At 38.2% G+C, this 144,179-nt stretch overlaps 1 protein-coding gene across 1 annotated transcript; it reads right to left on the bottom strand.

Moving 5' to 3' along the window:
- Window positions 1-10,055: 10,055 nt before the first annotated feature.
- On the bottom strand, window positions 10,056-119,639 carry LOC145988428 (PX domain-containing protein kinase-like protein). Its single transcript, XM_083123320.1, has 10 exons — window positions 119,434-119,639; window positions 104,490-104,678; window positions 93,399-93,495; window positions 84,612-84,838; window positions 81,851-82,094; window positions 76,779-77,021; window positions 75,210-75,415; window positions 63,701-63,781; window positions 44,098-44,233; window positions 10,056-10,919 (listed from the first exon to the last, which is right to left on the bottom strand). The coding sequence occupies exons 1-10, from the start codon at window positions 119,533-119,535 to the stop codon at window positions 10,732-10,734; spliced, it is 1,713 nt and encodes a 570-aa protein (XP_082979446.1). The 5' UTR covers window positions 119,536-119,639; the 3' UTR covers window positions 10,056-10,731.
- Window positions 119,640-144,179: the final 24,540 nt, after the last annotated feature.

The following is a 144,179-nucleotide window of genomic DNA, read 5'->3' on the forward strand; positions in this document are numbered from 1 at the left end:
CATTGTCAAATTGAGTGCTGTGTATGAGTATAAGTACAAGTGTTATAATTGACAAGCATGTTATGAAGTGTGCAGGAATTTTTCAGGCTGGACAAACAGATGTATCTTGTGAGATAAGACAGGTGTTCTGCTACATGAAAGAGCATGCCCCTTCAGATGCAAGCCCACATTTTCACTACAGTAATTTCATGGAGTTCTCCAACCCTACATCCTAGACCTTACCCCCTAGGATTTTCATGTCTTCCCCATATGATTCATTAGTTCTAAACAAATCAAGAGCTTATGGATGGTGTCCAGGACTCGTTCGTCTCCCTTCTTCAATAAAGAGTCACAGAAGCGAGGTGTGTTTCACCTATGTCACAAAATGTTGCACTGTGGCTTCGAGCTCTGTAAACATGCGGCATTCAAGCTGGCTGCTGGGAGATTTGAACCTTGTTTACGATGGTACATTGTGTAGGATTTCGTTGTTGAAAAAGAAGCTTATGTTATTTCACAATATTTCCTTGCACACAACAAACAAAATTGGCTGCGTGAATCCTGACTCACATGAAACCCACCTATACTTCAAATTTCTGAATTCCAAAGGATGTTGCACCGAGAAGTGGCATGGTTTTTTGATTTCTAAGGGTTTCTTTTACAGCTTGTCTGATATTGATTTCTGAGTAGCATTTGTCTCCGAGCTAGCTCCAGTGCAATTACATCTAAACGCACGGCCATGAAATTAGGAGTGTGGCAGAAGTTCGTGCTGTTGCCACGTTGAAGCACAACCCCGTGCGTTCAAAGGTTTAAGAGAATGAAAGATCTCGTTGTAGAGTTGGTCCTTGCAATCCATGTGATACAAATCGACAGCATTTGCTCGAAAGGTCAGGAATGACATCAAAGTGATCCAGAGAGAAGTCGGTCTAGCACTCGAACTAGACATCGCAGCCTGGTCGACGTTGCCACAGAGTGCGCAGGTACCAGCGACTTCTGTCCCTCTCTCGCTTTGCTTTTCTCACATGTGGCACCAGCGCAATTCTGCCCAGCCACCTATTCTCATGGACATGCGTTTAGTACACTAAAAAACATGTTTTTGCCTACAAAATACCAGGGAAAGAGTTAATAGTCAAGGAAATACTTCAGGTACAGATTATCATCCTCAAACATAACTAAAAAGCAAAGTTTCATCGGAACAAAAACAATGTAGAAAAAACATTGGTATACACACACAATTATCTACTCAATAATAGAAAATAGGAACAAAATACATTAATAAGTAGATGTCTACATCTGTACCAAACACAAATACAGAAAGTATACTTGTAAAACATCAATAGTTTACAATGGAAGATTCTATTAATTAATTTAAACCAACCAAGATATAATAATATATTTTGATATAGCTCTCTCTGGAGTTCATAGTATTTGGGAAGCAATAGTAGAAGATAAAACTATAAACAATGTGCCAATACAGTTCTATTGTTTCATTTACAACACAACTGACTCATCAAACAACTAATCTCCCACATTCAAATACTCGAAAATATATTATGCCTATATGTATATACATTCTCACATAGTTACATAACTCCTGCCATATTAATCTGAGGAAAGAGTATATATTTTAATGTTTGCACTCACTTTAAGCGGATATTACATATTCTAACAGTAATATAACAAAAATATATTAGCATGGTATAATTACTCAGTTCAGTAATTCCTGTACAAAACTGTACCGCAATATATTTTGTTCAGTAAAGTGCATTGATATCTCTGTTGCTAAAGAAAAATGTTGCAATGGTATTTAATTTTCCAAAACAAGTGCATAATGTAATATGCACAATAATGTGAACAGAAGAAACTAAATGAGTATGGTTGCATGCATTCCACTGTGTTCATAGTAAAGCCAAGGGATGGATTATATATAAGAATACAAATTGAACATTGTTTAATATGGTCCACAACTGTCTGGCAGTTTGTGTTCAAGTAAATTAATGATATAGCTGAACATATACAAGTGTGGAAGGAAGAAAAATATATATTTTGTTGTTGTATACGAGGGTTGCTCCAAAAGTAATGCATGGAGTGACATAATGGGACAAGAATCATCTTTATTGTAAAACACAGGACACAATAGTGCAGACAGCATTGTTGTGTTTTGAATTATAAGTTACTGTCATTACTGAAAGCAGAATTAAAGATGCTAAAAGGAAAAGGGAGGGGGGGGGGGGCGTTGTGAATCACAGCTACCCTAGAAGAACTTATGTCCCCCAGTTTTTATTTTAAAAAAGTGGCAATTTTATGAGCAAAAAGGTAAAGTGCTCCCTGTGCTTAGCACCATGCCATGAAGGCATATAGGGGGTGTGAGGCTAACGCCCCACACTTTCTTAATCCTGTCGTGAGTGGGGGTGATGTGATCAGCATCACGCCCCTGACCGCCTTTACCCCCCAGGGTTTCCCCCAGGCACCCATGTCATTCGACGCTGGGTGGGCACCGAGGCCGCTTCCATTAGAAAAGTTCCCGGCCAGGGATCGAACCTGGGACCTTTAGCATGGTAGTCAGACGAGTTACCGACTGAGCCACCGCGGCCACTATAATTTTATGAGCAAATAATTGATTCAAAGCAGTCTTGTTCATGTACAGGGTGCTAAAAAAAGTCCTTCCACAGTGGACATTGTAAGTTATGTGTAAATCATACAAATGCATTATGAGTCCCTATAATTTACTGTAAAGTTCTAGATTATAGACTGCGAAACTTGACCCTTTCAACTTGTTGGTTTTGCAAAGTTCAAATTACTGATGTTAACTGAATCATTAAGCATCAAAATTCCCGATTTATATTGTGTTATGGCAGACAGCAAAGATATGGTAACAAATCAGGAGGCAATACATGACGGTAGCTTGTTTTCAGGTTTTGGGTTTAAGTGGTAGGAATTTCCACATGCTTTTCAGTAAGTCCGTTAATGATAGCATTCTCTTGAGTCTACATGGGTCATTTGGCTGCTTTCCAGAAACAATAGCCTTTGAACAATGGAGATCTGAGGAATGTGGGTTATAGCATCATCTTGTCGAATGTACAAATTATGAATTTCATTACACCTGTCAATGGATCTTTAATATGAAAGAAATTTCTCACAGAGTTGATGATGCATAGACTAATTTTTGGTCCAAACTTTGAAGTTTTCGGTATACAGAAGTTGTTTGTGTGTTGGATAGTGTCTACATGAGTCTGTGGAACAGGAAAGAAGACTAACATAAGCAGATCTCACCCTGTAAAGGACAACGTGCCAGATTTTCTTCAACGATACTGTTAAAGGACTTTTAAAAGATACAGAATATTAAAAAAGCTAAGTTCAAATGATCTCCAAATATATTTTGAACAAAAGAGAATATATGTTCTTTCAAAGCTCTTACAAACATGATGATATATTATGATTATAATGTGAGCCTCTGTGGAAAATGCACAGTTGAAACAATATTCTACAGAAAGTGTAACAAACAAGTAACTAGAAGCAGTAAACAATGATTAGCACAGCAGCAAGATTAAAAGCAATGACAAAGTTATTGTAATAAAAAGATGATGATTTACAACAAAAACAAAAGTATGAGTGTCTCAATAAGAAAAAAAAAAGGAGCTGAAAAGGTGAACACTATTGAAAGATCTTTCCATTAGCTACTGTATTGTAATTATGACAAAACTTACTTTTCTTATTATGTCTATAAATATTAAATATCATAGTTTGACATCCAACGTAGTAATGATATAATGTTTTTTTAATTAGAATGGTTTGTATATCATTTTTAGGGCTTACGTGCATATCTTGTAAGCAAAAAGGAAAAACACATACTCACTCACAAATAACTCTGAGATTTATACTTGTATGCCCATTTACAGAAGCAACACTTCTCCATATTACAAAGATATGTAGAACATTCTTACATTCAAGAAATATGATGATATCGAAAAAGATGATAGCCACATCAAATTACTTCACAATTATAAGAATATTAGCACACTATTCTTCTTGTACACTATCAGCAGTTTCTGGAATGAACAATGCACAACATGATTGACCAATTCCAGCCACATCCTTTTCTCCAAAAATGTCGATAAGAAGACAACGAAATGTCAAATACAATATAATGCTTGTTTTCTTTGTGCTGTGTTTTGTATAGCATGGAAGAACTTTTCGTATACCTGTCAAAGTAAAATAACTGACTGGCATTATTTTCTTGGAACATGCTCTGAACATAAAACAATGAAAACAGCTCAACTAAGCTAATGTATTCATGATGAAGTATGGAAGATATGGTTACGATTCCTGATATGGCAGGCTTTCTATTCCGCAAGTGGCGTTCTTAAAAGGCAGCAACGAGCCGAAGCCAATATCAAAGCATCGATTCAAATTTAATTATTGATACCAGCTGATTATTTTACTGTGCCTGGGTGTCTCACTGAGTCTGCAAACAAGGCACACACTGCTTTTGTGGACACCATAAATATCCTGGAATTTATGCATAACACATAATTTTCAAACATGCAATAACATTGTGCAGAGAAATGCCTTTTTGAAATTAAATAATTATCTCATGTGTAACTATAAATGTTGTAAAGTTAAACTTCGGTAGCTATGATACAGTTCCGATGGAAAACTTGCATCTAAAAATTTATAAATATTCTTATCTACTTTGATCTGTTAGAATTTTCAAGTATTGTCATTAGTTGGAATTAATAAGTGTTGAAAATTAATTGGTTTTAAAGAAAGAAAAAAAATAATAAAAGTAACCATCTCGCATCAAGCAAGGTACTGTATCTAAACTACAAGCCAATTGTATTATGTCATTTTGGTTTGAAATTTTTGGAAGACAAAATTAAAATGCTGCGTCTTTATTCACAGTTATTCCATACTTGAGCTTAAAACTCTGATTTAAAACAATATTATTCTTCAAGAAATTAAATTTAGATGTGAGCTGTTTTTAATTTGAATTTGAGTTTTGTTTAAAGTCCATTTTTATACAGTTTAAAGTGGGATCCAAACCAGGTGCCTCCACTAGGTATCGAACAGTGATCCCTTTATTTCAAGGTGATCACATTGCTACTATTCCGTTGCAGAGGACCTGTTAGTAATTTGATGAGAGCACACAGAAGAAAGTTAGTACCAGAGTATGTGATGCAAAGGTATGCAACAACAAAGAAAATTGAGATTGGAATCACAAATGACAAATCTAAAGAAAAAAGCTTTTTGGAATTCACTTACGTAAAAATACATCTGGATGATTTCAGCATCTAATTTAGAACCTGTTCAACACAAACTGTTAAAATTTTACAAAAAGCATTACATTCTCAAATTCATTTTAAATAAAAGAAAATAACATTCCAATCTTAGTGTATACTCAAAAATCTCAACAAACTTTTTTGTTGCAGATAAAATATTCAAAACAGCAAATACAACACAAACAAACATGTAATAATTGAGAGGAGTAAAATTATGATTTTTGCCAATTTTAAAGACTTTTTCACTACTATATGAAGGTTTCATATTGACCTGTAATGAAACATTTAGTTTTATGTGCACAATATTCTGGATTGCCAGGTTACGGGAATATAAAAATGTATTTTCATGGCTTCTTCATATTTTTGTTCCATAATGCATTTAAAATGGCCTCAACATACTATAAATCTGTCAACTAAATTGCATAATGTATTAATAAATCGCAAGAATTCATAACGAAGTATTACAGCTCTTCACCTGGCTACTCAGATAGGATCGTTCCAGCACGTAAAAGCACTATCTGAAAAGGGAGCTTATTTATAACTTGATGACAATGGTATCTCCCCTTTGCACATATCAGCTTGTAAGAACCAAACATAAGCAATTAGTTTCTTTTCCAATAAGTTCGACGCCTTTCCCGAAGAGAAAACTAAATGCATGGAATTAATGGGAACTGCAAACATTTTGAGGTTCCAAAATTATGAATCAGGATTTAGGAAACTCCTCAATCCAGCCAAAGACAGAGAAAAGCTAGGTTTAAGGAAAGAACTGCTTGCAAATGTTCCAAGATATGGATATCTCAAAGAAACAACCACAAAGGATTAATTAAACTGATTGAAGGCAACCATGATGCTCTGTGTGGTGAAGCCCTCTTGGTAATCGAGTGTGAAGGCTCCAAGGGCCAACTTGATGCATGAACTTTTACATGAACACGTAAAGACGTGCCGTGATCCGATACGCTTCAGACATACAGCTTGAAACTCCTTAAAGGACATAATTTGAGAATGGATTGGGAAATGTTTCAAAATCATTGCACGCTTATAGAACCTTTACTGAAAGGGTAAATATCCTTCAACACCAACACTGTGTTAAAGAAAACATTGCATACAAACTAGAACAGTGTGTGCAAAATGAAGAAATGTGCAACAATGATGGTTTCCACATGATACTGCTATTTCTCCAGACATATCTGAGGACTCAGCATCCACGCAGAATCAACATGAATATATTAGACATTATGAGATCAAACGCAAGATTTGAAACTGGTGGTAATTTATTGCACTATGCAGGTGTTGAATTTCCACAGTTCAGCATTTTGTAAAGCAAGTTCATAAGCTAGCAGTATACTTCAATGCATTTTTGTTTAACATTTCTATGAATCTGCAAGTGAGTAGTTTAGTATAACTGTCTCTTCACATTCTAAATAATTAAATAATGAAAAAAAAACAACTATTATGGTATGTCTTGCCATTACATAGATACATAAACAAACATACAGAAAGCATTAACAATATGTTTGCACTATCATACTCCAGGTTTATCTTAAATTAAACATTACAGGACTCTGACCAGGCTGAAAGAAGCAACTACAGACAAAACAAACATAATAAATGACAGACATTCATATTTGATAATAGTTACACACCTTTGATTTGTAACTTTACAAAACAGAAATTCAAGAAAAATGTAAATATTTTGTAAAAAATATTTAGAATATTCAGAACAATTCTAAAGACGAACGAGAAGACATTTAGCATTATTTAATACTCAAACTGTTACCTGTCTCAGCAAGACAGAACATCCAAGCCCAATAAAATATCAAATCTTCACACATATAATGTTAAAACTTACCATTTGATCACTATTTAATTATACCTTCAAAAACTTAGAAACAAGTCACACTTAAGGTAAAATGTAACAAAACTATCAGACTAAAAATCAAAGTAGTAGTAGAAAATGTTTGCCAACCTAACATAATACTTACTAGTGATGGATAAATGTAATCAACCTAGGATAATGAGGCATGCAGCATATTTACTGGGCTATAATCAATGGATTACAGAATCTCAAGCTGTGAACATATCAACAAAAAGATATACACTACATCAAATGGCTGTAATATGTAAATATTTACTTCACTTCAATAAGAGCCATGAAGGCATTCTTAAACTCTTTAGCAATTTTATGCCACCAAGCATTATTATTTAAACTTGTACCCATACTTCTTATTTTATGATTTAAATTTTCAAACATAGTCATAATGTTGAGTTGGACTTTAACCACTGTTTATAGTTTCTATATATCTATGTTTCAGACTTGCTGTATTCCTAATTTTTGTATATGTTATATTCTATGATCCAATGTGTGATATGTGGCTGTGTTTGGCATCGTGCTGCTTTCTATGGCTCTTCAAATACTTTGTCTGATGTTGTGTGGGGGCTTTACTGGTTTTTCGATAACCTTTCTGATCTCTGATTTGAGTTCTTCAGCCAGTTCTGATTTCATTCTTGCAGTGACACTTTCAACTTGAGGAATTATGTCTAGTGCAAAGATAGTGTCAAGTTGAGGCCTTTATTTGGTACCCTTTCTTCATCTTGTGAGAGTTTGCAGCTTGAGAGATTCCATACTGTGTTTTTGGGCAGGGATTTTCCTTGTTGTGTTTATTTGTTTGACTGTCTAGTTAGCAATTGAAATGTTATCATATTTCTCCTTCTGTTAGTGAATAACTTTCTGTTATGTTTTTTGAAATGCATGTGTTATTAGGTTGTAGTCATTCCAAATATTCCAATTGTGGAAATGCAAGACATGCTTAGTGCAATAAATTACCACCAGTTTCAAATCTTGCGTTTGATCTCATAATGTCTAATATATCCTCGTTGATTCTGCCCAGATGCTCAGTCCTCAGATATGTCTGAAGAAATAGCAGTATCATGCGGAAACCATCACTGTTGCACATTTCTTCATTTTGCACACTCTGTTCTAGTTTGTATGCAATGTATTCTATCAGAGCGTTGGTGTTGAAGGATATTTACCCTTTTAGTAAAGGTTCTATAAGCGTGCAATGATTTTGAAACATTTCCCAATCCATTCTCAAATTATGTCCTTTAAGGAGTTTCAAGCTGTATGTCTGAAGCGTATCGGATCACGGCACATCTTTACGTGTTCATGTAAAAGTTCATGCATCAAGTTGGCCCTTGGAGCCTTCACACTCGATTACCAAGAGGGCTTCACCACACAGAGCATCATGGTTGCCTTCAATCAGTTTAATTCATCCTTCGTGGTTGTTTCTTTGAGATATCCATATCTTGGAACATTTGCAAGCAGTTCTTTCCTTAAACCTAGCTTTTCTCTGTCTTTGGCTGGATTGAGGAGTTTCCTAAATCCTGATTCATAATTTTGGAACCTCAAAATGTTTGCAGTTCCCATTAATTCCATGCATTTAGTTTTCTCTTCGGGAAAGGCGTCGAACTTATTGGAAAAGAAACTAATTGCTTATGTTTGGTTCTTACAAGCTGATATGTGCAAAGGGGAGATACCATTGTCATCAAGTTATAAATAAGCTCCCTTTTCAGCTAGTGCTTTTACGTGCTGGAACGATCCTATCTGAGTAGCCAGGTGAAGAGCTGTAATACTTCGTTATGAATTCTTGCGATTTATTAATACATTATGCAATTTAGTTGACAGATTTATAGTATGTTGAGGCCATTTTAAATGCATTATGGGACAAAAATATGAAGAAGCAATAAAAATACATTTTTATATTCCTGTAACTTAGCAATCCAGAATATTGTGTATTTAAAACTAACCATCTGATTACAGATCAATATCAATGCTTGATGTTGTAGTCAAAAATTCTTTAAGATCGGCAAAATTTATGCACAGGTGGCTTCGAGGAAAGGGCTCAACTTTGCATCCCCCAAGCAGATATCTGTACTAGACATAACTGCATAAAGCAAACGAGTGCAGCATGAAGCTAAGCACCAAATGGAGAAATGTATGTCACTAGAAACAGTGGTTAATAGACCAACAACTCAACATGAATCAATCAACACTGGTCAGTCACAGCAAAGAAATGATGTCATATTTCCTGGGTAGTTCCACAAGGATTTCTAAATAAATCTGCAAATAAGCAACCCTTTTAGACACAAAAAATGTACATGAATTGTTCATTCCTTGGACAATAATAAGAATAAAATCAAATAAACTCACATAATGTTCATGTCAAAAACAAACTTAATATTTGCACCTGTTTCTGCAACAATATTTAATACTAATACTAAATGCAACCACGTTATATGCTTTGATTGCACAGTTTTGCTGCTGAATAAAAAAGCTAAATAGATCTTTGCAATCGGCCAAAATGTATTATAGGGTGACCAACCATCCGTTTGCCTACAACTGTCCTTGTTTCAACACTGTACGCTCTGTACCCATGATAAACCTGTCAGTTTTCTGCAAGGTATTTTTAAATGTTTGTTTATATAATTTCTTATGTAATCTGATTACAATAATGAATATAAATAGTAGAAATTTAAGTGAACAATCTATATATTTTCGCAAAATAAAGATTAGAGCTGATTTGAAATGCATTAGAACCTAATTTCACTCTGTCATGTACTGTCAATAATATTGGATCAATGTGATCTTCTCCTCATAATAATAAAGTAAAAATTTACTATGTAAAAATTTAATGTCTCTGGCATTGGTCTACCAACTGACCTACTGAGCAAGCCCTGATTTTGCCTGATTTTCCACTGAAATTTAAATATAATAATAATAATAATAATAATAATAATAATAAATAAATCATTATTGGCCAGGTAAGGACATGTCTCAAGTTGACATTGTAAAAAGTTGGTCACCCTAAAGAATTGTGACAAATTATTTTTGGCTGTTTATGAAAAAAAAAATCTTCATAAAAATTATAGTATCACAATAAGGAAGCACCAGCTTCCTTCTAATTTCCTAAATGGCACAAAATACCTGAAGTTAATTGTGTTCTGAATCTCCACATTCAGACAGAATCATGGCCAATTATTTCCTGTTTCCTTTGTTAAAACTAAATTATTTACATCAACAGGAAGGTTCTCATGATATTTGCGCTAAAGATGCAAAGGCAAATAAGTGGAGTTGTTCCAGTTTCCATTACTACAACGTTACTATAAAACATTTTCTTTCAACTGACATATTCTGGAAATAACTGACACATACATTGTCAAATAGTGCTTTTAACATACATTTATATATATGTATATATTAACTGAAATATTCTATTTAATATGTATACATCTATAGACAGCAGAAAAATAGCACAACTGTTAGATATTTTTTGCGTTATATCATACAGATAAATGTTTCTGTACACTATCTTTGGAATTTGATACCTCACTGTTTTATTCTCTTGGTTCTTCTTCTTCATGGTTCCAAACAATAAGCTTCCGTATCGCACATCATATCCCACTTAAACCAAATTAACTCTCACAATTTGGGTGTGCTCTTGTCTGCCATGGCAGCCTTCTTCAGGTGAGCTCTATTGAACCCACAGATGGAGCTGAGCAGTGCAGTTCTCTCCGATGCAGGGGTGAGGGGTGGTGAGAGAAGGGTGGTTGAACCTGGAGATATTAAGCAGGGTGGTGGTGGGGGAGGGGGAGAGGGTACTTCAGCAGCTGAAAAACAAAAATTTTCGTCAGCCACATATCTTATGAATTGGCTGTAACATAAAAAAGCATAATATCAATAGTCTACATTGTAAAACTAATCCCTGTGACACGAAATCTTTTGTGGGCCAAAGCCTAGCAATTGGGTCTTTATTGGATGATATGTGGTCTGTGAAGTCCCATCTCCAGTGTTGAACAAATTTATAATTAGAATTTACTGGCAACTCTTCCTTTTTCGAATGTCCTCTGCTGGGTGAACACTGAAGTTTTGGAGCTCCCACTTGGGGTTGAACCTAGGACCACTCACACAAAAGGACATGGAGCTAAACATTCAATTACAGACAAGCTTTCCTTATGGTAAAATTCAATTTTATATCTTCATAAACTGCCTCATGATCATAAGAGTTTGCAAATAGTACAGTCACGAACACTTCTGGATTGTAAAGATTCCATTGAAAGTCACTGGGATCATTACAACCCAAAAGTGGCTGTGACTGTTCAACACCCATTATCCACACAGACAAATCACATTACATATGACACAAGATGATGCCTTACACCTTGGTGATATTTCACATTCAGAGCATACATACTGGGTTGAATCAAATCCATCATAGTTCATTGTTTATTTTTGGCAATTGCTATTTATTCATTACTACAATAAGACTGAGCACTTGAAATTGATAAGAAATGTATGCATAGCGCAGGTCCAATAGGACCCTGGGTGAAGGGGCAATTTGCCGTATGCCCCCATTAATTGCTAGGCTTGCAATGTTTTAAATAAAATTTATTGTTGCTGCAGAGAAAACGTTTTTTACATTACCCAGTATTTAAATGTAAGTGAATGTTTTATTGATAGATATGATTTATACAAGGTGTCATTTTAATGGTGCCCACAGACCACAGATTTGTATAGACGACATCAAAACAAACAACTTTTCTCAGTAACATTTTTCTCGTTGGTGCATCATTTCGGCGCTACAGTCGTTCAAAAAAGACTGTTTTGCCACGTGGCAACCCAGCACAACATTTGATCATATCTGTGATGTCATTTCCTGCGGCGAAACAGCGTACGGCAGGGTTGCAAGGAACACACAAATTTTGTAAAGATTGACAAACTACCAACCACATGATTAAGTGTATCCGGTGCATAGATAAACACGGTCATCGGAGAGCTTGTATTACTACTACTTTTGTCACTTGCCTCATAATGTCCTGAATATACATTATATTATGTGTTGCTTACCTTTGGAATTTTGAGTTCTTTCATTTCTATTTTGTCATCTGTTCAGTGTGTCACAGACAACTAGTATCAGAAGGACGAAGTGGATAGACTAAATTGTAGATGCCAACTTGGTAATTAGATTTGCAAATATTGACATGTAAGCCGAGACAAAATTCGATATGACCACTTCCACTTGACTTCTGTTTTCGTGTCATTTCTTTACTTCCTGTTAGGTTAAAGAAAGTGTTTTCTCGTGGCTGATTGTAGCTATGTAGTTTTTCACAGAATATGAGTGTTCCTGGCAACCGTGGAATGTATCGCTTCAGGATAGGATATGATGTCACAAATGCAATCAAATGTTGTGTGTGGTTGCCAGCATTCAGGTGGCAAAACGGGCTTTTTGAACGACTGTAGCGCCGAAATGATGCACCAACGAGAAAAATGTTACTGAGAAATGTTGTTTGTTTTGATGTCCTCTATATGTTTCCGTGGTCGCCATTAAAATGACACCCTGTATAACTTTTGATTTTCTGCCACTTTTGGCTACTTGCAAAGATGAGGATGAATTGTGAAAAGATGAAATGGAGGAAGGAAAAGACAAGCACAATATACAAATGGACAAAACACAACACAAGCACGACAGAGAATAATATTGGTTGTGTGTCCAGATGCTAAAGCCTTGTTAGTCCAGGGTGTACTACATGGAAGAGAGATTGACATTTCAGTGTCTTCACCGCTTACACCCCATATGTGAAATTTATGGTTTACATTGCTACACAGTATTAGATTTGATTTATTTTACTTTGCTTTGTGCAGCTTTTGCCTAATCGCAAAGATGAGGATGAGGGATTAATGAAGGGACACCCATACACAGGCTGGGATTTCAACCAGAGACCCCTGCTACACAGTATTGGTTAACTGTCAGGCCATTTGTCAGAAGGTTATCAAGGACAGAAAATAATCTGGTACTTCAGATAAGAGGTTTCATTTTCTAAATAATTGAATAATGCAGAATGATTTCATATATATTTTTTATGCATATTTACTGGGGGTGAGCCGATACCGATGCCGATACTCTTACCGATTTTCACAGATACCGATACATTGCAATAATTAAACTTTGTTCAAAATATTGACCAATATTGGAGTAAATATTCTTCTCCAATTATACGCATCCATTTACCAAGAAATTTGCCTTAGAATATTCAAGAATTACATCAGAATATGAAAATAGATATGTAATCCCAAATATTACTTTCTGTGCAAAATTGGTGCAAAATAAAAAGAAAGTTTGAATTTTCCATAATTTACAGTATAATTAAGACTCTGCGAAAGTGTGCCCTGGCACAAAAGGTGTGTTTCGAAACTATATACATCATGCAATTACTGAAAACAATAAAAAAAGAAACTTGGAAATTTTCATGATAATAGTGTTATTTACAAGCACCTGGCAATGCATCAGGAATGGAACACGACTGACTGGCCTTTCCTCTGGGGGAAAATGTAATCTCATCACATGGTTGCCAGGTGCATGTAAGTAACACTATTTTCATGAAAATTTCCAAGTTTCTTTTTTATTGTTTTCAGTAATTGCATGATGTATACAGTTTCGAAACACACCTTTTGTGGCACTGAAACACCAGCAGTGTTGCCAATGCACAGTCTTCATTTCTAAAAACAACGATTTTCCTAGTTCCCCCTTAAAGATGCCTCATCCGATTGGCTATCGGTAGAAATGAACATTTCTTTTTTCACTGCCATAGATGCCGAGCTAATCCACCTAACCAAACTGAAAATTACCGACGGCATATCCATACATGTGTGTTATGTGCCATTTTTCATGCATTGTAAAAATTTCATTTACACTTCCCGTTACATCTGGCAACACTGCATGGACACTAATGAAATCCAATCATTGTTCCCTGGTTTAAAAATATATGCATGAACAAGGCTTCAATTTGGTATAAGGACTATATGTGTACCACTTCCGGTTCAAAAGTTGTACTATTGACAACTCCAGGTTGCGTTGTAAATGGAACACCCAGTATTTAAACCTTACTTATTACTGTGTGTAATCATAAGCATATTAGGGAAATTATTATGATTACACAAAAGAATATTTTTATAATATTAAAACACTTCCATCTGCAAGAACATGAACGTGAGCAAACAACAGGCAACGAACTAATACTAAGCAACCCAATTTTGGTCATAAAGGAACTCGTAGCTTACAAGCTCCAAAAAGGTTAGGCTTGGTGCCTTTCCATGCTTTACTATGTCTGCCAGATAGATTATTCTGCAAAGAACATTAATAAAGTATAGGGATTGAGAGATTTCTGCATTGTTTTCACTGCAGCTTTATTTTCCTGCCTCAATGAAAATAAAAGCTAAACTGTAAAAACATGCCACAGTGTATTTATATATATATATGTATGGATTCAATGAGGTTTGGATTCATAAAAGCTGTAATTTTTCATGTCTATGAAGCACATACAATTCCCGAAGCCAATAATTCAAGCACAAATCCTAGAATTCAAGGAATTACCGGTGAGTAGCCACCCTGAAATAACAAAAATCAATTCAAATCCTACATTTAAACAGATTACAGTACCCAATTCCATCTTTCAAAAGTTTGATCACAGGCGACTTTAAAAAGATTTATACAATATAATATTGTTCTGTTTTCTTGCAAGAAAAAGCTTAAGAAATGGGTTTTTGATTCTCGATTTTACTTAATGCTTTCAAATCTCATTTACTCAACTACTTTCTTCCAAATAAATGAATAGCTGCTCTGAGAACATTTATAATGCACAAGCTGCATATTTCTATTAAAAATAATAACATATTCAGGAATTCGTTAAATTTTGGCATTAGAATTGATTCCAAAAATTTCATTACGGGAAGACAACATAGAGTTGAACGTTAATTTTATGTTTGGGCCAGGGACAAGAAAAGTGGGAAAATGTTATAACTAGGGTTCGGAAGTTGATGACCTAAGAAAACTTTAAAAAGGCCTATAGAATGACCTTAAAATTATTAAAAGGAATGACCTAATAGTAGTAAAAAATGATCTAAAAATAGTTTTTGCTCTTAAAATGAAAGATGGAATTTTTCATAAATTCCAACAGAGTAGTTGAATAATTGGACAAAACCCATTGTTTGGTAATTTAAACCACTGAAGCAAAGGAAAAAGAGCAATTAAGTGCTAATGTAATTTTTTCTTTATTTTTATTTCAAGGTTTTTCTGTGCCAATTGTTCACCTCCTTTCAGAGTGGGCCTTGCACGATACAGTGGTCGGTCAGCATCTGAAAATACAGTCGTGTTTTGCATATATATATATCACATTATAATTTTATTTTATTTTATTGCAACTAAAACCCAAGATTAAAGCGATTATAGTGGCCAGCAAGGGAACCTCAAGGTAGGCTTCACACAAAGTATTTTGAGTGCTGAAGGAAAAATAAATGCACCACAATTAATTATCTATTGCCAAACTTTCAGATAAAACTAATATCGTGTTTTCCCATTGATCACATAGTGAACTTGCTTAAAAGACCATGACAGGAAATTTAAGTGCATAAATTATGCTACCAAATGCATTTCAAATTCACGAAACAACAGGGGAGAAATGAACCTCAAAAATGAAGAAAAATGCAATAAAGAAGGCAACAAATACTGAAAAATGATAAAAAAAGGTAAAAAGGCTGAAAAGTTCAAAATAAAAATGTTTTCTGGTTATAACTTATGGGAAACGGACTGGTATCAGGTAAATCATTGTTTTCAAGGCTCAGAAAAAAAAGAGATTTTTCATCAACTTACGAGTCCTGGTTATGACATTGTTTTATTAGGACCATGAAAATTGCAGGAAAATGTCAAATCTAAGAATATTCAATGGTGACACGTGCCTTTTTGCTAGGTCATGCATGTTCCAATGTTGTTTTGACACTTTAATGTTGCTTTTAAGTTGCTCCTCAATTGTCCTAAAGACAATTGATCAACACTGCAATGTTGGAACTCACACCTGTAATTGAACCCAGGACCACTCACACTAAAGATGAGACTGCTAACTATTAAACTATGCAGACGCTAAAACTAAAAAATGACTATGTTTCATGTATCCATTACACTACAACTGGAGAAATATAATAAACATACTACAGGTCTTAACTGAAATATATAAAAAAAGAAAAATATTACAGTTTCAGTAATTTTAACTAAAAATTATAATCCTTAATTCAACCTAAAAAAGAAATGGGTTACTATAACAGTTACATTTACGTGGAAAGTACACAAAAATATTATATTTTAGTAATTAGCGGTATGGAGATTCACCATTTCATATTTTATCCATTCGTGTTAACTTTTATTGTGGATTGAAAGCATAAAATTAGTGTAGGAAGAAACTCAATCAACATACCTTTTGAAGCACACATCCACATGAGGATGCAAAAATTCTGATTCATTTTAATATCCATTGCTTAGGCTTTTTATTATTTAATATGATATAATTAAAATGCATGCTTAAGATTTTGAGAGGAAACATAACGGCTCACAAAAACACTGATATATTAAAAATGTTTTTGACAGGCATGCTCCAACATACACAATATGAAGCTTTAACAAATCTTTAAAAAAATATATTCTAACTCATAACAATTATTCATGCCTCAAATATTATCAAAAAATTAATAAAAACAATGCAAAAAAGTTCCTTCCTATAAACAACAAAAACCACAATTCTTAAAAATATGAGAATAAAAGAATGTCGTTATTTTCCTAAATTACTAAACGTTCCGAACACTGCTCTTCAGCAATTTCCTGTACATTTAAAGTAGGGATGGGCTGATATGATATTTTGGCCATTACCGATAAAGTACCAATACCGATAACCGATCCGATATAAAGTTCTAAATCATCCTTGAAGAACCTGAATAGTTCATTGAACTCCTTAATAAATGTTTGTTTCCAGGTGACTGAAGTGCAAACGAAGTTGCATATTTAGACTTTTACTTTTGTTAAAAAGGAGGGCATCGAGATTATCCATAAAAATTATAACGAAATGGTATAATTTTACACTAAATTATGAGATATTTATAGATAAATTGGGTTGGTAAAATTATTGATAATTTTACTGATAAACCGATATGCCTATATTGGCTGATAACGATGGAGTACTGATTAATCTGTCCCATTCCTAACTGTAAGTATGATATCAATAGCATGCAATATTAATTGGACTTGCTTTTACTTATCCCAACATTACGTTTCAAAAAAGCACCTCCATTCTTTTTGCTGGTGGTGGAGATGAAACCTATGGGAGAATTGTGATTTTGCTGTAGGTTTGATGAGGCAACCAACTATTCAACCACATGTGACATGGAATTCTGTACTACTTTATTTTGCTTACCCCAGCACCTCATGAAACAATAATTCAACCTTTATCGGACAGCCCATTTTGAATGAAACCAGCAAAATTAAGTCATTACGGATGGCTAGTTTCAATTGAAACCACCTCCCAGTGGTACCAATTAGCATGTCATTTCTTGAAAACTACAGAAATTCAGTTCACTTTTTTTTTTTTTTTTGTTCATTTATATACATGTGAAGGTATGACAGACTGGAATGATGAAACAAGATACGAGGGCATGCCGAAAAGTAATGCCTCCTATTTCTTTGTTACAGTGTAAACACATTTTGGATTTTAAACAAGCATGCATTGTACTCATCAGACTTTTACACTTCTCCAAACTTCTATCGCCAGGGGGTGTTGAACTACAGTGAGTAAAATGTCAGCATGTAACCATTGTATGTCGGTGCACCTGAAGCAGCATGCGGTGATCACGTTTCTAACTGTAGAAAATGTGCCCCTAATTGACATTCTTCGGAGAATGAGGGCTTTTTGTAGGAATGAATGTGTAGACTGCAACTGATGAAGGTAATAGGAATTGCATCGATGAACTCATTAGAGAGAAGCATCAAGTAACCCAGGCAGAGCTTGAATTTAACCTTTAGTCCCCTGCCGTTCCATATGTGGAACAAAAAAAGTATGTCCCTGTCAGCCGCGGTTGCATATATGGAACAAACAGCTTTAGATACAATTATCGAGGGTTTGCCACACTTATATTTGTATATTGAGGTTGAAACACTGACAGTTCGGTTCGGGAACATGTGTTTACGAAAATTCCAAATCCCCCCACCTTTCTCGGAATATGTCACGTGTTTGGGCTCACACTTGACACACACAATGAATGCTTGGTATTTACGATGTTCCAACGCTGTGATTTAGTACATTCTTCTTTGTGTTTAGATCTGGTGATCCAGCCGAAAGTAGTAGCGGGGGGGGGGGGGGGTCACAAAAAAAATTACCCAACACAAGTTCAACACAGCTCAGGGGGCACACAATCGGAAAGCACAAAACACGGTCTTTTACAGCCACTGCTCTGAACGTCTATGGCAAGGCCTTTCCTAAACAGAGGAGGGGAGGGAGCCTTTGCAATCCTTTGTTTTGTCTATACTTCTGGATAGACTCATGATTCTGGCTTCTGGCCTCGGGCTGTTGTCAGGCTTCATTGCATTTCTAACATACAGGCGACAGAAAGCTGACACCTCTGTCCGAGTTATAACAATTTTATGAATAATATGCAAATTGGCTAAAATTCGCTGTTTTGAGGAAAAAAACGGAGTTTTACGTTTTGCCTTATTATTCAAATTGTATTGCACCCACGAACATGAATCAAGTTTCATTCTGTTGCGAAAGGTCCATTCTTTGAAAAAAAAAAAAAAAAAAAAAAAAGCAAAAGTTTCAGTTTTTCCCCAAAGTAGCTGGAGAAGAGGGGGCAAACTCCACATTTTATGTTTTTTTCATTGAAATTCGGGGGATGCAGACACCGCCCGTAACCCTCTCGCAGTTGGGGCATCCAAATTTTACATGGTTGCATGCACCGATGTATTACCTGCAAAACTAAAGTTATCCGAAGTAGATTGGTCCCATAGTGTCCGAGTTATAACAATTTTATGAATAATATGCAAATTCGCTGGTTTGAGGAAGAAAACAGAGTTTTACGTTTTGCCTTATTATTCAAATTGTATTGCACCCACGAACATGAATCAAGTTTCATTCTGTTGCGGAAGGTCCATTCTTTGAAAAAAAAAAAAAAAAAGCAAAAGTTCCGGTTCTCTCCACAAAGTAGTTGGAGAAGAGGGGGCAAACTCCTCATTTTTACGTTTTTTTCATTGAAATTCGGGGAATGCAGCCCCCGCCCGTAACCCCGCCACGGTTGGGGCATCCAAATTTTACATGGTTGCATGCACCGATGTATTACCTGCAAAACAAAAATTATCCGAAGTAGATTGGTCCCATAGTGCCAGGGTTATTACGATTTTTCTCCATTACGTATACGAATTCAAATTTCACGTTCAAAGCCTCGGCGACACTGGGCTTACTTTCGTCTGACCGCACGGCGTACTAAAGGTTAAGTGTGACATATCACGAGAGCAAGTGCAGGCGATAATCACAGGTCTGGGATGCTGAAAACTTTGTGCATGGTGGGTGCCTCGGAAGCTCACTCCTGACATGGAACTGAAGAGATTGGACATCAGCCAACAGTTGTTTCAGAGCTACGAATTTGAAGGTGATGTGTTCCAAAGCTTAAAGATCACTTGAGAGGAATTTACTCTGATTCTGATGATCAGTGCACACAGAAGTGAGGCTGTGGCTCGTCGAGATCAACAATTCTATAGGGACAGCATTACGATGCATTTGTAGATATGTGCTGATTGCCAGAGCGATTATGTGGAAAAGTTAATGTGTAAATATGAATAAAGTTCTACAAAATTACTTGCATTTCTTATATTCAAATAAATTCAATGATTTTCCAATAAAAAAAAATAGGAGGCAATACTTTTCAGCATGCCCTCATGTTCATTGTTACGACTAATAACCACCACAATTTGAAACTTTCAATTTTTTCCCCTCACCATATTATGGGGTAGATCTTATAAATCTTTTTGATGATATATTTTACTATTTCATGTAATAATAAAAACAAAAGAACATGTTCACATGTGACTATTAGGGGTCCAGCAGGAAATGTTCAGTTTTCAAAATTCCCAAATATGAACTTGCATATTTTATATATTTTTTTAAAAATGAGGGATGGGCATTACATGTCCTCAAAGAGTGGTCCTTTACCATCCTTCCCTGCAAATCTGACCCATCTAGCATCCCAGGGCCAACATTAGAAGTGATTTTCAAGAATTTTTTTTTTTTCTGTTAGGTGGGCAACACTGCTCTCCTAATACATTGCTATTATTTTTTCGCCAAGAAGCATCAGGCTATTTACAATGCAACTCTGCATGGTTGTAGGAATGTATCACTGCTACAGACTACATTTTTTTTCACTACAGGGCATGCCCAATATCAATTCTCGTGTAAAATTTTGATTTTCTTTTTCATCTTCTTTTAACTTTGATTATTGTGGGGTAGGATATATAAATTTCACCTCCACTAAAAGCCCCCCTCCCCACAAATATTTCATTCCTCTAAGACAGTTCTTGAGCTACCATTTTTTTGTATATCATGACAAGTACAAAAAGTACGAACTTGAAACACTTTCACATGCAGAGGGTAATAAACAGGAGGGGCTCCAGCCCACCAAATATAAAATGTAGCAAAAATTAGTACAGAATTTAATGTGGTATGATGGAGCAGTTCGATATAACAGCAGATTTGTGTGGTACTCATAGGCTTGATGCTCACCACCAGCAAAAAGAAATCTGGTCACCTGAACCTGAGGGAAACCTACTGATAGATTGTATAGTAAATAGTAAGATAGACAATAGATAATGTTCAATTAACATTGCATGCTAATACAGATGCCTACATAAGGTCATGATAGAAACAGGTTAAGCCTAGGGGGAACCATATTGGTGGCCACTATACAGGGTGTCGCAAAACTCTTTCAACAACGCTTGGGTGCTGGTAGATATTATAAAAACAAGTAACTTTTCCCTTTCAAGTTTACCTCGAAAGCGCTTAGTTTCTGCGCTATAAGCACTTAAAATATATCCTGTACGTATGCAACCCAACACAGCAAACGCTTGCTCTGACATAACTATCAGGGGCACGTGGCAGGGTTGCCACTAGTGTTCCTCGTTAAGAGAGACGACTTGAAAACAACAACTTGGGAGTCTTGCCTGAGCAAAATCCAAAACATTAATGATGTTGTAAGAAGCATTGAAAGTATTTATAAACTGACCAAGACAAATAATGGGCAGACTGAAATTCAAGATTACTCATTCTAAAATATCTCCATAATTGATTGATTGATTTGCTTTATTTTAATTCACTTTTCTGCAACCTTTGGCTAATCGCGAAGATGAGGATGATATGATGAAATAACAAATGACACCAATGTCTAGGCCATGATTTAAACCCAAGATACCTGACGCCGTAGCGAGCTGTGCTAACCACATCAGCACGGAGTGTTTCGTGTATCATGCGATATCAACAATTGCAAGGGAGACGTGAGATATGGGAAATCCACGAACGAACAAATGTAAACATGATGTGTTTGCTGCCTCGTCTCGAACACGCAGACTGTAATGTTATTACCAGGGCTAGGATTTTGATGAAATTGCATCTTTTTTTCTGGTGAATAAGAAACCCAAATCTTTTAATATTTATATGTTTCATGTCGTGCTGAAACTTTTAAGCACTATTTGTTGGGGCATTTTTTTGCATTTTTTGCCATTATGGGTTGTATAAGTCATTTTTTGGCATTTTAAGTCATTTTTGGTCATTTGTTTTATTTTCTTAGTTTTCCAGAGCACTTGTACGCTGCGAGTGCATGGGCAGCATTAACGTGAAAGGATTAAGATGAATAAATATCCTATTTTTTCATATCTTCCCTAGACAATTTAAAATATATGAAACCGCAGCTACCTTCCATCCGTCTCAGAAGTAAATAAACAACACGAATATAACGATTTCCTTACAATGAAATTCAATTGTTAGAAGTTCAAAACAGCTCACAATTTTGCCCCAGGAGAAGAAAGTCGTTGCCCTGCCTAATCTTATCTTCTAATCTGCTCAGACCAATTGTTGTGTTCCTTGAAAGTGAATGGATGGAACGTGTGATCTGGCCATTGTCGAAGTTCCTGTTTATTGCGAGAATTTACTTTGGTGCAGTGTTCAGTAGAGCAGGTTTTCGAAGCATTGGACAAGATGCCAAAAACCAAGCAAAGTACACAGTACAAATTAAAACAGTTTGTGTCCCAGTATGGTGAAAATACGTTCAGTACGGACGGATCAGTATTATTCTGTCAACTTTGTGGTGTTAGAGTTGCTGCGGAAAAAAAATTCACGGTGGAGCAACATGTCAACCACGAGAAACACAAGGCAGCTCTGAAGCAAATTCAATATCAGAAGAGGACGGTGCAATTGTTAATGGGTGAGTGTTCCTCCAAATCCTCTGTTATTCGACATTCCTCTAAGTAAACTAAATAATCCTAAACTTCGAGCATTTTTGGAAAAACATACTGGGAAATCGATACCAGATTCTTCCACGCTAAGGAAAAATTATATCAATAAATGCTACAACCAAACAATGGATCAAATTCGGCAGAAAATTCATGGTAAAAAATATGGGTGTCAATTGACGAAAGTACCGACTCACTCGGACGGTACATTGCAAATGTAGTGATTGGTACGATGCAGGAATCCGAGTCTACTCAAGTGTTTCTAATAAATTGTGAATGTCTAGAAAAAGTGAATTATTCAACGATCAGCAAAGTTTTCAATAACGCGATGCAGTTATTGTGGCTCGACGGCATTCAATATGACAAGGTGTTGCTTTTCGTAACAGATGCAGCACCGTACATGGTTAAAGCAGGGAATTCTCTGAAAGGTCTGTACTCAAAAATGGTACATGTAACATGTCTTGCACATGCGTGTCACCGTATTGCTGAAGAACTGCAAAGTCACTTTTCTGATGTAGACCAACTGATTGCAAACATTAAGAAGATTTTCCTCAAGTCCCCATCACGAGTGTTAGCTTTTAGTTCTCATGCACCTGATGTGCCTTTGCCACCAGCTCCTATTCTTACTAGATGGGGTACATGGTTAGAGGCTTGTGGTTACTATTGTGAAAATTATAAAGTTGTGAAAGAAGTTGTAACCTCGTTCGACAGCAGTGAAGCATTGTGTATAAGACAAGCACAGGAACTCTTGGCTGATCCCGAAATGGAGGGAAAATTATGCTATATAAAGTCCAACTTCGGCTTCCTACCTTCTGCCATAACTTCACTCGAGACATCTGGAGCTACATTGGTTGATCAAGTTAATGTCCTTAACAAAGTTCAGGATAATTTGGAAGCAGTTCAAGGTACTGTTGGAATACAAGTAAGAGAAAAGATGCAGAAAGTGCTAGGGAAAAATGCAGGATACACAATAATATGTTCTATTTGTGACGTATTGTGTGGGAAAACGTTTTCATTGCCAGACTCTGAAACCGAATTAGAACCAAGTCACATTGTATGTTTTAAATATGCCCCTATTATCTCTGTTGATGTTGAAAGGAGCTTTTCTATGTATAAAAGTGTGCTAGCTGACAATCGTCATTCATTTCTTTTTGAAAATTTACAGAAAATATTCGTTACACACTGCAACTCAAAACTGAACAGTAACCTCTCATAATTTGTCAAAAATTGCATACTATACCGCGTTTGAATGAACCTGTCCCCTTTCCCGCGCTAGCGATCGCTCAACAGTTTCGGTGCCAATGAGAAACGAGGAAAAATCGTCTGCTGGGCAGCGAGGAGCGAATGGAAGCCAGAAGAGAGGCGCTTACGTACACGCTATTACGACGTCGCGTATTTTAATTGGCTGCCTGGCTTTGACTTTCCCCAGCACGGAGAAAAGCCAGCGAACAGCTAGCGCGGGAACCGGGACAGGTTGTAACAAACGCGGTATAAGTTGCTGTAATTTGAAGTGCAAATAAAATTTTACTTTGGAATTTTTAACGTTTTTTAGGTCATTTTTTGGCAATTTTTAGGTCAAAAATGCATCTTTTTAAGGGCATTTTTTACGAATTTTTAGGTCATCAAAATCCTAGCCCTAGTTATTACAATTTATTTATTAGAAAGTTATTCCTATCTGTGCTAGTGTTATTGCTAATCATGTTCGTCTCATAAGGAAATAATTGCAATGCTCTTTTAATTTAATGATTGATTCATCCATTGATTGATTGATTTGCTTCATTTTACTTCGCTTTTTGTGCCACTTTTGGCTAATTTGCAAGGATGGGGATGAGTGATGATATGATGAAATTGATGAATGGACACTCACAAACATCCATGCCCAGGCCAGGATTCGAACCCGGAACCCTTGGCGTCGTAGCGCGATGTGCTAACCACTCCGCCACGGGGGCAGCTCTGCATGTTCGAAACGAGGCAGCAAACACATTATGTTTACATTTGTTCGTTCGTGAATTTCCCATATCTTACGTCTCCCTTGCAATTGTTGATATCGCATGATACACAAAATACTCCGTGGTGATGTAGTTAACTCAGCTCGCTACGGCACCAGGTATATCAGGTTTAAATCCTGGCCTAGACATTGGTGTTATTTGTTATTTCATCATATCATCCTCATCTTCGCGATTAGCCAAAAGTGGCAGAAAAGCGAATTAAAATAAAGCAAATCAATCAATCAATCATGGAGATATTTTAGAATGAGTACGTAATCTTGAATTTCAGTCTGTCCATTATTTGTCTTGGTCAGTTTATAAATACTTTCAATGCTTCTTACAACATCGGAAGTACCATTAATGTTTTCGATTTTGCTCAGGCAAGACTCCCAAATTGTTGTTTTCAAGTCATCTCTTAACGAGGAAAGCTAGTGGCAACCCTGCCACGTGCCCCCTGGTAGTTATGTCAGAGCAAGCGTGTGCTGTGTTGGGTTGCATGCGTACAGGATATATTTTAAGCGCTTATAGCGCAGAAACTAAGCGCTTTCGAGGTAAACTTTATAGGGAAAAGTTACTTGTTTTTATGATATCTACCTGCACCCAAGCGTTGTTGAAAGAGTTTTGCGACACCCTGTATATTGAATTAACTCAAAATCTTAAAATGGAAAGTGGGTGATGTGATCTAAGAAATCAGGATAGAATTTTACAAGAAATGCAACGAGGAAGATATTTTGATTTACAATAAAACCTCGTTAATCTGGAACCCGATAAGCCGGACTTCGCTTAATCCGGACAGGCAAAAAAAGAAAAAAAAAAGAAAATGCAAGGTTTTAAATGTGGCTAGAAGTCAACAAGAGAACTTCCCAAAGAAAAGGCAGTCAACCACTGATGAAATTCTGTTTGTACTGTACTTTATAGTGTATAGTGTACTAGCTGATTACCCAGTGTTGCCCAGGTATTTATTTATCCCAATCTTGTATTAGACAGGAAAATAATGAATTCTAACTATAGTGTAAAATGTAACTAATTTTAAATGTGATCGCGAATGTCACCAATTCTCTTAGACACTCCAAAATCTATGGATTCGACACTAATCTAGGTCATTTGTGGCATTTTATTTTTCACCTCCTCTCACCCCACCCACCCCCAAGCCGATAGGTGATGAAGTTGAATCATATTGGGAGTGTCACAAAAACTATGGATTCCATTCGCAACACAGCCTGAATGTTAGACAACCCACGAAACACACGTGTTGTGCAGGATTGCATAGAGTCACGGATGTCTGTTTGTGCGGAATTTAATATCGGTTGTTCACCATTATTTTTACATGTCACACCTTACCACCCCACCCAGGGGTGCCAGGGGTGTCTTACCCTAAAAATATTATTTCCAGATTGCAAGTGATACGTGTACCAAGTTTGGTTGAAATTGGTCCAGGAGTTTGAGAATTTGCCGGAACAAACATATATACACACCTACACACATACATCCATTTTTATATATATAGACGACTTAGGCCTATGACCTTTAAATACACCATAATGAAGGTGTTTTGTTGCTATAAATGTAGTTTTAATGCACTTTCTACTGTTCTTTTAGGTTATTTCAGTTAATCCGGACTTTTGTTAAACCGGTCAACATATCCCCCCATTAGTCCAGATTAACGAGGTTTTACTGTATTTTTAACCAGTAAAAAGGTATTAATGAATTATTGTACCCATTTCCTCCTCCTCAAGGTGTGCAAAAAAAAGTAAAGAGAATTAAAATGCCTTTAACATCTCAGTATCACATCGAGATCATACTGTTGTCTACGGTGAGAAGTTCACGTGCCATTGCACATAATTTTAATCGGATACATCAACAAAGAGGTGAGCATTATGAATGGTTGTCTCAAACAATTACAGTGCGGCACTTTCATTGGAATGAAAAGTTCTTCACAGTGATGAAGCTAATGTTTATGTTTATGGTCTCCGCAATGAAAACTATCCATGTGTACAACATGGAGATTTGCAATCTGGCCCATAGCTCGAGATTGTGTTCTCTGTATGCTCAACAACCTGTGCTTTGGCCTATGTTTAGAAGTCTTCAGTATGTTTTTTCTCTAGTTTTTTCATAGTTTTGGAGATGTGTGCTGGGAAGGGAAGGTCAGTCCTTCAGTTTGTGTGTGTCCTCAAATTACAAATATTAAAATTACAAAGAAACTTTGTGCTCACACTTTCCTCAAAGCTGTATTGTTTGTTCTATTAATTTCGGTAGCCACTATTGTGCAACAAGTTCTAATGGGGATGGTGACAGTGTCCACCGAAATTATGAAGGGAAGTCAGTAAATAGGTTACAAACTGATGTGAGATAGCTGAAAATAGCAGTGAGTAGTTTCCAAAGGTGCCATTAGGTGGCAGCACAATCCACCTTGAAGATATTTAGTTAGCAGTTGCTAGATAGCAGACACATGCATGGGGAGCTCAGTTTAAAAATGGCGACCGTGCTTGTTAGAAGAGCACCATGCTGCTGTGCATTTTTCGTGGGCAAAAGGACTTCCTGCCGAAGATATTCACAAGAAAATATTTCCTGTTTATGGTGAGAAGTGTTTGTTGTGTAAAGTGGTGCACAATTGGTTGATAAATTCTACCAGACCGACCTGGTCCTCCTCTTCAGATTGTGACAGAACCAAAAGCAGAGCAGGTGGAGGAGAAAATCCGAGCTGATAGGCGAATGACAGTAGACAGTATAGCAACTGCAATATGATGTTCTAATGCTTAGCCTAGAGAATAATGATCATTTGAAAGTGTGCGCAATGGCTTGGTGGCCAGTCAATTAACTGAGGAACATTGATTGATTGATTGAGTTCATGTTTTAAGTCCACTTTATGCACAGTAAGGCTAATTGGGACTGCACCTACACTTTAAAGTGGGATCCGAACCACTATGTGCCTCCACCAGGTATCAAACCCGGGAGCCCTTGATTACAAGGCAACAAGGCTACCAACGTGCCATCGGGGAGGCCCTGACTGAGGAACATGTGACGTGCGACTGTGACTAGGACAACAGCCCCAAGACGTTCTTGGGGGTACTGATAAACCAATAGTATAAGTTGAGATTTTGTTGTAAAACAAAAACGGTTTTCAAGTCACTACCTCATTTAGAATTTTTCTAATAAATGTTTATAACCTACTTGGTGCGTACTGAAAGTCGTGATCAACTTTTTATTTCAGACGTAAATGTTCACGTAGAGCGATGCGCTGTATAAGACAGTTAGAACCATCTATTGTGACAACATACACTTGAAAGTGGGGTGATCGGCGCAGTACGTATGCTCATTAGCGAGTAATGGCTCCGTTTGACAAGTCGTTTCGCCAGCGTGCAGTAATTGAATTTCTGTTGAAGGAAGGTGCATCGGCATCAGATATCCACCGCCGATTGCAGGAAGTGTATGGTGATCAGTGTATGGCTGCCAGTAGCATCAGGCGATGGATAAAACATTTTAGAGGTGGAAACACAGACATCAGTAATCTCCCTCGCACAGGCTGCCCGAGAACTGCCTCGAACAACAGGAACGTGGCTCACGTCCAGGAAATCATCCAGGGGAACAGGCGTGTTTCGGTGTGAACTTTCACACATTGTTGGAGTAGGGCACAGTGCTATCCAGGAGATGATTGGTGTACTGGGTTACCGGAAAGTGTGTTGCAGATGGTTGCCAAGGGATTTGAATGCGGCACAAAAACGAAACAGAAAAGATGTTTGCACGGAACTTTTGGCACGGTACCGAGCAGAGGATGGAGGCGAGGGTTTCTTGAAGTGTTTGGTTACTGGAGACGAAACCATTTTCCACCTCTACGAGCCTGAGAGTAAACGTCAAAGCCTGGAGTGGCGACATCAAACATCACCAAGAAAGAAGAAACCGAGGACAATGTCATCAGCTGGCAAAGTAATGGTGTCTTCTGGGATTCGGAGGGTGTTCTTCTCGTGGACTTTCTCACTCCTGGGGAAACAATCAATGCATCTCACTACGTGCGCACTTTGAGAAAACTTCGTCGTGCTATTCGTGAAAAACGTCCTGGCAGGGATAGTGTTATCCTCCAACATAACAATGCCAAGCCGCACACAGCACAGCTAACGAGGTATGAAGTTGCCAGATTTGGGTGGGAACTCCTTCGACATCCTCCCTACAGTCCAGATCTGGCTCCTTCTGACTTTCACTTGTTTTCTTTTCTGAAAGAACACATGCGGGAAAACAGATATGACACCAACAAGGAAGTGGAACTTGCCGTAAGGAGAATACTCAGATGTGCCCGAACGGAGTTCTACAACAGAGGAATTTTCAAACTTCCAGAACGTTGGCAAAAATGTGTCGATTTAGATGGTGATTATGTTGAAGACTAATAAAGGTATGTACTTTAACAGGCATATATTAGATTCTTTTTTGTACAGTTTACTTCCTTCTTGTAACATGTTGATCACGACTTTCAGTATGCACGATACTTACTTATCCTCGTGATAGAAAAACAACAACAAACAGCTTCGCAGAAAATGTGAGTAGTAAGTTTCTCTGTAATTATTTACTACCGCATCTCTCATTCCCCAAAATATGAAAACAAATATATTTAGTTTGGGGTTGATTCCCAGTTTGGACATTCCTACCATCTTTATTGAAACCAAGGTGTTGCATGCCACGTTGTTACAGATCTCAATGTGTCATACATGTCTTCTGTATCTATTCACCTTGTCTGCTTATACTACTGATGTTACTAAATATTTTCCATTGTTACTATTGTGGAGCACATGTGTTAGGCAGTTTGCAAACTACATTCTTTTGTCCTGGGAGAGAGATGAGGGGAGGGGCTGCAATCCATTGCTGGATTCTGGTGTAAAGAGAAAATGTTTCTTGGTCTTCTTCTTCTTCTTCTTATTATTATTAACTAGAATGAAACTATTAAATATAAAAGATACATACAAATGTATTTTCACAAATGCACTATTCCACTGCTAGCATCTCACAATCAGCCCTTCTTCCCCTATTTTTTTTTCTTATTTTATGTTTTTTGTCCTCCAGTTTAGTCACAATGATGAAGATGAATTGATGAAAAAGTAAACATAACGAAACAAACATGCCTTACCCAGAATTCTAAGTTGGTACACCTAGTTTTGTATTGTTCTATTAACCACTTTGCCTAGGATAACCTGCTTTAAAGTTTTCAATTTTATTCTACTGTTTAAAACTTTAAAATATTCTTCTGTAAACAATTCAGTTGCTGAAGTCAACACAATCCGAAAGAATAATGGCATACACACATAGAGCCTTTTTAACAACATATTTCAATACCAACATAAATAACATTGAACTAATATGCTTGCTTTCCTCTGCATTATTAAACATTATTTTTCTGTACATAAACATGCAGCTACCTACAAATGTTCTTGTTGCTATGTAGGATGTTAGCATTAAACAGTTTCATGTACGGTGTGTCCCAAATTAATTATTGGGGTTTCAGAGTTGTTTAATTTCCCTTATGTGGGGTACAAGGACAAAGCTTACATGGGAATAAACAACATCTCAACAAGTCTACACAGTGCACCTTATAAATGTTCAACGTGAGCACCTTTTGTGACACGGCACACATGCATCTGGTAGTCTCATTCTACCCAAACACGGGTCACCATGTCTGGAGTGATAGATTGAAACTTAAAAAAGTTGTTTGTAACTTCTTAAACCATCTACGAATGTTGTTATCAGGTGGAGGATCACTTCCAAATCGCCGTCAAAAAGCTTGCTGAACTGAAACAGAACAACCACACCTTGCAAATTCAATGACACAAAAGGACTTCTGAATGGGAGTCACTATCTTGTAATATACGTACGTTGCTGTGACTGATGGGGAAATAATTAGTAAGTGCTCAAGGTAGAAACTTCCACAGCAGTTCTTATCGTACATGTATGATATGAACATTCACCTTCGTCTGTTGCAATATACCAACTACTTGAAACCCCGATAATCATTTTGGAACAAAGTGTATAATTTTCTCACAAAAAAATGTTAGTTAAGGCTATTATGGGATTAAAAAACACACTGAATACATTTCTAGAATTACACAAATATAATGCATAAATTGCCAATAAAATTTAATCTGCTGCCTCTAAGAGTAAAAAAGGGTTTTGTAAAAAATTCATAAAAATTGTTAAAACACAAAAATATTTTCATAAAAATTGCAAAATTAGAAATGAAGGTGATACAGATATTGAGAAAAAAAATAGGTTCAAAAATTGGAAAAAAAAATCTTGCAGACAAAGTTACAAAACCTTTACCATGCACTACCACGTACACAGAGTATTTTAAACTAACAATGCATGAAGAATAAAGCTTTTAAGAGGCAATGACAACGATACATAATCCAAAAATGTTGAAACTTCATTTCATTATGTCTTACTTTTCATTCTCGCAATGCAACCTTGATTGAGAAAGCCATTCCTTGTCAAAAACTGCTGCAATTTGGCTTCAGAACAAATTACATTTACATGGACAGAAATGCAATTACATCAAACTATGCACTTTCTGTATAACAAAAGAAAAGCTTGTAGTGTTTCAAAATTATTCACATGAAACAATTTTTTTGAGATGCCAGCTCAATATTGAAATATGTGAGGCAATGGTAGAAGACAATCAGATTTTGCATTCTTTCTGTGGGGTTCTTTCTTTTTGTCACTTTTGGCTAATTTCAAAGATTAGGATGACAGACGATTAGATGGAATTGAAGAGACACTGACAAAAAAAAACCCACTCATTTCCAGGTATGGAATTGAACTCAAGAGTTTTCAGTTGCAAGCTCACGAGCCGATCGCTCAATACACTGAACCACCAGGGTGGTTAAAATTAGTGTTCTAAATTAAGATTAAATGAAAAGTTTTTTCCATAGTACTCAAATTTAACTGCCTGTATTTTAAAGCAGGCTTTGCTTCAACTGCAGAAGAAAAGTGACTGCCGCCATTATCAAAGCTGATCTAATTTGTCCCAGTTCAACAATACTCTGTTGCACAAGAAACCTGTGAAGACTAAGGTATGTCAAATGGTTCTTCATTGGGTGACAGTCCATTTGCTGCTGTTTCCTGGCTTTCAAGAACAGACTTCTACCACCACTGCTTTTCATTGATTGAGTGATGAGTGGGTGTTTTAAGTCCACTTTATGCACAGTAAGTCTAATCGGGACTGGACCTACAGTTTAAAGTGAACCATTGCTTTTAAGTATGGAAGTCAGTCAAATATGAGGATCACTCAACAATCCTCTGTTTGTCACTGGTAGAAACAATTAATCATGGATTCAGATAATGGCTTTATTCATTCAGTCACGTCTACATGTGACATGTCGTAGTTCCATAGATGGAAGTGTGGTGGCAGCCTTATTGAGTAGTGTGCTCTAAAATTATATTCTCACGAAAAGAACAAATTGTGTGCATCAAAATGAAAGTTGCACCTAAAAGAAATGCTGCTAAGTGTCACAGAGAACTTGTGCAACAACGGTTAAGTGGTTCACCACATAGATTTGCCAAAACCACGAAAGTTCCAACAAGCACCCAGCAACATTAAAGATTTGCTTCTAGTTGACTACGACTATGAAGTGATTTTTCTGTCACACAATATCGAAGGGAGTTACCATGAACCGTGAGTATTACAGTAACTCCATGAATCACCTTCATTCAGCTGTTCATTGGAAATTACTAATGCTTCTGGCGAGACATCGAATTATGCAGCACCACAACTCGAGGTGCAATGTTGCAAATTCTGTGTGGCAACCGCTCCAACAGTGGGATTGCAGAGTTCTAAAGCATCACCCCCCTCTATAGTTTACACAGAGTTCTTGCGAGGATGGCTTGTTTCGAAAGCTACAAGATCCTCTGCAAGGACATTGCTTCAACACCACTATCGATGACATAGAGCAGGCCTTAGGGTGGTCTCTGTGATATTTGGAAAAACAATTAGTAACAGCTAGAAAATATAGCCCGACATTTGACATTGGTTATTCACGGCCAGAAACTACTATGAAGGAATACAGTAATCTCGTCCTCTTCGCTTATATAAGTAGACGGTTATGAACATGTAATTATTTTTTAAATGATCCTTGTACAAAGCAGAAGTTGCTCTTTGCAGCTGCACAAGCAAACATATCCACTTAGGATCAATCGGAGGTTGAAGTGGGCATGTCTGAAATTTATTTTACACCACGGGGTTCACCTTTGAAACATTCTGTCAGTGGTGAGCACGAGTGAGGAAGCAGTGCCAGTTTCAGTTGCACACTGTATTACTGTTAAATCTCTCACCAAAGTAGACGTAAAGTCGAGTGAAATTTTACGAAGCTTAAAGCAACAAATCAGTATTGAAACATTAGAAAAAGTGTTTGTAGAGCTTAAAAAGTTTGTGAGTGGACATGTGCAGAATACGACTCATGCAAGGCAGCTTACGGTAGATCCTTCAACTCAAGAAAAAACTGCGAATATACACTGGACTGTGCTGGAGCATCCTCCCTACATCGTGCTCTTACCCTGTGGACCAGGTGTTGGGAGGTCGTTTCGAGAGTGATGAAGAGGTGGAGCACTTTGGCACCAACCACCATCTTTCTATGCCATGGGCATTAAAAAAAAAAAAAAAACAATCCGGTGGCAAAAGTGCCTTGATTGTAGTAGAACACACACACAAAAATATTCAATTAGTATTTTTGCAATATTTTCATGTCATAAAAAGTCAGAGCAAAAACTCAGTTTATATTTAACTGACCCATGTAGCTTCCCAATTGCCATCACTAGGGCCCGGGACTTTATGTCCTATAAAACTGTAAAATATGTGTGTAATTATGTCATAAAAATGTAAAATGTGGCAGAAATATTCCCAGTAAAGCCAAAAATAAGCACTGCCGTAATTTTGAATTTCTCGTTATACAGGAAGTCAGTATCTTCCATGATGGATCGACTAGGGTGGGGGTGGAGTATTAATTGAAGTCAGAATCCCTTTAACTGAAGAATGTAGTGGAAAAATACTGAAAATATCATAAGTTCACTGAAATTATCCTAAGCTTCATTTACTATTATGTTAGATTTACACCTTTGTGGAAATTAAAGCTTAGAAGCTCGATACAGTGATACGTGCATGGCTCAAATGACAAATGATCTTGAAAAGTCACATACACGATGGCTGAGAGAATAGGAGCTGTAATGTACCCAATGTTATTTTTACTTTTGACTGATTGTTACGAAAAGAAGAAAAATGTAACGAAATGAGAACAATTGAAACTACTTGTTTCTGGTTATTCTTCTGCTCGCACAACAATGACGGAGAAAATTTTTCCTCAATAATGTTCACACGACTATCAATTGTTGGCAGGATAAATAAGGGGGTATTATTGATAACTAGTTGCAAGAAAAAAGTCATCTGGTTTTAATTTCTTTGTCCATAATTTCCTTCCTGCCATCGATAATACAAACTCTCCGTTGCATTAAATGTACGAAGGATAAATTATAAAATAACCGATTATATGCAATACAATTACGAAATTATACAGAAATGTGTCTTATTACGAGAAAATTGAAGAAATATGTTGTAAAAATGTTAAATTGATAAAATATGTCTTATCTAGTTCATCTATTTCAGCTGATTTTCATGAGATACATAAAGATCTCATTCGATCCAATGCTAAATAAAAAAATATGTTATGACATAATGTTCTGGGCCCTAGTCATCACAATTATTTCAGTTTTATCCTCCCCTATATTGCATTCTTTTAAAAAACACGGCATAGTAATCATTAAATGATAAGTGGCAGTGTTTTTTTAATTTTAAATTTACAATTTTTAAGCACTGGTATAGGCTCAGCTCTAATTTTAAAGTTACATTTTACAATGGTGAATGTTACTCACACAAAAAATAGACCGGCTAAGCGTGACATCACCTGGGACAGTTTCCTGGATTTATGTTCCCAAACAAACTTTCATGTGACGAAGCCCCTATGCTTTGGCATTGAAAACTTATCATAAAGGTGTATCCTTTATTACAGTGACTGCAGTTAGAACAGAAAGCTGATGTGTATCATACATCAACATAAAGACTAGATTCAGGAGAATACCTGAATATTTTGCTCGATCCTCACAGATAACAGGTTAGTGAAGAAATAGCAAAAGAAAATTGGGTAGTTTTTCAAGAAACACATCAAGGAACATCGATATAGTCTGTACACAGACATACGATCGACATCAGTATTTTGTTTCCCAACTGCTGCCATAGTAACAAACAATAACTTTTCGGTTTTTACCACATGAGATATCCTATTTTTTTAATATGGGCTAAAACTGCCAATGTTCCAAAGGCTTCAATTTTTCATGTTTTTTCTAAAAAAAAAAAAAAAATACCCAGTTTTCTTACGTTATTTCTTAACCACTCATCTGCCAGTAATTAGCAAAATATCTATATGTTCACCAGAATCTAATATTTACACTGATGTGTGATACACCTCAGCTGTTTCTATAACATAAGGTGTTGCCTTCCTATACATTTTCAACGCAAAAGGATAGGAGCAAGTGGGTTGAAAATTTTGTTTGGAAACGTACAGCCTGGACATCAGCTGCTACTAACGTCACTGCTTAACCAGTCCATTTTAAATCAACAATTGTTATGAGCTGTTGTTCATGCATGTTGCTGTAGAAGAAAAAAAAATCTCCTCTACTCTTTGCGTTGCCAATATATTCGCTTTAACCAGTCTCTTTATTATTATTATTATTTTTTTATATTAAATGCAAGCAAGAATATTACTAACATTAGTGGATTTGTATTACGGTATGAGTTTGTAAGAACCATATATATACAACCCACTTTTGTCTCCACCACTGAATACATAGCATTTTGTGTCTCGTCAACACTTCACTCGATAGTCAACAGACTGGCTCGAATTGCATTATAAAGAACCATTTCCAAATTAGAATTCTTGAATGCTGTGTATCTTTTTATGCTAATAATGATGATGAAGATGAATGGTGATATGAAAATCATGAGCTCAGAAATAAACACAAAATGTCATGCCAGGATTCAAACCTGTAACGTTTGGCTGACGAGATTGTTCAGTAGACCATTTAGACCATTCCATTTGCTCAGACTTTCCTTTCAGTAAGTTGTTCAATTTCTTGTTCAAGATTCAGATAACTCCTAAGACAGGCTCTATTCCCAGAGATGTATGTGTGTGTGTGTGTGTGTGTGTGGTAGATGCAAAATTGTGATAAAATATTTCAATATTTCACTGGCTTAAACAACACTGAATAATCTTGAAACACATTTAACTTGTTCTAGATGCAATTTCTATTCATAAAAATAACTTGATAATAAATTCACAGACAGATATACTAACATTGAGTAGTTTGAACTACAATGTAAGCAAATGGGAAGTAACCTACATGTAATACACAAGCTCTGAATCCGTTCCTGATTTTTCATCAGCTTTTCAGTCCTAGACAAAGTAAATGAAAATTGTACAATGACAAGGACAGAACTAGCATGTTATGGAACAGAAAGAAACAGGACAAGAACAATTGCTGGAAACTACCACACAACAACTTACACAGAAGCACTTGCAATAAATTACATTTCAAGCAGTTTAATACCTTATTTAATTACCTTCGAAAATATTAAAATTACCATGTTAGAACTATTATTGTTAGTAACAGAAATTAACTATATCAACCAGATGCTAGAACATTTGATTTTTAAAAATATACATTGTTCATTTCCTGATGGAAACATGAAATGTAATGTATATTCATGTTATTAACAAATATCCAGACTTTCATGACACTACTATTCCATAAAAAACCCACACAAATATATATCAATAAAGACCAGGAAAGACTAGTGAATATTAAATTATGAATGGAATTGGATACACTTACTCATAATAAATATTTCTCATGGTCTGGTAAATCTGTCATTCCCTTTGCATAACATCAAAATTCTCTTTGTGTTTTTGTTATTTTATGTCACTTTTCCACTTTTGACTAATTGTCACAATGAGGATGAGTGATGATCAGATGAAAGTAATATAGGGTCACTCACAAATAACGACCATGGCCAGGCTGGGATTGGAACCCAGGAACTTTGGTGGTGAGATTGTGCTTGGTAACTGAGCCAGCACATGTAAATTTCTTTAGGAAACAGAACACTCAACAGACAATTTGAACAAAATATACGAGGGTCATCCAGAAAAAAGGAATGTTTTGGTGTAAATTACAAATGATGTGTGCAAAACTTCTATGGTACAGAAACTACATACCCTACTCTACTTTTCCACATATTTGCCACACCCATTCAAGCACTTGTCACTGCCTGATACCATCATTGTACTTGGTTTCTGCCAATGTATTCAACAATGTAATAACCGTGTCTTTAAGTTTATCAGTCGTGGCTAAGTGGCATTAATCATACACTTCTGTTATTTGCTTATGAATTTCACTGGCACAAACTTTTCTCGCATTCAGAAACCTTATCACAGCTCACACTTGGCAGGATTCTCAATCTTGTCGAACACGTTCAGGGCTCACACCTCAATACCGTACATGTACTATCTGGCTGCCTCAGCCAAAACCATGGACAGAAGTGCACATGCACGAACTGGACTTGTTCAGTGCCAAAATACGGATGACTGCAGCAATCACAGACCTCCAATTACAGACTGGAAACGATGATTTTTTGTTTGAAGCCGCGCATCTTCGTTCGCGCATAATCCTGGGAGTAGAAATATGGCGGAGATGTGCATTATAGCTTTTTATTCTTTTCATATTTATCAAGAAATTATTTGTACTCACTTGTGGAGTGTAATATGTAGTGTTATATACTTCTTAGTAAACTTAACAACTGCAATCTTGTGTGGTGCAATGACTCACAATATTGAAAATAGTTGTTACAAGTAGAAATATGAAGGTATGCTCGCCGCCATGATAGTATCACCCTCTCTTTGAAATATTTGGCCCATGTTAAAAAGCTGTTCCAGTCTGGTACATGGAACTCTGTGGCAGCAATGGCATTTTGGGAAGGAAGGAAGGATTTAAACATTTGAATCGTATGAAGTTTCTAACGCCGGCAAAGAAGTAAGAGATATGACTAATGTGACGTGATAGCTATATTTAAATATTGAGCTCAAATTTACACAACATTAATCAGGATAGCATTCAGTAATAATATCTGCTTCACGATGAATCATCTTTGTTACAGACAATGACATGGCTGCAATCTGACTTGCTCGTTTCGTTGAATGTGCAACAAAACTTCCCTGCTTTTTTCGATCCACTTCAAATCTGTTTGTTGCGAATTGTAAGAGTCATCATAAATCACAAGTACACTACAACGAGCAAATCTATATAAACGAAATATCACAGGGTAGTTTGGCATGTGCTTTTACCTGCTTCCTCTCTCGCATTTGGAATAGACCTTTCCAGTTTTTGCCTTCCTTGGCTGGACTGTATGCGTACATGTCTGCATAGTCTCACTGCTTGGTTCAAAGTGAGGAAGCGTGGGTGGCGTGTGCTGTGTGCTACAGTCAAATGATCCTCTTTTCAGAAAGCACTTTTCCACTACATGGTTGAATACATTGGCAGGAACCGAGTACAATGACGGTATCAGGCTATGATAAGTGCTTGAATGGGTATGGCAAGTATGTGGAAAAGTAGGGAGAGTATGTACTTTCTGTACCATAATTTTTTGCAGCCACAATTTGTCATTTGTGTTTATACGGCGTACGCTTTTAGAAGGAACACGAGTTTAGCTAATATGCGGCCAGTGCTGTCGCGCTGTTGCCAAACCAACTGCTAGCGGAAGAGAAACACAAAGAATTTGTTGTTTCCAATATTCAACTTTTTTATATATAATGCATGCACGTGATATATGAGTACAATGAAACATATAGTAAAGAATTCTACACAGGATTGTATCATATCATAGCACTGCAGCATATAAGAGAAACTCGTACCTGAAAGAAGTTTGAAGGAATTTATTATAGAGGAACTGCAAGGTCATCATCATCGCTCTCGTTTCTGTTTTCTGGCATGTTTCCCAGGAGATTTGAATAGGGGTTCACCGATTTCTGTTGTAGATACTTTAACCTGTTTACTAATATGCAACACAGTATGCACCATACACCGCACGCTTTAGCCGTAAGTTCTCGACTGTGAGAAAACACTGTTTCAGCACGCACTTCTTCCGATGCCAATTCCTTAAAGTAAGAATACATTTCAAAACAGTGACGGCGATTAGGGGGGGCAAGGGGGGCAGTTGTCCCCCACCATTTCTCTCCACTTTGGTGCTCGCACTATGCTAAACCTTATCTACAAAGGGAAATATATTTTCTTTGCACCCCAATTCTGGCTCTTTGCCCCCCCCCACCCCCAGGTTTGGAATCGCCTCCACTGTAAGATTTCTGTCTTGTGAACGTAATATTTTACCCTTGTTGCCTGTACTACTAGTACTAGGTTTCGAGAGCGACATTAATAATTTGATATGTTTTGCTTTATTTTAATTCGCTTTTCTGTCACTTTTGGCTAATTGCGAAGATGGGAATGAGTGATGATGTAATAAAATTGATGAATGGACATTCATAAACATCTATGTCCGGAATGAGTGATGATGTAATAAAATTGATGAATGGACATTCATAAACATCTATGTCCAGGCCGGGATTCGAATCCGGGACCCCTGGCTTCGTAGCGCGATACGCTAACCACTCCACCATGGGGGCCGGCGCGACAATATTAAATAACACTCACGGAACACACGCTCTTGCACAACTATCGAACGTAAGGGCTGTATACAGCATGCTACGACGCCAGGCCTCCCGGATTCAAATTCCGGCCAGGGAATAGGTGTTTGTAAGTATCCCTTCATCAATTTTATCATTTCATCACCCATCCTCATCTTCGCGATTAGTCATAAGTGGCAGAGAAGCGAAGAAAAATAAATCAAATCAATCAATAAGGGCTCTATCGAATCCTCTCACAACTGTTCTTCGTGGCCTACGAGTAAAATTATCTTACACCGTCCTTGTTACGAAAACGTTGAACTGAAAGTGACTCAGACTCGCAATGTTCGTGAAAGCCCACAACAATGAAGGGCCATTGTATATATTCAGCCGAATTTGACACCCATAGCTTTACCAAGACACAACTCAGCGGGATCAACACGGTGGCAACGAAAAAACAGACGGAACACGGAAGGAAAATGAAAGGGTCATTGTGTGTGTGTGTGTGTGTAGAGAGACGTTTTTCCCCCCCGTGGTTCTTCAACAAACTATAACTCCGGCTGTAGGCGACGGAAATTCATGGGACTTGGACAGACAGATTCAAAATGTCGTGCCCCACCGTATGATAAACTTTAAAGTGGTGAGTTTTATGAAAACTTCTTGCGCGCAAGAAAAATACAGAACACAGCGTCTAACTTGCGCGCCGCAGTTTCCTAACTGTACAACGTTGCACTCCTGCTATTGGCTGGTCGCCAATGACACGCTCTCCGTAGCTCCGCCCGATATCGCTTCTAAAACCATGTGTCGTATAACACCAAAATGTTTCTTCTTTTTCTGGATGTCTCATATATATTCTTTATCAGTCGCAGATGTTCAGAAAACAGGTGGGAGACAATAAACAAACCTTCTCAGACAAACCCAGAGTGGTTTATCAAATGCCCCACCTCCAACTTGCTCTGGAATACTCCCTCTTGCACAAACATATCCCTCTGCCCACAAATGCAACTGCCTGAGTGTACAAACTACCTTACTCCTTATCAACTTTCGAACCTTACAGAATATGTACTTTTCTTATGTGCATCGATTTTCTGCCACTTTTGACTAATTGCAATGATGAGGATGAGTGATCATTAGATTAAACTATGATGCAGGGACAGTCAGAAATAATAATAATTCCTTTATTTAGCAGGCGAGGTTCAGCCGTAGGCTGCTCTACCACCTAATACCACCAATAATATCAATGCCTAAGTCAGAATTCAAACCCAGGAATTTTGGTGGCAAGAACCCAACAGATGAGACTGACAAATTAAAAAGTATATAATCTCATTGTTTTCAGGTATGATAATATAATTATTGTTGTATCTCTGAATATCATAGTGTCTGGAAACTTTACTCTCCATCCGAAAGGAACTTATCCCAGTTCAAACTTCATGTGTGAGGTGCGGTCTGAAATTAAATTCCATAGTACTTTGGAGGTGATGTATTCATGCGGAAAATAATACGAGGGTCACTATTTATATTTTGAGCCTAACAATGAAAAAACAGGAATTTGGCATTTTTGTTTTTCGAAGTATTCTCCTTTATAGTCGATACACTTTTGCATTCGTTCGAACCATTTGTCAAAGCAGTTTTCACAATCTTCTTGAGATGCCTCCATAATATGGTTTTTGAACGCATCAACGGCGTCTTCCGACGACGAAAATCGTTGTCCACGCAATTTATTCTTGACATTCGGGAACAAGAAGTAGTCATTGGGTGCCAAATCAGGACTGTACGGCAGATGACCCATCAATTCGATTTTTTGACTGTTCATAAAGTCGGTTGTTAGACGAGATGTGTGACAGCTGGCATTGTCTTGATGAAGAATGATCCGACGGCATTTGTTTGTTTTCCGTATTTGACCGAAGACCTCTGGCAAACAAATTGTTGTGTACCATTTAGAGTTGACCGTTCTACGTTTCTCTAAGGCACAGTTGCCACATGACCAGTTTTCCCCAAAAAACAGGCGACCATTTGTTTCGATGTGCTTCGAGCGCGAACAACTTTTGTTGGATTGGATTCATCTTGAAACACCCATACAGTCGACTGCTGTTTACGTTCCGGCTCATATGCATATATTCATGATTCATCACCTGTTACAATCTTATATACGTCTTTTGAAGCACCACGATTGTATTTAATGAGCATTTGTTTGCACCAATTGACGCGAGCGTCTTTTTGAGTTTTTATCAAATTGTGTAGGATCCAACGAGAACATACCTTTCTCACAGCTAAATGATCATGTAATATTTTATATATGCTGGTGGAACTAATGCCTATGGTTCCTCAATCTCACAGTATGTCACATGACGATCTTGCAGTATTAGGTTTTGCACAGCATCAATGTTTTCTTGAACAACAACTGATTTTGGACGACCTTCGCGAATCTCGTCGGTGAGCGAATAGCGGCCACGATTAAATTCGTTATACCAGCATTTCGCAGTGGCAAAGGATGGGGCTTCATCGCCAAATGTGGAAGTAAGTTGATCGATGCACTCTTGTCTTGATAATCCACATCGAAAAGCGTAAAAAATCATCCCACGAAAATGTTCACGAATTAATTCCATTTTATTGTTGTCGCGGAATCTCCAAGGCAACATAAACAACACAAATCAAGCTATTGACAAAACATTTTAAGTACGTTATGGTCAATAATGCCAGACGATTCCGTGCAAACGTCAAATTGCACCTAACTTCAATCATTGTTGCCAAGGCTCAAAATATAAATAGCGGCCCCCGTAACATCACCAGTTCTGGGCAGTTAGTGGTTTGCTTCCAACGTGCAATGTTTGGATTGCAGGATGACTGCTTTGCACAAGCAGGACTAGGTGAAAAAAAAGCAATTGTGCTGAATAGAATATGTTGATGTTGAATATGTCTGCTCCATTACAGAGTCCTTATTGCTAACTGACATGCATTACCGACATGGACCACAGATGTGGTTGCTGGCCACAAATGGATGCTAAGAGATTCTGTTGCTATTCTTTTTTTAAGGTAGAATGGTTAGAATTTAAATTGAATTGTTGTTTTTAAGTCCACTTTATTTACAGAAAGACTAATCGGGACTGTGGGATCTGAACCTCTTTGACATGTGCCTCCACTGGGTATCGAACCTGGAACCCCTTGATCACAAGGTGACGATGTTAAAAATATGCCATCCAGGAGGCCCAAGGTAGAATGGTGACTGCCACCAGGCACGGTTGAAAGTTGCCATTCAATGTAGGAGGCCAAGTTTCTCATTTCTACTCTTGCCCTTATGGATGATAATGCACGATCCCACATGATGATGGCAACAGCAATCACCCTTACACTCTTGACCTTGCACCTAGTGAAGTGCATTTCTTCCCAGCTTTGAGGAAGATGCTGACCACAAATTCACTATCATGAAAGGACTTGAACTTGAATTTTTGATTTATGTCCACTTTATGTTCGGATAGGCTAATTGGCACTGGACCTACAGTTTAAAGTGGGATTCGAACCACTGTGCCACATGCCTCCACCAGGTATCCCTTGATTACAAGGTGGGGACGTTCCCACTATGCCATCTGGGAGGCACTAAAGGACTTTTACAGGAGGGCATCAGCAATCTAGTAGGCCAGTACAAATGCCTCAATTTTGGCAGGGATGACACTGAAAATTATGCCAGTCATCATCATGATGTCCCAAATTCCATTTGTCCGAGAATGGACATTCTTTCTGCTAACCCGAGCACGAAACTTATGTTCAGACTATACCTCGTACATCCTCACCTGCGTTATTTGTGGTACATCTACACAGGTGAAACATCCACAGCCTAAATCACACACCTAACCATTCTACTTTCAAGGACTGCTTCTAGATAAGAATCCACCCATTACCTGTATCCACTAACAGCTACACAAGGAAGTGCTCATAGAGATACTGCATAATGACCATGAGTACAAACACATCCCTAAACAAGGCCATTCTTAACCTCTCCATATTTTCATACCCACCCAACCTCCATTCCACTCCTCCTGTCTCCTCCTCCCTTAACTCATTTTGAGTTCTTTGTAGTTCTATTTTAGTTTCTGACTGATAACCATGTGATTTGTGCACAATCCTGCCAAAAGATGGAGTAGCGAGGCAATGCTTTTGTCTGGTGAGTGTTTCCAATTTCCTTCTTCTTTTCATACACAGGATGTACTGTATGGAAGTACTCTGGTTATGCACACAATACAAAACCACTTAAATACGTACAAAATACGAAAATACATACATATTCTTTTCAATTTCAATTTTTCATAAAAACCAGCACTTGAAGCTCTAGAAAGATATTACCATGTTGCAGGCCAAACATTACACCCTTTTATTTCTTTTATGTGGGACTATGTTAACAATTTCAACTATGTATTGAAGATTTGTTACTTACCATCTGTGAAAAAAGGAATAACTGTTAACTTTGTGTGCATCAGATCTGACAATCAAGAACAAATTCACAATCAAAGTTTGCTTTAAGTTCACTTGCTGCTCAGATAGGCTGGTCAAGACTATGTTATACCATCAAAGCTTATCTTTCACTCCCTTTTTAACTTGTTTTACTAATAATACTTTAGCTTTTAGATGTCAAGAAGAGTCAATAAGGTACATAAAAAGGTTTTAAAATTGGATATATGAACTCAATCTATTACTGTATGTAATATACATAGCATATAAAATCTATGAAAGAAAAAGGATGGGTACTTACCAGGAGGAGGGGTGACTGTTCCTGCTGATGTGGCTGTGCTCGTACTGTTTGGGCTCTCAGACCTATCCGGGGACTTCCCATTCGCAAAATGCTGCTGCAACATATCCTGCTGCTTCTCTTGCTGCTGTTGAAGCTTCTAAGGAGGAAAGGAGAAATTGTATGAAACTCCGGAAAATAAGTTACCCAACTACACTTGTATTTGTACCCATGTATTTTATATGGCACAGTAGATGTTTTGGTATCCATTGAAATTTATTTACTGATACTTTTCCAGCATTTTTGGTCTTTCAGGGGGTCCACAAAAATGCCTCACGACAATTTTGCAGAGTCAAATTATTCTCAAAGTTATGTGATTACTACAACCACATATTTAAGGTGAATAAAAGATCAAGATTTTGGTACAAATACTGGGCATATTTCGGGATCAAAAGATGCATATAAAATGGCTTTTTGGTGTTAAAATGGTGAATAAAACACTAAATTTGATTTAGAAACTACACTTATTACACAACATTTACATAGTTATCTGAGAATTAAGATCATTCCTGTGTAAAGGACTCCATTTTAGCTTCTCAAATATTTACAGCAGAATTAATCAATTTCCCGTGATTTGCATAACTCACAGGACAATTCAAACCTCAGAAGGTGTCATGTTGGTAAATAAATTCTAAATTTCAAGTTTAACACATTGAATCCCAGGGTATTTAAATTGGCAATAACTTAGAAACCCGGGCATTTTATGTGATTTTCAACAATCTGAAACAATTTATTTTTTGGTGTTACTATACATGTGTTATACATCAAAATAAAGCCAATTTCTTTGCCTACACAATAAAAAAGAAACAATTAGAATCTGTGTGTTCTTGCGTGTCCTAGAGATGTTCAACATAGTCCTTGTTTTACATATAATGAAAAAGTCTGTATTTCTAATACTAAACATATCTACCGTTAATATGAAACACAGGTGGTGTGCAAGTAAATAACCCATTACAAGTAAATAAATAAGTGTTCCATTTCTTTCGATATTTCAAGTAAACACATTGGTCAAGTGCATGAGCGCATGGGAAGCAGCGAATCAGCGATCAGTCGAATTTTCTTGACTGAGATAGGGTATTTTCGAGTCACAAGTTACCGAACATTGTTCGCAGGACGAAGTAAATGACCGTTGGGTCCACCACATGTTGGCAAACGTACCGTAAGGCGAGCAACAGCATTGTCAGCACCAGAAATGAGCGGAGGTTGATGGTACAACTGCACGCGCGATCCTGAACGATGAAGTTTCCGGAAGGACCATCCACACGTCAGAATGCAGGCGGACACACAGTCATATACACTGGTCAACAAAAAAAAAAATATTTTTTCTGGCATGGACTTTTCCAACTATTTTAGACTAATTTTAGTGTGCTGATTCCAAATCTGATCTTATATTTGCTCTATCACATCTCATTTGTATGGTATTGGCAAATCCCATTTTCATTGATTTTACCCGGAATTGACCGGTGGTCACTTATGATTACAAGTTGTTGCGAGTCAGTGAGTGCTTTAGTGATAAAAGATGGCGTTGTAATTGTAGGATAGTGTGTTTATAATATGATTTTATGTAGACAAACATTTATGCCATATTTTTCATCTGCAGGTCGTGATCTAACAATGGCTACAACATCCAGAAGAAGGACTTGCCGTAATGACGCAGATATTTTCTGCTACATCTGTGGCAGCTTCACTTTGAGGGATCAAAGGCGGAACATCAATACCTTTGTCAAGAAGGTGTATCTTGCCTACTTTAAGGTACGACTGGGAGACCAAGACAAAAATTAGGCTCCCCAAAAAGTGTGCAAGACCTGTGTTGAAACTTTGCGATCATGGTCTAAAGGAAAGAATGCTAAGCTGAAGTTTGGTGTGCCAATGGTTTGGAGAGAACCAACAAACCATTTGGATGACTGCTACTTCTGCCTTGTCAATGTAAAAGGTTTCAATAAGACGAACAAACACCACTTACAATACACAGATATCCCATCTGCCAGACGACCAGTTGAACACTAATAGGAAATACCTGTGCCTGTATTTACTGACCTACCAGAGATTGATGTTGAAGCCCTCACTTCACCTGCTTCTACAGATGATGAGGATGATGATCTGACCGAATATACGCCATCTGTTGCAGATTCTGATAAAATTTCTCTGTCTAATCAGCCTGAATTGAATGATCTTGTAAGAGATTTGTATTTACCAAAGCAGTCTGCTGAAGTGTTGGCTTCCAGGCTGAAAGAGAAAGGACTACTCAGACCTGGCACTACTCGTAGTGTCTCCTTTTATTGAAACAGAGAAGCAGCACTGCGAAAGTACTTCCATTCAGACGGTCAACTTGTTTATTGTAATGATGTTGAAGGGCTTCTTCTGAATATGGGACTACCTGCATATGATTCAAGAGAATGGAGACTTTTTATTGACAGTAGTAAAAGGAGTTTGAAATGTGTGTTACTGCACAACAGAAATATATATGGTTCAATCCCAATAGGACACACTGTACGAATGAAAGAAGAGTATGCAAACATCAAGACAATTCTGGATAGATTGGAATATCATGTTCTTGGATGGGTAATTTGTGTTGATTTGAAAATTGTTAATTTTCTGCTGGGGCAGCAAGGAATTCACACCAAATACCCTTGTTTCCTGTGTTACTGGGACAGTAGGGCTACATTAGAACACTGGGTTAAAAGGACCTGGCCACCAAGAATCAGTTTGATGCCTGGTGACAAGAACATCAAGAATGAGCCTTTGGTTGATAGGAATAAAATTGTATTTCCCCCACTGCACATAAATCTTGGATTAATGAAGCAATTCGTCAAAGCTCTTGACCACACTGGAGACTGCATCAGCTATATACTATGTTCAACCTTTTCAAGTGTTAGTGTCGAGAAGAAAAAGGCAGGAATATTTGATGGCCCTAAGATAAGAACACTCATCAGGGATCCACACTCTGTTACAACAATGACTGCGGCAGAGGCTAGGGCTTGGAATGCATTCTCTGATGTGGTGTGGAATTTCCTTGGGAACAGGAAAGCGGACAACTATGAAGAGATTGTGGAGGAGATGCTCTTGAGTTTCCAAGCACTTGGATGTAGGATGAGCATCAAGGTTCACTACTTACATAGTCACTTGGCCGACTTTCCAGAGAACTTGGGTCATTTGAGCGAAGACATTTATATGCAGTCACAACTGTGTTACGGCTCATTAAATGTTTGTTTCGTTATTATTGTATCTTGAATCTTATCTTATTCTCATCTGTATGTCTGTTTAGCTCTTCGTATATGATCATAAATGTGCTGTTTTTATTGAAAATACAATATTTCATATCTCAAAAACCTGATGTGATAGTGACCACCGGTCAATTCCGGGTAAAATCAATGAAAATGGGATTTTCCAATAGCATACAAATGAGATGTGATAGAGAAAATCTGAGATCAGATTTGGAATCAGCACCCCACAGTTACATTAAAACCATTGGAAAACCTTATGCCAGAAAATGTGTGTTGACCAGTGAAAGACGCCTGGCAACGTTGCTTCGGGAGAGCGATGTGATCCCTTCAGGTTTTACTTCGCAACAGAGTTTGTTGACACCCACTGGACCACACTGCCCCGAAAATGATTGGGAACAGGATGCGCCAGAAATAGCCATCAAGGTCAACCGCCAGTTGGAGTTGTGATCAGTATAAATTCCATTAGCCAGGAAGAGGAGCTCGAGCATATACAAAGATGGTGTTTCAAAAATAGAATTAAAAATACCACCGAGGAAAAATGCAGTTTGCTTTACAGATACCCACGTATCCGAAAAGTTAGCATTTTTCTCTCGTGTTTGTTGTTGGCCGACCTCCATGGGGGAGTGGTTATCACAGCATGCTACGACAGCATAAGTTTCAATTCCGACCTGGGAAAGGTGTTTTTTGTGTGTATCCCTTTATCATATCATCTTCGCGATTATCAAAAAGCAACACTAAGTAACAAAAATCAATTCAAATCGTTGACTGATTGTTTGATTTGGTTTATTTTACTTTGCTCTTCTGCCACTTTTGGCTAAAAGAACACCATAGCCAGGCCAGGATTCAAACCCGGGATTTCTAGCTTAGTAGTCAAATCAAATCATTTTTTATTTTAGAAAGGGGGGAGTAACATGTACTTTTTTAGTAGTCATTCCTCAATTTGCAATCTTTTCCCACCTTTGACATTCATTTTTTTAGGAATATTGGGCCCTAAGGGGGTTGAGCCCCATCAACCCCCCTTGGGCACATCACTAATTGCTACCCCAAGTGTCTACATCACCGCACGTCACTGTATTTCACATTTCATGTTTTCCTCAAAAAGAAAAGGTGATTACATAACATGTATTCTAATACTGTGATGTAATTCTTGGATATTTTAGATCAAAACTCTTGGTAAATTGATGCATATACTTGGAGTGGAATACTTACACACCTAATATTAATAAATATGTTGTAGGATTTTTAATAATTACAATTTTCAAGCATCATTACTGTCATCAGTGGAAATCCCTAAGAGTATCGGAATTGGTATGATATCACTTCAAAGTGATATTGACTCAGTCCTAGAATTTCTGTTATTTAGTGCAGCTTTGCTGCCACTTTTGGCAAATCATGACAATGACAATGAGTGATGATTACCACATTTGCCGGCATATAAGAAACATTTTTTGAGGAAAAGGCTTTATCACTGAATTAATAATTAATTTACAGTATTTCAAGTATAAAGTAATATGTAGGTCTACTTACAACAAATAACATATCTAATCTAACTAGGAAAGGATACATTTTAATCTTCTTTGTTACACACTGCAAGGAAGCAAGAAAGAAATCATCTAATTCAGACCAGAGAAAATTTCCAGAAATGAAGGTAATCAAGAACCGAGTATCGGTGTATAAGACGCACTATTTTTCAAGGAAAAAAGTACATCATATAGACCGGGAAATATGGTGCATGAAATTGATGAAGGGACATTCACAAAGAACACCTATACTATACAGGCTGGGCCTCAAACCCAGGGACTTCGGTGGCGAGTTTGAAAGTCTACCACTTAATGCTCAGCCACCAAGGTGGCATTCAACTACACTTATAAATAAGGAAACTACAGAGCAATCCTTTGAAGTGTACACCGCCATGTCAGTGTTTGCGCTATCGGCAAGCAAGTTGCTCACGGCCATATGTCGGCACTGTAGGCTGTCCATGAATCAAGCACCAAATTTCCATTAGTATTTTAAAGAGTAATTTATTTACTTACCAATTTATGAAAGAAGGTGCTCAAACTGGGAGCCTTCATTGTCCACACGTTTTGGACACCTCTTGAACCATAACTCGCTGCAGTTCCCATTGATTAACCTTTACTCTGCCGAGGGAGTCCTCAGAAAGGAACCCCAGTTTCGCCAAGGCCTTTTGGAGTGGATTTTAAATTCGTACACTTATTTGACAAAAAATGTTACAACTCTTAGACTATTTTACCAATCTACTTCGGGTAACTTTTGTTTTGCAGCTAAAACATCAAGGCATGCAACTGTGCAGAAATCAAAATGCCAAAGCCAATAAGAGGGGGTTGGGTGGGCCACAGCCTCCAACTTTCAATGAAAAACATCATAAAAATGGGGAGTTTGCTCCCTCTTCCCCTGCTATTTTCGGAATGGGACGCAAACTTTAGCCTTATTTTCAAAGAATGGTCCTTTCTTAACCGAATGACATGCAAGGACAAACAATCACGGGCACGGAGGAACCACACAAATTCACAGCCACCAAAAAAAAAAAAAAAACGAACTTCCTCTCACTACTCATGTCGGACCTGTTCTGACCTTTTCCGCAACACAAAAAGGAGGAAAATGGTGGGTGGGGGAAGGGGGGAAATTGGTGCATACAAGGCATGCAGAATATTTCACCGATAAAGACTGCATTTCTTTCCTTTATTCTCCGACCTCTTGTGTTTCAGAACTTTCCTCTCTTACAGCCAGCTGTCACGTGCATTTCGGCTCCTCTTTGTCTATTCTTAGCTCGGGTCAGGCCAAGAGATGATACTCAGTCGTGTACATGAGAGTCCAAGGGACCTCTCTGCAGGCTAATGACAAAAGATAGGTTGGGTTACCCAAGCCATGCTAAAAGCTTTAACTTAATCCCGGAAAGGAAAACAAGCTCGTAACTTCCTTTGTATTTGTTGCTCAGCTGTCGAAGCCAGCTTCCATATGTAACTTTGGAGTTGGGGGAGGGGGGATGGGATGCATCTACATGACACGTCAAAGCTTCGTTTAACCCACTGTAAGTGTTTCCGGCCTAATAGAAAAGTATCAAGATAATAAAAAAAACATGAATTTTGTAATCAGCTCCATGGTCGATTTTTGAACCAAATTATGAGTAGCACCTTACATTTTCGACCAAAATACGAGTAAAGGGTAATGTAGGTAATTTCTTGGCGGATGTTACATTTCAGTTCTTCTAGGGTGTGTGGATTTAGCTTCTATACAGCATTCTTTAATCTAACCCAGAGATAAAAACTGCATGGAACTTTTACACCCGGGAATCTTGTTTCAAATCACCTTTGAACTTCACGTGCTGATTGAGTTAACACACATGAATCATAAATACAGTGGGACTTCGATTTTACGTTTTTCAGGGGACCAAGCTGAAAAAACTTAAAACGCGGGAAAATGTAAAATCGAGGAAAATTTTATAGCATTTTGCTCTATTGGGACCGGTTTCTAGCCCCCACCCCCTCATCCACACTCTACAATGCCAACAAACGGCTGTGAGTGTCTCACTTGCTGATAGCACAAACATCGACACAGCGGTCTATACTTCAATGGATCACATTGTACAAATACTGACAAGAGTAAAGTAAAAAAAAAAATAATAATAAAAGCCACTAAAAATAACCATGTAGATTATTTTGCATCAGAGAAAAGTAAGAGATGGAGCCAGCAACAGCTGGTTAATATGTGCAACTGTGCTATAGCCTGCCTATCCTGACTACTAGAAGGCTGCAGCCGCAGCTACAAATAATCCTCCCAGGCATTACTGCTCATATTATCTTATAACGCAATACACTACCCTTAAGATGGAGATGGATCCAGTCTCTGAAATGCTGATATATAAAAAGTCAAGTACCATAGGTGAAAGTCCAAATAATTCACGATGAATCAATCACCACTGATCATAGCAATTTAAAAGAGGTGAATAAAATAAATAAATAAATATTTCAAGAACAAATTCATATCCTAGAACAGCGATTCTCAAAGTGTGCTCCACGTATCCCTGGATTGGTTGATTTGGTGTTTTAAGTCCACTTTATGCACAGTAAGGCTAATCGGGACTGGACCTACAGTTTAAAGTGGGATCCGAACCACTTGTGCCTCCGCCGGGTATCGAACCCGGGACCCCTTGATTACAAGGCGAAGACGCTACCACTGCGCTATCGGGGAGGCCCTGCGTATCCCTGGAACTCCATGATGCTTTCCGTCAAAAATCAAACTTGCATTTTGGCCGACATATTCACAAGAATGAATGAATTTAACCTAGGTCTGCTAGGAAAGCATGCTACTGTTTTCACGGCATCTGGTAAAATTCATGCTTGCAGGGGAAAGAGCAGTTCTGGGATAAACGTTTTCGAAACCATAAGCTTGGTAGCTTACCAACAGGCAAGGACTTCCTGGAAGAGCTCGAAGAGCTTGCCTGCAGTTTTTTCAATGATTGCAGGAATTAATTACAAACACTTTAATTAAAAATTGCTTCCGCAGTGTAAAGATTTTACTATCAGGTGTTTCTACCTTCAATCTTTATAATCTTGTGCAAACAGGTTAGGTTAGGCAGCCACGTTCCATTTCTTTAGCAGTAATTAATAATAATAAAACAGTTATAAAACTGAAATGGCTCTTTCTCATGATTTTTCACATTGCATGAATAGGTGCTAGTGACCCCTGCTAAAAATAACCAGAAAAACCTAAAGGAAAATACAGAGCATAGACTAACCTAAACTAACATTACCTAACAATAAATAAATAAAGGTTAAAATAATTAAAGTCACAATTTACCAAATAGAAATCAGTCCTGTATCTTCATTGCACTATTGCCACATAACTAATATAGGAAATAACTACGATATACACTAAATTTCATTATTCACTTCCAGCAGTCCACTCCCCATCTCAATCTTGCTTTCCTCTACTAGGGAATGAACAAGGTGGTTACAGAAGCGAAACCTTTGGAATGCTTAACATAGTGGAAGCAGAGGGTGAGATGTGGCCTTGGGTGGTGACTCAATGCATGCTCAACACAATATTCTCATCTCGATCCAAATAGCAACAGGTGACTCATTAAATAGGCATGTTGTCATGAAGGGAGGTGGTGGGGGTTGATGACTCATTGTATTCACAAGACAATATTCTTGTCTTTCTCCACATAGCAACAGGTGACTAATTCACTAGGCATGATATCATTCACTCTTGATCTACACGATTTACGACCTACAACTAAGAAAGCCATTTCTTGAACCCGAATTGTGCTGTTCATTATATACGAGATACAATTTTTTGTCACTTTCCCATATTATACAGGGTGGCACCAAGTTGACTGACACATTTCAAATTAGAATACTGTGCTGGCGCGATAGCTTGTCGTGGTTGGCGCGGAAAGGGAACAAGGAGAGGAAGCCATTTGAAATAGTAGCAACGTGTCACCTGTGTTATTACGAAACGACATGAGTGCAGCGTGTCTTGAGACAACAGTTCAATGTTGGTCGACATGGAGAATACCATATTGGCTTTGGTGAAGAAATTTGAAGAAACATATGACTATTAAAAACTAAAACAAGCCAAGTCACTGTTGATGAAGTTGATGAGGACCTATGGAGGTGCATGTACGGCAACTACCAGACACGCTTGCAACAGCATTTATGTAAACAGGGGATATCTCTCTGATGTAGTTTTAAAAAAAAAAGCCTATAATCTATAATAAATAGCACACTTGGATGTATGACTACCATGCAAGAGACCCAGGTTCGATCCCAGCGGGGGAGAACCGGAATTTTTCCACCTGTTCAAGCTGCTCCGGCAACCACCCAGAGTCGTATAAAGTGGGTACTTGGAGGAAACTCAGGGGGTAAAGACGGCCAGGGGCATGGTCCTGATCACATCATCCCCACCTTTGGCCGTGATCAAGAAAGTGTGGGGCTCTAACCTCACAACCCGTATATGCCTTCATGATATGGTGCATAGCACAGGGGAGCATTTACAGACGGTTTTGCTAATTTTTCCCTGTTTCCATAAATTACACTAGCCTGCAATGGTTCTGCGGTAAAAATGAAAATACGTGATTCAAATAGACATCAATGAACTAAATCTAAAAATAACAACAGCTTTCGTGTATCACGTCCAGTTGTTGCACAATCTAAGTTTTTCCTTCTACATAACTCTATTATATGTGCAGTATAGTAATACTACTGCATGTCTCCACATTATGCTGAATATGAACAAACATCTTGAATGAAACAAAAATTAAATGAGAAATACATTAGACACACAATGTGGAAGAAAGTCATTGGACACCCCGGTTTCAACTCTGAAACTAACTCCTCATGGAAAAGAGAGTACAGACGGGTATATATACGGCAGCAGGAGGCTTCTCAGATCATTCACTGATAAAATGACGGAAAAGGGACACTGCAGTAATGCACCATGAAGTGGAAGACCCACGAAATTGAATGACCGGGACAGGAGAGTGCTGAAGAGGGAGATTCGGAAAAACAGGACCCGTCCGATGCATTCGATTGCAGAAGAGTTTCAAAGTGCGACCAATTTGACTGTTTCGACCAAGACACTTTGCAAGGAGGGCCACGCGCTTGGTTATCTTGGCCGAGCGCTGCCCACAAACCCCTGATAACAAAAAACAATAAACGGCAGAGACTACGCTGGTGTAAAGAGCCGATAAACTGGACAGTGGAGCAATGGCGGAAGGTCCTATGGAGCGATGAATCACGCTTCACACTTTTTCGATCAGATGGGAGTGTGTGGGTATGGCGATTACCCGGAGAACGTCTGTTACCCGAGTGTGTAGTGCCCACAGTGAAATATGGTGGTGGCGGCATCATGTTCTGGGGTTGTTTCAGCTGGCATGGCGTGGGTCCACTGGTACCGGAGTATGGCCACATGACGTCTGCATCCCACCGAGTTATTCTCGACAACTCCATGCCCCCAACGTTGTAGCGTTTCAATGGAAATGAAGAATGTATGTTCCAGGATGATAATGCAACTTGTCATGTTTCCAGGGCTACCATGGAGTGGTATGCAGAAAATAATTTCACCCAACTGGATTGGCCTGCTCAGAGACCTGACCTCAACCCTACTGAACATGTATGTGACGAACTGGAGTGCCAATTGAGTTCGCGATCGCCTCACCCTTCTACACTTCTAGGGTTGATGACTATACTGCAGGAGGAATGGTGGAATATCCCACTCGGTGTACTACACGACCTTGTGGACAGTTTACCACGACGAGTGGCTGCTGTTATCGCTACCAAAACTACAATCCTCACTAAAAGTTTGGAATATTAATATATATATATATTAGGCAATAGGTGATAGGCACGGTGGCATATGCCAGTGATAAGACGAGAATGCCCAGCAGCCAGATACCGTGTGTCGTTACATTGCAAGGCCGTGTCTATCACCTATTCTCTAACATAACATTATTCCAAACTTTTTGTGAGGAGTGTATTAATCCAACCTTAGTTGAATGATTTGATACGAGACCTAGGGCTCATGTAAGGAAAAGAGTGAATTACCTGCCTCAAGACTACATGAAAAGAATCTCTCTGTTACATTTTCTTGGTATAAACATCATGACAAACATTTTCGGAAATGTTACACACAAGAAATAAACTGGTATTTTGTACCGATATCTCTAATCTTGTGCAACAGTTGAGAGGGGAAGCATATGATACCAGTTCCTGGCATCTTTTTATCGACTCCCGCAAAAACAAAGTCTTAAAACAGTTTTACAACACAATGGCAATAAATTAGCATCCATCCTCTTCCACATTCTACATACCTAGGTGAGTCATATGAAACATTGAAGTTAGTTCTGAACAAAATAAAGTACCAGGAGCATCAGTGGCAAATATACGGTGACCTTATAGCCATTGGCTTATTACAGGGACAACAGGGAGGATACACAAAATTTCCCTGTTGTATGTGTGAGTGGAATGGTAGAGTCACAGACAAACATTGGAATACTGTATATTGGCCTCAAAGAGAGGAACTGAAACCACGATCCAGAAATGTTACAAAAGAGTCTTGTAGACAGAAAATGTTCCTTCGCTCATTACACATAAAACTTGGAATTATGAAACAAGTTTGTAAAGGCACTAGACAAAAGTGTCCCATGTTTCCAATACTTATGCATTAAATTTCCTTCATTATCATAAGCTAAAGTCAGAGGTGTATTTGATGGACCGCAAATTTGTAAGCTGATGATTGATGACGATTTCAACAAAACAATGAACAAAACTGAAGAAGATGCATGGGAAGCATTCAAACAAGTTGTGAGGAAATTTTTTGGTAATGTGAAGGGCCCACTGTACAAAGACATCGTAAAAAATATGTTGGACAAGTTCAAAGTGCTCAGTCATAACATGAGCCAGAAACTTCATTTCCTGATGTCACATCTTGATTACTTCTCCGATAACTGAGGCACTCTCAGTGAAGAGCAAGGTGAGACGTCCCACCAAGATCTTAAGTAATTGGAGCGGCATTTTCAGGGATGCTGGCATGTACATATAATGGCCAATTTCTGTGACGAGCCTGCCAGAGAACACTCAAGGAAATGGTTTACAATTCAGTTCCACAAGAGAAAAAATGAAACCAACGACATCTAATATCCATTATCATAGGTAAGTCAAAAAAATGTGTCAATTTCTACTTCTGTTTCTTAATTTGGTTTGTTTGTGCTTGACATTCTCATACACATTTTATAACTGTTATTCGATGCAAATAACGTTGAATATATAATTTATTTTATGTATTTAGACACATAATTACATAATAGTACATGTAATTATATTTTATTTTTTATACTGTTACTATATTATTATAATTTATTGTATTTATCTTGTATTTGCAATTTCTACACTATTTCTAAATGTTGCTGTTATCGATAAATTGATATAATAATGAAATAACATATTGTGAAATACGCTGACGTGATACAACAAAACAAAATATTAGGCACATCCAGAAAGTAAGTTTCCCTGGGGCCATGCACAAAAAGGAAACAATTTCATTCAATGATTTATTGCCACAGATACAGCACTTGTCCAGATACTTGTAAACATAATTCTCACCTGAATTCAGGCACTTGTCATAGCGTGGGACCAACTTCTGTATACCTGCATCGTAGAAGTCCGCCACCTGGGCACCGAACCACTGTGTGACAGCCGGCTGAACCTCTTCGTCGCTGTGAAAATGTTGACCGGACAGGAACTTTTTCAGATGCAAGAACAGGTGGTAATCACTGGGAGCGAGATCTGGGCTGTACGATGGATGCTCAAACCTATCCAGAAGGGCTGCAGTGTGCCTAGCCATATGCGGCTTCGCATTGTTGTGCAGCAAGATCACCCCAACACTGAGCTTACCGCATCACTTATTCTGAATGGCTCATCGCAATGTCCCCAGTGTTTCACAGTAACGGTTAACTTTCACAGTCTCACCTCTGGGCAGAAACTCGATGAGCAGAATGCCTTATCTGCCCCAGAACACCGTGCACATCACTTTTCGTGCAGACACAGTCTGTTTGAACTTTGTCCTGCATGGAAATCCACTGTGGCACCAATGCATGGACTGCTGCTTGCTTTCTGGGATGCTGTATGCAACCCAAGTTTCATCCCCTGTGATGATCCGGTTGAGAAAATCGTCATCATCATGGTAATGCTGCAGAAATGTCAGCACCGTGCCCATGCATTTTCCATTTTCCTTATATATATATATATATATGTTGATTCCAAATTTACGTTGGTTATATTCTTATATATATTAGGGATGGGACCGATTAATCTGTACTGTATCGGTATCGGCAGATAAAGGCACATCGGTGTATCGGTAAAATTACCGATTATTTTACCGATCCGATATATCGATAAATATCTTATAATTCAGTGCAAAATTCTGCCATTTTGTTGTAATTTTTATCGATAATCTAGATGCCCTACTTTTTTAAAAAAGTAATTGTCTAAATATTCAACTTTCTTTGCACTGCAGTCACCTCAAAACACATACTTATTAAGGAGATCAAAGAACATTTCAGGTTCTTCATCGACCATTTCTAATTTTATATCGGATTGGTAGAATATCGGTTATCGGTATCGGTAAATTTTATATCGGTACTTTATCGGTATCGGCCAAAATTTCATATCGGCCCATCCTTAATATATATATATATATATATATATGTATAATTGAAAGGAAATCATCTTCTTCTTTTCTTCCTTCTATTTTGGGAAAAGGCTTCTTCTTCCTTTCTATCTTTGATTAGAGAAAAGACTTCTCCTTCTTTTCTTTCTTCTAATTTATTTTCTTTCCTTTTTAAAGCGTAATCATATATGTGCTCGCATTCCCCGTTTTATGGATTATACAGCAACACAAGCTATACTTATAGAAAGATTAGCAGGGTGGCTACAAACAAGCAGAAATGAAATTCCCTGACTTTTCCAGGTTTTCCAGGACAAAATTTACATTTTTCCCTGACAATTACAAACTAAACTAAATCGATGTTTTTGCAAATGGAAATAATAAACTCATACAGATCCACATGGTTTTGCTAAGTACGAATATTATCTTCTATTAAATTGACTTAATTTCTCTATTCTCTATGACTTGAATTCAAACTGCAAAATAGTGAATTTGGAAAATTATTACAATTCACAAGCTAAGGAAGGATTATGGAATTTTGTCATACGCAGTAAGTTTAAAATAAAATACTTGCTTATTTGTAAAGTTACGACTATATGAGATAAGACTGATAAATTACAAATTGTATTTCTTAATCAATCAGTCTCCTTATACATTCTCGGTATTATATGTTGATATTTCCACTGAGGTTTGGAACCCTCTGCTTGCAAAAAACTACGAGTGCGGACTCATTTTTCAATGCATAAAGCTACTTCTCTCTTCTCTGTAAAACAAACAACTTAACTCTTGCATATAAGTGAAACAACTGAATCGAACAAAAGAAAGTGTCATATTTCCTTACATTATCGATGGGGTTTCTGCTTCAGTACAGTATATCCAAGTGAAGTGCTGTGAAACTGACAACATGCAGTTATACCATTAATGCTGACGAAAAGGGTATGTAGAAATTTAATGCAAGGAATTTATAGAATTGCATTGTATAGGTACCTGATTTAGCTAACCAACACATTAAAACAGGAACACTCTTAATAATAAAAGCTTCTGAAAGTTCATATACGAGGGGCATCCTGAAAAAGCTCCAATGGTGCCTATATGCAGCATTAGTGGTCGGAGAGCGACACACACACATGCAGGCAGGAAGAAGTGGCATGTAGATGTAATCTGGTACAGTTGCAATGCAGCCGGTTTAGGACAGTTCTAGGTTAAAGATTGTAGCTCTCATAAAGTCTCCCACCGACTGCGATGTAGCCTACATTGCATGCTCAGAATTTGGCACAGAGAAATCGTGTGAGTTGTGCAGACCGGACGTCGTGAGTGATAGGATGGTCAGACGATGGTGCAGACAATTCACGGAAGGCCAATCGAACGTGCACAACCCCATAGAGCTGAGTACACACGGGCCCTTTGCATCACTTCAGGTGAGAGATCTTGGACCACTCCCTGTACAGCCCTGGCCTTGAATGTACCTACTTTCATCTCTTTGTTTAACTGAAGAGGTTTCTGGCAAGGCAAGGATTTGACAGCTACATTGCGGTAGAGATAGTTCCAGTCTTTGCTGTCAGACACATATACCATGGGCATACAAAATTTAGTGCCACGCTGCGACACATGCCAGAACAACGGTGGTGATTATGCCGAAAAATTTTCCCAAAATTCACATTTTCATTTTAGGGCATTTTCTGGCAAATATCTGAAATTATACCTTCATGGTGTTTTTAAACTACTGTTTCAAATTGTAAGTCACATGGCTTATGCCTCTTCGTGAGAGTTTGATATCTTGAAAGTTATTTTGGGAAAGTTATTTTCCATACCCCTTTATTAATTTTAAGGTAAGGATTTTAAATAATGAAATTTTGGTGTGGAGTTAGGACCCCACACTTTCTTGATCACGGCTGAAGGTGGGGATGACGTGATCAGCACCATACTCCTGGCTGCCTTTATCCCTCAAAGTTTCCTCAAGGTACCAGCTTTGTATGATGCTGAGTGGGTGCAAGAGCAGTTTGAATAGGTGGAAAACATCCCGGTTCTCCCCCGCAGGGGAACGACCCCGGGTCTCTAGCATAGTAGTCAGATGCCCTAACGACTCAGCTCCATTATTACTCACTCGACAAATGCCGATAGTACGCACTTAGCTTGGTAATTCAAAACATATCTCGTGCGACAAATACGAAGATGTGGCTCCCGTGTGACGGTAGATAAGCACTCGATCTCCTGTTAGAACCCTGCCACTTTGCTCTGTGATGCAAATGGTTTTGATAGAAGTTGAAAAAATCGTGGGAAATAAATGATTTAATGTGGCTGTCGGAATCATTTCACGTACGTATAACTCTATAGATTACTCTTGAGTAAAATGTTGGAAAACTTGAATGTTCTTTGTACACAAACATGGTCTAGAAAAGACAAGGATGTTGGATTTCATGGAATTTTTCATTGTTTTAGGATATTTCTTTTAAAAAAAATCGCTAAAAATGCCTACAATTCGCATTTTTTTTTGTTGCCAAATTCGCATTATTTCAATATTTCGAACGGGCGAAAAATGTGTCCCGACATCACTGCACATCCTAAACATAACTTCGCAGCAATTACCATTTGGCGTTTGCAAAAAATCAATGTCCCTACTAATTGGAAATTACTTTCTGGCCACCCCTCGTATAAATCAGTAGATGGAAAGTGAGAATTTAGCAGGGCTGGCAGAGAAAAGTCAATTCTTGAAGAAAGTAATTTGCTTTTATGATTGAATGATTCGAGTAAATATGATATTAAAATATTTACGTATTTATTATTAGTATATTATTTCATAATATTGGACAATAACCTTACTCAGTGAGAGATTAATGATCATCTCTCATGAGTTTAAACAGACAGGACAGAGAGTGGCAATAATTTCATTGCAATACTACTGTTGCAGTAAATTTGAGGTTGGGAGCATGCACTTGCCAATTTTTATAACGTTCACCAATGCAGATTTATGTTTGACTTTTTCGTGATATTATTCAATATATGTCCCATTTGGTTGGATTCTTCTTGATATCTAAGAATAGTGCAATGTCATTGTAAACGTATGTTAACTTGTGCGAAACCAGTAATGTGTCAGGATGATGAAAGAAAACCTTCCTAAGCACTGCTACATTAAATAAGGTGAAGTGAGCCAGAAGAGTAATAAAATTCCAGCAGCATATTTGCAGTCTAAAGCTCTTCTTGTTTATGCATTCGATTTTTGTTGGATGTTGCAGTCCATGCAATTTCTGTCGCATGTTGTAGTGAGATACTTTGTCGGGTGGTGATATTCGACAAAAATCGTATGTATCAATGGAACATATTTGTTTCCATGTTCCTTCAGTTTGCCCAACAAAATGGCTTACTACGACGTCCGACAACTATCGGACAGCGCCACTGGCTCTCATCCCCTCCATCTGTTGACAAGTTCCCTTACTACTCCCATACGGACAAGAAAAAATGATAATTCAATGCATTTTTCACCACATAATATTTAGAGGCTTAACCTTTACTCCTCCAATGATACCAACCATTAAGGTATCATCAGGGTAAGGTCGTACTGGCCCGATGATACCATATGGTATCATGGTGCTGATTACGAAATGAATGTGCCTTTTGGACCTTCATACTCTTATGTTTGGGTGGAAACTCTGACACAGGTCTGGAGCAAGCCTGGGAAATTCATATTGATGACCAAGCCCCCCCCTCCCCCCCCCCCCTCCGCAACATATCCATGCCACATTTCCGAACAGAGTTTCTTTCACTCATTATTCAACTTGTATGGCACCAAAGAACATGAAACATGTTTCATTCTCTTGAGAAATGTCCATTCTTTGAAAAGAATACTAAAGTTCGCACCGTCTTCCCAAACAGTGGGAGAAGAGGGGTTAAACTCCAGATTTTTATGTTGTTTTCTTTTCATTGAAATTCGGTAGTCGCTCCCCCCAAACCCCCATTCCTCGGTTCGGCATTCTGAATTGTACACCGTTGCATGCTCTGATGTTTTAGCTGCAAAACAAAACTTATCCGAAGTAGATTGCTTCCATAGTGTCCAAGTTATAACAATTTTCCTCCAAAAGTGCAAATTACCTATTTTTTGTAAAAAACAGTTTCACATTTTGGCTTATTATTCAACTTGTATGGCACCCGAGAACATGAAACATGTTTCATTCTCTTGAGAAATGTCCATTCTTTGAAAAGAATGTAGCAAACTCCAGACTTTTGACTTTTCATTGAAATTCGGGGGTTGCACCACCCCAAACCCCCTTCCTCGGTTCGGCATTCTGAATTGTACACTGTTGCATGCTCTGATGTTTTATCTGAAAAACAAAACATATCCAAAGTAGATTGCTCCCGTAGTGCCAGAGTTATAACAATTTTCCTCCAAAAATGCAAATTACCTATTTTTCGTTTAAAAAAAAAAAAAAAAAAAAGGCTTATTATTTAACTTGTATGGCACCCAAGAACATGAAACATGTTTCAATCTCTTTGGAAACGTCCATTCTTTGAAGAGAATACTAAGGTTTGCGCCTTCTCCCCAAAATAGCGGGAGAAGAGGAGGTAAACTCCAGATTTTTGTTTTTTTTTCATTGAAATTCGGTAGTCGCGCCCCCAAACACCCCTTCTTCGGTTCGGTGATCTGAATTGTACACGGTTGCATGCTATGATGTTTTAGCTGCAAACCAAAACTTATCCGAAGTAGATTGCCCCCATAGTACCAGAGTTATAACAATTTTCCTCCAAACATGCAAATTACCTAGTTTTCGTAAAAAAAGGAAAAATTACATTTTGGCATATTATTCATCTTGTATGGCACCAAAGAACATGAAACATGTTTCATTCTCTTGAGAAATGTCCATTCTTTGAAAAGAATACTAAAGTTCACACCTTCTTTCTAAATAACAGGAGAATAGTGGGAAAACTCCATATTTTTTTTTTTTTCATTCATTGAAATTCAGTAGTCGCTCCCCCCAAACCCCCTTTACTCGGTTCGGCGTTCTGAATTGTACACCGCTGCATGCTCTGATGTTTTAGCTGAAAAACAAAACTTATCCGAAGTAGATTGCTCCCTTAGTGCCCGAGTGATAACAATTTTTCTCCAAAAATGCAAATTACTTATATATTTCGTAAAAAAATAATAATCACATTTTGGCTTATTATTCAACTTGTATGGCACCCAAGAACATAAAACATGTTTCATTCTGTTGAGAAATGTCCATTCTTTGAAAAGAATACTAAAGTTTGCGCCTTCTCCCCAAAATAGCGGGAGAAGAGGGGGCAAACTCCAGATTTTTGTTTTTTCCATTGAAATTCGGGGGACGTGCCCCCCAAGCCCCCTTCTTCGGTCCGGTGTTGTAAATTGTACACCGTTGCATGCGCTGATGTTTTAGCTGCAAAACAAAAGTTATCCGAAGTAGATTGCTCCCATAGTGCCAGAGTTATAACAATTTTCGTCAAAAGACTGTTTGAAGTCAATGAAGACCAAATTCCCTGACATTTCCCTGACTTTTTTTGACACCTCAAATTCCCTGACTTTTCCCGGTTTTCCAGGTTTTCCAGGTCTGTCGCCACCCTGATTAGGGTTCATTCATCATTCATTCATTGCTCATGATATCTGGCTCATACACCTGGCCGATCAATTTCGATCGGCTGTATGTTTTGTAAGTTCAAGAACTTGATCTCCGAACGAACCTCGAACGTGGCGAGAGATGGAATAAGAACCACCATGTTTCATCGCTGCCGGGACGCCACTGAGGACTTTCGGGAAGCATCTTCTAGGATATTCACTAGCCAGGGCATGTGCCTTTTCACACATGCGCAAAACCGGTTTCAATACGCATGGCCTGCCACCTGAGGGTGAGTGTGAAACTTACTTTCTGGATGCACCTAATACATTTTTGAAATCAAAGTATCGCAATTAGTAAAATTCCCTTATTGAAGTTCATACAGCTGAAAAAAAGTTTTCCTTTGCAGGCTAGTGTTATATCTGACCATTTGAAATGTGTCATTCGGTTCCGCTCTACGCTGTACATGTGTAAATACGTTAAGTAGCTCTCACTTTCCATGTTCCACAGAAACTTACCCATCTCAAGACATGCGATTCAACAAAATTCTTTGAGTAGTATTACTAAAGAACAATAAATATTTTAATAGTTACTTACCATTTTCTGTTTTCGCTTTTTCCTTTCTTCTTCCGAGCTCAGGAGTTCCTGAACTTTCATCAGTCTTTTCTGTTTCCTCACCTTCAAAACAAAAATTACAAGTAAATTTCTTCATGGCTCACATTGATATGCTCTTTTAAAATTTTTAACCTAAACTTGTGTCTTTCAGTCATGAAAACTTCAACACAAAGAAGGTGGAATACACACAAAAAAAACAAAAAAAAACAGTTCACACACAAGATCTGGTAACATATGGATTCTTATGTCTCCATACTCCTGAACAACTTTCCCTTCAATCTGGTCCAGTGCAAATATATAACCTAGTTTACGTGTCCCTTGATTCTGTCCCTTCATAGATCTGAAGAATGTGTGTGAAATGTCACCAGTATGGTGTCATGTTTATGATGTCTTAAGGATCAGTTGGACCTTTGGCTGCCAACAGAGCAGCGGTTTTCAATATTTCTTCTCCTTTCAAAAAACCGTTATGATATTCCAAAAACCGAAAAATTACATATGCTTAGAATTCCTTCTAGACATTGATGCGAATTTTCACGTGGTTTGCTTCTGCTGTTACCTAGATATTCTCAATAGTCTCATGATTATACTCAACTATTCATAATATCTAGATAACAGTGAAAGAAAACGACATGAAAATTCACGCTAATCCTCTAGAAGGAACTCTAAGCTGATGTAATTTTTCAGATTTTGGAAAGTGATAGTGGTTTTTCAAAAAGGTGAGAAAAATGTTAAAAAACATCTGCCCTGGTGGCAGCCAAAAGTCCAGCCGAGTCTTAACATTTCAGGTGGGAACATGTAATGATGTTCATTTTTGGTACATAACTCTAGCTCTCTCTATATTTCAGGGACAAAATTTTAGACTTTAAAACAAAATAAAAGGTAACATCTATGGTTGACCTGTTACCACTTTAAACCAATATCCACTTTCAACAGCTACTGACACACTTAACGTTTCCCAATGATACTGATACTAATTCAAAATTGTAATAATTAAATGTTGAAAATATTGATAATGTGTGTAAGTATTCCAGTCCAATTACAAGGGTTCTTCCAACGTTGACACTTGTGTATAAAAAAGTGGTAAATAGCTGGAGAACAATAAAACTGCAAGAGGATGTACCTTCATCCTTCGTGAGTATTGCATGTTCATCCCGATGCAGTTGGTGTTAGCAAAAATGGCAGCTAGTAGTGTGTCTGTAGCTCTGGGTCAGGTGTATGATCAAATTTCTTGTGAAGGAAAACGTAAAGCCATCTGATATTTTGAGAAGATTGCAAGCACAGTATGGGGAATAAATAATGTCACGAGCAAGAGTGTATGAATAATGTCAGCAGTTGGGCAAAGAATGCTACTTGCTGACGAATGAACTGCATGGACACATTTGTCCGACTGGGACATGCAAGGTGTTCTTTATGTGTTTTTTTTTTTTTGGGGAAAGGGTCATGATTAATGCCAAGTACTCCTGCACATTGATGAAGGGTGCCGTACATAATGCCATTCGCAAGGAAAGACCAGGGATGTTGTCTGTAAATGTCATTCTTTACCATGACTATGCACGACCTCACATGGCCAATTTGACAGTAACAACAATGAAAATAAATGTCTGATGAAGAGAGCGTGTGTTCTCCTGAAACGTCACAACTAAAAACGGTTTTCTCTTGTAATAACCGTAAACTACAGGATAATAACAACTCTCCGAAAGGATTTTTGCTTCATATTCTTACACTCCTGACTTAGCCCTTAGTGATTAACAGATTTGTTTGAGTCGCTTAAAGAGTATATGAGAGGGAAGAAATTGAAGACATACGAAGCACTGACAAAATATGTCAACTTCCTTCTATGCCAAAGGAATCAGGGAACTGACACAATGATGGCAGCAGTGCCTGGATGTTCAGAGGGATTGTTTTGAAAAACTCACACAGTTTGGTGCTTAAAGGACTTTCCAATTTTTTCCTAGAAATAAAAGTCTCGGTCAACCTTGAACGACCATTATATATGCATCAATTTACCAAGTGCTTTAAGATATTCCAGAATTATATCAGAATATTAAACTACATGATAAGTAATCATAAAATCAGGGTTTTCACATAAAATTGGTGCAGAATAAAAAAAAAAAACTTCGATTTTACATAATTTTGAGGAGAATAATACTGTACAAAAGTATCATGTGGATTCCTAGAAACACTGAAACACTGGAAAAGTATCGGTAAATGAATTCCAATCAATACTATCTGTACCAATACATTGTAATTGGTATCTACTCAACCCTACTAACATAGTCAAAAACACAGGTAAGAAGTTAACCTGTCACAATGTCAACTTTACAAAGATACAAAACTGGTGAAAGAAATTAAATCAGCAAGACTGAATTGGCTACAACACATCTACTGAATGCCAGAGAACAATGTATGTAAGAAGGAGATATTTACATGACATGGATAATTGGAAGACCCACCGATGTTGAGTAAGACTTGAACCTTTACAAGGCAGAGCCACCGGTGCCTGTCCAGCCTCTCAGGGCTTGACCACATGCGTGGGCTTTTCAAACTTGCCACAGAGTACAAAAATAAAATAATTGTTGCTCCAGAACTAATTGTTGTAGAGATGAAATCTATTTTGTTTTCTTTCTCAAAGACAGGGCTTTTAGTGGAGGAGTCATTCCATACCAAATCAACACAGCTCCCATCCTGACCATCTTCGATTTTCATGAAATTTGGGGAGTTGAAACTACACATGGAACTTAGTAACTATGAAAATTTTGAGTCTAGTTTGTCTTGTAATTGTAAAATTATTCAAGGTCAAATTTCGCAGAAATTGCCCTTTCAGAGATTTTTTAGATATACTAAATGTGCTGTAAATTCTGCTCCTATTTGGCCTAAGAAAATGAAATATAGTTAGAGGCACATATTTTTGGTAAATAAAGATGCAAAATATCGGTACAAAAACAGTCAATTTCAGGTTCAAAACCGGTAAATAAAATGAAATTTCGTTGTTATAGCAGTGAAAAAGCAGCAAATAAAATGACATTTTGGTTTTAAAAATGTGAATATAATACAAAATTTGATTTAAAAACTGCACTATTACACAAAATAAACATATCCCTTCTAATAGCACATTAAATCATTACCAGAATTAATCAATTTTCCGCAAATTGCATAACTCTCAGGATAATTCAGACTTCACAAAGTGTCGCGTCGGTATATAAACGGTAAATTTCATGTTTAATTGTCAATTTTGCATTTTGCAGTTCATTTTGCATCATTTCGTGACAAAACAGGGTAGGAAAATGCACCTCACACCTTTCAGAAACATGAAAAATTAGCATTACAATGTGTTATTTCACAATTCGTGTTTTCGTCAAAAACGAAATATGCATGCCTCTAAATATAGTTCATTGTGCAGGGAATGGAATATCTTTCCAATGATAAAAAGAAAATTGTGTCACATGACCTTAACTTTTGACTTTGAATATCTCAAAACATGTAATCGCTAAAATTCGTGAAAAACATATATTTGGCACACCAGGCTATACTCTAAAATATATGAAAAAATCAAACTGGGATTGCAATGGGATCAGGAGAAACAAAATAATATGTGTAGCTATGTGACTGATAAAGGCCTCATTCCAATGTATTAGGATGAGTCAAAAATCCCTTTACACCCCCTATAAAATGTAAAGGAGTTATGCTGGGTACATTTGGTCATGATAGAAACAGGTTAGGCCCAGGGGGAACCATAGTTGTGTGTGTCAAGCGGAGGTATGCTATATTTTTGGTCGCCATATTGAATTCAACTCAAACGTTCAAACTTTGACCTTAAATAATTTTACAATTACAAGACAAACGAGACTCAAAATTTTCATAGTTACTAAGTTCAATCCATAGTTTCAACTCCCCAAATTTCATGAAAATCGGAGATGGTCAGGTTGAAAATTGTACATATCTGTGTTGATTTGGTGTGGAATGACTCAGAGGTAAAATTTATACATTGTGCCTCCCAATAATTAGTTAAAGGAAGAAGAAGAAATTTAGATTTTTCAAAAAAATAGACAATGGTGGGTGAAAAAATGTACTATGTAGCAATGGTACATTCCTACAACCATGCAAAGTCTTGTTGAAATCAAATTGATACTTCTTGGCTAAAAAAAATTAAAAATAACATTGTGTAAAACAATAAGTTGTGTAAAGCGGCAATGTTGCCAGCTTATGGAACAATTTCCAGAAGTTCGCTTCTAATATCGGCCCTATGGATACAGAATGGACAAAATTTGGAGGGAACAATGACAAAAGACAAAATTAATAATAATAGAAAAAATTAAAACATTTGGAAATTTTGGATAATTTAAGAAAAATTGATGACTTTGGGTTTTTTACCCCACATCCCCCTGGATACTTAATTGTCGGACATTGCTTAATGTTGCTATTTACTCAATTTTACATGTAAAATTTAAATTTTTCAGAAAGTACAGTTGTTTAGGAGTTATAGCAATTTTTATAAATCTACGAGGGCCACTATTTAGATTTTGAGCCTTGGCAACACTGATTGAAGTTAGGCGTGATTTGACGTTTGCACGAAATCGTCTGGCATTATTGACCATAACGTACTTCAAATGTTTTGTCAATAGCTTGATTTGTGTTGTTTATGTTGCCTTGGAGATTGCGCAACAATAAAATGGAATTAACTTGTGAACATTTTCGTGCGATGATTTTTTACGATTTTCGACGTGGATTATCAAGACAAGAGTGCATCGATTAACTTACTTCCACATTTGGCGATGAAGCCCCATCTTTTGCCACTGTGAAACGCTGGTATAAGGAATTTAATAGTGGCCGCCTTTCGCTCACCGACGAGATTCGCGAAGGTCGTCCAAAATCAGTTGTTGTTCAAGAAAACATTGATGCTGTGCAAAACCTAATACTGCAAGATTGTCATGTGACATACTGTGAGATTGAGGCAACCATAGGCATTAGTTCCACCAGCATATATAAAATATTACATGATCATTTAGCTGTGAGAAAGGTATGTTCTCGTTGGATCCCACACAATTTGACAAAAACTCAAAAACAAATGCTCAATAAATACATGCTTCAAAAGACGTATATAAGATTGTAACAGGTGACGAATCATGGATATATGCATATGAGCCGGAACGTAAACAGCAGTCGACTGTATGGGTGTTTCAAGATGAACCCAATCCATCAAAAGTTGTTCGCGCTCGAAGCACATCGAAACAAATGGTCGCCTGTTTTTTGGGGAAAACTGGTCATGTGGCAACTGTGCCTTTAGACTTCACAAAGTGTCGCGTCGGTATATAAACGGTAAATTTCATGTTTAATTGTCAATTTTGCATTTTGCAGTTCATTTTGCATCATTTCGTGACAAAACAGGGTAGGAAAATGCACCTCACACCTTTCAGAAACATGAAAAATTAGCATTACAATGTGTTATTTCACAATTCGTGTTTTCGTCAAAAACGAAATATGCATGCCTCTAAATATAGTTCATTGTGCAGGGAATGGAATATCTTTCCAATGATAAAAAGAAAATTGTGTCACATGACCTTAACTTTTGACTTTGAATATCTCAAAACATGTAATCGCTAAAATTCGTGAAAAACATATATTTGGCACACCAGGCTAAACTCTAAAATATATGAAAAAATCAAACTGGGATTGCAATGGGATCAGGAGAAACAAAATAATATGTGTAGCTATGTGACTGATAAAGGCATCATTCCAATGTATTAGGATGAGTCAAAAATCCCTTTACACCCCCTATAAAATGTAAAGGAGTTATGCTGGGTACATTTGGTCATGATAGAAACAGGTTAGGCCCAGGGGGAACCATAGTTGTGTGTGTCAAGCGGAGGTATGCTATATTTTTGGTCGCCATATTGAATTCAACTCAAACGTTCAAACTTTGACCTTAAATAATTTTACAATTACAAGACAAACGAGACTCAAAATTTTCATAGTTACTAAGTTCAATCCATAGTTTCAACTCCCCAAATTTCATGAAAATCGGAGATGGTCAGGTTGAAAATTGTACATATCTGTGTTGATTTGGTGTGGAATGACTCAGAGGTAAAATTTATACATTGTGCCTCCCAATAATTAGTTAAAGGAAGAAGAAGAAATTTAGATTTTTCAAAAAAATAGACAATGGTGGGTGAAAAAATGTACTATGTAGCAATGGTACATTCCTACAACCATGCAAAGTCTTGTTGAAATCAAATTGATACTTCTTGGCTAAAAAAAATTAAAAATAACATTGTGTAAAACAATAAGTTGTGTAAAGCGGCAATGTTGCCAGCTTATGGAACAATTTCCAGAAGTTCGCTTCTAATATCGGCCCTATGGATACAGAATGGACAAAATTTGGAGGGAACAATGACAAAAGACAAAATTAATAATAATAGAAAAAATTAAAACATTTGGAAATTTTGGATAATTTAAGAAAAATTGATGACTTTGGGTTTTTTACCCCACATCCCCCTGGATACTTAATTGTCGGACATTGCTTAATGTTGCTATTTACTCAATTTTACATGTAAAATTTAAATTTTTCAGAAAGTACAGTTGTTTAGGAGTTATAGCAATTTTTATAAATCTACGAGGGCCACTATTTAGATTTTGAGCCTTGGCAACACTGATTGAAGTTAGGCGTGATTTGACGTTTGCACGAAATCGTCTGGCATTATTGACCATAACGTACTTCAAATGTTTTGTCAATAGCTTGATTTGTGTTGTTTATGTTGCCTTGGAGATTGCGCAACAATAAAATGGAATTAACTTGTGAACATTTTCGTGCGATGATTTTTTACGATTTTCGACGTGGATTATCAAGACAAGAGTGCATCGATTAACTTACTTCCACATTTGGCGATGAAGCCCCATCTTTTGCCACTGTGAAACGCTGGTATAAGGAATTTAATAGTGGCCGCCTTTCGCTCACCGACGAGATTCGCGAAGGTCGTCCAAAATCAGTTGTTGTTCAAGAAAACATTGATGCTGTGCAAAACCTAATACTGCAAGATTGTCATGTGACATACTGTGAGATTGAGGCAACCATAGGCATTAGTTCCACCAGCATATATAAAATATTACATGATCATTTAGCTGTGAGAAAGGTATGTTCTCGTTGGATCCCACACAATTTGACAAAAACTCAAAAACAAATGCTCAATAAATACATGCTTCAAAAGATGTATATAAGATTGTAACAGGTGACGAATCATGGATATATGCATATGAGCCGGAACGTAAACAGCAGTCGACTGTATGGGTGTTTCAAGATGAACCCAATCCATCAAAAGTTGTTCGCGCTCGAAGCACATCGAAACAAATGGTCGCCTGTTTTTTGGGGAAAACTGGTCATGTGGCAACTGTGCCTTTAGACTTCACAAAGTGTCGCGTCGGTATATAAACGGTAAATTTCATGTTTAATTGTCAATTTTGCATTTTGCAGTTCATTTTGCATCATTTCGTGACAAAACAGGGTAGGAAAATGCACCTCACACCTTTCAGAAACATGAAAAATTAGCATTACAATGTGTTATTTCACAATTCGTGTTTTCGTCAAAAACGAAATATGCATGCCTCTAAATATAGTTCATTGTGCAGGGAATGGAATATCTTTCCAATGATAAAAAGAAAATTGTGTCACATGACCTTAACTTTTGACTTTGAATATCTCAAAACATGTAATCGCTAAAATTCGTGAAAAACATATATTTGGCACACCAGGCTATACTCTAAAATATATGAAAAAATCAAACTGGGATTGCAATGGGATCAGGAGAAACAAAATAATATGTGTAGCTATGTGACTGATAAAGGCCTCATTCCAATGTATTAGGATGAGTCAAAAATCCCTTTACACCCTATATAAAATGTAAAGGAGTTATGCTGGGTACATTTGGTCATGATAGAAACAGGTTAGGCCCAGGGGGAACCATAGTTGTGTGTGTCAAGCGGAGGTATGTTATTTTTTTGGTCGCCATATTGAATTCAACTCAAACGTTCAAACTTTGACCTTAAATAATTTTACAATTACAAGACAAACGAGACTCAAAATTTTCATAGTTACTAAGTTCAATCCATAGTTTCAACTCCCCAAATTTCATGAAAATCGGAGATGGTCAGGTTGAAAATTGTACATATCTGTGTTGATTTGGTGTGGAATGACTCAGAGGTAAAATTTATACATTGTGCCTCCCAATAATTAGTTAAAGGAAGAAGAAGAAATTTAGATTTTTCAAAAAAATAGACAATGGTGGATGAAAAAATGTACTATGTAGCAATGGTACATTCCTACAACCATGCAAAGTCTTGTTGAAATCAAATTGATACTTCTTGGCTAAAAAAAATTAAAAATAACATTGTGTAAAACAATAAGTTGTGTAAAGCGGCAATGTTGCCAGCTTATGGAACAATTTCCAGAAGTTCGCTTCTAATATCGGCCCTATGGATACAGAATGGACAAAATTTGGAGGGAACAATGACAAAAGACAAAATTAATAATAATAGAAAAAATTAAAACATTTGGAAATTTTGGATAATTTAAGAAAAATTGATGACTTTGGGTTTTTTACCCCACATCCCCCTGGATACTTAATTGTCGGACATTGCTTAATGTTGCTATTTACTCAATTTTACATGTAAAATTTAAATTTTTCAGAAAGTACAGTTGTTTAGGAGTTATAGCAATTTTTATAAATCTACGAGGGCCACTATTTAGATTTTGAGCCTTGGCAACACTGATTGAAGTTAGGCGTGATTTGACGTTTGCACGAAATCGTCTGGCATTATTGACCATAACGTACTTCAAATGTTTTGTCAATAGCTTGATTTGTGTTGTTTATGTTGCCTTGGAGATTGCGCAACAATAAAATGGAATTAACTTGTGAACATTTTCGTGCGATGATTTTTTACGATTTTCGACGTGGATTATCAAGACAAGAGTGCATCGATTAACTTACTTCCACATTTGGCGATGAAGCCCCATCTTTTGCCACTGTGAAACGCTGGTATAAGGAATTTAATAGTGGCCGCCTTTCGCTCACCGACGAGATTCGCGAAGGTCGTCCAAAATCAGTTGTTGTTCAAGAAAACATTGATGCTGTGCAAAACCTAATACTGCAAGATTGTCATGTGACATACTGTGAGATTGAGGCAACCATAGGCATTAGTTCCACCAGCATATATAAAATATTACATGATCATTTAGCTGTGAGAAAGGTATGTTCTCGTTGGATCCCACACAATTTGACAAAAACTCAAAAACAAATGCTCAATAAATACATGCTTCAAAAGACGTATATAAGATTGTAACAGGTGACGAATCATGGATATATGCATATGAGCCGGAACGTAAACAGCAGTCGACTGTATGGGTGTTTCAAGATGAACCCAATCCATCAAAAGTTGTTCGCGCTCGAAGCACATCGAAACAAATGGTCGCCTGTTTTTTGGGGAAAACTGGTCATGTGGCAACTGTGCCTTTAGAGGAACGTAGAACGGTCAACTCTGAATGGTACACAACAATTTGTTTACCAGAGGTCTTCGGTCAAATACGGAAAACAAACAAACACCGTCGGATCATTCTTCATCAAGACAATGCCAGCTGTCACACATCTCGTCTAATAACCGACTTTATGAACAGTCAAAAAATCGAATTGATGGGTCATCCACCGTACAGTCCTGATTTGGCACCCAATGACTTCTTCTTGTTCCCGAATGTCAAGAATAAATTGCATGGACAACGATTTTCATCGGCGGAAGATGCCATTGATGCGTTCAAAAACCATATTATGGAGGTGTCTCAAGAAGATTGGAAAAACTGCTTTGACAAATGGATCGAACGAATGCAAAAGTGTATTGACCATAAAGGAGAATACTTCAAAAAACAATAAAGCAGTTTTTAATGCCAAATTCCTGTTTTTTCATTGTTAGGCTCAAAATATAAATAGTGACCCTCGTATCACATAATTTACAGGCAAAACTAAATATTTCTTTCAATCTTCACTTGTTAATAATAATAACAATGGATATATTGCTTTGAGTATGTCATACCTTTTGAGTATATTAGAGTATGTCATATATTATTAATATTTTTATTCTTAATTTAAATATTTTGGTTGATGTGAGTCTTGTTATATAAATGAAAAGTACTAATATTCCTCCTAGGAATAATAAGTAGGAAAGTCATGTGGATTTTATAAATGTTGATATTGTTAGGCAGGCAATAACAGTATATCATACCTTCATACCTATACTTAGTGCTCGAAAAATCTTCTTCAGAGCTAGGCGCCAGCTCTGAAAATCAGGTGCCAAGAAACCACCTACTAGCAATTGTGCATACTATAAGGCGAGCCGGCCCTAGTGGCAGAGTGGTTAGCACATCGCTCTACAATGCCAGGAGTCACACGTTTGAATCCCGGCCTGAGCATGGATATTTGGGAGTGTTCATTTATCATATCATCACTCATCACCATCTTCACAAATAAGTCAAAAGTGGGAAAAAAAATAAGCAAATCAATCTATAAGAAGCTGAGCGTCACTGTACTCAACACATCGCTAAATCATGTGAGAAAACGGGAAATGGGGGGGGGGGGACAAAAAGTAAGAAATTGTTCTTTATTCTATGAAATGTTCACAACGTTGATAAAAAATCATTTGCTAACTTACGTTGTACTGCAATTTTAAATTGGAGTTTTCAGAATTTCATACATGCAAACTTGAAAAATGGCAATATTACAGCAAAAGATCAGTTGCCAGGCTGAAATTTTTAGTCGCCATGGTGACCTGGCACCTGGGATTTTTCGAGCCCTGCCTATACTAATTAACAAAAAAAGAAAGGACTGAAAAATCATGTGTACTTTTCAAGAAATGATGGGTATATTGCTGCCGTGCCGTGCATCCTCAACGGAAATCCTGGTGCACTTGAAATATTGACAGTCTGCTGCCCACTAAAGGTTAAAGAGATACAAGGTATGTGTTGGAGAAGGAAAGGTCCTGACAGAGAATTTTGCAGGAGACCAATGTCCACAGTGGACTGTAGCACCAAATGAGTGCAATATATTTAGTACTAACTGTTTCCTTTTGTTTCCATTAAATTTACCCCATTGATATAACTGTAACATTAATCAAACAAAAAATTCATGTCTAATGAAGGGTCCCAAAACGTTAAAACAGAAATTGTGCTTACATCCTTGTAACAACTGTAAACTACAAAAGAAATAAATTAAATTGACAAAGATAGTAACAAAATGGCAGAACTCTGCACTAAGTTGAAGCTTAGTCGTAGAAATATCAGACTGGATAAATTATCTGCAATTTTACTGTTAAACTGATACATCCCATCATGTGTACAGTATCCGCTGATATCAATGAAACAAAATGCACCTGCACAAGCAGATACCGATAGAGAACCGATTAATCAGCCCCATGTCTAATTTTATTTGTACTTCAGGATTACAAGAAATAAACTTACAGCCTTCTGCTCCTCTCTCAGTCGTGCCTCTATCTTTTGACATGCATCCCTCAGCACTTCCTTCAAATGAGAAGAAAATTTCAAATGAGGCTTGTCATGCAAACCCTGGGAACTAGAACTAAACAATGGATGCATGAGTAGCGCTGATAATGTAGGTAGGCCTCCCTTGCCTGCTTCTGTTGATAGAATAGATTCTAGTACAGATTCTGGAACAGAAAAAATACATTGGAATTATTAAATTATATTTCATTCATAATCAAATCAGAATTCCTCGTTGTTCTTACAAAACATATTCCCTTACTTTTCAAGGTCTTCCACGTATTTTTAAAAAAACAATTTTGTATTAACAAATGGAAAATTCAAATCAAATTCTTAGTCTTGTACTGAAAAGTAGGTTTTAAACATTACTTCTTTCATCATAAAGGGTGTCCCAACAAGAATGCCAGATATGAATTGTGCCATTGTATTGTTGTTATTGGGTTGGTGCTACCTGCCACACCTCCCACAAGACAATTGCCTTGCTGCCTGACAAATTTCTGGGCCAAGTCCTTCGCGCAACAGCAATCAGAACTGGCCAGTGAGGTCATGTGACCTGACACCCAACGACTTCTTTCCTTGGGGGTAAGTGAAATCGCAGGTTTATGAAAACAATCCCCAAACTCTACCAGAACTCAAGGAGGAAATTCGACTTGTCATCGGCCAAATTGAGGAGCAAGTCTGTCTAAGAGTAATCAGTAATTTTATTGATATTGACTACATGCAAAACAAATCATGGGATACATATGACAGATATTGTTTTTCATATTTAACTAGTGACATGTAACTTTTGTAACGATGTAGAAATATATGCCACTTCATGAAAATAAAATATTTTTTTCACGTTATTAAATCCGGCATTCTTGTTGGGTCACCCTTTACAAGGAATATTTTAATTCATAGAACCACTTGAATTATCTTCATGCACAATTACATAATCATTCTGTGTGTGTCTTACGAAAAAAAAACTTCTTAATTTCAGTGACTCACTGTTGGCATCTACATATGGTCATATGGCTGCAGTTTCACATTCAACAAATTTATAACATTCCAAGTATAATAAGGTACATAACTAATTTTACCCGTAGTAGTTTCCCTTAATTTCAGTGAAAAAATTGCCATATACCTTGCTACACTTGGATTGTTCTAAAATTTGTTTAATGTCAGAAGCATGTTTGTGAATGGTGACAGTGGGTCTCAGAACTCAATAGACACAAAGTATTTTTTTTTCACAAAAGACACTGCAATTGTTATATAATTATGTATGAAGTCAACACAAAGAATCCTCAAAAAAATATTCCTCCAAACCTTTAAGATGCAAATGGCAAAAATTCATAGAATGTTGGAAAATGATTTATAAAGTGTTTTGATGTTAGTGTCTTTGAATGTTGTTTAAAATACCTATTTTAACTGTCCATTAATCAATCACCCATAAAAAATAGAGTTCATAGAGTTAAAAATTTTAAATATATGTTTGTCCCATTCTAATACGCCATTCACCCCAAGAGTCACGGAAAAGACAAGAACACTTACTTAGCAATGAAGGGCAGTTTGGTGGATAAATATCACAGGTAGATTCACACAGAGGCTGACCAAAGGACATTTCATACAAAACATGGCCAAAACAATACACATCAATGGCTTCTAATGTCTGTATCTTCTTATGTGGCAAAAAATATGGCCTATAATACGAAGGCAAACCCAAAACTCCATTTTCTATGTCCAACAGTCTTACTTTACCATTTTCTATCACAATGTTTCCAGTATGTAGATGGCCTAAAACAACAAAAGACATCATTACTAAGCATAACACTATACAAAGAAACAATCCACAATACAATGATATGCACAATGAAATATTTTTTTTTGGACTGAGCCAACACCACTTTGACCTGATACTCTTGCACATTTGTACCAACACTGATGCCAAACCTTAAGGATTTCAGAATATTTACAAATTTTAAAGTATAGTTTTGAATTGGAACTGTACTATATCAATATATCAAAGATTGGCTTTCAAATAGTACATACGATAATAATTTAATCACAAACATTCATTTATCCCCACAATGCTTTTGCCATAGTAACTACGCATTTTGCATAATTTCCATGATACGAAAGCTGCGAAAGTATTGATCAGCGTTTTTGCAGTCTGTGAGATTCCAGGACTCTGCAAAACATATCAACAAATCAAGATATCAAGATCTGATATCAACATATCAGGATTGGTATCTGCTCAGCCGAATTTGTAACTATACGAAAACACTTACCATGTAACAGAAATGCATGCATGCATTACTGAGAGTTCAAAATTTGAGTTTCTGTGAAATGTTGGACAAGATAGCAACACATGCATATTTTAGGAGGGGGCTATCATGCTTATTACACTACGATTTTTAAGAACATATCAGCACAATGCGATATTTAATTAAAGTTAATACAAAATAATAATAAAATCTATATGTGTAGCCAGCCAAATAAGGAACGACCACACCCAAACTGAAGGAACAGGAAGAAAAAGGCCCCCCCCATCAGCAAGCCACCCCATTCTTGCAAGTGAGAGAAAAAAGAACCATGCCACCTGCAGGAAGCCAGTACACACCTGACAAAGCTACCAGAGAGATGGCAAAATTAATCATGAACATAAAGTGCATGGAAAAATGAATTGTAAGTTGATTGGAGTGAACCACCTCTCTACGCATAACCGCCAAATGGATATATTTAGATACAAAATAAAATCAGTCTTTCACAAACATACAATACACATACTGCTATATGAGTACCATATTTCACCACATAATCATCGCACCCTAGTTTTCCGATCCAAAAATTGGTGGATAACTTTTCATCGTATAATCATTGCATCGACACTTCACATAATGAAACCAACAAACGTGGGGCAGAATATCTGGACACAGAAAAATAAATTTGTTGTACTTCACAACACTGTAGTAAATTATCTCAACTGTAACATTTTGACTATAATGCACAAATCAATAACAACTAATTCTGCTAACTTATTTTTTCAGACCGGAAAAATGTTCGATAAACTGTGGCCGTGTAAGGATTGGCAAGTGCTCCATCCCATTCTTTCCCGTTGCTTTCGTGTGCCATCGAAGTCGTCTGAATCTACATGTCCCCTTGCAGTACAGTTGTCACTTTTCGCGCCAGGTGTCAGCCCGAACGCTCTGGGGTGCAAGTGCACCGTACGGAAGCAGAAGGCAGATGCCAAACAAACATCACAATGATTTCCACCTATTTACTATTCATATTAAAAATGTAACATGAGATTTCTTCGTTTACAATTTTTCTACATTCAGTGTTATTGATAAAAGTATCAATGAGTTTTACATCGTCTATTCAGTAAACGTCGGCATATGGCCAATTCGGAAAACGGAGGTTGGCTGATTCCCTGGATGGAATAGTGCTCTAGGCGACATCTGCTGCCAATTCAGATTCAGGTTGTCATGAAGAAATGATGTGCATCGATTTCTTAGACTATTCAATTTTAACATATAGTCACAAGTATTCCGTACATTCTCATCTTACACCAAAGACAGTTTAAGAATAAATGATTTTTAAGTACCAGTAAAACCGGCATAATTTTCTTTCACAAAAGGTTTCACGTAATGGTTGCACCGCACTGTTTCTGCAGTGAAATACAGTATGTCATACGTTATACAGGGTGATCGAAAAGTCCCCGAACCCAAACTTCAAAAAAAAATTTCGCCGGTCGTTATTATGATAATGTCAAAATTTCTGTGGAAGCTGGTTTGCGAGGTTCTTAGCTGTACACGACACAAGAGATGGCGCTGGGGAGTGGCACTAGCAGTCGTGGCGAGGAAATGAACTACGAGCAGCGCTGGTAACACAATAATCAGGTAAACCAAACCAACAGTTAACCTAAACTGTGAAAGCAAGGAACAAGTAGACCTTACCTGTGTGATCGTGTAGATCTTTCTCATTGGATATCTGGGTGGACGTAGGCACATCACAAGAGATGCTGAAAGTGTCTCCATGCTGCAGCATGCATAAACGTATGCGACGGCACATGTTTCGTGCTACGCGATGCAGAATAGGCACATTAATTGCAGTAATGCACTGGGCAATGTTGGTTTTCAGGGTATCTAAATCGTGATTATTTTCGTACACTTACCCCTTCAAATAACCCCACAAGAAAAAATCGGGTGAAGTTAAATCAGGTGATCTTGCTGGCCAAAGCCCGGATGAAATCAGGCGGTCATCAAAAAATTCACGCAGAAATGCCATGGTGGCATTGGACGTATGGCATGTTGCCCCGTCTTGTTGTAACCACACATCTCGTTCATCGGCATCCAAAAGCGCTATAAACTGCTGTATAATGTCCTGGTACACAATAGAGTTCCTCTAACAAAAACACATGCTCCTCCACCGACAAACTCATCCTTGCAACTGGCGTGATTATTTTGTTACCAACACTGCTCGTAGTTCATTTCCTCGCCACGACTGCTAGCGCCACTTCCCAGCGCCATTTCTTGTGTCGTGTACAACCAAGACCCTTGCAAACCAGCTTCCACAGAAATTATTACATTATCATCATAACGACCGGCGATTTTTTTGTTTTTGAAGTTTGGGGAATTTTCAGTCACACTGTACCTTCATATGTATGCAAATGAACCTAAAAGACAGAATGGAAATATCTGTAGTTTTCAAGAAATTACCTGGTAATTGCTATCATGTGGTACAGGTACATATACGAGGCGTATTTTTAAAGTAAGTACCGTTTTGAAATTCCGCCGCTGCAGCGCTGAGGTCAGTGTCCCGTGCATGCACACTGTGTACCTACATCTGTTGGCAAGCCACAGACGCCATTGCGGCAACAATCGATCGTGTATACATTTGCTTTTGCGTATTTAAAATGCCTCCGCCGATTGAGAATCCCGCCGACTGTGAAATACGCGCTGTTATTCGTTTTCTTAGTGCAAAAGGCATGAAAGCAGTTGAAATTCACAGTCAGATTTGTGAAGTGTACAGGCGATGAAACATGGGTGGCCTACGTTACACCCGAAACAAAACAACAATCCATGGAATGGCGGCATTCAACATCGCCCAAGAAAGTGAAGTTTAAGCAGACAATTTCAGTCTGGAAAATCATGTGTACCGTGTTTTGGGACAGGAAGGGGGTGTTGCTTGTTAATTTTTTGCGTCGTGGTGACACAATAAATTCCGAAACATATTGTGAGACTTTAAAAAAACTGCGCCGTGCCATTCAAAACAAAAGGCACGGCATGCTGAGTAAAGGGATTGTTTTGCTGCATGACAATGCCCGTCCACATGCGGCCAATCGAACTCAAGATCTCATCGCATCATTTGGCTAGGAACAATTTGATCATCCTCCATACAGCTCGATCTAGCGCCCAGTGACTACCACGTGTTTCTGGAACTGAAGAAGCATCTCAGAGGTCAGCGCCACGATGACGATGATAGCCTCAAAACGGCCGTGTTGCAGTGGCTGTCAACTCAGGCGGCAAACTTCTATGACGACGGAATACAAAAGCTTGTTGTTCGATATGATAAGTGTCTTAATATTGGTGGCAATTATGTGGAAAAGTAGATAAAAGTGTGGTCTTTCATGTAACAATAAAATTGTTACAAAAAGTTTACTTGTTTTTTGTACATATCAAAACGGTACTTACTTAAAAAATACACCTCGTACGTACCACCCACCCCCAATCAATAAGGATCCTGTCCATAATAAATTTGTGAGAAGCTTGCTTTAACTTGATTTTAAATCTTGTACTTAAAAATATGAGTTTTGTTAATTATCTCTTGCATGTATGCAGAGTCATTGATAACAACTAAGTACGAAATAAAAATTTGAGGTAAGACTTTTGATTCAAGAATAAACTTTTGAATTGATCATGTATGGAGTTTCAATTTTGTTTTTAAGTCAACTTTATGCACAGTAAGGCTAATCGGGACTGAACCTGCAGTTTCAAGTGGGATCCGAACCACTATGTGCCTCCACTGGGTATCGAACTTCAGTCCCCTTAATTACAAGGCGACGTTATCGTGTATGGAATTGTATGGAATTGCGAGGAAGAACCTTGAGTACTTATGTGTTGAATATCTATTTTTATAGTCATATTTTAGGTTCAAGACAAATGGAAAATTTTACATTTGGAGAAGAAAAGCAGCAAGGAAACTAACTAATTTGTGAAATAAAAAATCATTACAAATGAGTTACAATCTACTCTTCTGCACATATAAGCATAAAATGCACTTTTTCCCTTAAAAATAGGTCTGAAAAACTGGGTGCATCTTGTATGCTGATACTCGGTTCTTTGATCACCTTCATTTCTGGAAAATGTCTCTTTTCTCTCTCTGTTTTCTCTGATGTGTGTGACAAAGAAGATTAAAATGTTTTCTTTCCTAGTTAGATTAGGTAAGATATTTGTTGAAAGTAGTCCTTCATATTTGAAAAACTGCTAATTGATTATAAATTCAGTGATAAAGCTTTTACCTCAAAAATGTGTGCGTCTCATACACCAGCAAATACGGTAGTTCATTATTATTTAAAATACAGCAAATAAAATGCAAAATGTAGGGAAAAACCAGCTACTTACCAAAAGGCAATCCTTTCTCATGAAGAAATTTCAGTGCTTCCAATATCTGCCGGCCATACACTGAAATATCACTAATGGAAAGAGGCTTGATGAGCTTGAGATTACCATATTTCTTGATGAATTGTTGCTTTGGTTTTGAAGAACAAATTAGATCACGTAAACTACCTGCGTTATTCAGATTCCTTACAGCTAGTCCACCTACTTCATTTGTACTAAGGTAATCTATTGTTTGAAGGTAAGGATGCTGGAAAATAAGAAAAAAAGTAAATAAATAATTGCTTTCATATTGTCTTCCCTGTCATCCATTTTATGTCTACTTAGTAAAGAAGGCATAGATTAACATGTTAACTGCCACAAAATAGAAAAAAAATACCTGGGGACATGTTGTATTACGAGAATATAATAAAAATGTTTAAAGCAATATGTTCCTTGATGATTAGATGAAAAATTGTTACTTTTAATTATTTTACATGTGTCAGTCATGTGCAACTCATGTGGCACTAGAATCAGTTATTATGCTGAACTCCACATGAGCTATATTTGGCTCACAGCATATTGTTTTTTTCCAAGAATTAAAAAAAAAGGTAAAGTGCTTCCCTGTGCCTTGCACCATGCCATGAAGGCATATAGGGCGGTGGAGTTAGGGCCCTCACACTTTCTTGATCCCAGCCGAAGGTGCAGGTGATGTGATCAGCACCACACCCCTGGCTGCCTTTACCCTCCAGGTACCCACTTTATAAGATGCTCTGTGGGTGCCAGAGCCATTTGAACAGGTGGAAAAATCCCCATTCTCCGCCACTGGAGAACCCGGGTCTCTCGCATGGTAGTCAGACACCCTAACGACTGAGCTACCACAGCTTTTTTCCAAGAAGTGTTTATTCTGAGCATTGACTCTTTTGTTATTTGTAACACTGAGCATTGAGTCTTTTGTTATTTGTAACACAACTCTGCCTTGTCCTATTGTATCAATACTGTTCAAGGAACTGGCCAGCAATAATTGAAGGCCGCACAATCTGAAAGAAAAAAAAACTCAGTTCATGAGTGAAATAGTTTTTTGTTAGATTTAAGTGAAATTTAAAGGCAAAAATAAATAGAAAAGTAGCTAACGTACATCTATTAATTTCTTCTACACTTATTAAATGGTTTGTATTAATTGTAACAATGACAGCATTATTAAATATTTTCATGAACCATTTGCAAAATTTTGTCCACGGGGCTACTTTTCACATAACATGTATTTTACAGCATGGTAGTGTGAATTGCCAGTGTACCACTAGGCTCCCAAGATAAGGCTCACGAGGACCCTGGCGTAAAACTAGTGTGAGTTAAATACAACACACGTGGCAGTTAACGTGTTAATCAGAACTCAACTGGTATTGGTTGGTTGGTTTGTGATATTTTACTTCAATTTTCTGCCACTTTTCGCTTAATTACGAAGATGAGGATGAGTGATCATATGATGAAATGCATGAAGGGACACTCACAAAGAACATGCATGACCAGACTGGGATTTGAACCTGGGACCCCTGATGATGTAATGCATTGCTAGCCACTTTGCTATGAAGGGCAATGTAAACATAACATACAAGTGCTTAGTAAGTCATCTTATTTGCAGTTCGAAGCAGTGTTCAAATGATAGGACCTCACTTCATGGTTATCGAACTTTTATGTTCAGCATGATGCTGCCTACGTATTTTATCCATGGCCTTTCAACTTTTTTAAAAACCCTCTATGATGTTTTAAATCCCGTGATTACTTGAGAAAGGATCTGGGAATGTTGGACAGAACCAGTGAACAGTAAGTACAGAAACTTGACACTGTTTATAAAATGTATTTCCAGTGGTTACATGAATAAACAAAACAGTTTATTGGTTAAACATTTTACCATTACAATATCTCAATAAATAGTCTTCAATTTGTGTAAACTTTTGTGAAGTAAATGTCTAATATAAGTTTGTCTTATTAATGAAAAATCTATTATAGACTCCTGAATGTATACTTACTCATGATCTACATGGAACATTTGCAATTGTACGAGGTTCATCCAGAAAACAAGGAACGTTTTGGTGTAACACACAAACAACAAATAATGTGTGCAAAACATTTATGGTACAAAAATTGCATATCTCATTCTAATTTTCCATATATTCGCCATACACATTCAAGAAATTATCAAAGCATGATATGTTGATACGATCATTGTACTCTGTTGCTAGCAATGCACTTTCCGGAAAGATGGAATATTCAACTGTAGCACGAAGCACACACTACATGCGAGAAAATTTGTGTACAGAAGTGTATGGTAATGATGTAATGAATGTCACTTAGCCATGGTTGATGAACTCAAAGATACTGTCACTACATTGGCAGCAACCGAGTACAATGACGTTATCAACAAGCTCGTATCACGCTATGGTAAGTGTTTGAATGGGTGTGGCAAATATGTGGAGAAATAGAGTAAGGTATGTAGTTTCTGTACTATGTTTTGTACACATCATTTGTCATTTGTGTTTTACACCAAAACATTCCTTTTTTTCTGCTCAGTAGAATATTGGTTACTGTAAAATAGTGCAATAAATCCAATTCAAAAGTAGGTTCCATTCTTTTCGCCATTTTCAATCTGCTAACAAACTCATTTTTTTCTCCCATCCCCAAAGAAGGATCAAGGACAATTAAAAATTTGGAGGACATAATACAGTATGTATAGTGATTTTATCTCATTTTTAATAATAAGTAAATTATCAATGCGGGAAATATTTACCTGCATACAGGACATGCTTTTAAACACTCCTTGCAAATCCTTGTCTTCTAAATATTTGTCAGGTCCATGCTCAACCCAAGACAAGAGCTTTTCTTCTTTGGGATTGTTTCTAACTTTTACTAGAAAATAATGTTTGCGCAACCTCCATCCTATTTCAGGTACGGGTTTCACTATCTCATAATTTATTTCACTTCTGAAGGCCATAGACACATGCTGCAACGCAAGTTCTGAAAATATATACATTATACAATAGTAAACTTGTCTGAGGCAATTTTATTATTTGAGACAATGTATGGTTTATGTTATGTTGGAAAATACATTCTATTCACTATTTAATATTAAACACAGCACATTGTTTTTATCACAGGTAATGTTTCACAAACTTCCCATTTGCATCATCAGATCCAATTGTACTACATGGAAATCTAAAAAATGCAGGCTTTGCCAGGACTCGAACATGAGTGTCTGGTAAAAAGGTAAAAGTACCCATTTGCATGTAAACACATGCCATAAAGGCATATGGGGTGATGTGGAGGTAGAGCTCCACGTATTCTTGATCTCGGCAACACTTGGGATGATGTGATCGGCATCACGCTCAGCTGCTTTAACTCCCTCCCCCTCCCCCTCCCAGGTGCCCATTGATACAAAGCTGGGCGGGCCTGAGAGCCATGCAGAAACAGGGAAATACAAGGGTCGTTCAAGATTGACCAAGACTTTTATTTCTAGACAGGAAATATACATACATAGAAGCACCAAACTATGTCAGTTTTTCAAAGTATTCCCCCTGAACATCCAGACACCCTTGCCATCGTTGTGAAAGTTCCATCATGCCTTTGGCATAGAAAGAAGTAGTTGGTGTCGTAACCACTGCAGGACAGCATTCTTGAGTTCCTCATCTGTCTGAAGTGAGTCCTGCCCAAATGTTGTTTAAGAGCCCCAAACAAGTGGAAATCACTGGGGGCTAAATCTGGACTGTAAGGACCGTGTGGTAAAACCTTCCAGTGCAAGTTGGCCAGTGTTGTTTGAGTCAAATGGGCAGCGTGTGGCCTGGCATTGTCATGGAGAAGAATGACATGTTTCGACAACATTCCAGGTCTTTTCTTCCGAACGGCCCCATGTACAACACTGATATTGACTGTATGTGTTATGTCACGCACTTTTACTCGCTGGTCTTCAACGATAACTTGTTCAACACGTGCGATATTCACAGGAGTGACTGCAGTTGGGCAAATGTGTCCGAGTGGTTCATTTGCTACCAACTCCTGCCCTTCAATGAACTGTTGACACCATTTGCACACTCTTGCATGTGACAGTGTTTGTTCACCATACTGTGTTTGCAGTCTACGCCAAATTTCAGCAGGTTTCACCTTCTCCTTCACAAGAAATTTCATTATACACTGTTGCTCCACAGCAACAGATACACTACTTGCCACCATCTTTGTTTATGCTACTGCGCATGCGCCAAATGCATCGCAAAGGATCATGGTTACTCGCAAGGAATCATGGTCTGTCCTGCCGAAGTAATATTTTACGCACAAAAGTCTTGGTCAACCTTGAATGACCCTTGTAACTGGAAAAACTTCTAGTCCAGATGACCAGCCCTGGTGATTCAAACCCAGGTATTCTGCATGGTAGCCAGATGCTACCAACTGAGCTACCGCAGCCCTTGGCATACCATACCATTGCTCTACAAATTGGCACAGTTCATATATTGATTGATTGATTTAGTTTTATTTTACTTCGCGTTTTGTGCCTCTTGGCTAATTTGCGAAGATGGGGATGAGTGATGAAATGATGAAATTGATGAATGGACATTCACAAACAACCAAGCCCGACCAGGATTCGAACCCGGGACCCTTGGCGTCGCAGCGCGATGTGCTAACCACTCGGCCACAGGGTCGGGCTCACAGTTCATATAAGTCCACTCTATGGTCAGATAGGCAAATCGAGACTGTACGTACAGTTTAAAGTGGGATCAATGTTCCCCCAATGGGGATCCAACATGGGTATGAAGCCATGGGAACCAACTGACCTATGGAGCCAGCTCTCGTTACCACTTTTTTTCTTAGATGTGTGGAATTTTCTCCTCAAGGAGATGTGTGCACTTTGAAAGACTGATGATGTCAACGATGCTTCTCTCAGCATGAAGCTGTATACTATATTATGATTTCACACACCCAAATGCACTATGTACAGGCTCTCTCTCTTCGTAAAGAAATGGCATGGCATGCCTGAGACCCAGGTTTGAGTCCTGATCAAGGCTGCTTTATTTGCTTAAATTTCTACATAGCTTTAATAGAAATTTGAAGAAAAACACTTGTAGTGTGGATTATGTACTTTGCTGAATCAGTTCCAAAATGGCTAAGTGTCTGTCTATAACAAAAAATTGCTATGTTTTGTTTTCGTATCTTTGTTACAAATAAATTAGCAATCTTGGAAATGATTCAGCAAACTATGTAATCTACAATGTAGGTCCCCCTCGCTTTCTAAGTCCATTGGATCTGTTGATGCAAACAAGAAGTTTGTCAGACGCCCTCTGTTGCAAAAACCACCAATGTGCTACGCAGACATTTTTAGTGTAAAATGCAGGCTCGACCCCGGGTCTCTGGCATACCATGCCATTCCTATAACCGTTGAGCTACCGAGCCAGCCTCGCCTCGCCTGGTTTGAGTCATGCTCAAGCCTGCATTTTTCGCTGAAAATTTTTACGTAGTACATCTCCTGTGTGTGTCTAATCTACAATAATCACCAATGTGCTGTTTATTATTAAATTATCAACACAAATACAATTTTATTAATTTTCAAAAATTGCCAAACGAAATAAATATGTTGCATACATTTTTAAAAACATCAACGTGCCAAGAATGGTACAAATATGAAATTTAATAATATTGTTAACCCAACAGTATTTCAATCCAATTTGAATTTTGAATTATTTAAGTCGAATTTATACACAGAAAGGCTTCCACAGTTTAAAGTAGGATCTGAACCATTGTGATATATGCCTCCATTGGGTATTGAACCCAGGACTCCTTGATTACAAACTGACGATGTTAATGCTATGCTATGCCATGAGGGAGGCCTTCAACCCCATTTGAATTTATGTCACTATGATGATAATGGATATTTGCATTACCCCCCCCCCCCAAAAAAAAAATCCATATCTCCTTTCTCCACTAGGTGCACAGATCTAATCACATATCTCTTTCCAAAATGAAAATCATGTCTCAAAATTTGAAGAAGATCTTTAAATAAATTACTTTTCGGCAAAGAACATGCTGCAAATTGATATCTATGTTATAAATTCAGCAGAATTTGATTCCATTCTTTTACAAAATATTATATACATACAATTTCATTTAAGAAAAAAGAGGGAGAGCATTTATATAATTTGGCTTTCAGAGAGACCCAACAAATGGTTCTGAGTGAGAGAGATCTGAAACTTGCATATTTTAACTTAAAATTTTCTCAAAATTTCAGGGCCGAATTGTGTGTTTTGGAAGCAAGGTGATATAAGTTAAAATATTAAGTACCAGACTCAATGGTACAAAAACTAGTAATATTACTAGTGGAATTTTGATGTACAAACAAATTTTCTGTCTATTATTTAACTAATAAAATACAAGCCTTATTTTATCAATGTGTCACACGTTAACGTATTATTGTTAATTTGAATGTTAATCTTCATTTGGAAATCCTAAATATCTGTATAGCCATGCTTGCACTTGGAGAATATTATGTTAAAATAGTGATGAAAGTAATCAGAAAAAGTAAAATTGACAAAAAAATGCAGTCTAAAAGTGCATAATAAAAGGCCGCGGTGGCTCAGTCGGTAACGCGTCTGACTACCATGCTCAAGGTCCCGGGTTCGATCCCCGGCCGGTTCAAATCCGGGAACTTTTCTAACGGTGAAAGCGGCCCCGGCGCCCACCCAGCGTCGAATAACATGGGTACCTGGGGGAAACCCTGGGGGGTAAAGGCGGTCAGGGGCGTGATGCTGATCACATCACCCCCACTCACGACCGGATCAAGAAAGTGTGGGGCGTTACCCCTACACCCCCTATACGCCTTCATGGCGTGGTGCTATGCACAGGGGAACACTTTACCTTTTTTTTTTTTTTTTTTTTTTTTAAAAGTGCATAATAGGGATGGACTGATATGAAATTCTTGTCAATAACTGAAATTGTACCAATCTGATATAAAATTACAAATGATCTTTCACCTCGTTAATTAACATATGTATCCAGATGACTGGTTTAGGTTTTGTGTTTAGAAAAAGGAACTGTGTATTAAGACAATTACTTCACAAAACCTTTATAGCTACTCATAAAAATAGCAATAAAATGCAAAATTTTGCACCAAGTTGGGAAGCTTTCATACCAAAGTGGCAAGCTACACGGTCTCATCCACTTTGAAAAAAGCAATGGTTCCTCCAGTTTGGCTTCATGTATCAAATTTGATACACAATAGGGCCTCTCTGATGGCACAGTGGTAGAGTTGTCACCTTGTAATCAAGGGGTCCGGGGTTCGATATGCGGTGGAAGCACACATTGGTTTGGAATCCCACTTTAAACTGTAGGTACAGTCCCGATTAGCCTTACTGAGCATAAAGTGGACTTAAAACACCAACTAACATTGATACATAATAATAAATCGTACTTTGTACCAGGGTTGTTAAAGGTACAGGAACCCATAAATTCTAATGGGTTCTATTGGATTCCGCTGCAGAAAAAAGATTCCTGGACCGAATCTAAATACTTTACAGAAAAAAAGGTTCTTTATGATCCAGAATACATTTTTGCTTGCTGAATATCTCTCCTAGACTGGAATTGAATTTATTTAAAATTCTTGAACCTTTAACAACCCTGCTTTGAACGTTCAGCACCCACCACAAGGAAATAAGTGAGTTGACCCTCCTGGGCGAAGTTGACATTTATGACAGTCTAACTGTGCTGTTATTTTGGCTTATTCTTCTTTTGAACTGTAACAGTTTTTTGTCCTGTGCATCAAAAATTAATCACAAGACCTGGTACGTTTTTTTTTAATATTATCACCATGTGTATCAATAATTATACACCTTCATTTTGCATGTAGTTACTATTTCTTTTTGTCATTTCATAGGGAAATACTATGGGAAAGGAAAAACAGACTCTTCTGAACAAAACTATGCCACCCAAGTGTCTACAATTTGTGATACGTTTGTAGGAAATCTGTTCTTGTGCAGATCGGGTTTCAGTGTGATGCACTAATTTCATGACAGGACTATTTGGTATTTTGTACTCAATAACTTGCCCTATATATATATATTATCTTGTTTTAGATAGCTACAATCAGCACATATATAACTAAAAACTACAATTAGATATCCAAATATTTGGATTTGAAGGAAACATTATAAATATATATTGCCATGTCCTAGAAAAGGAGCATATGTAAATGTTGCATTATATGTGGGTTGGAAATTTAATAGTGGCAACAATGCTATGAAGCGGAACCGGTGCATCTCACTTATACCACATGTTAGATTGATACCTAAGCTACCTCCCAGTAAAGGGACTTTTCCTTCCAACACTAGGTGCATGAGCAGTGACAAGAGGAATAGAGTATCGTTGGAGTTGGTGGTCTAAAGTTGTATAATCAGAACCCCACTAATGTGAAAGTTCTGGTGATTCTCGCCATACCTCCAGGACAGACCATCAATGCACAGAATTACTGTTCATTTTGGAACATAACCTGCAACCTGTGTTGCGAAAGAAGAGGCGACGCTTTCTGCTGAATCCTCCCATCCAATGATTTATCCACACACCCCTAACACCACCCAAATTTTTACGAACACCCCCAAGCAAAAAAGTGGAACACAAAAATATGGATTTTTATATCGACAATAGAATGACAATACTTCAACATTAACAGAAAGGAACAATTTGTAGCTCTACAAGAAGCATAGTCCGATGGACCTTTCGATCAACTAAAACCAAGGTGTCAAGGAAGGAGGGTGGAATGTGCAGCATAGCCATTTCCTGGAAACACTAGCTCCCTTGACAAGACAAGGCTTCAGTCAGCTCTAGGGAAGGGACATTGCCATCTGTAAAATGATAAACTGACCTCTCTTCCTCTTTACAGGGAGCACATACCGCACACAGTCTTGACAGTACAGCATTTGAATACCTAAATAAACATTTCTTAAATACATTACAGATTTGTAAATTCAACCCCTGAGTCATTGAAATTTACATTTTGTTGCATTTTCCTTTCGATTCTTTCATGTGAAAAATGTACGACAAAAGTAAGGGAAGAAGTTGGAAGATACAATTAGTGAATTCTGGTACTACGGTTAGCAACACTATTTTTCTGTAACTTGGGCAAGATGGATGATTTTGGAATGGTAGAGAAAAGAACAGTTAAATGCCTCAGTGTAGCATCTCAGTTCGTGTGTTGTCATTCTGTAACAATGTCTGAAACTTAACTGCAGAACTGGCTGAAGAAGGTAAGATAAAATGAAACCAGTCACATAGAAACTGAAAGTGGTGAGTAGAAAAGCAGTGACACTATATGTAGGTATAATTCCTTCCAACGGATATTCATAAAGTACCAATATAAATTTACTGACTGAGTATTCAACTGCAAGTATTTCATGAAGAACACAAGTGATTCATTCACGTCTATAGTTAATGTATGTGACCCTTTTTTGTGGCTCTAAGAGTTCTTATCTTTGTAAAAGAAATTATATATTAGAAGAGAGTTGTAAAAGTTTTGTAAGGGTATAAGACTTCAATATGAAAGTCCTTGACCGATTTAGTTCAAAAGCAATACCAGGTATCTATTGAACGTGCATCCAACTTCCCACTATATTTTAAAGTCTTCATGGCCATGCTCTAAATATATAGGGAGTTTCATTACTTTATTTCAGTTTGTGAATCATTGTTTAAACAGAGATTTGAAAACACCAGCAGAATTTGGAATTTACTTGCTACATAGAATTATGTATTAAAATTATATATATGCATATTTTCTAACTGAAGCTAGAACAGGAGGGGGTAGGAGGCATGTGCTGAGATAAAGAGAACGCCGAACAAGCGAAGCAAGATTGTAAAGAGTAAACATCGTGGGTTACTGTCGCTATGTTTAATTAATAATATGCATAATCAGTTTGCAAAGAAATAGTTCTAAAAATTTTCTTGCTTGCAGTATAATCATTTATTCAAGAGTCATATTACATCTGTACTTATTACTACTACTTCATACAGGCAAGCGTGCACGCACCCATGCACCGATTTCATCGATGAATTCGGCTACCCCCAAGATAAACTCAGAGTTACACCTACAAGAACCATATAAATACAGTTAAAAAATAATGCACAAATGTTTCTAATTTCTTTATAACTAGCTTAAGAATTGCTTGAATTGATTCCTGGTAATAATACATTTAAATTTTGTGTTTTTCAATGTCATCTCTTGTGTTTTATCTAATGATTGATTAAACCAAGTACTGAACATTATTGGAAAGCAATATTCAAAATGTTAAGACTGAAACATTATCACAAAAATCTATTTTCCATCTTTTTCTGCATTTGACATATTTTTGCTTCTGAAATGTTGCGTGAAGGGAAAGGGGGGGAGGGTTAATCTCTTAAAACATCTATGAACAAATTGAATTAGGGCGAACATTTTAAAAACGGTCCAAAATATGTACTTAACATCCCCAAACTTACCCCTCCAAAAGTTTTGAACACCCCACCCCCCCAAAGGAAAAATCATGGATAAACCCCTGCTCCCATCATTTTGGAGGACAATGCTCGGATTTGTTAGCTTGATGGGGCTGGCAAATGCACTACCAGCCCCTGTGACTTTGATTTGATCTCTAAGATGAAGACCGAACTGTTACAGAGATTCTTCAGGCAATAGACCGCTCCATTCAAACCATCAACAGAACAGGTACATTGCTACAGAAATACTACTACGGCTGCAAGTGCTATTTACTTCTAACTCATGAAGAATGTCCTGGGCCACACTTCAGATATGGGCCGATATTATCTTCAAAACTATGGTAGACTAATATGATAGTGAAATTTATGAAAAACATGGCTAACATGAAACCTGTATACAATTTCATGCATGTACATTTTTAAAAAAAACACTGAATAATTCTGGTTATATATTTTTTCATGGTTATTTCAGGCCAAAACTCTTTATGCCAGGTTCTTCTCTAGGGCCATGCCTATTGTTAGATCAATGCAAAACCAATGAGTGTGTGTACAATTTCTGATACACACATCTCAAACTGTAGTGTGCAATTTCTATGAGAAATGATACACATGGGCCATTTAGAAGGTATCAATGTGTATCAATATGATACACATGCACAGTCATAAATATCACAAAAATCAACCTGGCTCAGGATTTTCCATTTGGTGCTCAATGTGTTAAGTAGTACAAGTTAAAGTTGGTGAAATAATGGCATATAGTGTAAGGTATGAAAGGTTGCATTTATTTCTGAAGGTTGGGTTGCAAGTGACACATGCCACTTTGGTGTGAAAGCTGATGTACAGAGGGTGTTTATACAAATATCAGATTGGAAACTATCAGTCATTCCACCAATACATAAAGTACATTAAATTGTTCTGTTGGAAAATATCTGGACTTGGATTATAATCCACTATTAATTCATATTTCTTTCTCTCAGTCTCACATGTGCACACACGCACAGATACTCATCTATTCACAGTATATTTCAATGAATACAATAAGCTTACAAGAGTATAAAATTTCATTACGAACTTATTTTACCTTGGAATGGCACGGAATAATTTTCTTGGTCTAGGAACTTCCTCACAGGTAGAGACAATGCTAGCACTGGATTTAGTAGCACTGTGTTCAAATAATTCTATAACAAAATAATATTTTAACATCCTACTTTGAGGACAACAATAACAAAAACAAGCATGTTATAATTAAATACGTTAAAAAATACAATGTGAAGTGTAAACCGCCGCATCGGTGTTTGCTCTATCGGCAAGCGAGGCACTCGTGGCATCATAGTGTGTTGATAAAGCAAGTGCAGAACAGTCTCCATAATTATTTTAAAAAGTGATTTACTTACTAGTCACCTTCGATGCACACACATTTTTGATACATCTTATTATGACACCCACTAACGTAATGTAGCAAGGGGTCTAGAAACCGGTTTTTACAGAGGTCATGAAAGTAGACATGAGGTAAGGGTCTGTATGTTGTATTGTGTGGCCTGTTTATTAGTCTGGCAACTGTGAAGTGTTACATATTGTGCTTTTTCTACTGTATTCAACCGCAAAGTGTGTTATGGCTTAGCAAATGTTTTCTACTGCACAGCGTATATTTATTTATGATTTACATGTGTTAACTCAATCAGCACGTAAGGTTCAAAGGCAATTTTAAACAAGATTCCAGGGTGTAAAAGTTCCATGTGATTTTTATCTCTGGGGTAGATTAAAAATGCTGTATAGTACAAGTCAAATCCACACACCCTGGAAGAACTGAAATGTAACATCCGCAAAGAGATTACCAACATTAATTGACGGGAACTGGAGCAAGTTAAGGGCAACTTAACTTGGAAGGATGTCAAAAATGTGTGGACAACGAAGGCGGTCAGTTACAGCACTTTATATTATGAATTGGTAAGTAAATCACTCTAAACTAGTTACAGAAACTTGAATGCTTGATTCACGAACAGTCTACAGTGCCAACATATGGACATGAGTGCCTCGCTGGTCTATAGCGCAAACACCGACGAGGAGGTCTACACTTCAATGGATCACTCTGTATTATTGTAATAGTTGTTTCTATATGTAGAATCTTGTAGTTAATTTAATCACAATCATAGAATAATAATCAGGTGAATATTACTTTTACAATCATGACAAAACTGTCATTGCTATGGAATAAGTAAAACACATTAAAGTTCCTAATTTATTTTTGGCAGACAGGCCAGTTAATGTTAAAAATCAATAGGAAATTCATGATGCACAGTAGTTTTTCAGGAATTTCTATCATATTCTTATTGTGCACATGTATTACTTATATAACTTCTTACTGGCTTAGTTATTAAAAGGTTAAAAACACAATAGTAACACATACTAGAAATGAAAGTTAAAAAAAAAACAGTGAATGAGGTTTCATAATTATTCATTCATAATTTCAATATCAGCCATCACGTGTATGTCAAGGTAACCAAGTTTAGTTCACCTCACAAGTTGAGAGGAATGTGTCACGATAGACACCTAAGAATATGTTTTTGAGGAAGGCAGTGTTCTGTAGACTATAGTTTAATTAATATATGTACAGTTATGTAGACTATAGTTTAATTAATATATGTACAGTCATGGACACTTCTGGGTTGTAACAGCCTCGTTCAAAGTCAATGAGATCCTTACAAACCAGACATGTCCATGATTGTACACACTGTGAGGAAAAGTAAAAATTGATGAAACTATAGCCTGCAAACTAGGGACTGTGTACAGCCTTCGGATTGACATAGAATGTTAAAATTAAATTTGAATCTCTGACAACACATTTTCTTCTCAAGTGGTTATGCTCACAAGTCCAAAACTGGCTGACCGTTTGCCTTTTTAGAATAATTATTTTGCTGATTGTCCCTGATATTCAGTCACACAATTAATTCTTGTTTTCCAAAATGATGAACAGATGATGTCTTATGAGTAGGGCTAGGATTTTGATGAAATTGCATCTTTTTTTCTGGTGAATAAGAAACCCAAATCTTTTAATATGTATATGTTTCATGTCGTGCTGAAACTTTTAAGCACTATTTGTTGGGGCATTTTTTTGCATTTTTTGCCATTATGGGTTGTATAAGTCATTTTTTGGCATTTTAAGTCATTTTTTGGTCATTTTTTTATTTTCTTAGTTTTCCAGAGCACTTGTACGCTGCGAGTGCATGGGCAGCATTAACGTGAAAGGATTAAGATGAATAAATATCCTATTTTTTCATATCTTCCCTAGACAATTTAAAATATATGAAACCGCAGCTACCTTCCATCCGTCTCAGAAGAAAATAAACAACACGAATATAATGATTTCCTTACAATGAAATTCAATTGTTAGTTCAAAACAGCTCGCAATTTTGCCCCAGGAGAAGAAAGTCGTTGCCCTGCCTTCTAATCTGCTCAGACCAATTGTTGTGTTCCTTGAAAGTGAATGGATGGAACGTGTGATCTGGCCATTGTCGAAGTTTCTGTTTATTGCGAGAATTTACTTCGGTGCAGTGTTCAGTATAGCAGGTTTTCGAAGCATTGGACAAGATGCCAAAAACCAAGCAAAGTACACAGTACAAATTAAAACAGTTTGTGTCCCAGTATGGTGAAAATACATTCAGTACAGACGGATCAGTATTATTCTGTCAGCTTTGTGGTGTAAGAGTTGCTGCGGAAAAGAAATTCACGGTGGAGCAACATGTCAACCGCGAGAAACACAAGGCAGCTCTGAAGCAAATTCAATATCAGAAGAGGACGGTGCAATTGTTAATGGGTGAGTGTTCCTCCAAATCCTCTGTTATTCGACATTCCTCTAAGTAAACTAAATAATCCTAAACTTCGAGCATTTTTGGAAAAACATACTGGGAAATCAATACCAGATTCTTCCACGCTAAGGAAAAATTATGTCAAGAAATGCTACAACCAAACAATGGATCAAATTCGGCAGAAAATTCATGGTAAAAAAATATGAGTGTCAATTGACGAAAATACCGACTCACTCGGACGGTACATTGCAAATGTAGTGATTGGTACGATGCAGGAATCCGAGTCTACTCAAGTGTTTCTAATAAATTGTGAATGTCTAGAAAAAGTGAATTATTCAACGATCAGGAAAGTTTTCAATAACACGATGCAGTTATTGTGGCCCGACGGCATTCAATATGACAAGGTGTTGCTTTTCGTAACAGATGCGGCACCGTACATGGTTAAAGCAGGGAATTCTCTGAAAGGTCTGTACTCGAAAATGGTACATGTAACATGTCTTGCACATGCGTGTCACCGTATTGCTGAAGAACTGCGAAGTCACTTTCCTGATGTAGACCAACTGATTGCAAACAAGTCCCCATCACGAGTGTTACCTTTTAGGTCTGATGCACCTGATGTGCCTTTGCCACCAGCTCCTATTCTTACTAGATGGGGTACATGGTTAGAGGCTTGTGGTTACTATTGTGAAAATTATAAAGTTGTGAAAGAAGTTGTAACCTCGTTCGACAGCAGTGAAGCATTGTGTATAAGACAAGCACAGGAACTCTTGGCTGATCCAGAAATGGAGGGAAAATTATGCTATATAAAGTCCAACTTCGGCTTCCTACCTTCTGCCATAACTTCACTCGAGACATCTGGAGCTACATTGGTTGATCAAGTTAATGTCCTTAACAAAGTTCAGGATAATTTGGAAGCAGTTCCAGGTACTGTTGGAATACAAGTGAGAGAAAAGATGCAGAAAGTGCTAGGGAAAAATGCAGGATACACAATAAAATGTTCTATTCGTGACGTATTGTGTGGGAAAACGTTTTCATTGCCAGACTCTGAAACCGAATTAGAACCAAGTGACATTGTATGTTTTAAATATGCCCCTATTACCTCTGTTGATGTTGAAAGGAGTTTTTCTATGTATAAAAGTGTGCTAGCTGACAATCGTCATTCATTTCTTTTTGAAAATTTACAGAAAATATTAGTTACACACTGCAACTCAAAACTGAACAATAACCTCTCATAATTTGTCAAAAGTTGCATACTAGAGTTGCTGTAATTTGAAGTGCAAATAAAATTTTACTTTGGAATTTTTAACGGTTTTTAGGTCATTTTTAAAGTCATTTTTTGGCAATTTTTAGGTCATAAATGCATCTTTTTAAGGGCATTTTTTACGAATTTTTAGGTCATCAAAATCCTAGCCCTACTTATGAGTTTGCACATGCATGTGTGTCAAAGAGTGGGGGGAGGACAAAGAAGCCAAAAACGTGAGGAGTAAGACAAGAGAATATCTTGAAAGGGAGCTGTCACATTTAATTTACACTTAAATATATATTTCCAGAAGCAGCTGTTTTACAAAATTTTTCTTGTCCTTCCGCAAATGGGGGGAACCTGTCCCATTCTGGCATATACCTATTTGCCGTATAATGTAAACTTTTTTACAAAATGTTTGCCACCAAAATCTGTGGTGTGTATTATGCATGGAATAATACAGACAACCACACATGTTTTCACTGTCACTGTGTACAACATGTATATATCAACAGAAGCACATACAATTACCAGGTTGGATTTTTTAGTAATAATAATAAAAAATATATATATAAAGATGAAATGGCCATTTTCCATGATTTTTCACTTTGTAATGGAACATTTTGTGACACCGAGAAAAACAGTGCCGTTCTGGCAGAATTTGAATATGCACAACCCATCACATGGGATGTGTATCAGCGATACAGTCGGGTGAGAAATAATAGAAAATAACTGCCTGAGTGCTGCAAATCCATAACATAATTTTGATCTCATTTCTACTACAGAATGAACAAAGTAGTTACAGAAGTGAAAGTTTTGGGATGCTAAGCACAGGGAAGAGGGAAGGTGGCATGGGTTGGTGACTCATTGTATACACAAGATGATATTCTCATCTTGATCTGCACAGCAACAGCTCTACGACCTACAACTAACAAAGCCATTTCATGAACCTGAATTGTAGTGAGTATACAGCGTGTCCACGCTAGAGGGATCGAGAAATAAATGCTCGCCATTTAAAACCAGATAAGGATGTTGCTGTATTTTTCATATGACAGGAAAGGGAAACTCTCCGAGATTGTGCAACACTGTTTTCAGACAGCTACACGGTCGCGCATGCGCGTCAATAGCTTTTGTCTCGAAAGGAAGCCAGGCGCCAATCAGTAGTCGATCGCGCAGTGGAAAACATGTGGACACCGCAACAGAAAGTTCAGTGCGTGTTATGGCTAGCAGAAGAGAAATCTGTTACTCGGGTTCAACGCCGTGTTCGTCGTATGTGGAATGTGGATCCACCTGGTCATAAAGCGATTCTCCAATGGGACAGAACACTCCGAGAAACAGGTTCTTTACTACCGCGAACCGGCAAACATGCGAAAGTGTCTGTGAATGAGGCAACAATCGAACGTGTGAGAATGGCATTTGCAAGGAGTCCAAGGAAGTCTATCCGAAGAGCTAGTTCCGAACTTCAAATTACTAGATCGACTATTCACAAGGTCTTACACAAGCGACTCCATTTGACTGCTTCGATCAAGCTTCATCATCACATAAAGCCAAATGATCGTCCGCTTAGGGCACATTTTGCAGCTGAAATGCTTCTGCGAATTGAAAATGACAACTTGTATCTGGACTAGGGATGGCCAGATCCGGATCCTGGCGGATCCGATTGGTTCCGGATTCTTAGGATCCGGATCCAAAAATTATTTGGATCCGGATCCAGAACTTTCGGATCCGGATCCAAAACTTTTGGATCCGGATCAGGTACTTTCGGATCCAGATCCGGTACTTTCAGATCCGGATCCGTTTTACCATCCCACATGCGCTTCTTTGGAAAGTAAGAATGTGCTTATAACATATTGTTACCTGCTAATATACATATATATATAATATACATACATATATATATATATATATATATATATATATATATATATATATATATATATATATATATAGTGCGTGTGCGCGATTTGTAATTAATTAATACACTTTCAAGGGAGGTCTAAGTCTCCCCCTCCGATTTCCATGAAACTTGGCATTTGTATAGAGGCCCCCCCCCCCTCAAATGTCAAGATGAGGAGAAATTGAAGTGGGGATCTGACCCCGAAACCACGTAAATATGGTATAGGAAGAAACAGGGGGCATAGGGCCTCTCTATACACCTGTCAAATTTCATGGGAATCGGAGGGGGACACAGGGGTCAGATGATCCCCACGTCAATTTGTCCTCATCTTGACATTTGAGGCGGGTTTGCCCCCTAAAACAGTTTTTTAGCCGAAACAAAAAAAAAAAACACCTAATTCTTCATTTGGGCCCGTTTATACACACACCTGCCAAGTATCATTGAAATCGGAGGGGGACACAGGGGTCCGATCCTCACTTCAATTTGTCCTCATATTGACATTTGAGGGGGTCTTGCCCCCTAAAACAGTTTTTTAGCTGAAACAAAAAAAACACGTATTTCTTCCATTGGGCCCCACTATACACCTGCCACGTTTCATGGAAATCGGAGGGGAACACAGGGGTCAGATCCCCACTTCAATTTGTCCTCATCTTGACATTTGAGAGGAGGTTGACCCCTAGAACAAATTTTTTGCCGAAACAAAAAAACACGTATTTCTTCATTTGGGCCCGTTTATACACACACCTGCCAAGTTTCATGGAAATCGGAGGGGGACACAGGGGTCCGATTCCCACTTCAATTTGTCCTCATCTTGACAATTGAGTGGGTTTCGCCCTGTAAAACCGTTTTTTAGCTGAAACAAAAAAAAAACGTATTTCTTCATTTGGGCCCCACTATACACCTGCCAAGTTTTATGGAAATCGGAGGGGGACACATAAGTCAAATGCCCACTTAAATTTGTCCTCATATTGACATTTGAGGGGGGGTTGCCCCCTAAAACAGTTTTTAGCCGAAACAAAAAAAAACACGTATTTCTTCATTTGGGCCCGTTTATACACACACCTGCCAAGTATAATGGAAATCGGAGGGGGACACAGGGGTCCGATCCTCACTTCAATTTGTCCTCATCTTGACATTTGAGGGGATTTTGCCCCCTAAAACCGTTTTTTAGCTGAAACAAAAAAAACACGTAATTCTTCCTTTGGGCCCCACTATACGCTTGCCAAGTTTCATGGAAATCGGAGGGGGACACTTAGATAACCTCCCTTGTTAGTCTTACACTTTGTAATTATTTAACACTGCATATATTATAATGTTTTATTTTAATTTGTAAAACTGTAACTGTAGAAGAATTGTATAATTTTTGTATAACATTTCTATCTTGTTATATGTGTTAAAGGTTTCATCCTGGAATGGAATGTCTCACATTTATGTGTGTTTTCATTTCCAATACATTCGAATGAATACATATTCGTTTCAATGGCATTTACAAAATCACCTCGGACATTTGTGCACGAGTGTGTTAGCCAATGCGTAGCAAAGTATTTTAGGAACAACACTTGAAAAAAAAATTCTTGTAGGATTAACGAAAAATGTCTTTGTAATCGAAGATCATAATACCTTTTAAGGTGTGGTAATATTATAATGGGATTGAGATACGAAACTCTCGGATCCGGATTCGGATCCAGATCCGAAACTTTCGGATCCGGATCCAGATCCGTAACTTTTGGATCCGGATCCAGATCCGTAACTTTTGCATCCGGATCCGAATGGATCCGGATTTTTCGGATCCGGATCTGTTTGGCCATCCCTAATCTGGACAAGATTGTTTTCTCGGATAAAGCAACCTTTCATTTATGCGGCAAAATCAATAGGCACAATTGCCAGATATGGGGTTCAGAGATTCCCCATGTTATTCACGAACATGAGAGAGACACGCCTAAAGTGAATGTCTGGTGTGGATTGACGAGGAACTCTGTCATTGGACCATTCTTTTTCTTAGAGGCTACAGTCACAGGACATGTGTATCTGGACATGTTGCAGAACTTCGCCATAGACCGATTTCCCCCAGGATCGATTTTCCAGCAAGATGGAGCACCGGCCCATTATCATCGACAGGTGCGTGACTTTTTGGATGAACGTTTCCCCGATATGTGGATCGGAAGAGAAGGACCCCTTGCCTGGCCACCCAGGTCACCCGATTTGACCCCTTTGGATTTTTTTTTCTGGGGATATGTTAAGGAAGTTGTTTATCGAGGAGACAGACCAAGAAATTTGCAGGAACTGAGGAGCCGCATCACAAATGCAGTAGCGCTTGTGACTCTCCAAATGCTAGAGAACACTTGGCGGGAAGTTGAATACCGTTTAGATGTGTGCAGAGCCACCAAAGGTGCACATATTGAGTTGCATTGAACATCATCTGAAACTCGGTGAGTTTTGTATCAAGTAAAAGTAAAAGTTTATGTTACAAATACATTCTGTTCACTAGAAATTATCACTTATTTCTCGATCCCTCTAGAGTGGACACCCAGTATAAGAGAGATATAATTTTCTGTAGTTTTCCCCCATCAAAAACCAGGGTGCCCATCATACACACATAAATACGGTACTTCATATTCAGGTCAAACTCAAGGAACTACAGACAATGCTCTGAACATGAAGTTTGTTCCCGGGAGATTGTTTACAATTAAGACATATTTCTCAGCTTACATGGACTAGTGTGTGCAGACAAATGTAGGGCACTGACTGTTACAAACATGAAAAAGTCTTTGTTAAATATTACCACATGTCCTTTTGTAAATACTTTTGAGCAGTTATGTTTTCTTCATATTTCATATGATATTCGTAGAATTGACCTTGACATTAATTCTGAGATCAATTTTTTATTTTAATTTGACTTTTTGACCTCTAAGGGTCCCTTCACATGGGGCCACTGTGTAGTGTGTTTTTAGATTGTCTGTTGTGCATTTTGTGAGTACATGCCAGGCTTCGAAGTAAGATATCCTGTTTCACAGTGGTTGGTTGATCCAAACAGATGCACATTCGTGAAGCTATTCATGATTCACAACAGTGCTACTTGGTGGAACTAACAAGTCAGCAGTACTGATGTGAAGGGATACTTTTAGTTGCAAATAAGGGTTCACATTATGAAGATATACTTTTTTTCCTACTAACGATGGAAAGTAACAAAAGAAGACATTAGCATGTCAATATTGTAGTTATTTCTTTCCAAGCAGCATTTTCTTTCAACATCGCCCTATAGGTAGGGACGTGAAGTTCTCATTTTAACGATAACACCGAAAAGTTGAGGAAAGCAAGGTATAGTGTTTCTAGCTTGTGAAAGCTCGATTCAAAAGAGATTGTGACGATTCATTTATTGCAGTTTGGCGCAGACATGACTGACAGTGTTTAACCTCATCCTGAAAAGGAATTCGCTGGGGGGGGGGGATATCTTCCAAGAAAGAAAATTTCGTAGGAACGGGAAAATTTTCAGGTAGAAGCACCTCTTGTGTTTCAGGGGGGGGAGGGCATGTATGTGTGTGCGTACACAAAACAGTACTTTGAGGTCGCGGAAGGATTTTTTAGCAACGTTAGGGAAATGTGATGTGTATGACTGTGCTCAAAGATTTGGGTGATGTCATTCAATAAACATTTCATATTTAGTGGTTGATGAGCTGAAATAGTTTTCCCAGATGGAAGAAATTTGTCCATTTCCCACAAAGGTAAGTTATAAAAGTATTATTTTTGTCATTAAAACTAAAATCTGTTTCATTTATCCAGAACTAAAAACAATGTGAAAATTTTAAGCATGGAACGAACTGTAAAAATGTGTGTAAAAGTAACACTGATTTTAAATTAATAACACAGAATTTTGCCCTCAACCGCGTAAAATAACATCAAAATTTAGTGAAAAATAAAACTAAAACTTCATGTCCCTACCAATAGGTCTATAACATTAACTGTGTCTATAACATTTGTGTTATAGGAAAGCTTCAAGAATTATTAGGTTGATACATAAGTCCATAGCATTTGTGTTTGGTATGGCAACACTGCGGTGTTAGGAGTTTGTTTATTGTTTAATGTTCATCAACTGGAATGGCACTGTTGTGCTTGTGAATACGCATTGAATTTTACAGATTTGAAGAACGACTGTGTTATACATAGGATAAAGAACAATAAGTGTCCAGTGGGGAAAAAAACATTTCCGACATATTCTTCTGTCTGAGTTTAACATAGGGGAAAAAGCAGGACAAGAAAATGGTTTTGTCATTAAAAAGAGGCCATTTTTTTTTTGTCTTAAGCGTTTCTCCACGTTCAGGAAGACCAACGGGACAGTTTAAATGCTTTAATCCTTGAGGATCCACATCAGTCGACTCGAGAATTAGCAAATGTGATGAACTTTGCTCATTCAACCATCCTGCAACACTTGCATTCCATGGCTAAGGTCCAGGATACTGTACGCTTTAAACGAAAACAACCAAATCAGCAAGTAGGCCAGGAAGACAGCATCAAGTGCTGTGATGTGATAATGCACACCCACACTCCACTAACAAGACAAAAGCCGCTATTCAGGAACTAGGTTGGGTAGTTATTCCACATCCTCCTTACTCCCCCTTAATCTTGCACCCTCGGATTGCTACCTTTTCAGCTCTCAATCCATCAATCTTCAAGGAAGCTCCTTTGGTGACAAAAATGCTCTTCAAACTTGGCTTGACGACACTTTTAACCCAAAATCAGCTGATTTGTTTAGGCGTTGAATTCAAAAAGTGCCCAGCATTGGTTGACAGTCACAGACAATGAAGGAAAACATATTACTGATTAAATTATGTCTTTTGTTCATCTCAAATTAGCATCAAATAAAAATACTTTTGTCAAGGTGGAAAAAAGCTATGAACTTATGCATCAATCCAATATTTTGGTCCACAAACAATCCACGAATATACTACTCAGTGGACCCGTAGAATCCCTAATTAAGAATCTTCATCAGTAATATATGAAAATGGAGAAGTTAAAAGGCTTTTCCAACTGACCCTCTTACTATGTTTCTGATGAGAATCTTTGTTATTTATTGACTGCTCCAGATTAAGTATGAAACAATGTTTGCAATTTCTGCTTTCGTTGGAACTAATGCATACCCTAAGAACTAGATTTCCATGCAAGCATAATAAATGCATTTTCATGCAAGCATAATAACAGTATCTTAAATCTACAAATATGCATTAGCCATACTTGCAATCCAACTTGTCTCTCTGCAATGAATTCCCTTTCCATGTTCCCAATGATTTTCTTTGGTGGTAGAGTAGGGCAGATACCTGAAGGCTGCAGAACTGAGTTGAGGGTAACAAAGTCATTATATCTTTTTGAGACATGCCACGACTTCTCTGGCCTAGGCCCTCGTTGAACTCTTATCACATACTCCTGCAATTGAAAAAGATGATGTCAATCAATGGTGCATTCATATCTATGATTCAGTATGGTTTAAATACTGAACAACTGGGTGCTAATACATTCACCATAAAGTCGAAGCCTCATGCCAATTTTTCATTTTGTACAGTGTGTTTCAAAATGATTTGAATGACAAAAACATGTGCCATGAGCAATGCAACATAACACCGATCAAATATGCTGTAAAATACATTTGAATACATCCTTAATGTGTTTTTTTTGTTAAAGTAGTTCTACATCCTGCAGCCAGGTGTCAGACTGAGCAGTTTAAAATGGCTGCCGTAACTGGTGAAACATTTTTGAACATGCTGAATACACTGATGATACATGGCAGTAGAGACTTTATCTATGACCCGGGGTAATTTTTAGACACAGAAAATCAGGGAAAATATTGGACAGGGACCAAAAACCATTTGTTAATTGCATATCCAGCAATGCTCTGATTAATTATTGGGATGAGATTAGTACATTTTCTCAAAAAAATATATTAATAACCCAAAATACTTTCTTTGAAATGAAACAAAATTGTGTATATGTTTGTTTTCTTTTACTTGATCTTGAATTTTGTAATCCCAGTCTTGGATATGTGTATGAAGGTGGTTTGTGCTGAAAGACACCATTGTAGGATGAACAGTAACCATATGACATGCATGTTTAGTTATGGGGTAATTATTGGACACAGCGGGGTAATTGGTGGACAGCTTGCTTATTGGACTGCAACAGGTACTAGTGGCCAGCGCAACCACAGATTGAAATTGTGAAAACACTGTATGTGTTTTATGGTCCTGTGCAAACTGCATCAGTTAACTTGTAATGATGAAGTAAGGTCAATGTTTCAAAGTATCTCCCCGATGGCGCAGTGGTATCGTCGTTACTGTGTAATCAAGGGGTCCCGGGTTAGATACCCAGTGGAGGCACATAGTGGTTCGGATCCCACTTTAAACTGTAGGTCCAGACCCAATTAGCCTTACTGTGCATAAAGTGTACTTAAAGCACCAAATCAATCAAATCAAAAGTATATCTAGACTCAGGAACGAAATATTCCCTACTCCGAAGTCTGATCGTGTAATTATTGAAGATGATGTGGAAAGTGACAACCTAGTGTAAGCCTATAGCATCTCAATATGCTTTGTTGCAGTGTGTTTGATTAAAATACATTCGTGCAATGTTTGTAGTAGGGATGGCCAGATCCGGATCCTAAAATTTTTCAGATCCGGATCCGAAAGTTCTGCCATCCCACATGTGCTTCTTTGGAAAGTAAGAATGTGCTTATAACAAACATATTGTTACCTGCTAATATACATATATATATATAATATACATACATACACATATATATATAGTGTGTGTGCGCGCGTTGGCGATTTGTAATTAATTAATACACTTACAAGGGAGGTCTAAGTCTCCCCCTCTGATTTCCATGAAACTTGGCAGGTGTATAGAGCCACCCCCCCCCCTTAAAATGTCAAGATGAGGAGAAATTGAAGTGGGGATCTGACCCCGAAACCACGTAAATATGGCATAGGAAGAAACAGGGGGCATAGGGCCCCTCTATACACCTGTCAAATTTCATGGGAATCGGAGGGGGACAAAGGGGTCAGATGATCCCCACGTCAATTTGTCCTCATCTTGACATTTGAGGCAGGTTTTGACCCCTAAAACAGTTATGTTAACCGAAACAAAAAAACAACGTATTTCTTCCTTTGGGCCACTCTATACACCTACCACGTTTCATGGAAATCGGAGGGGAACGCAGGGGTCAGACCCCACTTCAATTTGTCCTCATCTTGACACTTGAGGGAGTGTTGCCCACTAGAACAAATTTTTAGCCGAAACAAAAAAACACGTATTTCTTCCTTTGGGCCCCTCTATACACCTACCACGTTTCATGGAAATCGGAGGGGAACACAGGGGTCAGACCCCACTTCAATTTGTCCTCATCTTGACAATTGAGTGGGTTTTGCCCTGTAAAACCGTTTTTTAGCTGAAACAAAAAAAAAACGTATTTCTTCCATTGGGCCCCACTATACACCTGCCAAGTTTCATCAAATCGGAGGGACACAGGGGTCAGATACTCACTTCAATTTGTCCTCATCTTGACATTTGAGGGGGTTTTGCCCCTAAAACCGTTTTTTAGCTGAAACAAAAACACGTATTTCTTTCTTCCTATGGGCCCCACTATACGCTTGAAAATGTTTCATGGAAATCGGAGGGGGACACTTAGATAACCTCCCTTGTTAGTCTTACACTTTGTAATTATATAACAGTGCATATATTATGTTTTATTTTAATTTGTAAAACTGTAACTGTAGAACAATTGTATAATTTTTGTATAACATTTCTATCTTGTTATATGTGTTAAAGGTTTCATCCTGGAATGGAATGTCTCACATTTATGTGCGTTTTCATTTCCAATACATTCGAATGAATACATATTCGTTTCAATGGCATTTACAAAATCACCTCTGACATTTTATGTTAAACAAGTAAGATTATTTTTCTGCACGAGTGTGTTAGCCGATGTGTAGCAAAGTATTTTAGGAACAACACTTGAAAAAAATTCTTGGACTAACTAATGGAAGATTTCTTTGTAATCGAAGATCATAATACCTTTTAAGGTGTGGTAATATTATAATGGGATTGAGATCCGAAACTCTCGGATCCGGATCCAGATCCGAAACTTTCGGATCCGGATGCAGATCCGTTACTTTTGGATCCGGATCCGTTTGGCCATCCTTAGTTTGTAGGCCTACTTGAACAAAGAAGCTGTCTAAAAATTTTAAAGTTTTAAAAACTTATGTACTGTATTTAGTTTTTAGTTATAACTGTATTTAGTTCTAATCAGTTCAGTTAGTTGTAGTTTGGTGACAGACAGCACCTCAATGTGCTTCAATTTACTTTTTATAGTTTGTGTGATTAAAAAACACCATTTGTGCAATGTTTGTACTTCAACAAAGTAGAAATTATTAAAAGGTTACCTAAAAAAAGGTTTTGCTAATTTTTACTAGATTTCACTGTTATACATTTTTTACAGCAGTCCATAGGCGCCGACTCCATGGGGCTTGGGGGGGCTCGAGCCTCCCCAATGTTAATGATGTGGGGGGTAGAGACCCCAAATAATTTTGCTTAAGAGGATCTACTAATGTATTATTTTGCTTGTCTTGTAAAGTTTACTCTGAATTGTGCCACATGAACTTAAGTTTAAATACACATTTGAAAAGTTCTAGACCATCAAATTTGGGGGGCTGAGACCGCTAAAACATCAACTTTGGGGGGGGGGGCTATGAACGGAGACAGAAAAACACGTGACTTATTACTATATACTAAGTATATAATTATGAGTATTGTTAACATTTTTACTAAAAAGAGTTTCAAAATAACGAGGTGATATGACAATTATACCAGTATGTTGTTTAGTGAATTCTGAACAATTTGAGGTCGAAAACACGACTTTCAGGCAATATTGATATGTACGATATTTAGTTATCCTCGAAATCTCTTCCTCTAGTCCAAAGAATAAGGGGAAAATAATTCTAGTCCTTGAGTTTATTTAACACTGGCTTGCAGTAAAGTACGCAAGGAAAGCTTATCAAAAATCTGTATTGCAAAAGTGGGAACGGCTATGATCAAAGGCATTATTGCTAAAGCACGGCATGCTATGTGTTTATTTATTATTGCAAAATTAAATTAAAAAAGTAAAATATTGTAGCAAGAAAAAAGAGAGGTAAAACTATTTGCCTGCGACTTGTGTTAACATTTATGTAAATAATTAAATAAAACTGTTATATATTGTAAATATTTGCTATTTTTATGGGTACGTCAACACTAAGGTTCTTTGCACCCGCCACATGTCCTTTCTTTACAAGTCTGTTGCGGACATTAAAACACACCCATGCCCTCACCGGGACTCGAACCCGAGACCTCCAGATCAAAGCGAGTTGAGCCGACCACCCAACACGCTCGGCTACCGAGGTTGCCGTAAAACTGTTATGTTGGCTTCTTAATGTAAATACATAGATTACTTTTAAATAAAAATGTTAATTGTTAACAAAAAAACGAATGAGCAGACACACGTATTTCAAGTTACATTTCATTTGCATGAGGAATATAATAGCTGTTTAAGAACTGCTATACGAAGACGTAATTTTTATTTTTAAAAAAGGGAGGGAGTGAGTCATTCATTCATTTCTTTCAGTGATCAGAGCTCCCCCAATAATTTTGACAAGTCGGTGCCCCTGCAGCAGTCATGTGGTGTTCAACAATTACCTCACACACCGTTGTCATGTGTGTGAAATTTTCTGTGGTGGGGGGGGGTCGAATCGAAGATGTCGAGGACACCCCCTCCCCTCAAAAATATTGTGATACAGACCAGTGGCATATGCACAAGATTGTTAAAGAGGTGTTCATTTTTAAAATAATAATAATTATTATGATTATTACTAGTAGTAGTAGTAGTAGTAGCAGCAGCAGTTTTAGTTTAGTTTATTTTAGCATCCAATAAGTTTATTATATGAAAATATAGTACTTGTTACAACCAAGATTACATAATAGTTACTTCTAACATTAGTAGCAGTAGGAGCAGCAGCAGCAAATGCAGTAGTATAAGAAGCTTCAAAACAAGTGAAAGTTACAATTAACAGAGTTTCAGTGTTGCAAATTATGAAAGATTTGTACCAAATTCGGTATCTGAAGAACATTTTTAAACAATGATGCAAAATGAGGTGAAAGTGCTTCGTTTATAAATTGCCATAAATTGAAAAAAAAAGTAGATGGAAATTTCCAGGGGGGTTGACCGACGCCCATGACCATTGTCCAGCATTTACCCCTTGTAGTTCATCTCTGTACTGTACAGAACAGATTGAAAACTACTGTCCAATATTTACTTCACTGTGTCCCAACAATTACCCCAAGGGTGGGGTAATTTTTGGACAGTTTTTTTTTCTACTCCTGAAAGGAATTAGTAAATTTCAACAATGGTAGACAAATATATCAGATAGTCATTGCCAAAAAAATTTACTGGCTAGAAATGTACATAAATGTGGGAGCTATGGTAAAAGTTTGATTTTTGCCCAATATTTACCCTGGATCATTCTATACAGGATAGCAAGCATATCAGTGATTTGAAAATTTTATATCAGTACTTTATCAGTATCAGCAAAAAGTTTGTATGAGTCATCTTTAGTAAGAACATGTAAAGAAAACATACAAACGTGCATTATTACTATATAAGGTTGGATTTTCCCCTTTCCTCCTGTAAAACGATGTAACACTTTCAGAAAATTAAAGGTAATTTCTTCATGCGGGTTTTGACAAGTAGGTGAGACTGGGGAGTTTTGAGAAACTTGTTGGAAAACGCTATTTTACAACTTGGCTTTAAAGGCATAAGTAAAAAATTTTATTTCATGTTATAATTCATAGTTTATTGCAGGCATGTCCAACTTCAATGAATAGTGATGTACTTTTTATTGTCACAACAGGCAGTGAGCTACTATTAATCAGTTATGTTTTGACTCATTTTCTCGATTCACCACACGACAGTTTCTTGATAGTTGAACATCTTTAACAGCAGCTGAGATCTCTTTCTGGTTCTTATTTCCCTCAAATTCCTCTTCGGTAAACGATCTGCAATTTTTAAATATCAGGTGGCTAACTTTCAAGATACACAGGGTAGCTTTGATAGAATGTGAGGTTGGTTTCATCATAAATTGTTGTTGAGCAACTAAATTTCATTTAAGTTCTTTCAGTTTAGCTTTGTGAATGTCAGTTTTGGGCGGAAAATCTGCATCGTATTTATTGTTATGCAGTGATTTATAATGACACTCTAATTGCCCTTTTTTGGCAATGATATTCAGGCCTTACAAATTAAACAACAACATTTGTCTTTTACCATTACAAAAAAGTACTCGCTTTCCTGTGAGCACAGCAAGGTGACCGCCTGGCAGCGCAATCTTCGCCTGCACGGCTGAGTCATACCCGCTGGCGCTGGTAGGGGGACAAAAGACGATGGGGTTCAAAACTGCGCCACTTAAAAAAATGGGAAAGAATAGCAGTGATAAATATTCAGAATCTGACATTTGCATTAAAAATTGATCGATACATTATAGAAGTTGAATTCAAATAACGTATATTTGTATAATTACAATAGATAACTTGGATTGACGAAAAAACGTCCCGCGATCGATGCGTTGGACATGCCTGGTTTATTGGATATACTGATACAAAATATTGTGCAGTACTGGCATTAGTATTTGAGCATAATTGTAAATGGAGACTTGCACAATGTCTCAAACCTCCCTTATTTAGGGAGCAATGAGGCAGTGCTTGGGGTGGAATGAGACAATCATTTCATCTTTGCCAGACTGAAATAAACCGTTAGATGCTCAGGTAAATGCAGATTTAATTTAAACATTCAAATTTCTCATGTAAAGAGTTTAAATATGAGGATATGGTACTATACAGATATTTATTAATGACTGACAAACAGAAATCACTGAAAATTTAGAACACACACAGGAACATGTCGGTTACACAATTGCCATTACAAGTGCAATAATACATTTTAAAAAGAAAAATAAACCAAATTTGACAATTTCAATAAAACAAAAGGACCCTTCTATTAATTGATTTGAACCAGTGGCGGCGATCGGGGGGGGGGAGGGGCAGTTGCCCTTCCACTTTTCACCACTTTTGTCCCCGCACTATGCTACACTTTATCTACAAAGGGAAATATACTGTTTTTGCCTCCCCCCTCCCCAGTTTTGGCACCTTGCCCCCCTGGTTTAGAACCCAATCGCTATCACCTCTCAAAAACAGGGCAATGATTAGTATTTTCACAATTACCCTGGACGTTAGAATGATAAAATTTATTTTAAAAAAAAGTAAACAGAACTAAATAATAAAAGCGCTGACAATTATAATATTAATGGGAACGACTTAGAATGACCGGACCCCTCTCTGATTTTCTTAATATTTGGCATACTCACTAATTGAGGCCTCCTAATCACGAATCTGAAGTTAAAAGTTGTCGGAAACACTTAGAAATTGCAAAATAAGCGAAAATAAGGCGTCAATCTTCGCAATTTTTTTTGTTTCACAAACAAATATATATATATATATATATATATATATATATTCCTGATACTACCACGACATGAAATTTTAACTATGTTTGCCTAACCTAACAGAAACTAACCCAACCACACGTCAATGGTTTGTAGGGCTAGCGTCAATGGTTCTCAATTATTTTGCAATTTCTAGACGTTTCCGACAAATTTTAACTTCAGATTCGTCATTAGCAGGCCTCAATTAGTAAGTATGTCGAATTTGAAGAAAATCGGAGAGGGTTCCGGTCACCTTAAGTCACACCTATTAATGGAATCATACATGAGCTGATCTCAGCGAACATCATAATCACCTAAGTCTACAGAAAACACATGCTGTAAAAGGTATCGTTCAGTTCCGCCATGAAAGGTTGGAGCTGGCAGCTTCATTTGAATTTCACTATATGAAACCACAGATGTGTCTTCAGCATCTGGGAAAACAAATGTTGAACCAGGTAACTTACGCCTCATGTAACATACTACATAATCATCACCAGCCATCTGATGGACATGGCCTATGTAAAAAACACATTTTTTCATAGAAACAAATTTCACTAGCACATAATCACCCATTCAAATTGTGTCATCTTCAATAACATTTTGGGAATGTGATGATCCTATAACATCTTCTAATACAGTGCGTCCATTTCGATCTGCAGCCGAGAGATCAGGAGAAGCGTGGCGGGCGGCACTGACGGAGATGCCGACATTTGCGGCCTGAAATGCCCGCTTATTTTTATGGACATATGCAGACATTTATATAAATATTGCAAAACGAGCACTAACCTGTGTTATAAGAGTATGGTTTTAATTTTAGTAGCTTAGTGACTGTATGTGCCGATGATTTTGACATGCCCACCTCTTGTGAAACACGGCGTAGAGGTTTGTTTGGAGACCGTTCTAACGCTGCACCAATATCATCGAGTTTTGCTTCGGTTAGAATCAGTCGTTTTTGCTTAGGTGTTTTAAAATTTAACGATACAGTTTCTCGTAATTTAAGGACAAGATGTCTAACCGTATCTCTGTGTGGAGTTGAAACGCATGGGAATTTCTGTACAAATTACCTACACACGTCTCGACACGAGTTTGTTTTCACGTAGGTACGTGTCATACATAAAAAAATCTTTGTTCTAACGTGAATCTTGCGACTGGCATTCCAATCGTCTCACTGACACGTCACACATACACACTACAATAACACAAACAAGTAACTGCAAGTAACCAAGAATAACACTCTTGCGCACAGTACGAAATTAACACGCTCTTGGTTTACATGGCTCGCCACTATATTTACAACTCTGTCTTCATCTAGTCGCGAAGGAACAAAAAACTCGAGCTCGGAGATTTCGGATTGCAAGGAAGCTCACGAACACTATTGACTTTTAACGGTTTCTTCTACAGCGTAATCTTGATACAGTGTTGCACATTCAAAACCTCCAAACGATCCCCATCGGCACAAAACTCTTTCAAGGATATAAACTTAAGCAGGACGTTACTGGTCAAAACTATGATTAAAAGGTTTTATTATCTGTGGCTCTTAACATCGTTTCTAAAGCGTACTTTTTTGTGTATATAAGAGCAGAACTTGGATGTATAACAGAAGAACCTTTGCGTGTTATAACACAGGTTAGTGATCGTTTTGCAATATTTATATAAATGTCTGCATATGTCTATAAAAATAAGCGGGCATTACAGGCCGCAAATGTCGGCATCTCCGTCAGCGCCGCCCGCCACGCTTCTCCCGATCTCTCGGCTGCAGATCGAAATGAATGCACGGTAAAATATCATCAGAATCTGAAACATCACAAGGAACAGCAACAGACACACAGCTTTAGAGTCAAACACCCTTACTTTCTGAACAGGTAAAATCAATGAGCGAGAGATTTCCTCTTTTAATTTGGTTTTTGGGATCTTACATTTTTATTTGACAGATGAGGGGAAAAAAAAATAGAAACCAAGGCAGCACAGAAATACTGCACAAATCCTTACTGAATTACTAGAAATCATGCAGGACAAACTGCACAAAACAAAACCACAACTTACAAAATGCAAAAAAAAAAATGAATTAATATGAGCCTATAACTTCTTCGTTTCGTCAATTTTTGATATTTGTACTTACCTATCTGCTTCGCAGAACATTCCTTAAGATGTATTGACGTTTCTTTCATCAAAGTAATTGCAATTTTTCACATTACGAGTACTTCTTTCTCATAGTTTTTTCGCTTGCCTGAGACACAATATGGCGAGTACACCTTCCTACATAATCGCACGTCGTGCTTGTGTTTTGTCGATTTTCATTTGTTATGCAGTGTTTCAACCTTCGGAACCCAATAAATACCCCCATGAAGAAAGCTCATCTGATCAATATTTTTTTGAACTTTTTCGCATTGTTTTACGAAGAAAATTGAAATGTTTCGTGGTGCTATCCGTGAATGGTTTTTGGGGCTATCTGTCCCGAAATCGGTGGGAAATTTAAAGTAAAAAATTATTTTCATTTGAAATTTTTGAGTCCAAATTACCCACAGATTCCGGGCTCCGCTCCAGCTATCCGGCTTTCTCTATAGAGTCCCTGTTAAAGGCATGTTAGAAATTGGCCGGAGTCACCTGCCCCCCGAACTTTTAAATGTGAAGAAATCCATTTCCAGGACACGGAAAACTTACCTGAATTTCACCACGCATCCATGGCACGTCATATTAGGCATATGCCGACAGCCCATTCCTTCTAGCGAGTAGCTTACATTCACTGCCACATTTTCGACATTCCTTTCCTTTCTTCACGATTCCAGGTTCAGTTCAATTAAAAAATCCACTGGATCTTCCACACCCGGTACGAATTTCACCATGCATCCACAACACATCAAGTTTCTAACTTTCGTTGCAAACACAGACAGTTCGAAACACTGGATACCCAATGAACATGAACAAAACACATTCACGACACATGATGATGTACAAACGTGTACGTGCCAAAGGCTATTGCCTAGGGCTATGAAGAAATCTGTCCGAACAATAGTAAACTAGTACCAAAAGGCCCAAGTTCAGATTATTGAAATGTGAATTTATATAGTGTACAGGCATTTCTTACATTCTTCGATTTCTAATTATGTCCATTAACACATGCTTCTGAGTCCTAGCGATTACTTAATGTGCATTTTCTGGAGAACATTTTTTTTCCTTTTGTATGCTCCCACATGATTCTTTGTTTGCAAACAGTTTGGACTGTTGCTGCCACCCACTTCACATACATAGGGTGTGAAGAGGTATTTTGTTGCTAAATCCTTGGTAAAAATGTCATAGCCGGGAAATGGATTTCTTCAAATTTACAGGAGGAAGTACTTACGGAATTGAATTTCTGCTTAATTTCGGAAGGTCGTAGAACTGTTTCCTCGCATTTTCAATGTATTTGGCTGCTAAATAATGTATTTTTCTATAATAATGTTCATCCGATGCACGAAAGCTGTTGCTTACATTTTCATCCACGTACTTGAACCGGATGTTGCAAGCATAAAAAAAAAGGTAAAGCATAGCACCATGCCATGAAGGTGCATAGGGGGTGTGGGGGTAATGCCCCACACTTCCTTGATCCGGTCGTGAGTGGGGGTGATGTGATCAGCATCACGCCCCTGACCGCCTTTACCCCCCAGGTACCCATGTTATTCGACGCTGGGTGGGTGCCGGGGCTGCTTCCATCGTTAGAAAAGTTCCCGGATATGAACCAGGCGGGGATCGAACACGGGACCTTTAGCATGGTAGTCAGACGCGTTACCGATTGAGCCACCACAGCCTCATCTGATGACGTAATCCCCAGTGTGTTTCCAAACACACAGCTAACCTAACCTAACCGTGATGGTGCGTGGGGCTATCGTGAATGGTTTTTGGGGCTATTCGTGGATGGGCATACTATCCCGAATGGTTTTCGAGGCTATGTGGGAATTTTTGTTAAGAAGATTGAAACACTGCTTTGCCGTTCGAAACACAATGCTAGTCAAGATTTGCCTGCCATTTTGCGTGTTCAGGAAGTGAGAAAAGAAAGAACAATAATTACTCGATATGTTGACAATAGATACTAATTTCGTTAAAAAAAGGCGAAATCCCTTGTTAAAGAAACTTTTGCAATTCAGAGTAGGTAAGTACGAATGTCAAGAATTACGGAATAAACGAGTTACAGACATTTCCCGGCTTTGATAGTTTTACCAAATCCTTTTGTTGTTAGGTTAGGTGGGCCATGTTCAGGGCTCTTAGCATTAAAATAACATCTCTAAATGTTTTAAACATCTAACGACACAATATCTGGACTCTAGCACGAAACCCCCTTCAAGCCTTGCATGAAAATCCACACAGAGTCGTGTCAACAGGAAACCAAGGATACCTGATCATGCTAGCTACATTTCAAATCATAATTTCTCTCATAACTAATAACTAGTACAGCTTTTAAGCATGCTAATTAGTATCTCCAAACTTCGGACTTACTTCCACAATTGATTCGAGTGTTTTAAAGCAGTCCCTAATACTCCTATAAAACTTGTGAAAAATCATTAAACATTTGATACCATTCTCATATTAAATATACTTATTGTATGAAATCCTCTGTACATTTCAACATGCCATGAAGGTGCGTACGGGTTGGTTTGTTTGAGTTGGTGTTTTAAGTCCACTTTATGCACAGTAAGGCTAATCGGGACTGGACCTACAGTTTAAAGTGGGATCCGAACCACTTGTGCCTCCACCGGGTATCGAACCCGGGACCCCTTGATTACAAGGCAATGACGCTACCACTGCGCCATGGGGGAGGCCCCGAAGGTGGGGGAGGCCCCGAAGGTGCGTACGGGAAATAGTGGCTATAGTAGAGAAGTGATCACTACCATGCAACAGCCAACAGGGTATCTCTCTCTCAGGTAGCAATGAGAATTGTAATGCAGGGAGACTGTTACAAAAAATCCTACATCAAAGCACATACTAGAGGCATATGGTCTTTAACGGAGTGATTTAAAGTATGATTATTGTGATCACATGAGGAATGCATATTGCAATTCGGTATATCGGAAACACATTAAAATCAGATATTTTGTGTTTCCCATGGTTCGGACTTACCAATTGTGTATTGCGGAACATAGTTCAAGGTGCAATTATTCTTTTTACACAAAAACAAACACAATTTTTCACATACAGATTATCTTTTTTGATTCCTTCCTTCGCTTCTGTAACACACATTATGGCGGCCGGTGGAAATTGTACATTATGCATGGTAGCTGACTGATAGCCCCACAAACCATTTCCAATAAGGTTAGGTTAGTGGAAAAAAAAAAAGGAGTTAGAAACACTGACAGGAGTTTACATCATCAAACGTATGCAGCATGCAGTTCACGTAGCGAAAGCAATGGCAATTGTGTGTCAGCGAGTTATTTCTCTTGAAAAATACATGATTTCCAGGTCAAATATATTCCACGATGAAAATACCTCGACGAACGTTGGAAAGCTTGCAGAAACTCATTTCCCGTAAATAGTTTCTCCTGTAAAAATGAAGAAATGTTTCCGAACTACCGAACTGTTACCCTTGGTAACAGTATGGTATAGGGAAAACACCTTTCTTCAAATTTACAGGAGAAACTACTTACAGAACTGAAAGCTCGTGGAAGTGTTTTCTCCCTTTGTTCAACTTATTCGGCCGGTAAATCATTTATTTTTCGACATTAATGTCTCTCCGATGCACAAAAGCTCTTGCATCCATTACGTTCGACTATGTGAACCAAGTGTTCCGTGCGTTCAATGACATAGCCCACGGTCAGTGTTTCCAAACTTGCTATTGTTTTGCCAGAACATGACAATTTTAACTATGTTTACCTAATATCACAGAACCTAACCTAACCTTGCGTGCATGGTTCGTGGGGCTATCCGAGCATGGGTCATGTGGCTATCCGTGAATGGTGTGTGGGGCTACGCATGCATGGTTCATGGGGCTATTTATGAATGGTTTGTGGGGCTATCCGTGAATGGTGTGTAGGGCTACACGTGCATCGTTCGTGGGGTTTTGGAACCCGGAAAAAAATACAAAATGAATAACACGAAAGTAGGTATTTTTCGGTGAAGAAGGTTGCAACACTGCAATCCCACTGATCATCGACAACGCTAGTCAAGATTTCTCCGCCATATTGTGTGTGAGAGGAACGAACAAAAATTGCACGATATGTGGAAAATTGAAGCTATTTTTGTGAAAAAAACGAAATCCCACCTTAAACAATGGGTAACACTTTACTATACCTGAGACAGATTTCTTCAAATTTACAGGAGAAAGTACTTACGCAAATCATTTTCTGTAGCGTTGTTGATGTTCGAAAATGTAATTTTGATTCATTTTAATGCGAATGCATGTGGTTTTGTACGAAAATCTATTTCCGATGCGCTATTGCAGCTGCCGCCATTTGTTTCCTGCATGAGAGCACAATACGCTCTCGTATTGTCCGTATATGCTAAATTGAACGAAAGGAGTGCTAATGGAACCAAACCTAACAGGCCTAACCTAACCTAGTAGGCATACCTCGTCCCCGTGATGGTTTGTGGGGCAATCGTGAATTTTTGGGCTGACGTCAATGGTTTTTCTGGTTCAAGGAACGATCAATGGTAAGCTATCGACATGTTGTGTGTGGAAATAAACAAGAACAGTAAGTACTCGTAAATGTAAGAAATATACATTACTTTCCTAACAAATTCAATTATTTCACCTAAATAAGTGTTCCGGAATGCAGAATGGTACATTAGCAATGTAAAAAAGTGCGAAAGAAATTATTCCCATGTGTCTCAGGTATAGTAAAGTAGTACCAAACAATGTTTCGCAAAGCATAATAGGTAAGTACAAATGTAAAAAATGACGAAATGAACGAGTGAAATGTGTTTTCCCTATACCACACTGTTAGCCCCTTTTTACCTCTTGCAGGAGCTAAAGAAACCTGTATAGTGATGAAATGTAAATTTTCTTGCTGCAAGAAGACTCCTCATATGATTATGCTTCCTTTATCCATGCGGATATGTTTGCTGGATATATATTTCGCAGACACTGCGTGATGATGTCAAGTTGAATATCATCCACAGCATCTTTGCCTTGCATGGGAAACATATTCTCATGCAAGTCACATAATACGAAAAATAACACTATAAAGAATGGTTTACTACGTAGGACCCCACTCCTGCTGAAAGTTAATTTTGTACCATTAGATTTACTAGTTACCAGCAAAATTTTCATGTTGTCCCAGACTTTATACACAATATAATTTGAAATTGCAGGTAATTGCAAACGTTTTTATTTTTCACAAAAATACAATCTTTACACACGAAAGGCTTGTAACCAATTAATGTAGGTACAGTAATCACATACTACAGGCAAGCATCGAGCTGGTAACTGTATGTAAATACAAAATTATGCATCTCTACAAATCATGCAAAACTGTAACTTGTATAGCACAAATATGGTTAATGATAAACAATGACGGGCCTCGTACTCCACGTGTCGATTTATATTTTCTCAAACATTGACCATGCACTGAATTTATTTTTCAATACTCCTCCCTGAAAAAAATGTATTTATTATGTTTTCCCCTTCTGTTACGAAATTTGCTTCCGAAACACCCACTCACCGTATGTCCATGAATATTTTGCGTGTTTTCAATCACACACGTTAAAGCTTCTGTGTCATCCAAAGTAACTTTCCTTGGTATCTTCTTCTCAAATACAGCCATTTGTCATATAATGCAAGTTTCTGAAACAAACGACATAAGTTTACACTTTCCTCCATTAACAGCTGACAGAAACAAAACGCCGTACCTGTACCATTCTGCGCAAAAATCAAGTTTACTCAGTATTCTGTGGGCTTACATATCAACACTGCTCAGTGCTCAGCTCACCACTGACCAATCTCGAAAACACTGCAGCACAATGACGTCACGAATCCATAAAATGCAAATATTATTGCATCTGTAAATACAAGGGGTGTTCGGGATCCCGAAAAGTCGGGACCTAGAACGGGAAAAGAAATTCCCGTCCCGATCCCGACTTCGGGAAATGACTTCCCGAGTTTTCGGGATCCCGACCAGTCGGGAAATACCATTGAACTCATGGAAGGACTGCTTTACGGCGCAAAAGTGAAGACGTTCTCTCGCTTAGTTACGCCAGGGAACGCGGGAAGAAAAGCTGAAGCAGACGAATTTTTCTGTGGCGGCAAATGGATTTTTACGACAGATTATTTCCGAAATAAATGTCATAATTTATGAGAAAACATTGCATTGAGTACATTACTTGCATTGAGATACCACTTTCTATGCATATTCTTGTTACTTGTGAATAAAACGTGTGTAAAATAACATTTAAAGTATAAAAAACGCTTAACATGTAAAAGTGATAACAAGAAGGGAATATAAACTGACTGTTGGAGAGGGTTGTCAGGGGTGTGATTTTACGTAATACTTGGCATGTATTTATTTGTGATTGACGAAATTTGTGATTAAAAAATATATATTTTTGAAAGTTTGGTCAGCAACCAATTTTACAAGCAATATTTTTCGCATGACCTGAGAACACGCACGCAGCAGAACCCTTTCATTTATCTTGCACGTGAGCGCAGGGATATTTCATGGAAGAATGATCATTACAAAGCATAGTTTTCCTTTCCACTATCGCTCCTTCTTCCATTATTTAAATCTGTACAGATTTGTAAAACTGCTGCACATGTTGGCTCACCGTGAGCTACCTGCAATAAACTAGACGCTCGAAGCAGACGACGAACGAGCTCTCTTATAGTCGTGACATATTAAAATGACGGGGCTTGTTTTCAGCGCACCGCTAGCCTCGCAACTTTGGAAGTCTCGTTTCTGCCTTAAACTGGACGCAGAGAAACGCGAGAACTTGCAGGGGCCATTTTTCCAGGGTGCAGTTTTTAAAAACTGTTGTAAACAAAATTGAGTGGAAATGTCCATTACAGTTTGTGTTTCATTTCTGTTGCTCAAGTTAAGTTATGATCAAATATTTTTGGGCAATTAAGAGAAAATACACTGAGAAGATTACATCAGTTGCACAGTACATATTAATACTCAGTTTATATATAATTAATACAAGGAAATAATGTGTATAACCAAGGACGTATTTAAGGGGGGGTTCAACGGGTCCATTCCCCTTTGGTTCAGTAAAATTTCCAGAGTTACCTGTTCATCCACTTGTTCATAAAAATTTCTTCGGACTTATTTTATTCTATTAAATTAGAGACGTAGGACGGGATACAAATGGGAAGGAAATTACGTAATTCCACACACCAGATGGGACTGCAGACCAAATGTCTGCAATTTCCTGATAGTTTCGAAATTTCTGCGATAAGAAACTGCATTGAGACTGTCAAATCAGTTATTTTTTCCCCCTCGAGTCATATTAAAGATATTTTTTTTTTAAAAAAAACGCAGTGACACAGGATGAACAGAAAAGTATCAATACTAGCGTGACTTCGTGACTACATACACACAACTTTGTCGGGTCCAGCACCCCGTGCTCCCCAACAAGCTTCCGGCCAGTAGTGTCTTGGATTTTCACTTACGAAATAAAGCAACCCTAATCATACCAATAGTTGATCCACCCCCACCCCACGCGAACTATATATACGCCCATGTGTATAACAATATCCCATACTGAAATGGAACGATATATTTTGAATTTTGTACTGCGAAAAAAGCCGCCTCATCTCGTTACCCCGAACGCATTAATTGGTTGGTTCACAACTTCACCACTAAGGATCCTATTGAGACGAGACATGGCAGCCTTGGTCTCGTTCTCGTTGAGAGTTCTAAATGTCTGTCTCGTGTTTATTTGTAAATGTCTCATTGACAGTCTCGTCTCTATTTATAAACATCCGTCTCGGAATTAACAACGTATGCAAAGGCTTATCATTATAAATGCAAAAAAAAACCTTTCTTAATATATTTTTTTTGTACTCCTCGTTTCGACGGTACGAGCCCTCGAAAACTGAATATTATCTTGCTTATATATGCAAACCAAACCGCAGATTCACAATTATACACAAAATTCATGATTTATCTGAGGAAGTCGCATGTTCTAGGTTTGATTCTCGACCTGCGCATGACTGTTTCCTTGTGAGTGACATTTCATTGGGCTTGAAATTGTTACATGGGAGGATGCTATCTCGAGACTTTGGGGACAGCTAGGAGGATGCTTCTATTGTTAATGTTAGTGTTGCGCACGAGACGAGACATTTTCCGTCTCGTCTCATAAAAGGAGATGGGACAAGTGAATGTTTTCGAAATGAAATGGGGCAGAAGAAAACGTTCGTCTCGTATCGTGGCAGGTTGGGTGATACTTAGATTGTGCAGTTGGTGATAGTGTGTGTGTGTGTGGAGGGGGGGTTCTCCTGCACCCCGACTTCGAATACTGCTTGTAGTCATTCATCTGCATTTTAGCGATTAGCCAAAAGTGGGAAGAAATGTGATGTTAGAGAAGATACATTGTGAAACGCCCTCCCTTGCCCGGGAAAACAAATGCTACCACTACCTAGATAGAGGCGGCAAAATCTCCCTCGGACAAGTGAAATAGCGTTACGGTCCAGGTTAAGTTCGTGGGTAGGAACCGGTGACCAACAGTGCATAGTGATTAGCCATATCGAATAAAACAAAAAGAAAACATATACTTTCTATTACCACCTCTTTACCTGTAGCCGGGAAGCGGCTAGCTGCATACCTGAAAATCACGGGTAGCGACATGCGTACGAAATGATATAGCCCAAAAATTAACATGAAAAAATAAAAAGTATATTCTATTCATAACAAAACAAAAATCAATTAGTTACATCTCCCCCTCTTTCACTCACACATTCTCTCTCAGATTCAATCCTTTCGGGGTCATCAACACAAAAAATGATACATGACATGTACAGGTTTTATGACGACGAGCCCTAATTATTGCATTCATATTGAAATTTACCTTGAATTTTTGTCTAATCAGGTCATTTGTGATTTTGCTCCAGTGCTACTCAAATCCTAGCCAGCCCATACTTAAGTTCACCTTTTTTTAAAAAAAAACTAGGTCAGTGACGTGACAATACATTATTTGTCCAGCATAAACAAAGGCGTCTCAACGGCAATTACGCTCACGTGGGCGGACGTTTTCCTTTTACATGACCTCCCGTGGTTCCAAACATAACCATAACCTCCGCTGAGTGACGCAAACATATACTCTCAAGCAGGCGGGACTTAAACACTTCGCCGCGACGAGCTATTCATATTACTAGGCAAATACTTTAACAAATATCACATACGCGACCTGACGTAGCTAGCAGCGACACAGCGCTGACACATAAAAATGAACAAACCTCGAACAGATTAAACAATTAAGCGGGCGGCGCTTTACTCTAATAGTACGCACTTTAAACAAATACAAAGGAGCACAAACAACAACGAATTTAAGATCATTAAAAAAAATATCACCAGAAATAAGAAAAATTGACCTGAGACGAATAAAATTTACAAATGACAAGACGGGAGTTTGGTATGAAGTTTCGAGTTGTGTGGGCGTTTTCAAAATGTTGACGAATTTCAAGGGCGTTATCTAAATCAATCGAGCCGTCACGTGTTGACATTCACACAGATGAATACATTACCATCTCTCAGCTTCCAAGGTGCATCCTGGCGTCTTTATGGGCGATTGAAAACACATAGTATTCACACGAAAGGTTTTCCTATCCTTCCTTGGTCGCGACGATAAAGATGCGAAGAGCGTTCATACATCTGGTTCCTCGGCTTCTCTCCCTCTCGGGATCGGTGAACATCTCCGTGGTCTGGCACGGTTCGGACGTCGTATCTGGGCGGTCGTTCTTGTCTCGTCGGCGTCTTCTCCATCACCGTCGGACGATCTCACGCGTCGGGACGTCAACATGGCAGCGTTCGACATCTCTCTCTCTCTCTGTGGCGGCTGGTAGGCATCGTCGGCGCGTCGGGACGTCAACAGGGCAGCGTTCGACATCTCTCTCTCTCTCCGTGGCGGCTGGTAGGCATCAGGCGGCGTAGCTCGTCGTTTCTTGGCATGTTGTAGGCATGGGTCGTAGTCTTGTCTGACATCGGGCGAATCGAGGGTAACGCCCTCACATCTCTTCTACCTCTTGCTCGCCATAATTGTCGATGTTCCTCGTTTCACAAAAACTGTAAACGGCGTAAGATTATCACGGAAACACAGTCTCGCTTCAACTTCCTCCAGCGGTTGAGGTAAGCGCACTCGTGTAGACTTACTGCCTATCCACACTGATGTTCGCGAAGCACAACAAAGTCCACTGTATACGGAGAGGTAACACGGAGGTGCTCTCGCTACAAGGATCGTGGTAAGACTGTATACGGAGAGGTAGCAAGTAGGTGCTCTCGCTACAAGAATCGCGGCAAAACTGTGTGTCGAAAAAGCATGTCCTTCGTTTTATTCCGATTTCGAAAAAGGACGCTCGGCGCTCGTTGAAGGGACGCTTCCGGAGAGGTCATTCCACTTCGCTCTGTTGTCTCCCAACCTGGACGGGTCGTGCTCGAAGTTTGGTTTCTACGGATTAAAGTAGTGTATATTAGTTGTTTCAAAATAGTACTTAGTAGGTATGGTCTTTTTTTACCAATTGAATATCACTTTTTGACATACTTTGACAATTTTTTGTCGATGTTTTAGCGTTTAGCGATGTTTTAGTACAAATTTTCACCATACTCATTTTTCCCCCACTCGTACTTGGTAGGTATATCATGATGTTACGTGATACAACTTAACCTATCCTTTTTTTACGATTATTTAATTTTTTTACGATCCTAAGTGATATAACTTAACCTATCATTTTTTTTATTTAGGTACTGTTTGAACGTCATTATTTGAGGATCATATTTTGTAGGTATCCTCTTTTTTTATCAATCGAATATCACTTTTTGACATATTTTGACAATTTTTTGTCGATGTTATAGCGTTTAGCGATGTTTTAGTACAAATTTTCACCGCACTCATTTTTTCCATTTATACTTGGTAGGTATATCACGATGTTACGTGATACAACTTAACCTATTTTTTTTTTTTACGATCCTAAGTGATATAACTTAACCTATCATTTTTTTTATTTACGCACCGAACTAACCTACAGGGGGGACTCCGTTTGTTTTAATATTTCAGTATTATAAGGTTTTCACAAATTTTATATAACCTAAAATGTGTTGGATGTTGATTTTTAGTATGTGGCAATTTTTTATGAATTTAAAACTGTTCCGTCACCCTCTCGTTCTTCACGTCGTGGACGAAGGACTTCTCCGCAATCAGGATGACGCTGCATAGAGTATCGGCAGGCAGCGCGTCGTGGAACTCGCAAACACCCACTCTACAAAAATTCTACTATATGATCTTTCACTGGCTAAGCTAACCTACAAATAGGAATTGGCAGCACTGACTTATAAACCCACTGGGTCTTCTTGGCATGTTTTTTCATGATGTGTTGCCAGGCTATTGCGCATCTTGGCGTATACAATGTATATATTTTGAGAGGGGGGTTATAGCTTTTTATGCTGTACGAATACTAAAAACTTGACAGTGACAACCAACAGAGTAAATAAACCTACATGCAGAAACTAACAACACTAGTTTCTGACAGTGAATTTGAAATAAAATATTAAACAAAATACATGAGTAAGCACTGTGATTACAAATAATACCAGTGTTATGCCCCCAACTCCAACTGGGCAACTGGGGGAAATAATTGTACAACAATTTGTACCTAATTGTACAATACTTGTACCTAATTGAGAGAGCCTTCTCGTAACTTACCTCATGCACAATTTATATGTTCTTACAACTATGAAAAGAAAGCATATGTGTTCTGTATGCACACATTCATTCTTATTTTTCGAAGTTGAATGAAGCACGTGTTTTTTACGTTCTCGTAATACTGACCTTGCCCCCAGTGATTTTAAATTACTTCCATCCGGTATTTTTTCTGTGCTATTTCCGCGTGCACGCAACATTCGCTTTCAATAGACAGGCTAGTATAGCAGGCTCCGAGTTTTACAATTTATTAAATTAAACAATAATTTATGTAAGAATATACTTGTACTTACCGAACACAAAATAATAAAAGCACATGTGAATCTTTGCGTGCGTTCATGTTATATGACGACTGAGTAAAAAATAATGTTGACTCCCCGAAAGATAAAAGTTCCCGGTTCGACATCAGATGCATGCAAATTTTATGTTTTGCTCTCCAAAATCTTGATTTCTATGTTTGTGCTATTTGTCATACAGCAGAGGAGAAGAGGGGAGAGGGGAGGGGAGGGGGTACTATTAGCGCCATCTATTAGCAAACAATAGAAATAAAAAAGTAGGGTCAAACTTTTTCAACACCCAAAAATTTTAAACGTCCTCGTTTAGTAATACGATCAGCAGAAGACGTTTGAAAGAGTACTCTTAGTCGAGAAAGCTAATTGCTAGGGCCCATATATTGCTAAAATGTTCTTTGATTTACATATTTCTCATACCGCCATATGTTGTTCTAGTTGACTTCTTCCAAAAAAATGCTAATTAGCGAGAGTTAATTAAGCAAGGCAAGTAAAAGAAGCAAATAGGACAATATGTGGCGGCGTGGAAATATGTAAAAATTCGACTCGATTCGAATTAAAATTGGAGGATATTTTGCATTTTTTCCCTATAATGTACAAAACATTTACCGTACATAATCTTTTCTATTTACAACAGTATAAAATAAGAGGAGTGTGTGACAATATCCATATTAATTAGGAAGGTATGTTGTATGCTAGGTTAGCTAATTGCGTCTTCACTGTATAGAGGAAAGATGGAAAAAGAGAGCTCTACAAAAACTAACCTAACAAATTTAAAATGTGATCTATCGTGAATTAAACTAAGCTTTTTCACCCACCCACATATAGCCTTACAGGTGACTCAAAAGCAGAAATTGGTCATAGCGTGACAGGTCGATTTATTGTGAACTAAACTAACCTCCCCCTACTCATACATACACACTATGTCTTACAATAAGTAAAACTGCTATATCACATGTAAGGGCCGACGGTTGGCAAGACATACAAGATCTATTGCAAATTTTATTAACCTACGACATAAGCCATGGACACACACACACCAAGCCTTCCAGATAGGCTATAAGCAACTCACCTTTTGCAATTGTATAACCTATTAACCTACAGCTAGCAACACTGTTTGAGCTGCTTTTGACGAGTAGTGTTACCAAACTTATTTTTTGCAAATAGGCTCTACAGCTAGAGGCTTGAAACATATACCCTACCAGAGTATGTCAACTTACCTCATGTAAAAATATTACCTAGTACGGGTTAAGCTGTGACATACAACTAGCGAACGACACGACCACCTGACACACAGACAGAGAGAGTGTGATACAGCTTATACGCAGTTTTTCCTACACACGTACTGGGTTTAAAAGGTAACTTACAACAACTATTTCACTCACCTCCTATCATATAATAAAATTACCACAGGTTTTTGATACTTGCTGCCAGAACATGGTAGTTTTAGACTGGAAATTCAGCCCGATTATTCTATTTGTGCAAGAGAAAAATGATGATGCCTGCATTTGGAATATATAATTCTTCTTACGGTATTTTGCGTGCCCCAGTAACCTTGCTTTCGATTCACGGAAGCTATGACGTGTATTTCCTGTTTCGCGAACATGCGAGAATCTTTCACAATGTCGCATCAGAGTTGGTTGTGTATATAAATCTAGTTTGGCGAATGGACATGAATATAATGTCAAAATTATTGCATAACTTAAAAAGAATATTTATTGCACTGCGTTTTCTAGCAAAGGTAAATGTGGAATGCCCCGGCCCCCTCAGAGATTTGAATACTGTTAGTTAAACAGCAAGCATTGTCATATGGACTGACGATTATTATTTTTAAAAAAACAGACCTCGTAATAAATTATAACCTGAGCTGTCTTGCAAGTCTCTCGAGTTTGATATCTGGTGAAGGAATATGATGCCACTATAAACTGTACACAAGATATATACCCAGTCTCTGGCATGAGATGGGCGAGGATCTATACAGTTGTACAATGGTTGTTTTTTTTATTAAAGCATAGCGCTTATTTACATGTCAGCGCAACATGCATGCAAAGAAGGGAGGGAGACCATAACGGATAATTCTTATTTCGATTTCAATATTTTTGCTAGTCACGCTATCTAGACGAACACTGGAAGATGGGCAAAAGCGAGGGAAAGAGAGAAATGTTATTTTTTGCCCCTCTGCCTGTGTGTGATATACTAGTTTTACATGCATACGGCTGTATCGTGAAGCGAGGCTGAAAATAATTTTTGAAAGCAGTCTCGAGCATCTTCGCGTTCAGCCAACAAGAGAAATAAAATATTACACATGGGTGTGGGGCGCAACAGCCACAGTACGGTAATGTGCATGGATGTTAAAACTTTTGGGTTTTATGAATAGACATACATATCAGTTTTGCAGTCTCCAGATGGGACCGGAGCTTACTCTTTATTTGGACAAGGGGGTTCAGATCAACTATAATTTTTGTTCACATCAAAATGAAACAAAGAATTTTATTTTACTGCTTACTTATTCAATATTTTTATTATTGTAAAGAATGGGGCGGTGTGTCTTATTGTATATAGTCTTCCAACAACCACCTCGGGGGCGTAAATTTATGTTTCTGCATGTATGCAAAATGCACTTAACTTTAGTTGTGAAGTTTGTTTTGCTGTTGTGATTAAATACTAAACCAAAATCTCACTACATAATTTTGAATTATATTTGTTAAAATTGATCTATATTATATTATTGCTATAGGTGGTCCATGTTATGCGCAGGAGAATTTTTAAAAAATGTCTTGTTTCTCGAACCTGTGGCCTGTAGATTTGCTTTGTTGGCAAACAGAAACAGAAAATGGCACCATGTTATTCTATACTGATATACTGATAGTCAACAACTATGTCGAAAAGCAATGATGGGGGGGACTTGTCTGTGTTGGGTCTTATTAACAACTTCACGGCTGTACCTGCACAACTCATCGACAACAAATCAACAATGTTAGGAAATGTGTGCATGGCCCCTGAGAATACAATTTAAAATCACTGATGTGATATGAACCCTCTTCACTTGTGTGTATTTGAATATGCGAACATGAGGTATTTTGAATAATCGAGGCGGACAATCACAAAAACAGCTTGCAACGGTATGGAGAGTTCAAACTTCAGACGATTGTTGTTAATCTACGAAAAGCCAAGGGGCGAACGGAGATTACTACGAAAATTGTAACGCGAGGCTATTTTGGCTAATGGCAACGATGAGGATGAATAATAGTTGTTTTGATGAAATTGAAAAAGTGGGGCACGTCTGCTTCGAAGTGCATTACACCAACAACTACAATTGTCCCTCTTCCCCACACGAGGTGATTAACAGAGGTGTATTTTTGCCGGTCTACGACTCTGAGGGCTCAAGTTACAATGTTTACCTATAGCTGTACATATTTAAAAATGACCTGAGCAATTAAATGTTACAATACCGATCCTGATTTTTGTCGGATGACGTAGGTTGCAATCCCACCTCCGATGGCGTATAGACTTAAATGTTTCCATAACATGAAATACTGTTAATGGAAATCTGTCGTTTCTAATGTAAAAATCATATAACAAGAAAAAGAAGAAAATAAATGTTGCGAGCAAATACGGAGCCTCAATCCAAACACATAAATAATCAGACAAGATGTCAACGGTGCGTTCATAACTAACAAGTGATTATTCAAAAATTGAAATGGTGCAGGGGGAAACAACCAACTTACTAACTAGGCTTCTTAAACCCGAGGACAGCAAATACAAGCCTATTCTGATCTGAGAAATATCTCCATTTTTTTTCCATCCCAACCGATTTTTTAGGTCTATTCAACCCCTCATGGTACACGAGCTCCCACTGCCCTGATGGTGGAGGAAGCGAATCTATTTGGACATGAAAGAGCATTATGTGTGGGAGACTATAATTTATACATGTGGTTGCTTGGATGCTTACAGAGGATACCATAGCTCGTGCGATTGAGGCATTTTATTAAGCACATATTTTGATGAGTGTAAAGAATTAAATAAGTCACAAGGGGCTGAGGCATGGTTCGAATTTCTCGATCTAGGTATGGATGCAGACAGACACGAAGTTTTGTGTGTGGACACAAATGATAATGGAAAAATGCCGTTCACCCCGATAGCATAGTGGTAATGTTGTTCTTGCCTCGTTTCCATCGACAACATAGTGGTTATACTGTCCAATATTAAGAAGTTCTCAAAATTATTCAATTATTTTTTTCTCTTCTTCTTCTATCATCTCGGTAACAAAAAAAAGGTTTTCTCAAACGTTTAGACGGCTACGAAAATGTTGAAATGTAAAATATTGTTGCATTGTAATCAAAAAAGAATTTGTTGAATATGCCTAACCTAAAATAAAATTCAAGAATTAATAGAGTTAAATATTTGCTACTCTGAAATGGCGACGGCTATCATAACATTATTTTCAGCAGGATAATAATGACAATATTATATATATTAAGGATTAGGCCCGAGGGATTCTTATTCACTACACTCGTTTCTAACCTGTCCACACTGGAAACCGAAAACACAAGTACGAGACACTAACTTGGGAGAGGACATGCAAAAACTCTGCGGGGGCTCATCTTAAAAACTTCAGTAGATGTTTGTCATGGAACTCCCTCCTTAAATTCGATTCGAAAGGCACAAATATTCCGGTTCTTGAATAAGAAGCGCGTATGCCTTCGGAAAGAGAGAAGAAGAAATAAATAAATCAACTCATGCATATTCTTCATGTACGTATGCTTGGTGACAAGAAACAGTATTTTTTTTTTCTCTTCAAGAAATTGTTTTCAACTTTTTGCTAGGTGACCCAACAGGAGTGGACGAAATAGCTTATTCATTTAAACTGGAAGCTTGCTTTTTTTTCAACAATGGAAAACACATTATTTCCAGTGAAATATCGACTCAACTACCTAGAATGGCTACCACGGGCTTGGTGACTGAATACTAAAAAACTATCGAGCGACTTACTTCACAGCAGTGTCACTTAGTTTCAACAAGAACAGTTCAAGGCTTCCCGGGTGTCCTGCAAGGTTCGGTATTTATTTTTTTAATAGCAAGCAGATGAACTGGCCTTACAATATGAAGACCCCTCTCACTGTGTCGGTTGCAGTTATTTTCTGGTAATTATGTCTTGCCGATGGCGCTGTCGCTTTGTAATCATACTTAGGAGTTATTTTTTTTTATTTTGCCTTTCGCGACATGTTCGACTAATCGTGACAATACGTTTCAACTTTTCTGCATAAACGTTGATCATCGTTTATCTTGTCCGCATCGATTAATCTTCTTATGTTTTTTTTTGTTTTTTCGTCGCGTCCATCTCTTCTGTTATCACAATCGAGACTTCTAGATTATTATTTTTTCTCCCTGCAATTTTAGAAATGTAATTTTTCATGATCATCCAGCGAACGCCTGAGACATTTCAGCAAAATGTCGATTATTCAATGGATGTTGTAAGGTTCCATGTTTTTTTTCACTATCTCTTGTTTGGTCGATTTTGAATTTGGGAGTTATTTTTTTTATTTTGCCTTTCGCGACATGTTCGACTAATCGTGACAATACGTTTCAACCTTTCTACATAAACGTTGAAACGTTTCAACGATCAAACGTTTGATCGTTGAAACGTTTCAACGTTTATGTAGAAAGGTTGAAACGTATTGTCACGATTAGTCGAACATGTCGCGAAAGGCAAAATAAAAAAAATAACTCCCAAATTCAAAATCGACCAAACAAGAGATAGTGAAAAAAAACATGGAACCTTACAACATCCATTGAATAATCGACATTTTGCTGAAATGTCTCAGGCGTTCGCTGGATGATCATGAAAAATTACATTTCTAAAATTGCAGGGAGAAAAAATAATAATCTAGAAGTCTCGATTGTGATAACAGAAGAGATGGACGCGACGAAAAAACAAAAAAAAACATAAGAAGATTAATCGATGCGGACAAGATAAACGATGATCAACGTTTATGCAGAAAAGTTGAAACGTATTGTCACGATTAGTCGAACATGTCGCGAAAGGCAAAATAAAAAAAAATAACTCCTAAGTATGATTACAAAGCGACAGCGCCATCGGCAAGACATAATTACCAGAAAATAACTGCAACCGACACAGTGAGAGGGGTCTTCATATTGTAAGGCCAGTTCATCTGCTTGCTATTAAAAAAATAAATACCGAACCTTGCAGGACACCCGGGAAGCCTTGAACTGTTCTTGTTGAAACTAAGTGACACTGCTGTGAAGTAAGTCGCTCGATAGTTTTTTAGTATTCAGTCACCAAGCCCGTGGTAGCCATTCTAGGTAGTTGAGTCGATATTTCACTGGAAATAATGTGTTTTCCATTGTTGAAAAAAAAGCAAGCTTCCAGTTTAAATGAATAAGCTATTTCGTCCACTCCTGTTGGGTCACCTAGCAAAAAGTTGAAAACAATTTCTTGAAGAGAAAAAAAAAATACTGTTTCTTGTCACCAAGCATACGTACATGAAGAATATGCATGAGTTGATTTATTTATTTCTTCTTCTCTCTTTCCGAAGGCATACGCGCTTCTTATTCAAGAACCGGAATATTTGTGCCTTTCGAATCGAATTTAAGGAGGGAGTTCCATGACAAACATCTACTGAAGTTTTTAAGATGAGCCCCCGCAGAGTTTTTGCATGTCCTCTCCCAAGTTAGTGTCTCGTACTTGTGTTTTCGGTTTCCAGTGTGGACAGGTTAGAAACGAGTGTAGTGAATAAGAATCCCTCGGGCCTAATCCTTAATATATATAATATTGTCATTATTATCCTGCTGAAAATAATGTTATGATAGCCGTCGCCATTTCAGAGTAGCAAATATTTAACTCTATTAATTCTTGAATTTTATTTTAGGTTAGGCATATTCAACAAATTCTTTTTTGATTACAATGCAACAATATTTTACATTTCAACATTTTCGTAGCCGTCTAAACGTTTGAGAAAACCTTTTTTTTGTTACCGAGATGATAGAAGAAGAAGAGAAAAAAATAATTGAATAATTTTGAGAACTTCTTAATATTGGACAGTATAACCACTATGTTGTCGATGGAAACGAGGCAAGAACAACATTACCACTATGCTATCGGGGTGAACGGCATTTTTCCATTATCATTTGTGTCCACACACAAAACTTCGTGTCTGTCTGCATCCATACCTAGATCGAGAAATTCGAACCATGCCTCAGCCCCTTGTGACTTATTTAATTCTTTACACTCATCAAAATATGTGCTTAATAAAATGCCTCAATCGCACGAGCTATGGCATCCTCTGTAAGCATCCAAGCAACCACATGTATAAATTATAGTCTCCCACACATAATGCTCTTTCATGTCCAAATAGATTCGCTTCCTCCACCATCAGGGCAGTGGGAGCTCGTGTACCATGAGGGGTTGAATAGACCTAAAAAATCGGTTGGGATGGAAAAAAAATGGAGATATTTCTCAGATCAGAATAGGCTTGTATTTGCTGTCCTCGGGTTTAAGAAGCCTAGTTAGTAAGTTGGTTGTTTCCCCCTGCACCATTTCAATTTTTGAATAATCACTTGTTAGTTATGAACGCACCGTTGACATCTTGTCTGATTATTTATGTGTTTGGATTGAGGCTCCGTATTTGCTCGCAACATTTATTTTCTTCTTTTTCTTGTTATATGATTTTTACATTAGAAACGACAGATTTCCATTAACAGTATTTCATGTTATGGAAACATTTAAGTCTATACGCCATCGGAGGTGGGATTGCAACCTACGTCATCCGACAAAAATCAGGATCGGTATTGTAACATTTAATTGCTCAGGTCATTTTTAAATATGTACAGCTATAGGTAAACATTGTAACTTGAGCCCTCAGAGTCGTAGACCGGCAAAAATACACCTCTGTTAATCACCTCGTGTGGGGAAGAGGGACAATTGTAGTTGTTGGTGTAATGCACTTCGAAGCAGACGTGCCCCACTTTTTCAATTTCATCAAAACAACTATTATTCATCCTCATCGTTGCCATTAGCCAAAATAGCCTCGCGTTACAATTTTCGTAGTAATCTCCGTTCGCCCCTTGGCTTTTCGTAGATTAACAACAATCGTCTGAAGTTTGAACTCTCCATACCGTTGCAAGCTGTTTTTGTGATTGTCCGCCTCGATTATTCAAAATACCTCATGTTCGCATATTCAAATACACACAAGTGAAGAGGGTTCATATCACATCAGTGATTTTAAATTGTATTCTCAGGGGCCATGCACACATTTCCTAACATTGTTGATTTGTTGTCGATGAGTTGTGCAGGTACAGCCGTGAAGTTGTTAATAAGACCCAACACAGACAAGTCCCCCCCATCATTGCTTTTCGACATAGTTGTTGACTATCAGTATATCAGTATAGAATAACATGGTGCCATTTTCTGTTTCTGTTTGCCAACAAAGCAAATCTACAGGCCACAGGTTCGAGAAACAAGACATTTTTTAAAAATTCTCCTGCGCATAACATGGACCACCTATAGCAATAATATAATATAGATCAATTTTAACAAATATAATTCAAAATTATGTAGTGAGATTTTGGTTTAGTATTTAATCACAACAGCAAAACAAACTTCACAACTAAAGTTAAGTGCATTTTGCATACATGCAGAAACATAAATTTACGCCCCCGAGGTGGTTGTTGGAAGACTATATACAATAAGACACACCGCCCCATTCTTTACAATAATAAAAATATTGAATAAGTAAGCAGTAAAATAAAATTCTTTGTTTCATTTTGATGTGAACAAAAATTATAGTTGATCTGAACCCCCTTGTCCAAATAAAGAGTAAGCTCCGGTCCCATCTGGAGACTGCAAAACTGATATGTATGTCTATTCATAAAACCCAAAAGTTTTAACATCCATGCACATTACCGTACTGTGGCTGTTGCGCCCCACACCCATGTGTAATATTTTATTTCTCTTGTTGGCTGAACGCGAAGATGCTCGAGACTGCTTTCAAAAATTATTTTCAGCCTCGCTTCACGATACAGCCGTATGCATGTAAAACTAGTATATCACACACAGGCAGAGGGGCAAAAAATAACATTTCTCTCTTTCCCTCGCTTTTGCCCATCTTCCAGTGTTCGTCTAGATAGCGTGACTAGCAAAAATATTGAAATCGAAATAAGAATTATCCGTTATGGTCTCCCTCCCTTCTTTGCATGCATGTTGCGCTGACATGTAAATAAGCGCTATGCTTTAATAAAAAAAACAACCATTGTACAACTGTATAGATCCTCGCCCATCTCATGCCAGAGACTGGGTATATATCTTGTGTACAGTTTATAGTGGCATCATATTCCTTCACCAGATATCAAACTCGAGAGACTTGCAAGACAGCTCAGGTTATAATTTATTACGAGGTCTGTTTTTTTAAAAATAATAATCGTCAGTCCATATGACAATGCTTGCTGTTTAACTAACAGTATTCAAATCTCTGAGGGGGCCGGGGCATTCCACATTTACCTTTGCTAGAAAACGCAGTGCAATAAATATTCTTTTTAAGTTATGCAATAATTTTGACATTATATTCATGTCCATTCGCCAAACTAGATTTATATACACAACCAACTCTGATGCGACATTGTGAAAGATTCTCGCATGTTCGCGAAACAGGAAATACACGTCATAGCTTCCGTGAATCGAAAGCAAGGTTACTGGGGCACGCAAAATACCGTAAGAAGAATTATATATTCCAAATGCAGGCATCATCATTTTTCTCTTGCACAAATAGAATAATCGGGCTGAATTTCCAGTCTAAAACTACCATGTTCTGGCAGCAAGTATCAAAAACCTGTGGTAATTTTATTATATGATAGGAGGTGAGTGAAATAGTTGTTGTAAGTTACCTTTTAAACCCAGTACGTGTGTAGGAAAAACTGCGTATAAGCTGTATCACACTCTCTCTGTCTGTGTGTCAGGTGGTCGTGTCGTTCGCTAGTTGTATGTCACAGCTTAACCCGTACTAGGTAATATTTTTACATGAGGTAAGTTGACATACTCTGGTAGGGTATATGTTTCAAGCCTCTAGCTGTAGAGCCTATTTGCAAAAAATAAGTTTGGTAACACTACTCGTCAAAAGCAGCTCAAACAGTGTTGCTAGCTGTAGGTTAATAGGTTATACAATTGCAAAAGGTGAGTTGCTTATAGCCTATCTGGAAGGCTTGGTGTGTGTGTGTCCATGGCTTATGTCGTAGGTTAATAAAATTTGCAATAGATCTTGTATGTCTTGCCAACCGTCGGCCCTTACATGTGATATAGCAGTTTTACTTATTGTAAGACATAGTGTGTATGTATGAGTAGGGGGAGGTTAGTTTAGTTCACAATAAATCGACCTGTCACGCTATGACCAATTTCTGCTTTTGAGTCACCTGTAAGGCTATATGTGGGTGGGTGAAAAAGCTTAGTTTAATTCACGATAGATCACATTTTAAATTTGTTAGGTTAGTTTTTGTAGAGCTCTCTTTTTCCATCTTTCCTCTATACAGTGAAGACGCAATTAGCTAACCTAGCATACAACATACCTTCCTAATTAATATGGATATTGTCACACACTCCTCTTATTTTATACTGTTGTAAATAGAAAAGATTATGTACGGTAAATGTTTTGTACATTATAGGGAAAAAATGCAAAATATCCTCCAATTTTAATTCGAATCGAGTCGAATTTTTACATATTTCCACGCCGCCACATATTGTCCTATTTGCTTCTTTTACTTGCCTTGCTTAATTAACTCTCGCTAATTAGCATTTTTTTGGAAGAAGTCAACTAGAACAACATATGGCGGTATGAGAAATATGTAAATCAAAGAACATTTTAGCAATATATGGGCCCTAGCAATTAGCTTTCTCGACTAAGAGTACTCTTTCAAACGTCTTCTGCTGATCGTATTACTAAACGAGGACGTTTAAAATTTTTGGGTGTTGAAAAAGTTTGACCCTACTTTTTTATTTCTATTGTTTGCTAATAGATGGCGCTAATAGTACCCCCTCCCCTCCCCTCTCCCCTCTTCTCCTCTGCTGTATGACAAATAGCACAAACATAGAAATCAAGATTTTGGAGAGCAAAACATAAAATTTGCATGCATCTGATGTCGAACCGGGAACTTTTATCTTTCGGGGAGTCAACATTATTTTTTACTCAGTCGTCATATAACATGAACGCACGCAAAGATTCACATGTGCTTTTATTATTTTGTGTTCGGTAAGTACAAGTATATTCTTACATAAATTATTGTTTAATTTAATAAATTGTAAAACTCGGAGCCTGCTATACTAGCCTGTCTATTGAAAGCGAATGTTGCGTGCACGCGGAAATAGCACAGAAAAAATACCGGATGGAAGTAATTTAAAATCACTGGGGGCAAGGTCAGTATTACGAGAACGTAAAAAACACGTGCTTCATTCAACTTCGAAAAATAAGAATGAATGTGTGCATACAGAACACATATGCTTTCTTTTCATAGTTGTAAGAACATATAAATTGTGCATGAGGTAAGTTACGAGAAGGCTCTCTCAATTAGGTACAAGTATTGTACAATTAGGTACAAATTGTTGTACAATTATTTCCCCCAGTTGCCCAGTTGGAGTTGGGGGCATAACACTGGTATTATTTGTAATCACAGTGCTTACTCATGTATTTTGTTTAATATTTTATTTCAAATTCACTGTCAGAAACTAGTGTTGTTAGTTTCTGCATGTAGGTTTATTTACTCTGTTGGTTGTCACTGTCAAGTTTTTAGTATTCGTACAGCATAAAAAGCTATAACCCCCCTCTCAAAATATATACATTGTATACGCCAAGATGCGCAATAGCCTGGCAACACATCATGAAAAAACATGCCAAGAAGACCCAGTGGGTTTATAAGTCAGTGCTGCCAATTCCTATTTGTAGGTTAGCTTAGCCAGTGAAAGATCATATAGTAGAATTTTTGTAGAGTGGGTGTTTGCGAGTTCCACGACGCGCTGCCTGCCGATACTCTATGCAGCGTCATCCTGATTGCGGAGAAGTCCTTCGTCCACGACGTGAAGAACGAGAGGGTGACGGAACAGTTTTAAATTCATAAAAAATTGCCACATACTAAAAATCAACATCCAACACATTTTAGGTTATATAAAATTTGTGAAAACCTTATAATACTGAAATATTAAAACAAACGGAGTCCCCCCTGTAGGTTAGTTCGGTGCGTAAATAAAAAAAATGATAGGTTAAGTTATATCACTTAGGATCGTAAAAAAAAAAAATAGGTTAAGTTGTATCACGTAACATCGTGATATACCTACCAAGTATAAATGGAAAAAATGAGTGCGGTGAAAATTTGTACTAAAACATCGCTAAACGCTATAACATCGACAAAAAATTGTCAAAATATGTCAAAAAGTGATATTCGATTGATAAAAAAAGAGGATACCTACAAAATATGATCCTCAAATAATGACGTTCAAACAGTACCTAAATAAAAAAAATGATAGGTTAAGTTATATCACTTAGGATCGTAAAAAAATTAAATAATCGTAAAAAAAGGATAGGTTAAGTTGTATCACGTAACATCATGATATACCTACCAAGTACGAGTGGGGGAAAAATGAGTATGGTGAAAATTTGTACTAAAACATCGCTAAACGCTAAAACATCGACAAAAAATTGTCAAAGTATGTCAAAAAGTGATATTCAATTGGTAAAAAAAGACCATACCTACTAAGTACTATTTTGAAACAACTAATATACACTACTGATTAAGCTTCCGGCTTGCTGTCGCCCATAGCTCAACTGCAATCAGTGCCCATAAACTGATCGATTACAACCAATTTGATCTGGCATCCGTAATTGTTGCTTGATCGCGACGAAAATCCACACATCCGTCCTTGCACACATGCTGCTGCGCTGGTAAAAGTTTCACATAAATCTGACCGCTGGAAACCGAGATATTTAAATGGTTTTCATTACGGTCGAATTTCCTAAGCTTTAGACGCATAACGTGACCTTTCGGGTGCTCGCCCGTCCATTCTCGGGACTTCCTTTCATTCTCCCGTCGGCTTGGCAAATCAAATATATATTCTTACAAATTAAAACACTCAACAGTTTGATTCAACACATTTTTTACGGCTAATTGGTAGAGTAATAATAATAATAATAATGACGACGGTAAATCTGACTGTCACAACCTCGCCCCCTTCTTCTTCCAAGGATTTCGTAAGCGTGAAAAAAATTCGTTCTACACAGGGACAGAATTTTTTGTTACAAATACATGAACACCCTGTATATAAAAATTGACAAACAAATACATGAACACCCTGTATATAAAAAATTGACAAACAAATACATGAACACCCTGTATATAAAAATTGACAAACAAATCCATTAATACCCTGTGTATAAAATTGACTCTCTGAACTGCACTGACACTGTGACATTCCAGTTACATAACACATATAATAATACCCTGAATATAAACATAATATGAAGAGTATATACACAAAATAAGAACAAGATGTGAGCATTTAGGTATCAGCTTGCTTTCTTACGTCGCTCTTACTCTCGTACAGTGCTGTCCACTCTCTGCGCTTCTCATCGGAACAGTTCCACCTCTTGAAGTTCTCTCTATGCTGGGGTGCTATCGTTTTCCCAGTCGTGCAGTCCACTAACTCCAGAATATTGGCGGCGAGCTTGCTCTTGCAGAAGTACGGACCATCGTACATGAAAAAGAGCTTCTTGATTTTCCCTTCGATTTGAGAGCTAAGTCCGTGGTTTTTTACAAATGCGAGGTCTCCAGTTCGAATCTCGGCGCCGTCTCTTTCCTGTCTTTCATTAGCCTTCCTCCTGGTTTCTCTCGTCCGTTCGAAGGCCATCAGGATTTTTGTTTGACAGTTGGGTCGCGGTTGTCCTCGTTCAACCCAAAGTGACGAATTACGTCTCACCGTGGTGTGCTGCCGAATTGTAGCTCTGCTGGTGTGAACCCAAGGGTGTCGGATTCTGCGAACAACACTTCCCGCGGTTTCTCTGCCACAAACGATGTTGGGTTCTTTGCTGTTCTGACGCGGTTAGGCTTGGTTTGCATACAGATGACGCAGTCGCGCACCCATCTCTTAGCGTCTTTCCGCATCCCTTTCCAATAATAGGTACTCTCGAGGTATCTCCATATTTTCCTCCCCCCGAAGTGACCTGATTTGTCATGCGCTTCCTCCAAGATATTCTTGCTCGCTTCAGCTGGCACATATACCCGCAGGCGCTCCGGGTTGTGGACATCTGTCTTGCACAGGATCCCGTTCGCGACGAGAAAATGCTCTTCCACGCGTCGCTGGCGACGTGGATCTGCGGGTTGCTGGTCTTCCAGGATACTGAAGAACTGTGCGAGCTCGGCATCTTCGTGTTGCATCTCTGCAAACCGCCCGCGGCTGAAGGTGGTCAGGTACGGGGAATCGAACTGCATCAAATTTACGTGCACTTTTGTTAATCCTTTCCCTCCAACGTATCTTGACAGGGCATCCGGCACAATGTTCTCTCGCCCTTTCACATACTCCACCTCGAACGAGTAGCGCTGAAGGCGATTGCTCCACCTCGTTAGTCTCATACTCCAGTTTTTCTCGCGGTGCAGCCATTGGAGATTCCGGTGGTCTGTTCTCACAACAAAGTGGCCTCCTGCCAGATAAACATGAAAGGTTTCAATGGCCCACACAACGGCCAGGCACTCGAGTTCTCCGACGGTGTAATTTCTCTCCGCCCCCCGCAGGGAACGACTGGCGTACTGAATCACACGTTTCTCCCCCTAATTTTCTTGATACAGTACTGCGCCCACGGCCGTGATCAAAGCGTCGCACTGGACATAAAAAACGTCAGAAAAATCAGCGTGGTAGAGGCGAACCTGTTCACAGACGGCATCCTTCAGTTTATCTAGGGCTCCTTGGTCTGTCCACTTCCATGCCTTTCCTTGTTTCAGCAGCTCAAATAGGGGTGACGCAAGTCCGCTGAAGTTCTGTATGAAGCGCCGGTGCCACGTAAATATCACTAGAAGGCGCTGGACTCCTTTCCTTGATGTCGGGGGCTCAAGCTTCCTTATCGTTTCGAACCTCGCTGGGTCTTGTCTCACGCCCTGCGCATCTATGATGTGGCCCAAAAATTGCACTTCCGTTTGAAAGAAAGCCGATTTTTCGGGTTTAATCGTCATTCCCGCAACTCGTAATTTCGTGAGGATCAGACTTAAATGTTCGAAATGTTCTTCCACGTTTCTTGAAAAGCACAAGATGTCATCTACGTACCACAGACAGAAATCTTTCACTTCGTCCCCGAGCACTTCCGCCATGGCGTTCGTGAAAGCTTGCACGCCGTTAGAGATTCCGAACGGAACGACGGTAAACTCGTATAAGTTATCCTCGAATCCGAAGGCTGTATAAGGCATGCTCTGTTCGCACAATGGGACCTGACAGAATCCAGATAACATATCGATTTTTGAGAACACGTGTTTGCCATGGAACAGTTGTAGGGTGTCCTGTAGTTTTAAGGTTCTGACGCGTTCCAGCTTACACCTTGTATTTAACGCGCGAAAATCTCCGCAAATTCTAAGGCTATTGTCAAATTTCTTCACCACGAGAAGAGGATTCAAATGTACGGAGCGTGATTTCCTTATTACGCCCCACTCCAGCATCTGCTGCAGCTGCCGACGCACTTCCGGTCGATGTGTAAACGTTATTGGGTAAGGCTTACTGACATCTGGACTTTCTCCCTCGACACGGATTTCATGCGCATATTTCCGGCACTTTCCTGGCCTTTCATCAAGAACGACTGCATTCTCCCTCAAAAGATTGGCGAAAACTTGCTTCTGACCCGCTGAGATTTTCACACGAAGCGACTGTGGCGTGCAACCTTTCCTGTACTCCTTTGTCGCGGTAGACCTCCGAACTCAAAGCGACGACGGGGTATGCGCATGACATCCAGAATTCGACGTTAAACTCTTCGTCGCGATTATTCAAGGTTACAGAGTGTCGACCGATGTTAAGCTCAGACGCATACCGGCTCAGGAAATCCATTCCTAGCAGCAGGTCCACGGACAATGACTGGACCACCAGAACCTCAACCTCAACGTGATGTTCACCCAGCGTTGCCTGCAGAATGGTGTGACCGAGGGGCCTCTCTCTCGCTTTGCCCGAGAAATCGATGAGTCTAAAATCTCGTACGTGCCGAAGTTGTGTCACGCGCCGCCAAGTTGCCGCCGAGCACAAGCTTGCCTCACTTCCTGTGTCTAGGAGCCCCATCACAATTTCATCGCCCACTCGCAGTTGTACCTGTGGCGATTTCGAAGGCCAGCGGTCCTCGTGACTTTCCTCGGCTTCTTCGTTGGCGTGGATCTCCTCGTCCAGCCAAGCAGCACGGATCCTGATCGGCGTGGTCTTTGTTACATCCGGGTGGTTCGGCTCAAGCAAAGGTGGATCAGGTGTAGTCTGCCCCGCATCCGAGCCCTGACGCGAGACTTTTATTAGTTTCCCGAATGCTGGTATCCCGACGGTCCTGGCCTGGGCGAACCGCGTCTGGAATTCGGCCTGGTCTCTTCTCTCGCTGGGCTCCGTTGCATCCTCGCTCCACGGCGTCCTGCATCTCCCCGATCTGACTCCGGGCTGACCGACCTGCTATTCGCGTGGCGCTGATAAAATCCATCCCGGACTTGGCCGTTCTGAAAAAAGCCGTCGTTTCTTCTCGGCGACGAAAGAGTTGGACCTCCACGCCGTCTCCTGCCTCTGAACGGGCGTCTCCGTCGCGGTGAAGGTGGATCTTGCAGCTGGCAGTTCCTTTCAGCCCCTGGACAGTGGTGCTGTCCTATCCATCCCTGCTGGATTAGATGGACGCGCCGGTGTTTATTCCGGTGCGACGCATCATCTTCCGGTCGGCGCCGCTTACTTAACTTCTCACCTCTGGTTTTCTGCCTCTCCTCCTCGCACTGAAACGGGTTTTCTAGCGTGAGGGACATTCCGTCAGCGTCAAATACCTCCATTGAGGTGACGACGAATCTCGTGCGGAAAATGGTAGACCAGAGCGGCGATTATCTCTGCCGTAGTCATTTAGGGTTGCAGAGATTTGAACTCATTGTACCTTTTCCAAAAGTACTGGGCATACGTAAGTCCTCCGCCCCTGTCGTGTCGTTCGTTTCGCACCTGCATCAGCATCCTCTCGACTTGCAGGGGACGTTGGAAATAAGTGAGAAACGCTTCTTTGAACTCTTCATATGAATTGAAGTTCCCCTCGTTCCTATCCATCCAGTTCTTTGCCCGGTCCTGCATTAAACCTTTCAGAATCAGGAGCCTATCTTCGTCCGTCAAACCTAACTCTCGGGCGGTAGAATTAAATTCCTCGAGGTACGTGGAAGGCAGGATTCTATCAGCACCCGAAAATTTTTTGAAATGCTTCCGGTATTCAGGCGGAAACAGAGCCCTCCTTGCTGCCGGTGGTTCAAACTGTAGGTCCTCGTCCCTCTGCTCGTGGCGCTGGCTCGGGCGTGGTGACGTAGCGTCTTCTCTTCGAAGGGGGCGGGGCGTTTCTGGAGCTCGCTGGTCGCTTTCACCGTTCGAGCAAGTGGCGATGTCGACTGCCGGTGGTGACGTCACTCAGGCCTCCCGCGACGATTGTGACGTGCCGCTGCTATTTACGCTCAGTTGTCGCACTTTCATTTCGAGGTCCTCGATCCTCTCGGAATTTCCTTCGGCTCGAACTGATACTTCCCTCACTTGTCGCCCCAGGGTGTCTATGCCACGGTCACATGTCGCATCCAGCTGCACGCATTGTCGGGCCATCTGCTGCATATTCTCCTCTTCGTCGCGCACGCTCTGAGACAGTGTTGCCATCTGGTTTTCTTGCCGGTCGATCCGCGCGTTGGCTTCGGCGATCTTGGCTTCCACCCGGGATTCGCACTCCTGTACCCGCGTGACAAGTTCCTGCGTGATCACCTCACCGGAAGTACGGATGGTCTCCTGGAGGCGGTCTTCCGTCACTTGCATCTGGGTGCTGATGGCCTCTATCTTGCTTCGTGTGGCTTCCATCTTTGATTCGATTCCGCTTCGCGTGGCTTCCATCTTTGATTCGATTCCGCTTCGCGTGGCTTCCATCTTTGATTCGATTCCGCTTCGCGTGGTTTCCATCTTTGATTCGATTCCGCTTCGCGTGGCTTCCATCTTGGCTTCCAGCGAGGCTCCCATTCGCAGTAGCATCTCGATGATCTGCTGGGAGTTGGCACCA

This window comes from Lepisma saccharinum, chromosome 5, assembly GCF_977018435.1.
Source record: "Lepisma saccharinum chromosome 5, izLepSacc3.1, whole genome shotgun sequence".
NCBI classification, from domain to species: domain Eukaryota; kingdom Metazoa; phylum Arthropoda; class Insecta; order Zygentoma; family Lepismatidae; genus Lepisma; species Lepisma saccharinum.

Excerpts from the sequence above, each read along its gene's own strand:
- LOC145988428 (XM_083123320.1), bottom strand. The coding sequence starts at position 119,535 with ATGGCTGTATTTGAGAAGAAGATACCAAGGAAAGTTACTTTGGATGAC. Across the intron at positions 104,679-119,433 it reads AAAATATTCATGGACATACG|GAGTATGTGATAAGAGTTCA; the intron begins GTGAGTGGGTGT and ends TTTCAATTGCAG. Across the intron at positions 63,782-75,209 it reads TGAGAGAGGAGCAGAAGGCT|GTGAGGAAACAGAAAAGACT; the intron begins GTAAGTTTATTT and ends TTTGTTTTGAAG.